The following is a 144179-nucleotide window of genomic DNA, read 5'->3' as shown; positions in this document are numbered from 1 at the left end:
GAGAAAAATAAGGACAATGGAGGGAGGCTTTTACAAATGGAGATTTATTCAACTTAAAGTCTGGCCTTTATTCTGCAACTGTTTCCTTCTTTGCATTGAAATTACATTTACTTTACTATTTTATGAAATGATGTTGGCAGAGTTTTTTTTTTAATGTTTTTACTTGCCAAAAGGTAACTACTCAATGTGCAGGGGAATTTACTAGTCTATGAAACTCCCAATCTTCCTGAGTAAAGGAACCAGAAAGCTCTGTAACCCAACAATAGTCCTGTCTTCCTTCACAAGCCTCGCTGCCTAGACTGCTGGTCACAGTCTGGATTCTTGGCTTCTCCTCTTGGCATCTTGGAATCAGACTTTAGGTTTGACCACTAGCTATGCCTAGCTAGTGTGTGTCTTGAACACATTGTACATGGTCTCTATACTATAACGTGTGTAGCAATAGCAAAGATTAAACATGAATCACAATGCAAGCCGTGATTATTATACTATTTTTCTCCAGCCCAGCTAACCAGCCCCCAGCTGCCTGTGCCAAGTCTTAAGCCACTATGTCCTCTGTTTTTCTTTCTCTGTCTTCAAGGCCTTTCCAGGTCTGCCCTTCGGAGCTAAGAAGATATTGACTTCTCCTGCAAAGTTCTTAGAAAAACATACAGAACTGGTCCTAACAAACAGAAAGAAGAGGGACTTTGTAATTTTCATTTTTCATTTAAAAAAAAACCTACCCATTGACTCTCAAATGAGGAATTGCTTTTAGGTTCTCGGTGATTACCGGCCACAGTTAAGCCAGGAAGCCAACTTCGGAAGGCAAGATTTGAGAGAAGCCCTATTTGGTGGGAGCCAAGGGTTGTCTTTTTAAGGAAAACTTTTCCTACTTTAGTATTCCTTCTTTGGGACCAGACTCCTAATCCCTTCCACTCCTGTCAAATCTGTGTGCTCCCAGCTGTTTGCTGAGAGGACAGTACTGCTCCGGTCTTGCTCGTGGTTACAGAGCACAGGGAGCTGGACCGTGCCCGTGTCCTGAAGGCTCTCCTTCCAGTGAGGACTCGCACTCACCCCTGGATTAGCACTGGAAGGCAAGACGCTCAGCCGTGGGCTTCTGGAGCAAGCTGATAATGCCAGCTAGTTTCCACCTCTGCTCTCCTGGGAGTCAGCTGCTGACACAATCTGTAGAGATAGGCAGAGGTAACATGCTTTTGCTCTTTTTCTTTTCAATTTTTAAAAATTGAAGTATAGTTGATTTAGGGCTTCCCTAGTGGCTCAGTGATAAAGAATCCCGCTGCCAATGCAGGATTTACAGTTTTGATCCCTGGGGTGGGACGATCCCCTGGAGTAGGAAATGACAAGCCACTCTAGTATTCTTACCTGGAAAATTCCACAGACAGAGGAGCCTGGCAGGGTATAGTCCATGGAGTCACGAAAGAGTTGGACATGACCTGGTGACTAAACAACAATAAATACATGATTTACAATATTGTGTTTGTTTCAGGTGTATAGCATAGGGATTCGGTATTTTTACAGATTATATTCCATTATAGGCTATTATGGGATAATGGGTATACTTCCCTGTGCTATACAGTAAAATCCTTAATGCTTATCTATCTGATGTGTAGTAGTTTTTGTCTGTTAATAGCATGCCTCTAATTTATCTCTCTCCCACCTCCCTCTTCCCTTTGCTAACCACAGTTTGTTCTCTGTGTTAGTCTAGCTCCCTTCATCTGCAGTTCCCTAGGCTCTACTCTCCTCTCTGTGCAGCCTGAACCCCAAGCCTGGTGGCCAGATGCCTCAGCCAGGTTGTCAGTGTGCCCAGGAAGAAGAGGAATCAGGTCTCACCCAGCGTTATAAGTAAGAGTCCTGAGAGTCACCCTAATTGGCCAGCTCTTCCCACCTGGAATGTTCTTCCTGCCAACACCACCCTTAAAGCCGAGTCCACCTGAATTCCCACCTCCTCTGCAGCACACACTCCTCCCCTCGGGGCTCCTGCAGGACACTGCTCTGGTGTGGAGGGAACCAGTGAGCGAACATCCGCATCTGCACAAATCCATCCTCTCTCGGTGTGTCCACACTTTCTCAGTCTGGATCTACCCTTGTGCTCCAGCTGGACTGTGGAATGGGCCAAGTGCCACGACCCACAATGGGAGGGGACAGGTGACTCTGGTCTCCCCAGAACAGGCCCTAAGTAACTGAGCCAACAGAGCCTGGAGCATGAAGGTATACAGGTTATACTGACTGCAAGTCTTTATTACTCTCCAGAGATTCAGATGAGTTAAGTGGAAAATTGCATTAATTATTAGACAGAAATGAGTTACTCTCTTATTCTCTCAGACCCTGACAGAGAAAGCAGCCTTCAAGAGAAACACACTGTGCAATGAGACATAAACTGAAGTAAATAAAAATCTGTTGAACGTGTTCTTTAATTCATCACATATTGTTTGAGTATCTACTATGCACCAGAAAATCTAGATAGTCAAGATTTTGTTGAATGTATTCTTTAATTCATCACATGTTGTTTGAACATCTGCTATGCACCAGGAAATGTTCTAGATGGTCAAGATATTTCAGTGAATTCCATGGTCTCTCTCTCCTCACCTTCTCATGGTGGTAATGGTTTACTTGCTAAGTCGTGTCCAACTCTCTGTGACCCCACAGACTGTAACCCGCCAGGTTTCTCTGTCCATGGAATTCTCCAGGCAAGAATACTGGAGTGGGTTGCCATTTCCTTCCCCAGCGGATCTTCCTGACCCAGGGGTCAAACCCGGGTCTCCTGCACTGCATGCAGATTCCTTACCAACTGAGCCACTCTTATTTTCTGTATAATGTTCTGCTTCTTCCTCAGGCACAGGGTTATTTGTAGGATGAGTACAGACCCTCACAGGCACTTGGATGGGGTGGGGTGGGCTGCCCCATGATGGCTCCAGTTCTGGGATTCTGCTCTAGCCACCACAGACATGCCATGCTGCAGGAAGAATCCAGGGTGAATGAGAGAGCCCCAGAGGATTGAATCTCTGTGCCAGGACATGCTCGGTACCTGGATCAGGAGTGGGTGAGAGGCTCACCTCTGCTGCTACCCGTCCAATGCACCGTGACACCACCAGCCCAGGGCAGGGACAGCTGCAGGACACATGCTCAACCACAATTCTCCCTGGGTCTGTACCCAGGTGGCGGCGGCAGTGCAGGCAGAGAGGGGGAAGCCAGGCAGGGCCCAGGGAGCCAGGGGGCAGGGAACAGACAGCCGAGGACCCATCACAGGGAGGCAAGGAGGCATCGAGAAGCAGACTGTGCATAGGTGAGGCTCCAAGCCCGAGTACATGCTTCACTGTCCCATCAAACTTCACCTATAAGACATAAATTCAAAGATAACATCATTAAGAATGGTGAAAGAAAAAAAAAAGAATGGTGAAAGTATTCCTAAAATTATCTTCTTGAATAATTCTTAAAGTGACTAAAGGTAAAACTGTAAAGATAGTGGCCACAGAACATTAACCCTAAGTGTGAGACCCTTTTGAGACTGGAGCCCTTCTGAGTGTGTGTGACCATAACCATAGTTGGTTACCCACCTAAGGCTACAATTCTCAACACACACATCTTTCGCCTTGGGTCCTCAGCAAAGTCTCCTGCCCCATTTGATCCTATCAGAGCTGAGATGGGTCCTGAGACTAGCGTTTGGAGAGGCGCAAAACTCCCCACGGTAACATTAAAGCATTGGCAAAGGTGATGAGTGTGGTTGAACATCTTAGAGTCCGATGATTGCCACCTCATCTTCTTTCTCCAGATGCCAAAAGGCACCTCAGGGTCTTAGGAGTCTCACTGCTTGTGTCAGAAGTAATAACTTGCATTTTGTTTTTAAACATTGGATATGCTTCCATTCGCCAGGCTCTGAAATCAGACCCACGTTTCATGATTCCCAGTGTGCTTTGAGAAAGGTCTATAAACCATAAACACTTTCCTTCTTCCCGCCCCCCACCACCTGAGGTGAAGTTTCATGGTAGTACTTAATACCACTGATTACTGGAGAGCCGTACTGGGAACATCTTTTCTGTTAGGCTCCATTTCTCAGCCTAAGGGATTTGATGAATATGCACCCACTTTTCATTATGCAAAGGCCTGAAGTCCTCTGAAGAAAAAGGAAAGCATGTTCCGAGTTAAACGTTAACAAAGTAATAGAAAATACTAGGAAAGTTTCACTTTGATTTCAGAATTGATTTGTGGGAAATTCTTCCTAAGAATGAAAAGAAGTCCCTAAGCAAGGCAGCTTAATACCCAAACATAACACCAGGCAACTATGAGCGTTTAAATTGAGTTATGTGGTCATACAAGCATAGCTGAATAAATCCCCAATCTCTGCTGGGCCCCTGCTTTCTAAGTCTGTGCCGAAACTGGCACCAGCCGGACTGGCAGGCACAGCAGAGGGCTGCCTGGGCCAGTCAGCAGGGCAGCAGGAGTGTCCCTTCAAAGGGCCTTCTTAGCCAAGAGCCTTGGCAGGCCAGGGGCCAGAGAGAAGGGCACAGTGGACTCTTCCTGGTGCCCACCACCCCAGACCGTGTGCCTCCACTGGCTGAGAGCACTGCCCGGGCTCTAAGGGAGGCCCTGGGAGGTGGCCAAGGCCCTGCGATCAGGTGGGTGGAGTTTGGGACCTAATTGGCCGAGCATTAGGCTGGAGAAGCTAGATATTCCTGTTTAAATTCAAACCCAAAAGACACTCTAAGGGGTGATTTCTGAGGGGCAGCGGTGGTGGGAAAACCAACCCACATTTGCTTTGTCTCCCATCTCTTGTGGAGAGTAAATGCTTCAGTCTTTCCCAGGTTGTGGGGAAAAGATTTGGGAATCATCTTTGGCTTTCTGGCAGGTTTTTTTTTTTTTTTTTTTTGGCCACCCAGGCAAAATGTGGAACTTCCCCCAAGCAAGGATGGAAAACCCCACAGAGTCTTAACCACTGGAGCACCACGAAGTCCGTCATCTTTGGTTTTGATGAGCTATCCCCACTGCAGCCAGCAGAGGGGAGTACTGCATTTCAAAGGCAGCAGTCTGAGACCTATTAAAAGCATTTGAGCCCCCTCCTCATTCCCACCCACCTCATACTCTTAGTTACTTGTCTAAAAGGAAGGTCTTGTTTTCTTCTAATTCTCAGAAACCTTAAATTCTGAAATGATTCGGTGGCTGTTGTGAGGGAAAAAAGATTTTCTTCATGGGGTTGGCCTTGTGTAGAATTAAACCATCCTAGACACCACTATCAAGGTGTACGTCAAGGTTGTATATTGTCACCTTGCTTATTTAACTTATATGCAGAGTACATCATGAGGAACGCTGGGCTGGAAGAAGCACAGGCTGGAATCAAGATTGCCGGGAGAAATATCAATAACCTCAGATATGCAGATAACACTACCCTTATGGCAGAAAGTGAAGAGGAACTCAAAAGCCTCTTGATGAAAGTGAAAGAGGAGAGTGAAAAGGTTGGCTTGAAGCTCAACATTCAGAAAACTAAGATCATGGCATCTGGTCCCATCACTTCTTGGGAAATAGATGGAAAAACAGTGGAAACAGTGTCAGACTTTGTTTTTTGGGGCTCCAAAATCACTGCAGATGCTGATTGCAGCCATGAAATTAAAAGACGCTTGCTCCTTGGAAGGAAAGTTATGACCAACCTTGATAGTATATTAAAAAGCAGAGACATTACTTTGCCAACCAAGGTCCGTCTAGTCAAGGCAATGGTTTTTCCCGTGGTCATGTATGGATGTGAGAGTTGGACTGTGAAGAAGGCTGACCGCCGAAGAATCGATGCTTTTGAACTGTGGTGTTGGAGAAGACTCTTGAGAGTCCCTTATACTGCAAGGAGATCCAACCAGTCCATTCTAGAGGAGATCAATCCTGGATGTTCATTGGAGGGACTGATGCTAAAGTTGAAACTGCAATACTTTGGCCACCTCATGCGACGAGTTGACTCACTGGAAAAGACTCTGATGCTGGGAAAGGTTGGGGGCGGGAGGAGAAGGGGACGACAGAGAATGAGATGGCTGGATGGCATCACCGACTCTGTGGACATGAGTTTGAGTGAACTCCGGGAGTTGGTGATGGACAGGGAGGCCTGGCGTGCTGTGATTCATGGGGTCGCGGAGAGTCGGACACGACTGAGCGACTGAACTGAACTGAGACACCACTATCACAAACCCCTGCCCCCAAGACAAGGCTAACGGGACTTTCTTTGTCTCCTTCAATGTTATGTACACCATCACTTCTCTCTTTCCCCTCTCATGGTCATTTAAAGCTTGCTCTTTAGTTCTGTAATGACAGGCTTTATGTTGTATAGTGGCTAAGTCATGTCCAACACTTTGTGCTCCCATGGACTATAGCCCGCCAGGTCTGTCCATGGGATCTTCCAGTCAAGAATACTGGAGTGGGTTGCCATTTCTTCCTCCACAGGATCTTCCTGACCCAGAGATAGAACCCGAGTCTCCTGCCTTGGCAGGTGGATTCTTTACTGCTGAGTTACCAGGATAGCCCAATGTGAGGTTTGTGAAGTGAAGTGAAAGTCACACAGTCGTGTCTGACTCTTTGTGACCCTATGGACTGTCCATGGAATTCTCTAGGCCAAAACACTGGAGTGGGTAGCCTTTCCCTTCTCCAGGGGATCTTCCCAACCCAGGGATCGAACCCAGGTCTCCTGCATTGCAGACAGATTCTTTACCAGCTAAGCCACAAGGGAAGCCCAATGTGAGGTTTAGCTCCCTATTAAAAGGAATGTCAGGCATCAGTGAGCAGTGGGGAAAACATTCTAGGGGGGTAGCGAACCTTCCCAACACACATGACATCAATCGTACCTTAAAGGCAGGTCAAGCCAAGTAGAATCTGAGTCTGAATCTCTGGTCCCTGAAGCACCTGGAGCCAGCTTTCCATCGTGGTGACAGCCATAGCTTCCAAACTCTTTCCTAATCATGCCTGTAACTAAACGTACTGTAAATTTGCCTCATGGGTACCAGAGAATTTCCTTCACTGGACATATTTTCCTTCACCCCATCCCCATCCACAATTAGCCACATCTTGCCCCAAGCTACAGGCTACTGTTTGGCTGTGAGACCTCCTCCTTGTCCTTTTCCTCTGCCTTCTGGGCTCCTTCTGGGCACTGACGCCCTTTCACAGGCTCAGAAAAGATAGGAAATTGTTCCCTCCCAGGCTGCCTTCCTCAGATTTTCCTCCTGCATCTCGTACCTGACAGGGTGTGGTTCTCCACTGGAAGCTCTACTGGAAGAAAAAAACCTCTCAGTTCACCGTGGGTGACAAGGCGTTCACATTTGAACAGGGGAAAATACACAAAGGAATTGAAGTCTAAAAGTGGGACTCCTAGCTTTGGGCGGAGACATATTTAAGTGGAGGTGTCCAGACCACCACACAGGGAACTGCCTCTTAACCCTTCACTGAAGCCAGCCTTGCACCTAACCAGATAATACAGGGCCAAACACACCCAGTCAGGTTTGGGAAGTAACTGCCGCCTCTTCCAAGCACTGTCTCTTTCACAGTACCCTGGTGATCTCATCACGGAGGCTGGATTCTCTGTTGTCTGTTCCGAACACACAATCACCTCTGATAACCTTGGCAGATGATCCTGAGCTCATTCTATCCTGCGCAGCTCCTATATATTCCACATTGGGCTAAACTCTGGAGAGGGTACAGGTAAAGAACCCGTGATCCCTCATGGAGCTTTACACTCCCCTCCTCCCAGGAGCTATCTTCCCTCCCCTTGTTTTTCTCATGGGTTTTTAATGGGTCACTTCAACAATGCCACTCCATTGAGCAACACTGCATGCTTGAAAGGGTGATGCCAGACTTTCAGACTTTATGACACACTCCCATTCAAACTTCGCCATGTAATGTTTATGTACACACTAGCTCTCACCAAGGAACTCAACCATTTATGCAGCCTGTCTCATTCGCCCCCACAGGAGCCCTTAAGGTAGAAGAGAAGATTCATTCTATCTGGGAACAAACAGACTGGAAGAAACTTCTGGGCCTTCTCTGATATAAGAAAAGAGTCAGTCATGGCCACGAATCTGTGCTTCGTAGACAATATTTTGAGTTAATAATTCTTGGGCCATTTTGTTAAATTTGCATATGTAGGATGATAATCCTCACTCAGCAGACAGGGTTTTCTTACTGAGTTAAGGAGGCCAATTAGAACAGTGAATTCTGTGTCTGGGGTCAGCATAAAGACCAAGGCTTCAGAGCTTGCCTGGAAAGCCATCCAGACCTAAGCCTTGCAAGCTGTAGGGGATTATCAGAGAGTCTCAGGTAAAAAACAGAAATTAGAACAAGCTTATCAGCAGCAGCAGGCGGCATTTTTATTGAAATGGCAACTCAGGGACTTCTCTGGTGGTCCAGTGGCAAAGACTCTGCGCTTCCACTACAGGGGGCTTGGGTTCCATCCCTTGTCAGGTAACCAAGAGCAGCGGGAGTGGGGGCGCGCAGGAGCAGAGGAGACAATTTGTTATCATACAGATACATGACAGAAGAAAGGTAAGAACTCAGATGTGTGATGGCATATTTAGGGAAATAAGAAGACAATGAGTGGCCAGGAGACCGAGGGCAAGTTCAGTGCGAGAAGTGGCTGAAGAACCAGGTGGAGGCCAAACCGCGCACATCCTGTGGCTTTCAGACTTTGATTTATCTAATGGTTCTCTAAAGAGTTTGAACTGGAAAGAGACCTGATTCGGTTTGTGTTTTGAAAGACTCACTCGGACTACGAGTTAGAAAGGCTAGAGTAGATGCGGGGAATCCAGGCAAGGGACAGTCCCCTGGACTTGAAGGGTAGAGGTGGAGCAAAGAAAACTGATGGATTTCAGATCCATTCGAGAGAGAATATCCCAAGGGAGATGTGGAGAGAAAGAATTTGGGATTAGAAATTGGATTTCCCAATATAAACTTTGGCATCTATTATAGTTCTATATCTTTTGAGCTGCCCGGTATCAGGAAGGATAATAAAGGGGGACTCTAACATTTGAATTCTCAGATTCCTACCATGAGCCCCAGGCACTGCCCCAAGCTCTTATAACCCACAATTTTATATGACTTTGAAATAAGAAGGGTTCCAGCTCTGCCTTTATCGCTTACTTGACCATGGACAATTTATTTAAACATTCTTATTTATATAATGCGATTAATAAGGTCTTCCATTCAGAGGTGTTGTGAAGTTCAAATATATGTGAGATATTTAACATAAAGTACTTAGGATGAGGCCTGGTACATCTAAACACTCAGTGTGCTCATGTGTGTGCTCGGTCACTTCAGTCGTGTCTGACTCTTTGCTACCCTGTGGACTGTAGTCCACCAGTCTCCTCTGTCCATGGGATTCTCCATGCAAGAATACTGGAGTGGGTTGCCATGTCTTCCTCCAGAGGATCTTCTCGACCCAGGGGTCTAACCCAGGTCTCCTGCATTGGCAGGTGGATTCTTTACCACTGAGCCACTGTGGAAGCCCCCAAACACCCTGCAAAAGGCGGCTAAAACTAGAAGCATGTATTATCTCATTTAATCCTCACATTATCTCTGAGATATACAAAGTATTGGCTCTGTTTTATGGAAGAAGAAATTGAGGTTCAGAGAGCAACCGAAATGACACGAACAAAGCGACTTGGCACACATGCATACACGCAGGACATACATGGACAGAATGAAACTCCATAAAAACGTGAACACACGCAACAGAAATGCAAGATATTTTTTATAAACCCAAATGGAACTAGAGGTGAAGCTAACAGGAGACTAGATGCCGAAAAAGAAAAAAAGATTACTGAACTTGAGACACAGCAAGAGAAACCAGCCAAAGTAGGGCAGAGGGAAAAAAAAAAAGACTTTAAAAACTGAACAGAACTTCAGTGATCTGTGGGACAATATCAAGTGATCTAACATAATGGAAGCCACTCCAAAATAAGGGAAGGCAGAAAAAATATTTACAGCAGTGATAAATCAACCATACTCTAACACAAAATAAAGTGTAAAAATAACAAACTATGAAATATAAAACAAATAATCAACAAAGACCTACTGTATAGCATGGAGAACTCCACTCAATATTCTGTGATACCTGTATGGGAAAAGAACCTGAAGAATGGAAATATGTATAACTGAACTACTTTGTCATATACCTGAAGCTAACATGACATTGTAAGTCAACTATATTCCAGTATAAAACAAAATTTTTTAAAAAGACTCACCAAAATTTTCCAAAGTTTGATATTATTTGAAGTAAAAAATAATAATGATGTTTTATGAGGTTTATAACATATATCAAAGTACAATAAAATGTGTGATAGCAATATCTTAAAGGCTTCCCTGGTAGCTCAGACTGTAAAGAATCCAACTGCAATATGGAAGAATTGGGTTCTATCACTGGGTTAGGAAGATCCCCTGGAGAAGGGAAAGGCTACCCACTCCAGTATTCTGGCCTGGAGAATTCCATGGACTGTACAGTCCATGGGATCTCAGAGTCGGACAGGACTGAGCAACTTTCACTTTTACTTTTCATATTCCCTAAATTAGGATTTGGGTTCAAGTCCTAATCCCCTGTACCTGTTAATGTGACCTTACTTGAAAGTTAAAATGAAGTCAGACTGGATTAGGTGGGCCATAAATCCAATGACTAGTGTCCTTATAAAAAGAGGGAGATTTGAATACATATAGAGAAGACACACTGGGAAAACACCATGTGATAATGGAGGCAGGGAATGGAGAGATCACATCTATAAGCCAAGGAACAGTAAGGTTTGCCACAACAACCAGAAGCTGGAAGATGTAAGGAAGGACCATCCACTGTGATCCTCAGAGGGAGCGTGGCCCTGCCCACACCTTGATTTTGGACTTCTAACCTCCAGAACCATGAGAGAATACATTTCTATTTTTTTTCTTTTTTAAATTGATGTATAGCTGACTTGCAATGTTTCAGTTGTAGAACAAAGTGATTCAGTTATAATACTATAAATGTGTTCTTTTTCAGATTATTTTTCATTACAGGTTATTATAAGATATGGAATATAGTTTCCTCTGCTATACAGTAGGTCCTTGTTGATTATTTTATATATAGTAGTGGAGTGGAGTGGAGTGGAAGTTGCTCAGTCATGTCTGACTCGTAGTGACCCCATGGACTGCAGCCTACCAGGCTCCTCCGTCCATGGGATTTTCCAGGCAAGAGTACTGGAGTGGGGTGCCATTGCCTTCTCCAGGGGATCTTCCCGACCCAGGGATAGAACCCGGGTCTCCCGCATTGTAGACAGACGCTCTACCATCTGAGCCACCAGGGAATTCCATATAGTAGTATGTATCTGCTAATCCCCAATTCCCAATTTTTCCCTCCCCCCCTGTTTTTCCTTGGGAACCACGAGTTTCTATGTCTGAGTTTTCTGAGAGGAGTTTTCTCTGCCTGAGTCTATTTCTGTTTTGTAAATAAGTTCATTTGTATCTTTTTTTTTTAGATTCCACATATCAGTGATATGATATATTTTTCTTTCTCTGCATTTCTCTTATTTTAAGCCTCCAAGTTTGTGGTACTTTGTATAGCAGTCCTAGGAAACTAATATAAGCCCTAAAATCTTCTTTTCCCTGATATCTTCAGTCTTTACAAGGTTAAAAAGCTCTGGGGGCCCAGTTGTGAAGTGAATGTTGAAAGAAGGGATCTAAGTTGGCAAAATAAACCAGCCTCAGGATCTAAGAGCCATGAAGGAGGAAACTGGTTGGACTGGTTTTCTCATAAAACTCAATGACTTTTATCCCAACAAGGTCGACTTTTAAAGTTAATTGATTCAGTGAGTGGGCGTGAGCAGCTGAGAGGTGTGTGTGAGGCCCTGCCCGAAGCCCACTGGGGAAAAGCTAGAAGAGTCAGCTGTCCTCTGTCTTTGAGGAGTGCTTTCCACTAGGACTCGCCCGAGTGCAAGGTGTAATGGAATACATGACTGCTTAGTCAGGGTGTGACTAACAGGCCGTAAGGGCTCAAAATCAAGAGAATGATTCATTCCACCTGGAGGAGGATCAGCCAAACTGCTTCTCAAAGGAAGGGGCTGGGGGTGGAGGATAGACCGGCAACCAAATAATGGCTGACTGTGGAGTCCACAGCCCAGAGGAGAAACCCGTCTTATGAGCTGATGAGAGACAAACAGAGGAAAGCAACTCTGCCAAGAATGCTGGTGTTTTTCTGGGGAGTGTGTCACCGACAATTAGGTAGTGCTCTCCGCCCAGGGGAGAGTATAAAGCTGTGCAGCCCCTGCAGGCAGGCCGTTCTCTGGGCTGTTGGAATCGTCTCTTCTTTTTCCTTCTGGTTTTCCACTTAAAGCCAGTGTTTCTCACCACCTTGCGCAGAGGGTGTGGAGAAAGTGCGGGGTGGGGTGGCAGGATGTGGAACGGCTCATGATTCTCTGTCAACTACAATCTGTTTTTGGGCTGGTGGTGCAAGAAGGAGGGGGCAGGCCCTCGCCTGACATTTGCAGTTTCCAGGTGAAGAATGCAGCCTGCTTGTCGAAGCTCCATCCACACAGTCAATAAGTGACATTCCTTAGCCCCACTTGGGCCTCTTCAGTGGCATGGCCCATGGGTCAGGAAAAGGGACCCAGAGAAGTGACTACATCAGCTTTGAAAGCAGACTTGACCCTTTGGAGAAAAGAATTTTGATGTGATACAATGTGGTCCAGAAGGGAAGCGATGGGTCCGGTGGGCACATTCTCTTGGCCCTTTTGATCCCTGGCGCCATGGGAAGGGACATGACTAGAGTAGAACCCTCTAAAACCTGGGACCCCCAAGCTGACTGACCCTTAGATTTATTCAAGTCTGGTTCCAAATAGGAAAAGGAGTACGTCAAGGTTGTATATTGTCACCCTGCTTATTTAACTTACATACAGAGTACATCATGAGGAACGCTGGGCTGGAAGAAGCACAAGCTGGAATCAAGATTGCCGGGAGAAATATCAATAACCTCAGATATGCAGATGACACCACCCTATGGCAGAGAGTGAAGAGGAACTAAAAAGCCTCTTGATGAAAGTGAAAGAGGAGAGTGAAAATGTTGGCTTGAAGCTCAACATTCAGAAAACAAAGATCATGGCATCTGGTCCCATCACTTCATGGGAAATAGATGGGGAAACAGTGGAAATAGTGAAAAGACTTTATATTTTTGGGCTCCAAAATCACTGCGGATGCTGATTGCAACCATGAAATTAAAAGACGCTTACTCCTTGGACGGAGAAGGCAATGGCAAGCCACTCCAGTACTCTTGCCTAGAAAATCCCATGGACAGAGGATCCTGGTAGGCTGCAGTCCATGGAGTCGCTACGAGTCAGACATGACTGAGCGACTTCACTTTCACTTTTCACTTTCACACATTGGAGAAGGAAATGGCAACCCACTCCAGTGTTCTTGCCTGGAGAATCACAGGGACGGGGGAGCCTGGTGGGCTTCCGCCTATGGGGTCACACAGAGTTGGACACGACTGAAGTGACTTAGCATAGCATAGCATAGCATACTCCTTGGAAAGAAAGTTATGACCAACCTAGATAGCATATTAAAAAGCAGAGATATTACTTTGCCCACTAAGGTCCGTCTAGTCAAGTCTATGGTTTTTCCAGTGGTCATGTATGGATGTGAGAGTTGGACTATGAAGAAAGCTGATCGCCTAAGAATTGATGCTTTTGAACTGTGGTGTTGGAGAAGACTCTTGAGAGTCCCTTGGATTGCAAGGAGATCCAACCAGTCCATTCTAAAGGAGATCAATCCTGGGTATTCATTGGAAGGACTGACGCTACAGCTGAAACTCCAATACTTTGGCTACCTCATGCGAAGAGTTGACTCACTGGAAAAGACTCTGATGCTGGGAAGGATTGGGGGCGGGAGGAGATGGGGACGACCGAGAATGAGATGGCTGGATGGCATCACCGACTCGATGGACACGAGTTTGAGTGAACTCCGGGAGTTGGTGATGGACAGGGAGGCCTGGTGTGCTGTGATTCATGGGGTCGCAAAGAGTCGGACACGACTGAGCAACTGAACTGAACTGAACTGAAGGGAGAAGTGGCAGTGAGTAAACTCCACATGAACTGATATTAAGTTTCTTAGTTTTGTTCTGGTAGCTGAATGAATTAATACCAGTCATCACAATAGCCTATATGAAGAATTTCACTGAAGGTAAGTTGTGTGAGGCAGTGGCTCTCAACTGGGGGTGATTTTGCCATTGGACATTTGGTGATGTCTGGAGACATTTGGATTGTCACAGTTGGGTGAGGCCAGGATTCTGCAAAGTATCCTAGTACCCTACAATCCGGGGCTTCCTGGTGGCTCAGACCCTAAAGGATCTGCCTACAACACGGGAGACCAGGGTTCCATCCCTAGGTTGGGAAGATCCTCTGGAGAAGGAAATGGCAACTCACTCCAGTATTCTTGCCTGGAGAATTCCATGGACAGGGGAGCCTGGCGGGTTGCAGTCCATGGGGTAGCAAAGAGTTGGACACAACTGAGTGACTAGTGACTGACTGACTCAAAGAACAGCCTTCTCAGAACAATGATCCAGCCCCAAACAGTAGTACTGCTGAGTGTTTGATACATGAATTTTAACATCTCGAACATGTGCCCTTGGACCTGCCTGCTACAGGATGCTGAACCAGGAAAGTATAAAGTCCCAGGCAGTCAGGGCTTCTAAACAAGGACCCATAGTGACTGCTTCCAGAAAAATATGCATCAGTATCAGCAGAAAAGCAAATTGATGGCGAACTTGGGACTGTACTATCAGCCTCAACAAGTGGACTTGAGGCCCAGCCATTAACCAAATTTTCTTGTGCAATTTTGCCACCACCCCCACATTATCCCTGTCTTTCATCTCCACAGGAACAGCTATCATTCAACTGCATCTCCAAGATTAAAGCTAACTGGCCAAGTTTTCTTTAAAGTTCAACACCATGCCTTATGGTGTCTACATTTCTTTTATCAGATTACATACTTCAGGACACAGACAGAATTTGAACTTAGGTCTGTGAGGTCAACAGAGCAACAGTACTATTTCCCCAGAGCAGCCAGGAGTCTAGGAGAGATGCTTTGGGCAACACTTTACCAAACGTTTCTGTCTTCCCTCTTGCTCAGAGCAGAAAGTGGTAGTCAGGACTGATTGGATTCTAAACACTCCTCTATCCCTTCCCCAGGTTGATGACAACATTTTAAACTGAGAATACTGCAGATACTTAATTAATTATTCTGGACATAAAATAATTAATCACCGTGTCCATTCTGAGCCTGTGAGCTGGATGGACCAAGTTCAACATCACATCCTTGTCTGCACTGTAAGGTCTGGGATCCCAGCAGTTCTGGGGTCTAAAGGTTTTTCAGGTTCCTAAAACTTCCTCTAATTCCAGTAACAATTTTCTCTGAAAATTCCCCCAGTAATTAATTAAGCAAAAAGGAAAGTTGTACCTTCATTTACACAGTTAATTCTTGATTATTCTAGGAGGAATCCTCCCATTTTAGGTATCACCAGCTTCCTCTTTTGTCCCACTGTTCTTTATTCATTCATAAATATTTATCTGACATCTACCAGGCCCCTTAGCACAGGAAAGTACAGTGGTAAAGGGCCATTTTCCTATATAATATTACCCAGGCTGACTCAAAAATTTGACACTTCAGTCATGAAAAGGAGAAAAAATGTTAATGAATTACGTGCCATGCAATTTCACCCTTATAAAAACAACATCCCAGGGAAACAATTCTTTATACTTCAGTTATTTGGGTGATATTTGATGCATGTGTAGTTGCTCAGTCGTGTCCGACTGTCTGTTACCCCATGGACTGCAGCCTGTCAGGCTCCTCTGTCTGTTGGATTCTACAGGGAAGAATAGTGGAATGGGTTGCCGTCCAGGGGATCTTCCCAGCCCAGGAATCAAACCTATGTCTCTTAAGTCTCCTGCATTGGCAGGTGGGTTCTTTACCATTAGCGCCACCTAAAAATAGTGCTATCATCCTAGAAAGGGAAGGATCCTGAGTGACTGGTTGTTTTGAAAAGCACCTGACCTGGTGCATTTTCTACAGGTAAATAGTGCGTCTATCTTTCGAGATCTGAAAACTCCCAGTGTCAGGTTTATGGAAAAATAAAACAGAGCTTCCTTTCTGCAGTAAAAATATATTAGCTTGATGTTGCTTTTTAAAAAAGTTTCCACTGACCTTAAAAACATTGAAATCTTAGAAGATGGATACTGGAGTTTGAGGACGAGGGAATCCCAAGGTTGTGGACACACAGCCACATTGACAACAGAAACAAAAACCGAAAAAACGCTGTCGCCTGAAAGACTGGGAATCCTGGTCTCCGCAGGGAGCCCAGGGGACTGCCAGGCACAGGGCCCCATTTGGGCCACGTGACCCTCCTCCCAGCCTCCCCGGTGCCTGGAGACAAAGGAGATGGGAGGAGACTTGAGGACAAAGAGCTGTAGAACCAGCCCTGGGGTGAGAGCTTCTGCCTTGTTTTTGATCTCACCCCAAGGAAGTTAAAAATTAACCCAACCCTGTAAGAGGACTTAAGTCTGTAAAGGCTGTGAGGACCTTTCAGGTCCCTGCTCCTCTAGTCTCCATAGTGCTGTGACCAGAGAACACAGGAGAAAGGCTTTCAGGATAAGCTCAAGCCCCCAGCCCCTCCTTTCAGGTCTCTGCTTCCCGCAGGGTCTCCCTCCCGCCTGCCCGGCATCTCTGGGCAAAGCTCTCTCTGCCTCCTGCTGAGTGTTCGTGCCTAAAGTAGCCTGTGCACAGGCTGACTGCATTACCAAAGAGGCACTGCGTAAATGTGTCACCAAATCAGCAAGTGGTGGAAAAGGAGATCTTTTTTTGTTATTTGATGCTGTTTAGAAAAACAAAAACATCATGATAATGAGGCGGACTAGAACCCCTGTGGAAAGTCGGACAGAGATTCAGGTTTCCGCATGGCTGTGGAATGTTTCCTCTGGATACAGTGAAAATATGTAGTCTAGTTTCAAATTTGTGATGATACTCAGTATTTGGAGGGTTTGTGTGTTTCTCCTTCTCACTCTCTTCTTCCCCAGCCCCTACCCCAAACACACTGAGAAATCAGATCTCTACTGATTCTACAGTCGACGAATTTATACTTTGGAGAAAAGGAATAAAAATCCCAATTCTCCAGCTTGATGTTGAATTTATCTGCCTAGTATTTTTATTAGTTGCTCTGTCTTGGGCTCCCACTTGCTCTCTTACCCTCTGATTTCTCTTCTGGCTGAAGGAGAGGAATCTTGGAATTTCAGGCTCTTCTGATTCTTTTCCAACATTAGAGTGAGGGTGTCCCTTGCTGAGACTGGTTTCTCGTAAGCAGCCCAGTAAGCAGATATAAGGAAACATGTCATATATTTTCTTTGGTGGCTTATTGCATGTGTGCTCAGTGGTGGCCAACTCTTTGTGACCTGAACTATATGTAGCCTGCCAGGTTCCTCTGTCCATGGAATTTTCAAGGCAAGAATACTGGAGTAGGTTACCATTTCCTACTCCAGGGTAACTTCCCAACCTAGGGATTGAACCTCCATCTCCTGAATCTCCTGCATTGGTGGCAGATTCTTTACCACTGCGTACCTTGGTGGCCTATTAGTCTGTGATTAGCTCTAAGGATACCATTTTCCTTTACTTTCCATTTTTTTTAAACTGAGATAAAATTTACAAACAATAAAATACACACATCTAAGCGGTAAAGTTCAAAGAGTTTTGACAAATACATGACTAGTATAAGTCATACCCCTATTAAAATAAAGAACATTTCCATTATCTCCCCCACCCCACCCCCCAAATTTCCTCTCCCAGTCACTCCCCTCCCAACTCCACCCCTGTCCAAGGTGACTTTCTTCTGATTTCTATCATTTTAGATTGATTGTGCCTGTTTTAGAATTCCACATAAAGGGAATCGTATAGTATATCCTTTTTATCTGACTTGTTGCTTAGCATAATATTCTTGAGGCATTCTTTACCATGTGGGTCACCAGGGAAGCCCAAAAATACTTGAGTGGGTAGCCTATCCCTTCTCCAGCATATCGTCCTGACCCAGGAATCGAACCGGGGTCTCCTGCATTGCAGGCAGATTCTTTACCAACTGAACTACCAGGGAAGCCCAGGCTGGTGATGCATAAAGACTAATGGAAAAACACTAGATGTACTGGCAACAGCCTTGCTGTCTTCCACCAATTTCCACAATTGTGTCCTTCTATATAATCCTTATGATACATCCTCTATTCTGTATCATTCATAAAACTTCGACTTCTCTGCTCAAATCCTAACTGATTCAGGAAGAACTAGAAGTCAATATACATGTAGGCAGTGCATCCAACATAAAACCTATCCCTCTGCATTGAGAGCAGGGCGTCTTAGTCTCTGGACCACCAGAGAAGTCCCTCTTCACAGTAACTTTTGAAGAATTCTGGTTCTTTCATCTGTCCCTCAAACTGGTGTTCCCAGAGATCCAGTCTCAGTTTTCTTTTCTTCTCTTCCTGGCTGGGAAATTCATCAGATCAGTTCAGTCTCTCAGTCGTGACCGACTCTTTGTGACCCCATGAAACGTAGCACGTCAGGCCTCCCTGTCCATCACCAACTCCCAGAGTTCACCCAAACTCATATCCATTGGTTGGTGATGCCATCCAACCATCTCATCCTCTGTCGTCCCCCTCTCCTCCTGCCCTCAATCTTTCCCAGCATCGGGGTCTTTTCAAATGAGTCAGCTCTTTGCATCAGATGGCCAAAGTATTGGAGTTTCAGCTTCAGCATCAGTCCTTCCAGTGAACACCCAGGACTGATCTCCTTTAGGATGGACTGGTTGGATCTCCTTGCAGTCCAAGCGACTCTCAAGAGTCTTCTCCAACACCACAGTTCAAAAGCAACAATTCTTCGGCACTCAGTTTTCTTTATAGTCCAACTCTAACAATTCATACACATGTACAATTTCAATTCTGACCTTAGATATTGATGACTCTAATATCTATCCACAGCTGCTGCTGCTAAGTCACTTCAGTCGTGTCTGACTCTGTGTGACCCCACAGACGGAAGCCCACCAGGCTCCCCCGACCCTGGGATTCTCCAGGCAATAACACTGGAGTGGCTTGCCATTGCCTTCTCTGAATATCCATCCACATATACATTCAAAAACTTTCTTCTTAGCTCCAGACATGTGTTGTCAACAGTGCTCTAAATAGATGTACCTCGGACTCAAATATGAACTCAACCTGTCCTGGAACCCACCTCCAAACCTACTCCCAACCCTTCACTCCTTGTCTCTGCAAATGACAACCTTGCAACCTTGTCAACAAATCTAGGAAACTAGTCTCATCCTAAATTGCTTTCTTTTTCTTATCTCCTACATCCTGTTGACTCTAGCTCCCACGCATCTCATAGGTCTGCGCCATCTTCTTCGGGACTTACTCCCCATCAGTGTCAGTTCAAGCCCTTGTTTGCGCTCTCCTTTTTTATGGTCTCCCTACCTTAGTCCTCTGTCCCTCCAATCAATCCTCTGTATCAACACCAAAGGAATTTACACGCATCTGACCTCATCACTCTCTGGATTAGTCATCACTTAGATGAAATCAAATTCCCTTAACACCTGGCCTTTACTTCATCCATCCCTTCATCTCCCTGTGTGCACCCTTTACTAAGTTCAGTCCAGTTCAGTCGCTCAGTCGTGTCTGACTCTTTGCGACCCCATGAACCGCAGCACACCAGGCCTCCCTGTCCATCACCAACTCCTGGAATTTACTCAAACTCATGTCCATTGAGTCGGTGGTGCCATCCAACCATCTCATCCTCTGTCGTCCTTTTCTCCTCCCACCTTCAATCTTTCCCAGCATCAGGGTCTTTTCTAATGAGTCAGTTCTTCGCATCAGGTGGCCAGATTATTCGAGTTTCAGCTTTAGCATCAGTCCTTCCAATAAATATTCAGGACTGATTTCCTTTAGGATGGACTGGTTGGATCTCTTTGCTGTCCAAGGGACTCTCAAGAGTCTTCTCCAACACCACAGTTGAAAAGCATCAATTCTCCGGCTCTCAGGTTTCTTTATAGTCCAACTCTCACATCCATACGTGACTACTGGAAAAACCATAGCCTTGACTAGATGGACCTTTGCTGTCAAAGTAATGTCTCTGCTTTTTAATATGCTACCTAGGTTGCTCATAACTTTCCTTCCAAGGAGTAAGTGTCTTTAATGTCATGGATGCAGTCACCATCTGCAGTGATTTTGGAGCCCTCAAAAATAAAGTCAGCCACTGTTTCCCCATCTATTTGCCATGAGGTGATAGGGCCAGATGGAACTGGTCCTTGATGAGGAACTAAAGGCCCTAGACTTTGTTTTACAGCCAAACTGTTATTATTTTATCTTGCTTGACTGTTTTCCTTCGTTTCTGCATTTTTCTCACTTCTCTGATTATATTTGCTCCTTGGAATTTGGGGAAAGACTAGGACGGTAAAGTTTTTCTACAAATGAGAAGTGGGGAACACAGAGGAGGGTGTCTTTCCCCAGGAAGACCCCTCAGGATCCTGCTGTTTCATAACTGTAAGTTTGTATCTTTTGATCGCCTTTGTCTAATTCCCCCTCTTCCCACCCAGGGCTGATAAAAATTTATTTTAAAAACCACTAAGATTTCAATAGAAAATATTCAAAGGACCCCTACACATAATATAAAGAAAAGAAAGTGCAATGGTTAATAAATTAAGATAATTAGTTATCAAAGAAATATAAATTAAAACAGTGGTTAGATACTATTTTTTTTGGTCTAGCACATTGACAAAGATTTAAAAGATGGTAACAGTAAGTGAAAATGAGGGTCCAATGAATCACACACTCATGCCCAATAGAAAGAAGCCTAAATAGAGTAATTTTCTGGAAAGCAATTTATAAATAAGTATAAAGGAGCTCAAAATGCTCTCATCCTCTTACTAATTCCATTTCAAAAACTCATCCGATGAGGAAAATAAATTTGTCTTTTCCATCTCGTGTAACACTGAAAAAATAGAGGCAACCTAAATGTTGGAAAGATTAAGGAAATTATTGCTATAGCATAGTCATATAATGGAATTTATGCAGTAAATTATAAATCATGTAAATTTAAATATGTTTTTCAGGGATAATTAATGTCATGGAAAATATGATATAATGTTAAATATTCAGTGTATAAAACTATATACCATGTGATTCAAATTTCTTTTTTGGCTGTACTTCACTGCATGTTGGATCTTACTTTCCCGACCAGGGATCAAACCCACATTCCCTGCAGTGGAAGATAGATTCTTAACCACTGGACCAGCAGGGAAGTCCCAGTGATCCAATATTTTAAAATCAAATGTTCTATAACACTCTAAATATGAATACAAACAAATATTCTAGAAAAATAAATGCTATATGTGGATTTATGGGTGATTGTGGTTTTCTTCTTTTTATATAATTTGTTTCTTTATACTTTTCTATATTTCTCCAAGCTTGTGTTAATTTAACAGTTATAAATCAGTTTTAGGTTTTTTAAAGACATCTGATTATCAATTTATTGAAAAGGTTGCTTTCAGCATCAGCAATGATGTCTTCAGTCTCGATTCCTGGCTGAATACAGTGGAAGTGATCTGCTTAACAATCTCAGAAGAACTGTGCACGTCAGTGAGTTGCTTGTGGATCCTCATCTGAAAAGACCCAAAGTCTTAGAATCTTCCCTACAAAGAGTCTGCAATGAATGTGTTCATATAATGATCATTCTATTTGCTGTTAAGGAGATCAGTATCGTATCTAGGCTGAACTTTGGAGTCCTGAAAGAAAAGCACTTAACTTCCCCTGAGAGATTCTTCTGGGAATTAGTTTACAAACTCCCAGAACTCAGTCTCATGATCCATTTAAAGTTTAATGTTGTATGCTAGTATTATTGTCTGGTGTTAATATGCAGATCTTCATTTTTTAATTTCGTTTGTGTCAAATCTCTCCCAACGGGGCTGGAGATTCTTGAGAATAGGCTTTATGTCCTTTAGTTCCTGGATGCCATTAATTACTCCCTGGATGCCAGTAATGCTTAAGACAATGTTGTATAGCTTAAATAATTTAAGTACTTAGTATATGTGTATTAAGTGAACAAGTTACAACAAATTAATCAGTGATTTAATAGGTACTGAAAAACCATTCTACCTCAAACACCTCCCTCAAAGACATGCTTTTGTGGCTAAGATTCCTACCATCACTTGTCTCTCCTGGATACAAATTGTCCCCAGAAGGCCTAAATTATAATGTAAATATTTAGGGATTTCCCTGGTTGCCCAGTGGTTAAGCCTCCATACTTCTACTGCAGGGGGCACAGGTGATTCCTGGTTAAGGAACTAGATCCCACTTGCCATGCAGCATGGCAAAAAAGTTGAAGAGTAATTAAAAAAAAAATTTTTTTTAAGGAATGTAAATTTCTAACCTGGGAGCTGTCACTTACTAGCACATTGTTGTTAATAGTTTTGTAGCAGGGAGCTGGGTCTAAGACTGTGTCCAGGGAAACAACTACAGAAACTAGCATCCTACTTTGGGGTGCAGATTACATGGAACACCCCAACTGCGGCTGTGACAAATGAGGGGTGGAGCATAGAGCAGGAGGCCACTGGGCTGGGCACCTATGGGGTGGGGCTAGGAATGCCTAATTGAGCGAGAGGGCTTATCTTGAAATAAGCTATGGCCTAGAGCCTTCGAAAACTAACCCAGCACTGCTGGGTATGAACCAAGTATTAGAGTGAATTCCCATCTGACCAGGGTGGCAAATGACTGGTCCAAGGTTACACTCAGATCATTGTCTGAGTGGTGACTAACGGTTAGGTCAGTGCTCTTTGCCGCCTGTTCTACTTTCAGAAATGAGTGCTAATTTCATTGTAATTGCAATGAAAACCAAAGCAGGGGAGGAAAGGAGAAACAATTTGGGAGGGAATCAGAGGACTTTACCTCAAGCCTCAAAAATCATGGAGAGATGGGCCGATGTGGTAAGGCCCTTGACCCACAACCAATATAGCTTTTGAATTCTGAGTCGTGTGTACATAACATACCTATGCTTAAGTGCCTCCGCATATATAATTCCAAAATTTTTTTCTATAAATTGTCTGCTAGGGTGATGCTGCTAGGGTTAGCTGCATCCCAGACTAAGTGGGAAGGTCATGGCTACCAGACAGGGTCCTCTCTCTTCTACCAACCCCCAGCAGGAAGAAGACAGGGAGGGTTCCTATGGTTGTAAGGGCTTGGCTGCTTTATTACTTTCATTCTCATGGGTGTTTTTAGAGGAAGTAAACAAAGTACAAAATATTATGTAGTCTCTGTGTTAGAAAGTATGACATCTCACTTTAAAGAACGAAGGTCCCCTGTGAAGATAAACACCTAACTACAAGCTCCTTTAGGAATCAGTCCAAAGTTATTAACTGCCAGAGCTCATCTAATTTCTCTAACTTTTGACAACTAAGACAATAAGCTTTAGGGTTAATAGTGCTGAAGCTACACTGGATGGAGCTCCATGGGGAAAGAGTATAGGTTTTGGTGTCACATATTCCTAGGGTCAAACCTTGGCACCACCATTCACTAATGGGATTGTGGGTGTTACTCAACTTTGCTTAAACAGTTCTCTTATTGTAAAATGGAAATAAATGATCCAGTCTCTGTGAAGATTACACAAGATAATGTGAAGAATGCACCTTGTGAGTGCTTACCAAATGTTCATTTTCTCTTCTCTTCCTTTCTAAAGGGTCAGCTGAATTAACAAACCACTGAGGAAGATTTCTGGTCAGTAGTCAAATAAGGCTCTGAAAACCTTTCAGGGTAAGAATAATAATAAAAAAAGCTGAAAAAGAGAAATAGACTGTTTCATTAACATTTACAATGATGTAAAATTGCATAGAGGCCAGCCCAACTCTGATCCTATTAATTCTACACACTAGAGTTTCTGCGTCAGTATCTATCTTGCTGCTGAAGCTGGAAGCTCATCAGCTGAGAACCTTAATAATTCTGACTTATTGAAACTGAGTCTCCACAGAACCAGAATGGAGCCCCACGGTTTGACTATTGATTAAAACAGAATCATTTCATCTCCTCTACCCTCCAATTGATTCTGAAATATCATAATTTTGGATCCTCTTAAAGCTTACTCATAGGCCAACTTTCACCTTCTTTGTCCCTATTTTAAGCCCCTGAAGGAATTTACCTCTGCTTTCAGATGGACTGTTTCTATTGGGGTGAACTAGCTGGGGTGACATACAAACTGAGCTACTTGTGAAATATAGCTACTTATCAATCCACTTGTGAAATTCCACTGGTTAGCAATCTCCATATCACGCACCTGCAACTTTCTCCTACAAAGCCTTTTGCTCCTAAGGATAGAAGCAAAGTGTGATGTCCTTCATGTCCAGATGGCTTACTAACCCTTCATGAGTCTGAGATATTCTTTGAACTTGCGGCATTTAGACCCACAAGCTGTTTTGTTCTGGGCTGTCTTTTTGACCAAAGAGGAGATAGAAATTGGTCCTTAACAATGTTCCAACTGTGTTAAGTGACTCAACTCACCACACATTAGCTCCTAGTTATATTCTGGCAGGTTCTGTCAGTTGCTAACCATGGGGGAAAATGCTAAGCGTGGATTTGCTCTTTACAGGACTTTGTATCAACATCATCATCATCACCACCACTCCTATTACAACCTGCTGCTAGATCACCTAATAAATCCTGTGTGGAAACGGAAATGTGGTCATTACTTTATCACAAAATTTCCCTACAAACTCCTGGAAGTTCCCCTTCTTTTTTTTTCCCTTTTACAAACAGGGAACCAACGAAGATGCATCACGCCCTCCCTCCCTCCTCCTCTATCCACATTTGGTATTTCCTTCTTTCACTTCCTTCCACCAATTCAAGGTGATCGTTCTCCCCGCTTCCTCACTCAGTCCTCAGGGACTACGGATCCTTAGCACTAGGCTACAAGACAGCCCAGACTTCCCGGAACGTTATCAAACCGAGTACATTCTGACTCAGTACTGAATGTATGGATGTGTATTGTGTACAGTTCATCTGGACTATGACACTTGATAATTCATTCATCCTGAGTAGAAGTACCAATGAAATTAAGTTTGTGACATTTAGTTCATTCTTATTTTGATTTCCTAGGGACATCTCAAGAGTCCCTATTGGGACATAAAGATAATTTCAGAAAGGACAGCAAATCTAAGTGTGAATTTTTCTTGTCCTTTGTTGTTTCCTTATCATGCCTTGCAAGCTGCCAGTGCATTCGTTCTCAACCAGCCACATGAGAACCCAAGGCCACAGTCCTGTTGGACCTTGTCCAGTAGTTACCAGGATAAAGAAGTTCCTCACAATTGTGGATGTATACTTGGTTGCTTCAGAGATGCCATTAAACATAAATACTGTTTGAAAAAAAAGCTCTCAGGTTGCATCAGGGCTGTTGCCAACACGATAAATGAGCCATCATAAAGACCTCACCCCTCTCTGATCCCGATAAGGCTAAGGTTAAGGTCCATCTGTGTTTGCTACACTCTTACTTCCTTCTGTCTAGGCCAGAATACAATTTCTGGAACCACCTAATTCCTCTCTCAGCTGTCGTTAAGAAGAACACTATTCTTTTTACAGTGTTGAATTAACTCATACACAAAGTAGATGCCCAATATTTATTAATGGTCATGACTCAATCATTCAGGTGGCTATCCGCTAAGATGCCCTTCCATAGCCCCTGCATTACCATATCTCTCAGAGAGACCAAGGCCACCACACCCCACAAGGCTGCCACCACACTACACTCTGCGGGTGTGGGCAGTCATCCTGAAGCTCCTGGACCTTCCACTAACTATTCAAAATCCACAAGCTCAGGCTGATTTCCTATCTCCCTCCAAGAGCTTGTCAGGCTAATCCTGTCATGCTTTATATCTCATTTGCCTCAGTCACCGCCAGAAAAACAAGCTCTCTAGGTGACCCAGCACTGGACACTTGGGACTTCCCTGGTAGTTCAGTGGCTAAGAGTCCTCATTCAATGCAAGGGGCCCCAGTTCGATCCCTAGTTGGGGGGCGAGACCCTGTATGCTATGCTTTGATTAGTTGCTCAGTCGTGTCCAACTCTCTGTGGACCCCATGGACTGTAACTCACTAGGCTCCTCTGTTTGTAGCAATTCTACAGGCAAGAACACTTGTGTGGGTTGCCATGCCCTTCTCCAGGGGATCCTCCCAACAAGGGATCGAACCCAGGTCTCCTGGCAGATTCTTTACCAGCTGAGCCACCAGGGAAACCCAGATCCCATATACTACAACTAAATATACCGAGTGCCACAACTAAGACCCGGGGAAACCAAATAAATAAATAAAAACACTTTTTTAAAAAGCTCCAAACACTGGACACTCATCCCAAAATTCCTGAGTTCATGACCTAATCTGATCCAACCACTCTCTGCTCTCCCTGAACTCTTCCACTGTGCCTTCTGCAACTCCAGGCCATCACCATCAAACATCCTGCTAGCCACCTCTCCTTTGAATGTTCCCTCAATTTTCTGACAGTAAGTGAACCTGGCAGTCCCTGATTATCCCATCTCCTAAGCAGCCCAAGCAGGTAGAAGGCACTCACATGCTGAGCACCTGAGGGCCCGGCAGGATAGTATATGTGCCGCTTGCCATTTCCAACCACGTTGCTTTTCTCCTTCTAAACAGTCAGCTCCTTTGAAGTCCCTCCTATCATCTTCTGTCCTTCCAGCTCCCTTACTCAAGAACCCACACTGTCACAGATCTTCAACCTTGTTCAGCAGCTGCTTCTCTCTCCTCTCGTCTTCACTTCCAAACCCTGCTTAGGTCTCATGGCCCAGCATTTTCATCCCACTTTTGCAAATCTCTTCCCTAACAATCTTGTCCTTCTCTCTTCTGTCATATTGGCCTAAAACAAACCATTCTGGTTGAACCCAACTTCCTACCCTCTCACAGCCTGCACCCAAACAGCTGGTTGTTGTTGGAGTAAATCACACAATGTAGTTGATGGATTTCACTTTGAATTGGTGATCCTGAACCGCAAATGAACACTGCATATTGCCCAGCAAATACTATCAAGTTTTCTGCCCATTCTAAAATAACTTCCTCCATTTTTCTTTTTTTCTTCCTCAAAATCTGCAAAGCTTTAAGGAGAAATAGAATGTTTACATAACCTCAAAGTATCTCCCCCAGCATATTTATTAAAACTCTGATGGTTTTATCAACAGTTTCATTTATTTATTTTTTAAATTTTACTTATTTCTTGGCTGTGCTCAGTATTTGTTGCTTTGCACTTTCCTCTAGTTGCCAAGAGCGGGGGCTACCCTCTAGTGGTTCGAGAGTTTCTCACTGCAGTGGCTTAACTTGTTGTAGAGCACAGGCTCTAGGGCCCTCGGGCTTCAGTAGCTGTGGCTCACCAGCTCTAGAGCATGGGCTCGGTAGTTGTTCACGGGCTTAGTTGCTTTGAGGCATGTGGGATCTTCCCCAGTCAGGGATCAAATCATGTCTCCTGCATTGGCAGGCAGATTGTAAACCACTGGACCACAAGGGAAATCCCACAGTTTCTTTTTATATTTCATTATTCAAGAGGTGATGCTTAACTTCCCTCCCCTTGAGTGTTGGCTGAATATAGTGACAGACTCAAATGAAGATTATGAAAATGGAAATATAACAACTTCACAGTGGGAAAACCTGGCAACATCACCATATACAAGTGATACAACGAATTCAAGTAATAAAGTATCCAAGTGGTGCTCGCTTCAGCAGCACATAAACTAAAATTGGAACGATACAGAGAAGATTGGCATGGCCCCTGCGCAAGGGTGACAGGCAAATTTGTGAAGCGTTCCATATTTTTAAGACAGCCTTCAGAATGAGAGAAAATAATAGCAAATGAAGCAACTGATAAAGGATTAATCTCCAAAATATACAAGCAGCTCCTGCAGCTCAATTCCAGAAAAATAAATGACCCAATCAAAAAATGGGCCAAAGAACTAAACAGACATTTCTCCAAAAAAGACATAAAGATGGCTAACAAACACATGAAAAAATGCTCAACATCCCTCATAATCAGAGAAATGCAAATCAAAACCACAATGAGATACCATTTCACACCAGTCAGAATGGCTGCTATCCAAAAGTCTACATGCAATAAATGCTGGAGAGGGTGTGGAGAGAAGGGAACCCTCTTACACTGTTGGTGGGAATGCAAACTAGTACAGCCACTATGGAGAAAAGTCTGGAGATTCCTTTAAAAACTGGAAATAGAACTGCCATACGACCCAGCAATCCCACTCCTGAGCATACACACCGAGGAAACCAGAATTGAAAGAGACACATGTTCATCGCAGCACTGTTTATAATAGCCAGGACATGGAAGCAACCTAGATGTCCATCTGCAGACGAATGGATAAGAAAGCTTTGGTACATATACACTATGGAGTATTACTCAGCCATTAAAAAGAATGCATTTGAACCAGTTCTAATGAGGTGGATGAAACTAGAGCCTATTATACAGAGTGAAGTAAGCCAGAAAGAAAAACACCAATACAATATACTAACGCATATATATGGAATTTAGAAAGATGCAAATGATAACCCTGTATACGAGACAGCAAAAGAGACACAGATGTATAAAACAGTCTTTGGGACTCTGTGGGAGAGGGTGAGGGTGGGATGGTTTGGGAGAATGGCATTGAAACATGTATATTATCATATGTGAAACGAATCGCCAGTTCAGGGTCGATGCATGTTACAGGATGCTCGGGGCTGGTATGCGGGGATGACCCAGAGGAGGGATAAGGGGAAGAGGGAAGTGGGAGGGGGGCTCGGGAGGGGGAACTCATGTACACCCGGGGCGGATTCATGTCAATGTATGGCAAAACCAACCAATATAATATTGTAAAATAATTAGCCTCCAATAAAAATTAGAAAAAAAAAATAAAGTATGCAAGTGATAAATCATATTGATATCATGTACCCTCTGACATGATTCAATGAGAAGGGTGTAACACCCCAAATGCATAACTCTGTCCACTCACAAGAAAACATCTGACAAACCCCAACTGAGGGACATTCCACCAAAACTAAACTGTACAAAATACTTTTCAAAAGTGTCAAGGTCGTGAGTGAAAAGGGAAGACTGAGAAATTATCACAGATTGGTGGACACTAAGGAGATATGATGCCTAAATGCAAGGTGGGATCTTGGATTGAATCCTGGAACAGTGAAAGATCACTAGTGGGAAAACTGGGAAATTCCCAGTAAAGTCAACAGCTTAGTCAATATGTTGTATCACCATTAAGTTTGTATGGTTATATTAGATGCTAACACTAGGGGATGCTGGGTAAAGGACATATGAGAACTTTATACCATATTTTCAACTCTTCTGTAAACTCTAAAGTTTCAAAATAAAACTTAAAATAATAACTCTTGGGGGACCTACCTGGTGGCCCAGTGGCTGAGACTCCACACTCCCAATGCAGAGGGCTCGAGTTGGATCCCTGGTCAGGGAACTAGATCCCACATGCGGATTCTGCATGCCACAAGGAAGACCAAAGATCTGCTGTGCTGCAAATAAGGCCTGACCCAGCTAAATAAATATTTTTTAAAAAATAATTCATATTTCCTCAGCCTCACACTCTTCTTGCAGCTGGTGATCTCACTTCATCTTTGATAACATTAAAGTGTCAGAACTGTTTCATTCTCCACCACCTCATTAGCATCGGCTGCTGTCCTGTTTCGGTAGGAAACCTGTCCCTGCTGGTCTCAAGGGCTCACCCTCCACTCTGGGTGCTGTCCTCTCTCCTCTCTCCCTTTCTCAACGTTGTCCCTCCTCCAGTTAATTTATCTTCTCCTCTGCTTCATCGATCTTCCTTTCTTCTGGATCATTTCCATCACCACATAAACATGTTGTATTATCCTTCACATTTGTAAGATCCTTCTTTGAGCCCTCATGTCTTCATTTTACTACACTATTTCTCACATTGTCTTGGCTATATAACTTCCAGGGCCCAGTACAAAATGAAAATATGGATGCCTTATTAAAATCTTAAGAATTTCAAGACTGTTATGGTAGAGCACTATACCAAGTGTAGGGCCCTTCTAAGTAAGCATGGGGTTCTATGTGACTGTGCAGGTTGCATGTCCATGAAACTGGCCTTGAGTGCTAGACTAGGCAAACTAATTTATGCTAGAAAAAGTCAGAGTTTGGATTTCCTTTGGAGGGAGCAGGGATTGTATTTTATTTTATTTCATTGTATTTTATATTTTTTGGCTGAGCCATGCAGCTTGTGGAATCTTAGTTCTCAGACCAGGGATTGAAACCGTGCCCTCTGCAATGGAAGCATGGAGTCATAAACACTGGACAGCCAGTGAATTCCTGGCCGAAGTCACATACCACTTAATAAGCATCTACATATTAATATACTCAATAGTGGGCAGGTATACTCAGTCACGTCCAACTCTTTGTGACCCCCTGGACTGTAGCGAGCCAGGCACCTCTGTCCACAGGATTTCCCAGACAAGAATACTGGAGTGGGTTGCTATTTCCTTCTCCAGGGTATCTTTCCAACCCAAGGATCAAACCCTCATCTCCTGCATTGGCAGGCAGATTCTTTACCACTGATCCACCTGGGTAGCCCACTAAATAGTGTACTAAGTACCTATTATATAGTGTTTTATATTTTATAAAATGATTTCAAGGGTAGAAAGATAGGGAAAAGGCTTTACGACTAGGGGTCAAGCATTCTGTTTGGAGACAAAGTCAACTTTTTAAATGACAAATATGATGACACTTGATCAAAATTATACACAAATAATTATGTATATGTATTAAGGTGGACTCTGAATTACACAATTTTTATAAACCTAAACCAAACTAAGTAATATCCTCTCTTCTGCAGAGTACATTCTATGAAACCAGGTTCTTTAGTATATGTGAGAAGTAATGTATGAAGAATACAGTTGTATGAATTGCTGTGTTCAGTTGTATGACTACCAGACTGTTAATGTATTATCTAGGAGAGAGAGGGATTTGCTGATGAGTGGTCAGAAAGAGCTTTCATTTTTCATTCTATGTCATGTATTTTTGCTTTCTACTAATGTATTGCTCATGAAAGAACTAAAACTTCAAGAATTAATAGCCCTTTATAGCAAATATCTACACATTACACTTTCCTCTAGCTCAGCAGTCCCCAACCTCTTTGGCACTAGACACTGATTTCATAGACAATTTTTCCACCGACAGGGGTGGGGGTGTAGTTTCGTGATGATTCAAGTGTGTTACATTTATTGTGCACTTTATTTCTATTATTACATAACCTCCACCTTAGATCACCAGGCATGAGATCCTGGAGGTTAGGGACCCCTGCACTAGCCATCTACAAGGAAAACATTCATCCCATTTTAGGTTTCACTAAATTTTACACACACACACTCTAAAATCTCTGTGAAGAAGCTGTACTATCGAATATTGATTTTCTTAAACAGCATCCTTGTTTTTAAAGAACAGGATACTAACTTTTCTTCAAAACTATATTTAAGGTTATCTTTTTGATTTCAAGGGAAAGTCACAACCCAAATCCCTATCATAGCAATATTTTGCACTACCCATTATATCTTTCTTAACCAGTTTCTTTTCCTATCCATTCTTTGTCTTTGACGTTGGTTTAATTGGATTCTTAACTGATGGGCTGTGAGTTTTGTCAGAAAAGTTCAGATACAAATCTTAATAGTCATATTTTTCTTAGTCAAATATTAGCTATCAAACTGACTACTGTGAAAAGCAACATCTGTAAAACTTAAGAACAATTTAAAGAGTATACTTGTGTATGAAACTATTAAGAAATGTTCTTAAATACAGCACTGAAGCTACAAAAGATTCACAAAGTATAAAATGAGAGCAATTTTGAGCAGTGACAAATTGAGAATGTGTTAAAGAGCCATTAAAAAAAACAATATCCTGGATGTATACTCAAATACTACATGTCAGATTACTGTGGCATTTTGTCATTTATTTAATAGTCATGTTTACTCAATTCACTTTAATGAAATGAACATTTAATAAAGAGCTGTCAAGTTACTGAAAAATTTGATTTTTCTGGATTAGGTATATAACAGATTCAGACTTGGCAATGGAATATTTTGCAAACAAAACCACAATAACCAATCATTCTTGGGAAAAGTGTGTGCAATTTGGGGGCTTGCAGTGTGTAACTTCCTGAAACATCCCAAATGCAGACGATAACAAAAATCTGGTTGATAGTTGTTCTTGATTTGATAGTAATAGTCTTTTCATTTGAAGAAATTTTTGAAAAGATCACAAAGTTCCAGAACTCAGGTCTACTTCAGATTTTCAGATTTAAAACAGTGATAGAATTTCCTTAAGATGTCAATAATCAAATAATTAAATAACTTAATGTCCCAGTAAAATTCACATTATATTGGTATTTACTTCAACAATGTAATTATTTACATTAGGAGAGTTAGGAGAGTTGTTGTTTAGTCCCTAAGCCTTGTCCAGCTCTTTTGTGACCCTAAGGAGTGTAGCCCACCAGGTTCACAACACATTTAAATTATTGCTCAATAAAAGCATAATCCATGATTTTATATATATTTGTAAAAATTAATCAAAATTAGTTGAATCTTTAAGTTGCCTTTTCTTTCACTTTTCCTCTTTTGAACTCTTCTATAATTCAAGCTGGAAAAAAGACTTAAAAATAGGTCATAATGATATTACAGCTAACAAAAATAACATTAAACACACTTAATACTTTAATAGTTATTAAAAGTTTCACGTCACGACAATTATTTTGAGTGTAACAACAGCTTGCGCCGAAATAATTGTCCTTTGTTTCTACTTCTCTATATTTTCGCAATACTTATCAGCATTGTTCTCTAATATTAATCAACCCAGATAATTTCAGTTTGCAGCATTCCCCTCTATGGGAACACCTTCTTTTAAACCTCAAAATGCTAAAAAAGGCATAAGAAATGGAAAAGATATTGAGAATAATTATAAGGAACACGCGTTTGTCATCCCGAGAGCTAGAGAGATTTTTCTTTTTTTCGTTTCGCAGGCCTACGATTAAACCTCCAGGTCAAGTCAGAGGTCTACTTTTACGGAGCTTGGGACGGTTCTCCCGCTTCTCTGTATTCCATTTCGCCGTCCACCTCCCCGCCCCCTCACTCTTTCCTCCAGACCCCATTTCTTCGAGGTTTCAGAGTGGTGCTCTCACTGGTGAAAAAGAAGTGTCCGTATTTTCCGACTTTCTCCAGGGCCCCACCCTTCCCACCTCACCGGCCGGCGCGGGAGGAGGCAGCTGGAGGCGGCGGGGGGCGCACACCTGGGCGGAGGGCGGCATCCCACGGCCGCGTCCCGGGCGGGGGAGGGGACGGGATCCTGTTCCGCGGCCCGGCCCCGGCGGTGAGGGCGCGGAGAACCGGCCGGCGGGGCTGAGCCGCCGCAGGCGGGGGCGGGGGCGGGGCCGGCGGAGGTGCGCCGCCGCGGGCGGGGCCGGGGCGGGGCCGCCAGGTCCGGCAGGTCCGCTCCGCGCCGCCGCGCGCCCAAAGCGCGCAGTCCGCCGGCCAGCTAGCACCGTCGTCCGGTCCCCGAACACCTCGCCGCAGCCCTCTCGACGCGGACCCGCGCGTCCCACGCCTCACGCCGCGTCCGGCCGGCCAGTGGGCTTGCGACGACCGACTCTGCCCGCTCGTGCTCGCGGCAGCCCTCGACCCGCCTGGCGCCTTCGCGCTCCAGCGCCCGAGTCCCCGGCTCGCGCAGCATGGCGCCCCCCCAGGCCCTCGCTTTCGGGCTCCTGGTCGCCGCGGCGACGGCGGCGGTGGCCGCAGCCCAGGAAGGTGAGGAGCGGAGTCGTGGCGCTAGGAGGAGCGGGGGCCGGGCGGGGGCGGTGGTGGTGGCGGCCCTCGGTGCCCTAGATGTGGACTGCGGGCAAGGGGCCGCGCTTTCCCGCCCGGGGATGGACGGCGCGGGGCCGCCCGGGCCCCCTGCGGGTGGGAGCTGGCCGGGAGGCGCCCGCTTGCGCGGCGGGAGGGAGCAGCCTCGCCTGGCGCTCTGCGCGCCTCCCTGGGAAAACGGCCCAGGGCAGGGGCGGAGGGGCAGGTGGGGAACTGAGCGGCCGCGTTCGCCGCCGCCTCGGCGCGCCCACCTCCGCCGGCCCCTGCGCACTTGAGGTTCCGTCGGGGCGGAAACCTGCCCGGGCCGGGAGGGGCTCTGCCACGGCGACCTTCGGCCCCGCCCCTCCCCGGGCACCTGCGGCGGGCCCCGGATGTGTCTCAGGCGGGGCCCGGAGACTGCGGCCAGGCCTCCGGGGCCGCTCGCACCTGTGCGGGGGGGCGGGGGACGGGCGCCCTCCTGGGCCCTGACTGCCCGGTGTATGGATATTTTCTCTTTAGGGATTATATGAGTAATGCCAAGTTTATTGTAGGAAATCCAGCTGTATCGATAATCGTAAAGAGTTTAAAAAAAAATAATGCCACCATTTTAAAGGAATCCTGTAATTAACAGTTAGATATATTTTTCTTTCAGACTTTGCTCTGAACGTTACCCTAAACTTAAACACATTGTTTTTGGTCTTGATCCCCGCCATCCTCACCCCCCACTTTGTATTCAGTTTTCCCTTTAGTCTTGAAAAACACGATTTAAATGATATAAAACAATCTGTAGCCTGGAAGATCGTATCATTATCCTAATCTTGGACGTGTAATTTGATTCCAGGTTTTCTTACTCTGGAATAAACATGTTGGCCACCATCTCTTGATTTATTTGTAGGGTGGTCGCTAGCAGTGAGGTGTCGTTTAACCAGATTTCTGGAAAGGCTTTTGTTTTTATAGTCTCACCAACAGGGTTCGGCCTAATTCATTACACTTTCAAAATAATGTAGTTTAATCAGCTCATGTTATTTCAAGTTCAGTCTGAGATTAAATACTTAATTTTAAATTGCTTTAAAGTGGGAATTCCCTGGCGGTCCAGCGGTTAAGACTCAACGCTTCCACTGCAGAAAGCACTGGGTAGGACCTCAGGTTGGGAAACTAAGATTCCACATGCCCTGCGGCAGGACAAATTGCTTTCAAGTGATAATAGCTGCTGTAGGAGTATGTTCAGAAAGTGTGTGCCTGATTGTCATTTTTAAATTTCACCATGTTTAGGCATAACTTTTTTCTCCGAGCAGGTATGTAGCATAGTGCAGCGTAAGATTTTTAACTCCTTGAGGACAGCCACTAGACTTTTTCTTTTTGTGACCCCAATACTGAGTTTAGTGATGGACAGATTATATAAGTGGTTCATATATAACTTAAACAGGGAAAAATTAAAGCCAACTTGAGATATGAAGTTTCAATATATCAGTTCTTCAGCCTGTTAAAGTTAGTGTTTGTTTGTAATGCTTGCCCTCTCTTATCTAGACTAATAAATTAAATGGACTTGTCAATTTGAAGTTAAAATGAACTTTTAAGATAGTCAAAGATATAACTATTAAATTGACATCAATATACAGGATGGGCTGCTTAATAGCACTTTCAAAATCAGGTACTAGGATTTAATTTAGTTAGGAAAGAGGTACCTCCCAATTCAATTGAAAATATAATTTTTCCAAGACACAAAATTGTCCAGGGATTGAGTCCGTTTCCATTACGTCTCAAAAGAAGTATTTCTTATTAATTAAAGGATGGGAAAAGGAAAGTAATGTGAGTTATTCGCAGATCCTAGAATTGGCATTTTTAACTTAATTTTTATTTTATATTGGGGTCTAGTTGATTTATAACATATTAGTTTCAGGTATATAGCAAAGTGGTTCAGTTATACAGGTACATATATCCATTTTTTCAGATTCTTTTCCCAAATAGTTTATTAAAAAATACTGAGTAGAGTTCCTATGCTATACAGGAGGTCCTTATTAATTATTTTATATATAGTAGTGTGTTGTTGATTTTGAGGAAGAGAGTCATGACTGGCAGGCGAGTGTTTAGCAGGCCAGGAGGGAAGAAGCTGAGGCTGGGAGTATCTTGAAGGCAAAGCCGAATCTGGTGTTTGGAGGGTTTATTCTTGGTTTAAAAAAGAAAAGTAGGAAAGCGTGCAGATTAGACTGCCTATTTAGCCTTGTGTCAGCCACTTCGCTTTAGCTGAAAAATTAAAAATTCAGGATCACTCTTTAAGGCTGTGTGTCTCATAACTTGGGGATTATTGTCAGAACATAATTTAGCTGATTCAACATCAGAGTTGATAGTTGCATGCTCATTTTTAAAGTGGATTTTTTCCCCACCAGGATGTGTGTGTGAAAATTACAAACTGACCACAAACTGCTCTGTGAATGCGTTCGGTCAGTGCCAGTGTACTTCAGTTGGTACACAACATTCCGTCATTTGCACAAAATGTGAGTAGAATATCCTCATTGCCTTTAAGTGTTATTTGATTTATACTTCTTTAATTGAAATGTCTTGAGCTGGAAGTGTTTAATTGGCTCAAATCTGAATCATGCTATTTTGTCAACATTATCTCATCTTTGAAGTTTCTTATGATTTAGAAAGTGAACATAAAAACTTGTAACATCTGTAATAATCTTTGGCCCTGGGAATTTGGAGTGAATTAAATTCTTTCTTTAAACCCAAAACTGCAGTTATTTTTCAGTTTGGGATGACACTTTCCTTTCAGTGGCTACTAAATGCTTGGTGATGAAGGCAGAAATGAGTCACTCGAAGTCCGGGAGAAGAGGGAAACCAGAGGGCGCCATCCAGAATAATGACGGGCTCTATGATCCCGAGTGTGATGACAAGGGGCTGTTTAAAGCCAAGCAGTGCAACGGCACCTCCACATGCTGGTGTGTAAACACTGCTGGGGTCAGAAGAACCGATAAGGACAGTGAAATCTCCTGCTCCGAGCCAGTGAGGACCTAGTGAGTTGGGCTGCCTCTGTATTACTTGTTTTCATGCTTTTTTAATTCGTTTAATTAAATGTACTTTTGAATATGTAACGTGATTTTGTGATTTAGAATTCAAAAGATAGAAGAGTGGACAGTGACAATCCCATCTCAATCCTATTCCGTCTCAACCCCCTAGTTGCTCAGTTTACTTCTGTAGAATTGATGTCACGTGACATAACCTTCCAGAGATCTTCTGTGAATTTACTAGCAATGTATTATATCTTATTTTTAAATGTTTTTCCTTTTGCTTATATATTTTTACTTAACACTGTTCAGTATTTTAAAGTTGGATTGGTGTTCAGTGTACATGAACAATTTGAGCTACTCATATATTTGCTAATTTATTGTATTTTAAAGTGAGATACAGTTGTTTCAGGGATTATGTAATGAAGAGGAATGGAAACACACTCCAGCTAGTTTACCAAAAGGATTTTACTGGAAGAGACCGAGACTGGAAAGTTATCACAGCCAAGGCAGGCACTCCCTCCACTTCTGTCTTCTGGAGGCCTGTGGCCACATTCCCGTTTGCTCAGTGCCTTTTTGTCTTTTCACTTGGACGTGGCCCAACATAACCAGCTAAGCCTTGGCTTTATGTGATCTTGACTGTGGTGGCTGGAAGGTCCATGTTAGAATGACTGAGTTCTTAATAAACAATATCTGAGGGCCAAGGAAGAAATGAAGGGCATATCTATAGTATAGATCCTTTTTCTGTTAATTTCCTTGTAATTCCATGTGGGAATTTTGGTATTAGCTTATTAAGAAAATAATATAAAAGGCAGAGTTGTTATGTTTAATCAATATTGTCTCTTTACTTTATAGCTGGATCATCATTGAACTAAAACACAAAACAAGGGAAAAACCTTATGATCTTCAAAGTTTGCAGTCGTAAGTGCTATTAAATGCATTATATTTGTACAGTTGATACTCAAATCTTCCATCTTACACTATTTGATAAATTAAAGTCTCATTACTTTTTCAAATTTCTGAAAAATAGGATAATATAAATAATGTTTTTTAACTTTAAAAGATAGAGGTACAAGAATTGTACAGATTCTTATACAGTAACCTTTGCTCAGGTTCACCAGTGAAGATTTTGCCATATTTTATATGAGTATGCATGTGTGTGTGTACTTTCTGTATCTATCTGACCATGTATAAATATTATTTCTGCAAAACCATTTGAGAGCAAATTCTAGATAACATGCATCCTGAGCCCTAAATACTATAGTGTATCTTTTCCTAGAAAAAAAAGGCATTCTCTTATATAATCACTGTAGAGTTATCAAATTCAGGAAATTTAACATTAGACCACATTGTTCCAGTTTTCCCAATATTTTTTTTGTGGCAAATTTTCCCCCTCTAACCCAGAGCCCAGTCTATGATCATGCATTTACTTGTTATGACTGTTCAGTCTCTTTAAATATGGAGCACTGCTTTGGCCTTTCTTTTGTCTTCCCAATAAAATCGAAAATTTTAATTAATATTTAAATTGTAAACCGTGACATTGATATTTTTGAAGAGTATGGGCAAGTTACTTTATTACTTGTCCTTCAATTTTGGATTGGTCTCATGTTTCCTCGTAATTAAATACAAGTAATGCATTTTTGACAATAAAACTACTTACAATGACCTTGTGTCCCTCTCAGTACTTCACACTGGGAGGCACACAAGGTCAGCTTGTGCCTTCGCTAGTGATGTTAACTGTGGTCGGGGTGGTGTCCACCAGGTTTCTCCACTGTGGAGTTCCATTTTTCTCTTTGTAATTAATATAATCTGTGGGCAGGTACTTGGATACTGTGTAAGTGTCCTGTTTCTATTAAAACTAGAGCTCAACAGTTTTTGCATCAATATGAATTATTTTTGGAATATGAATTATTTTGATGATAGTTACAAAATGGCATATTTTTGTTCTATTTACAGTGCACTCAAGGAGGTAATCACAAGTCGTTATCAACTGGATCCAAAATATATCACAAATATTCTGGTAAGATTTTTTTGTTTTTTTGAAGCAGATGGGCTTTGAGAGTTGGTTGGACAGTTTGGTTTGGGTATGATTTTTGATAGTGGTTGAACTGTATTTGAATAACACTGTAAGCCCTGGGCTCTTAAAGAATCCCCTGTTATTGCTTTCCCTCCAAACTCTTGGAAAACCTCAGTTTACCCTTAGAGAAAAGGTAGTGTCTCTTAGTTTCCCCAGCACATGCCAGTCTTTTTACCTTGGAAAGTTTTTCTCTGGTTGCTTTTGGCAACATGTACTTTTGCTGTTGTTGTTCAGTCGCTCAGTTGTGTCTGACTCTCTGCGTCCCCATGGACTGCAGGGCTTCCCTGTCCTTCATTATCGACTGGAGTTTGCTCACACTCATGTCTGCTGAGTTGGTGATGCCATCCAACCATCTCATCCTCTGTCAGCCCCTTCTCCTCCTGCCCTCAGTCTTTCCCAGTGTCAGGGTCTTCTCCAGTGAGTTGCTCTTCACATCAGGTGGCCAAAGTATTGGAGCTTCAGCTTCAGCATCAGTCCTTCCAATGAATATTCAGGGTTTATTTCCTTTAGGACTGACTGGTTGCTTTAGGATTGACTACTTACTTTAGGATGCTACTTAGTCCTCTTGTCTTTGGTTTCAGGAGCTAGTCTTTAACCAGTTAGCCCTTCCTTAACTCTTTCAACTCTGCTTGAAAAATGCACGAATAGTGTGATGGAATTCTTTCAAGGCAAAAAATTGACATCATTTTTTAAAAGACTTTTTGGTAGGGATATGCTTTTTTCCTTCCTAAAAGCAGAACATGGTAAATGCTTTTGGATTGCATTTCTTTAGCATTTTAGTAAATGAGGTACTTTAATATCTTGTTCAAAATCTTTTCAGGAAAAGAAAATTCTCTTTTGAAAAGAAAATTATAATTATCTTTGTTTGCATTGCTATTTTATTCTGTCCCTTGGATTCATTTAAAACCTTCCAAAGATTTTGTGTTGTTGTTAGTGACAAACCAAATTATCCACTAATGACAAGAAGCACCAGCACATGCAGGTTACAGACAATCAAACACTGAATATTCTGATTATTAAACAATGATATTTTCATATTTTCATACAGTTTTTGTTATAGTAATATTAATTTGTATTTTTTACTCTCCCCCCCCACCCAGTATGAGAATGATGTTATCACTATTGATCTGGTACAAAATTCTTCTCAGAAAACTCAGAATGATGTGGATATTGCTGATGTGGCTTATTATTTTGAAAAAGATGTGAGTATAATCTTTCTGATTTTATTCCTGTTTTAGAAATGTCTTTCGTCTGTTTCTCTACTGTTAGATCAACCGTTGTGAATAAATATTCTCCAGGTGGTTCTTACGTGGCAATTGACTTTGTCCCCCTTTCGTTCACATGCGCCTTTCTTACACACTTTTTCACTTGTTCATATATTTATGCCTTTTTATCAAATTGTTATCTTCTCTCTTACGATTCTTGTTTCCTCCTTGGCAGTTATTTAGCTTGTGAGTCTAGTCTTCCCTACTATAATTTCCATGAACAAGAGACTCTGTAAAAATTGCTGTTTAACTGGTGGGATTAAAATATGTGTTTAAATTTTAATATACTAAAGTGAGCTATTTTCTGATGAAATTTGGGATTCACTTCAAAATAACCAGGCTTGGGAATTACCTGGCTATCCCGTGGTTAGGACTCTGTGCTTTCACTGCCAAGGGCCCAAGTTCAGTCTCTGGTCATGGAACTAAGATCTCACAAACTGCAGTGCAGCCAACAAAACCAAAAAAGTACCCAGGCCAAGGGGAGGCTAGGGGGTTGGGAGAAGGAAGAATAGATTAGACTGGCCATGTGTTTATATTATTGAACCTGAGTAATAGGTATATGGACCTCATTATACTATAATTTTTACTTTTATATATGTTTGGAAATTTCCTGTTATAAAGTTTTTTTTTGTTTCAATGGATGAGACTGTTATCACCAAAACCATAAAGATTCTTGGCACCAGTTCTTTTGGTACATAATTGGCACATAATTCATGGCCGTGGTAGGTTTTTCTTAACTATTTTAAATTGCTTTTCTCCTCAATATAGGTTAAAGATGAATCCTTGTTCCATTCCAAAAGGATGGACCTGAAAGTAAATGGGGAACTACTGGATCTGGATCCTGGTCGAACTTCAATTTACTATGTTGATGAAAAGCCACCTGAATTTTCAATGCAGGGTCTACAAGCTGGTATTATTGCCGTCATTGTGGTTGTGGTAGTAGCAATTATTGCTGGAATCATTGTGCTGGTGAGTTTGGAACAAGTAAAATTTCATTTAAGGATCTTTCCTTTCAAGAAATGGTGATAATATGAAAGAGCCCCAACCATGTTTCAAGATAAGTTGTTGAAACAAAATCTTCGTTTGTTGTACTCCTTTATACTGAATGAATTTATTGCATTTTTGGCCCCTTTTTGTAAAATAATCAACCTTATGAAGCAAGAAAGGATGCTGATCTGAGAAAAGCTTGTAGCTGAGCACTTCACAGGTCGGTTATGTTGCCGTTGAAGAGCCAGTGTCCTTTAGTTGTCCTCACTGCACGCAAGAGTACGATTTAACACTCTTGCCAGGATAAGTGCAAAATAATCTGAATTTCCAAACCACTCAGTGAGATGAAACTGCATTTCATTGAACACAGTGTGAATACATGTTAACACTGAAACACAATGTTAGCATAAGAAAGAGTTAGATAAACATGAAGGCACAGTTTAAATAAAAGAGTAGTAAATTGAACTTAGCAGTGCTTCAGAAGAAGACCATATCACATGAGGAAGCAGGGTATGTTGTAGATACGTAAGGAAATCTTACCAACATGACAGAATAAAGACAGATTTGAGGGTATATGACAGCTTACATTATTTTGCTATCCATCTGGAAGAAAACAAAAGATGGATTCCTATTTCACCCCACCAGAGCTGGCCACATTGCTCAGCTGTGTGTGAACAGCACCTTCTGAAACACAGCAGCACGAAAGGAGTGGGCCAGTTCACCTGTGTTCAAACACAGATTATGGATGGGTTATAGTTCAAAATGTTAAAGAGTAAGTCTCAAAATTAATTTATGAAATGTTTGTACAACCTTGTGGTAAAAGAAACCAAGTAAGGTGGGAAATCTGGAGTCTATGAAGGAAGTCATTATTTGATTTCACTGAAATTAAGTATTTTGTATGGCAGACATGCTGTAAAGTGAAAAAATATATATATGAATATCAATGATAGGCTCGGGGAAAATATTCACTATGAATAAAACAAAGGTTATTATGCATAATATATAAAGAGTTCTTACAAACTGATGAGACTAAAGAAAGAAATGGTAATAGGTGTGAGTAGACAATTTACAGAAAAGGAATTCCAGATGGCAAATAGATACATGAAAGGTTGATCATAGGAATCTAATTGTCCTACAGAAATAAAAGCACAAGGAATAAGGAAGGATGGTCAAGGTCATGTATTGTGTTGCTAGTAAGGATCAATCTGGAAACAGCCTGAGTGTACATCCAGGGGAGAATGGATAAGTAAACTCTGGGGCATCCATACTGTGGAATAATATGGCTACTAAAGAGAAAGAGTTCTGTCCATAGCTTTCGATCTGGAAGAATTCCTGCGATGTGGATACAGGCTGTGTAAAGAGGGAAATTATATTGCATGATCCCATTTTTAGACCCCCGAAACTTACATGAATACATGCTATGTTCGTATCAGGATGGAACAAGATGTGGAAGAATGAACACTAGGCTGTTAAATTTCACTGAAGATTGTTCATTGTTTTCTTGATGCATTAAAATATCTATGGATTTTAAAATTAAATTTGTTCAGATCAGAATTGTGTTCATTAAAAGTATGTATGTCAATTTAGACTAACTTTTTGTTTGGGTAGCAGGCCTCAAATAGTAATCATTTTTCTTCCATTTAGGTTGTTTCCAGAAAGAAAAGAATGACAAAGTATGAGAAAGCTGAGGTAAGTGGGTTATTTAATTAAAAGGCCCTTGTTTAATTTCTTATTCCTCATAATTACTATACCTGTCAGACACTCATGGATCTCAGCTACACTTGAGTCTCTTTACAGTGTAGACCTTAGGCTCTCAGGGAGAGTCTCACAGTACAGACCAGATTATATTGAATTCTGACCACTTAATAGCTGGGTGAGTTGTTTAACTTCCTTTAAGTCTCCATGTTTCCTTTATCTGTAAGATGGGGATGATAGTACAGACCCTTTGTTAAGGATTAAATGGAGTAATCTGTGTAAGGGCTTCCCTGGTGGCTCAGAGGTTAAAGCATCTGCCTCCAATGTGGGAGACCCGGGTTCGATCCCTGGGTCGGGACGATCCCCTGGAGAAGGAGATGGTAACCCACTCCAGTATTCTTGCCTGGAGAATCCCATGGATGGAGAAGCCTGGTAGGGTACAGTCTGACTGAACGAACGGAATCTGTGTAAAGTGTTAGTCCCACGCTTGCCACACAGCAAGATGTTTGCCATCTGGAGTAGTTGTCATTACCTTGTCTTGGTTCTGTCTACAATTAATTTTGCAACCTGAGACAAAAATCATTTAACTTTAAACTTCAATTCCCTCACCCATAAAAAAGATTGATAATAGAAAATAGTTCTTCCTTAAATATTTAGCATATTTAGCTTACCTTCTACTTCTGTCACTAGCCATCTTATCACTAAAAAACAATTTGGATCATGTATTTAATGTATGTTTCCTTGTAGTACACTTTAAAAAAAAATTTAAATGTCATAAATGTGGAAGAGAATTTTCTTGCTTTTTGTTTTTTAAGCTATTTTCAGAATGAACAAAAAATTGAAAAATTATTAAAAATCTTTTTCTCTTTTCCCCTCTATTTCAGATAAAGGAGATGGGTGAGATGCATAGGGAACTCAATGCATAACACTAGTTTGAAGAATGACTACAAGAAGGGAAATTAGTAAACAGACTCAGATTATAAACATGCGCATGGGGCAACGAGAAGATCTTTGAAGATCACTGTTGTGTTGTTAATTAACATCATATGTTTGTACTAGTTAAACCTGCACTCAAAATATAAACAGTTTGAAATTGACTTTACCAATCTTAAAATTTGACTATAAGTGTCCTATAGATACAGATCTAAAATCCAGAATTTGGACTGATAGTTTGAATTATTTATGCCTAACATTGAAGGGCATGCATTAAATATACTTCCACAGTAGTCTGAATGACTACTGTCTTGTCCATTTATGATTAAATAGCTGCTCTGCTATTTACTTTGAGTCTTGTACATATAAACTTTTTTTATGAACTATGAAATAAACATTTAAAAAATGAGTTTCCTAACTTTTGAATCACATTGAATCAAATTTCATAGTATACACATAAGATGATAGGTTAAGAAATGCTCTGAATGCTAGCTACAAATTAGAATTGGCATGAGTCCTTATAATCACGTATGTGCGTGTATGCGTGCTAAGTGAGTTGCCATTTCCTCCTCCTGATAATTATGTATACTTAATATAAAATTAACGTAATGTATAACTTCTACACAGAAAAAACAATTTTATTCTGAATCCATCTAAGATTCTATTTCAGACAAAGTGGTATTTTGGCAGACTAATACCTTAAGGCTGAATTGATGGACAGTGTTGTGGAACGTGAATTCCATGGTTGGTTGTATTAGAAGCACCAGTTTTTCAACTGAATAATTATAGTACAAACACATTTTATATGAAGTTAAAGTATCCTGAAATATTTTGCTTTTGATAAGAAACTTTAAAAAATACTATGAAAAGAATGTTAAAGAAAAATTTAAAAGCTGTATTTAAGCATTTACCTACGATTTTTATCCCTTCCATAGTAGGCAGAATTCTAGGATGGCCCCTAAGATTTCTTACCCATGATATATATGCTGTATATAATTCCTTCCCTTAGAGTGTGGGCAGGATCTGTGAATATGATAAGGTGATAACTCCCGAGATTCAGTTACATGGCAAAGGCGAAGGGATTTTCCAGATGCAATTATGATCCCTCTTCACTTGACTCAAAAGGAAGATTACAAAAGAGTGCCTAAAAGTAGGAGACAAAAAGCGGAAATAGATATACTCTCCTGTTAACTGTAAAGCAGACTGCCATGTTTTGGAGAGAGTCACCTATCAGGAAATGGCTGGGCAACCGTGGTTGCTGAGGGCCTCAGTCACTCAACCATGGAAGTGAATTCTCAACAACTGAGTTCAGAAGAGGACTACAGCTGTTGATGAGATTGCACCCTGGTGACATTTTCACTTCTGTCTTGAGACCCTGATGAAAAGACCCTATGCTTGGACTCCTTTCTCAGAAAGTGATGTGATAAATGTTTATTACTTAAGATGCTAAATTTGTTGTAATTTGTTATGCAGCAACAAAAATCAGTCCTCGAAAGTAATGAGAACTTTAAAGACAAATAGCAGACAAATATGAAAATAGCAGACAAAAGGAGCAGCCATTACCCCAGGGCTGAGATGGCACCCAGAGAAGAAACCCTATATACCCTGGGCTGGAGTTCAGACCTGGGAGAGGGCTGATGGAGAGATCTGTGGCTCGATGAAGAGCAGAGGAGTTCCTGTGGTGCTGCACTGGCAGAACTTGTCGAAAATTTCTTTTGGAATTTACTGGAAAAATTTGCCCTCAAGAACAGGAGTCATCAAACTACAGCCTGCAACCTGGTCTACCACCTGTTTTCAAAACTGGGAGCTAGAAATAGTTTTTGCATTTTTAACCAGTTAAAAAAAAATGGAAAGGATATTTCACTGTTATGTAAAATAGTGTAAAATATTACATGGAATAAAAATTTTGGTGTCCATAAAGTTTTACTGGAGCACTGCTACACTCATTTGTTCATATGTTGAGTGTGGCTGTTTTTCACTACAAGGGTCACTAATTGTGACAGACTGACCTAAAGGAAAGTAAAGCCTCACTACTCTGATCCTTTACAGAAAAAGTTTGCTGACCCCTGTTCTAGGGCGCTAAGGGAAAGATCTGACACCTAAGGCACTGTACAAAGCTGCCTTTTACAGTTGGGGTATGGGGGCGGTGCTCAGGGAAGCTGCCATCAGCTGCCCAGGGCTGCAGAATCCCTGGATGCTGCCACAGCTGGGCACTGGGGGGAAGTGGCCAGTGCCACAAGGGAAACAATACCCTTTCCTCTTGCAGTGTTGCTCCAGCGCCCTCTTCTGACAAAGCTTCAGAGCAGGCACAAAGGGCAAATTGAGCTTGTTTAGTTGCTAAGTCCGGAGAAGGCAATGGCAAGCCACTCCAGTACTCTTGTCTGGAAAATCCCGTGGATGGAGGAGCCTGGTTGGCTGCAGTCCGTGGGGTCGCTAAGGGTCGGACACGACTGAGTGACTTCACTTTCACTTTTCACTTTCACACATTGGAGAAGGAAATGGCAACCCACTCCAGTGTTCTTGCCTAGAGAATCCCAGGGACAGGGGAGCCTGGTGGGCTTCCGTCTATGGGGTCACATAGAGTAGGATACGACTGAAGTGACTTAGCAGCAGCAGCAGTTGCTAAGTCGTGTCTGACTCTCTCACAACCCCATGGACTGTAGCCCACCAGGCTCCTCTGTCCATGGGATTTCCAAGGCAAGAATGCTGGGTCTCCATTTCCTTCTCCAGGGATGGATCCCAGGTCTCTTGTATCTCCTGCATTGGCAGGCAGATTCTTTGCCACTGGTGCCACTTGGGGCGCCCGATGACCTCATCACCTTCCTCCAAAAACGGCCCATCACTTACATTCTCGGAATCAGTGACATTGTCACCATGTAACAAGTCCTTAATTCTTTTTTCTCTCTTACTTTCTCCATCGTTTTGGTCATCAGTCCCTGAGATTCTCCCTCAGGAATAAGTCTACCTCCAATCTGCCTTCCCTTAACACATTTACACTGATCTCTTTGCCACCAGTTTATTCCCTCTCTAGCCCAGATCAGTGGCTCAGATGGTAAAGAGTCTGCCTGCAATGCGGGAGACCCGGGTTCGATCCCTGGGTCAGGAATATCCCCCTGGAGAATGGAATGGCAACCCACTCCAGTATTCATGTCTGGAAAATCCCATGGATGGAGGAGCCTGACAGGCCCCAATCCATGGGGTCACAAAGAGTCAGACACGACTGAGTGACTAACACACACATATTTTGCCACCAATCTATTCCCTCTCTAGCCCAAATGCTACATTGCTCCAGAACAATTTGCCTAAAGTTGACCACAGCATTTTTCTACCCCTTCCTCCTCCAGTCTGGCCCTGCACTGGACGCTCCTTCCCCTTTTGGCTGCCCAGCATCCCATCTCTCTTCCATTTGGGGAGAATTCTCCTGTGTATGGTATTGGTGGGAGCCAATTCTTAACCTCCCTCTGCAGAAGTTTAAGAGCAGTGATGTTCCCTCTGTTCTGAGCATCCAGGGCACAGGCATCCCTACCTAGGACTTGAAATCTTGTGACAAAAAGGGAGAATAGTTGAGAAAACTCTGGGCAGTGGTGGGGTGAGACCAATGGCATACACAGAAATGGTCCCTGGATGGCATCCAGCCTCTAACTACAGTCATTCTGCCTGGCCTCCCTTTGTTCCTCCGTTGTCTCCATTCCATAACTTTACCACTTGCCTAGATGTAATTTTACTTAACACCAAGCTCTCTTTACTGTCAATCTTTCCTGTGTATTATTCCCAGAACAACACAAACAGTCAAAATCTATTTTATTTCTCATTATACTCCAATATATCCAACTTTGCTATATGCAAAATTTTTCTTTCCATTCCTCAAATGTTCCTGTTCCCAGGTCCTCTTATACTTTGCTTGGGCTTGACCATATCTTTTTTTTTCTTATTTTTTTTAAATTGAGGTATAGCTGATGTACAATATCTAAGTTTCAGGTGTACCACAGTGATTCACAATTTTTAAAGGTTATATTCTTACGTTGTTTCTTACATCTGCAGTATCCTCTACTTAGTCAAGGCCCAGCTTAAGATCCCCTTTCATGACGGCTTTCTTAACACTTTAGCCTCAGTTCTTTCTACTTCTTTCAACACAAAGGGGGTTAGTATATGCTACCCCCAAATATGCCACTTTGGCATAAGGGTTCTTTTTGCCAAAGGCAAATGACAACAGATGCAGAAAGAATTCTTCCCCCACCTCTTATCTGCCTGAAATCAGGGCATAAATTTCCCTTTGTGAAGGCGCCTCCCCTTGAATCATCCTTTGAACCAGAGATGGAGAGCTGACACGGAGATGAGTTTGCATAACCAGACCCTGCTGCAGTAGCCCTATCCTCCATTAGTTCTCCCATATATTTCGTGGTTACTTCCTGAAAATGTATCACCTCTGGAGGGACAAATCCTCTCTCCTTTGTTGAAAGAATATATAAGACCTTGAGGATATATACATACAACCGATTCTTTGATATTTGCTTTTCTGTGAACTTCTGTGCATGTATATATTAATAAAAATTGTGCCTTTTCCCCCGTTAATCTATTGTTAGTCAACTCACATACTCCCAGTCACTGAACTTGAGAGTAAAGAGAAAGTTTTCCCTTAATAAACACAACACATTCTGTAAATACAACATAATTTCAGTTATTTCCAGTCATCCTAAAACATGCCCCCGCCTGCTAACAATTCCCACTGACCCTGAAGCTGCCATTCCTATCTCTTTTCCTTTCTTTATCAAGCTTTTTAAATAGAAATAGTACATTGTGTTTTCAAACCACAGAGTCTCTGTTGCCTACATCAACCAACCTAAGAGCTTTCTGAAAAATAGACTTCGTCAGATTCTTTGCCTACTTTTACACTGGGTTATTTATCTTTCTATTATTGAGATGTAAGATTTCTCTGTATATTCTGGATACAAATCTTTTGTCGTATATATAATTTCCAAATATTTTCTCAGAAGCAGATACAGAGCACATGAAAAGATGCTCAATATCATTAGTCATTAAGGAAATGAAAATCAAATCCACAATAAGATACCATTCATAGCCACTAAGATGGCTAGAATCAAAAAGACAGACAGGAACAAGTGTGGCTGAGAATGTGGTACAGTTAGAACCCTTATACATTGCTGAAGAGACTGTAAAATGCTTCAGGCATTTTGGAAAACAGTTTTGCAATTCCTCAAAATGTTAAACATACAGGTTAGAGTTTACCATGAGGACTACAAGTAAACATACAGTAAAAAGTGTGATCCAGTAATCCCACTTCTAGGTATATATCCAAGAGAAATAAAAACAGACATATGTCCACATAAGAACTTGTAAACGAACATTCATACCAGCATTATTCGTGATGGCCAAAATGTGGAAACAATCCAAATGTCCACTGACAAATAGAAAAAATGTGGTACAGTCATACAATGATATATTATTTGGTAATAAAAAGGAGTGACTATGATGTGAATGAACTTCAAACATGCTTAGTGAAAGGAGCCAGTCACTAAACATCCTGTCTTATATGATTCCATTTACATGCAATGCCCAGAAAAGGCAACATTATAGAGACAGAAAGGTGATCTGTGGTTGCCAGGAGCTAGGAAGGGCAATAGGGAGTGACTGCTAATTGGTATGGATTTCCTTTTTGGAGGGACAAAATATTCTAAAATTAGATTATAATTATGGTTATGCCTGCCTGTGTGCTAAGTTGCTTTGGTTGTGTCTAACTCTTTGTGACCCTATGGACTATAACCCATCAGACTCCTCTGTCTATGGAGTTCTCCAGACAAGAATCCTGGAGTAGGTTGGCATGCCCTCCTCCAGGGGATCTTCCCTACGTAGGGATTGAACCCGCATCTCCTGTGTCTCCTGCATTGGCAGGCGGGTTCTTTACCACCAGCACCATCTGGGAAGTCCAGTTATGGTTATACAACCCTGTTCAGTTCAGTTCAGTTCAGTCGCTCAGTCGTGTCCGACTCTTTGCGACCCCATGAATCACAGCATGCCAGGCCTCCCTGTCCCTCACCAACTCCCGTTGCTGCTGCTGCTGCTGCTAAGTCACTTTAGTCGTGTCCGACTCTGTGTGACCCCATAGACGGCAGTCCACCAGGCTCCCCCGTCCCTGGGATTCTCCAGGCAAGAACACTGGAGTGGGTTGCCATTTCCTTCTCCAGTATACCCCAAATCATTGAGCCACTAAGACAGGGCTTCCCTGGTGGCTCAGATGGTAAAGAATCTGCCTGCAATGCAAGAGACCCCAGTTCTATCCCTGAGTCAGGATGATCCCCGGAGAAGGGAATGACAACCCGCTCTAGTATTCTTGCCTCGAGAATTCCATGGACAGAGCCTCAAGGGCTACAGTATATGGAGTTGCAAAGAGTCTAACACAACTGAGTGGCTAATACTTTCATTGAGTTACATACTTTAAATGGATGAATTGTGCAATATGTAAATTATGTTTTCATAAAGCTGTTTAAAACAGAAAAAGATGTCTTAATACTCAGCTCCAAGGGCCCTTTTTAATCCTCCTTTCTCTGAAACTGCAGCGACATGGTTGACAGCACTTCACTTACTGTCTCCTTTTAATAATGGGATAATACAACCAAATTAAAGAAATTTTAGAAACTAGAGCAGTGGCAAAATTAGTGTTGAATTTCTCATGGGTATATTATCATAGAAAATTGAACTGACAATAATTTACTTTTAAGATTAAGTTAAACACGTCAAAAGTTACTAAACATGTCTCTATTTTTGGTTGTTTAAAAATCTTACTACTTCTTTGAAGAGCCTCTTTGTTAGGTGTATGTGCTTTTTTCCACAACACTTATTCTGATTATAAATAAGTAATAGTCATTATGAATTTGATAAATATGAGAAAAGTAAAAACCATTTGGGGGTAATGGTTTTATTGTGTATGTTAGTTGCTTAGTTGTGTCCGACAATTTGTGACCCCATGGACTGTAGCCTGCCGGCTCCTCTATCCACGGAATTTTCCAGGGAAAAATATTGGAGTGGGTTGCCATTTCTTTCTCCAGGGGAGCTTCTCGACCCAGGGATCAAATCCAGGTCTCCTGCATTACAGGCAGATTCTTCACCCTCTGAGCCACCAGAACTGCACTCTATCAAGCATATGATGTCTTCCAGTTATACTTTTGCGAAATCCTTCATCTGTTATTTTCAGAAACTCACAGTTTTCTAAGTGGGGCTAGAAAATATATAAAATTTCTGTAAGATACACTATTTCACATAACTTTCAAAATTATCAGCTTCCCTCATAGCTCAGTTGGTAAAGAATTGGCCTGCAATGCAGGAGACCCTGGTTCAATTCCTGGGTCAGGAAGATTCCCTGGAGAAGGGATAGGCTACCCACTCCAGTATTCTTGGGCTTTCCTGTGGCTCAGCTGGTAAATAATCTGCCTGCAATTTGGGAGACTTGGGTTCGATCCCTGGGTTGGGAAGATCTCCTGGAGAAGGGAAAGGCTACCCACTCTAGTATTCTGGCCTGGAGAATTCCGTGGACTGTACACTCCATGGGGTTGTAAAGAGTCGGACACATGAGCGACTTTCACTTTCACTTTTCAAAATTATCATAAATATTTAATCTGTGCACATGGCTTTAAAGAAAAGATACTGTTCAAATAACCTCTTAGAGAATTTATTGGTGGCCTAATGGTTAGAATTCTGGGCTTTCACTGTCATGGCCTGGGGTTTAGTCCCTGGTCAGGTAACTGAGATCCTGCAAGCCACATGGCATGCCATAAAAAACAAACCAAAAAACCCCAACAAACCAAAACAAAAAATCCCCCAACTTATTAGGCAAATTGATTACAAACACATTTCAAAGTTTTACTTCAAGCTTGTCTCTAGGCAGTATAATTTAAAGGTCCCTCTTCTTGCAGACATTTTGGAGGGAAAAAAGTCCTCTGGATCATTGTTATTAGTCTGGATACAAAGAGTCTCTTAAATCATTAGCTATCTTTAAAGTCTGGTGAAAGGTTATCAACCTCTGCCAAGGCTGATAGCCCTGTAGATGAATTTCCAGACTTTATGCCCATTAAAGTCAACCAGTAAGTATACTAGTAAGTAAGTGTCAGTCACTCAGTCGTGCCCAAGTCTTTGCGACCCCATGGACTGCAGCCCACCAGGCTCCTCTGTCCATGAGATTTTCCAGGCAAGGATACTGGAATAGGTTGCCATTTCCTTCTCCAGGAGATCTTCCCAACCCAGGGATCGAACCCTGGTGTCCCGCACTGCAGCCAGATTCTTTACTGACTGAGCTACAAGGGAAGTCCTCAACTGATAAACAAATACATAATTCAATGAATAAGTGAAAGACATAGTCTGGATGGGGGGAAATGTGATGATAAACATTATAAAGGCTTTTAAAAAATATATAAAATATTTTCAAAGCTATTATCTCATTTAACCCTGACATCACCCTTGGAGGTTATTATTATCGTGTTGCCTTCCTCTGCACTCACTATTTATAATGTGTATGGGGAAAGGGGAGAGATGGATAGCACTTAGGCTAAAGTTATCAAAAAGGAGTGGTTATTGTGATACACAGTTCACTGATTTACAGACATTTCCTGTGTTCCTTATATGTGCCAGGCTCTCTGGCACACAGATAGTTAAACTTACAGAATCTGGAGACTGCATTCTAGCTCAATCACTTACTGTTAGTTCTGGATTTTGGGGTAAGCTACTTCACGTTTCCTAGTTTCAGTTTCCTCATTGTAAAATAAGCATAACAATAGTTCTTAACGGAGGCAGCTGGAAGGAGAGGGGCATAGGTTAAAAAAAAAATACTGTGATAGGAAGGCTAGTTTTTCCTTGCTTTCAAGTTTCTTTTTGATTTCACTTGCTTCAGGCTTAGAGTTGTAAAAATTAAAACGTAAAAATAAAGAAAAGTTACTAAAATGCTGATAACATTGGCCATTATCATTAACTATAAATAAGTATAATACTCATCTGTGTTCTTTCCAGGTGTTTGGTAAGAGAGACAGGTAAACAGATATTTCTAAAACAATGCAGCAAATATGGGTATGAATATGAATAAGCGAAAGATTGAAGGCAGGAGGAGAAGGGGACGACAGATGAGATGGTTGAATGGCATCACCAACTGGACGGACATGAGTTTGAGCAAGCTCCGGGAGTTGGTGATGGACAGGGAAGCCTGGTGTGCTGCAGTTCATTGGGTCGCAAAGAGTCGGACAAGACTGAGGGACTGAACTGGTGAAAAAGATGGTGCTTCAAAAGATAACTCACCTAATTACACCTGGAGGGAATGGGCTTCTTTCAGGTCTGGGCACTGAAGAATGACCAGTATTTTGCTACACAAAGGGCAGGGAAGGACCATTCCAGAGCAGAGGGACAAGTTTGTGTTAGCTATCGAAAGGTAAGGGGAAGTTTATTACTGCAGCTGGAAGAGCTGGTGTGAAAGGAGGGAACACCACACCAAGCAGGAGATGTCGTCAGCAGGCTGATAGTTCAAACTTTCTCTACTTCTGAAACTATTTGAATTTTAACTTGTAGGTCAGTGGTTTGTAAACCGAGCTGATTGTCAGGAATTTCCAGGGAGCTTTCTTAAAAGATCCCAATAACCCACCTTCAGAAGTTCCAACGCATTAGGTGGGGGTGGGGCCCAGGAACACCTTCGAAAAGCCCCCGGGGGTAATTCTGCAGCTTTTATTAAACAGGGTTTGGGGCAGCTTTCATGGGGGAAGGGTGCTCAAACAGGAGAGTGCAATACCTTTTGTTAGGCAGGTGACTGCAGGATGTATCCTGACCTCTTTCCTTCAAGTCTTTGCTCAATATTAAAAAAAAAAAAAAAAATCCAACCCTCCCCACCCTGTTTACTTACTTCTAACAGTTTACTTACTATAAGTTTGCTGCTGTTTTAGTTGCTAAGTCGTGTGAAACTCTTTTACGACCCCATGGATCCTCTGTCACTGGATTTCCCTTCTCCAAGGGAGCTTCCCCACCCACGAATCGAACCAACTTCTCCTACATCACCAGGCAGATTATTTTACCACTGGGCCGCCAGGGAAGTCCTACTATAAGTTTACTTAGTATATTATCTGAATCCATTCATTAGAATGTAAGCTCAACAAAGACTGTGATTTTTCTCTTATCTTTACCAATCCTCAGATCCTATGCCTGGCGCATATCAAGTTTTCTGTTTTTGAATGAATCAAGCAATCAAGGAGTGAAGTCTTGGCTAGGATGGAGTTTGCTTAAAAAAATGGAGGCAGCTGGAAGGAGGCATAGGTTAAAAAAAAATACTGTGATAGGAAGGCTAGTTTTTCCTTGCTTTCAAGTTTCTTTTTGATTTCACTTCTTGCTTACGGGTACAAAATAAACTCAAAACCTCCCACCCGACCTCTTAATCTAGTTATTCCTCCACCAGGTGCCTACGCCTGTGCAGCCCAGAAAACCCGGAGAACAAACTCTTTCAAGGATGGGCGTCTGTCAGGGTCAGTCGGCGACCTAGGCTCACGCATGCGCACTAGACAGAGTCCCCAGCGTGCGCGGGAAGCTGGGCCGCGTCCGATTATGATTGGCTGTCGGGGCGCACTCCCACCCACCGAGTCGCAGTGCTGGACGCTGATTGGGTGTCTCCGCAGAGGCCGGAGGCGCTTGGGGGGCGAGGGAGGGGAGGCGGGAAACATCTTAGTGGGTGCGGGGTCGTGCAGTTCTCTCGGGCGGCTGGCGGAGCGGTTTCGAAATGGCGGTGCAGCCGAAGGACACGCTGCAGCTGGAGAGCGCGGCGGAGGTCGGCTTTGTGCGCTTCTTCCAAGGCATGCCGGAGAAGCCGACCACCACAGTGCGCCTTTTTGACCGGGGTGACTTCTACACCGCGCACCGGGAGGACGCGCTGCTGGCCGCCCGCGAAGTGTTCAAGACCCAGGGGGTGGTCAAGTATATGGGCCCGGCAGGTGAGGGCGGGGACGGCGCGGGCTCGGGGCGGGGGCACCCCGCAGAGCGGCTCCTCTCAGGAAGTGGTAGGGTGTCGGGCCGGGAGGCCCGGGGGCGGGGACGCTGGTGTCTCGTGGGGGCGCTGCGCGTGCTCCGGTCCCTGCCTGGCCGAGGCGGGCGCCACCCGCCCCCTGCCCTGCCTCCGCCCTAAGGCTGTCCCTCGGCAGTAGCCCCGGATCAGAACTAACAGCGATCGCTCTGTGCCTGGCTTCATGCGAGGCGTTTGAACACATTGTTCTATTTTTTTTTGCAGTCCGCGTGGGTGTCTGCTTCTCAGCCCCCGCCTTGGCGCTGTGGATCTCATCACAACCACTGCCAATCCTCGTTATCACAAATGCCAGTCCAGGATTGAAATTTAGAGTACAAGGGATTTAGGGAGACCGTTTTATGTCACCAACTTGTTTTTACCTGTTGGCCGAACGTGATTTATATCGCTCTTCAGCGCAGGGACTTAAGAGTGTCTACAGTTGCTAGGCAGTATCGGTGGTGGGACCTTGAACTCTGGAGCCAGATTGCCTGGATTCAAGTCTTAGCCCCTCCTCTTACCAGCTGTGTGTCCTTGAGTTAGTCATGGATGTCTGTGACTTCGCTTCGCATTCAGCGCCCTCGGTAACCCATCCCCATTTCTCTAGCATTCTCTCTCCCTGGAAAGCTACTACAAACTTCTCACCCTCTTGTGAGTTAGATGTTCTAAACATCTTCTTTTATTTTAATCTCTTATCCTTGGCTGTTTTGTGAATGAACATTCTAGGAGGAGTAAGGAGTTGCAGGTTTTAGACCTGCCTTTGCCATGTGCAGATGGGATGTTACTGACGAAAGATGTTTAATTCAGCAGCTAGACGTTTATTGAATGCTATCTTGTCAGGCAGGGTTCTGGACACTGGGAGTACATAGATCAAAAGGCAGTATCCCCACCTTCACAGAGCTCCCTCTAGTGGATGTTTGTGTGCTTAGTCTCTGGATGTGCTAGGCTTTGTCCCTCAGTCGTGTTAGGGACTCTTTGCGACCCCATGGACTGAGGCCCGCCAATCTCCTCTGTCCATGGAGATTGTACAGGCAAGAGTATTGGAGTGGGTTGCCATGCCCTCCCAGGGGATCTTCCCAATCCAGGGATCGAACCCAGGTCTTCCTCACTGCAGGCGGATTCCTCCGAGCTACCAGGGAAGCCCCTCCTAGTGGAGAGCAAGGCAGAAATCTCATTCCAGTTGAAGCCCTGTGGAGGATACTGCAAAGCAAGTTACAGAAGAGGCGGAGACAGGGTTGTCAAAGACTGTAGCGGCAGAATAAGCATCACAAGAGAGGCTAAATTTCACTTGAGTCTTGAAACCCTGTACCTGTTAGCCGGAACTTTCCCTTTCCCTCAGTCCTCCCAAACACAGGCAGCCACAAATCTGCTTTCTGTCTCTCTTGAAACATTGGTATTGAGTGACTTCTTTCACTTAACATTTTCAAGTTTCATCTGTTATCAGTGCTTCATTACTTTTTATTGCCAAATATGCCAGTTGTATGGGTGTATCATACTTCATTTAATCCATTTGTTAGTTGATCCATATTTGGATTAAATTTTGAACCAATATTTTTAATGTCATCTGTACCCATTCTCTCCTTCCCTCTTGTGCCAGTGAAGAGATGAGCCTTTTGCTGTGGTCTGGATCCCATCCCCTCTTGTCACAGATGGCTTTCTGTTGATCATTTCTTCTCTTTGTCTGGTTCATTCTATCGGCATTTAGTCTTCTTCATATCTTTTTGGCTGCTTTTCTCTGACTCTAAAACAACTAGTGATACTTTATTATAATAAAGCCCTGCTAGTTGGATTAGTACCTAGCTTCAATTTATTGATGAAAAATCTGAGCCCTTAGAAAACGAAGTTCCTTATCCTTTGTCTCTTTTGCTGTCAGAACTCAGCTTAGAAGGCATCTCCTCCTGGAAACCTTTCTTGACTCCCATCTTAAGGCTGCCTGGTTAGCTGCCCCTCTTAGGTGTTCCCTGCCTTAGGACCTTCTCCTTACCAGTCTCTGCCTCTGAATCCCAGCCCCTGGTACAGTACCCACATGTGAGTGAAAGTCACTAGGTCATATCCGACTCTTTGTGACCCCATGGATTATACAGTCCATGGAATTCTCCAAGCCAGAATACTGGATTGGGTAGCTTTTCCCTTCTCTGGGAGATCTTCCCAACCCAGGGATCGAACCCAGGTCTCCCGCATTGCAGGCGGTAGCAGACACATCATCAGCTGAATGAAGATGGGGGTTCCAAGTTATTCTTGAGGTGGAGAATCTTGTACCAACCTGAGGTTTTTCTTCTGTGTCAGATGGAGGCTGGGTAGCTTTCTCTTCCAGCTCCCCTTCAGTTTTTCTTCCTGGCTTTCAGACTTAAAGCATACAGCCAAACTCTTCACCAGAAACATAGAATAACTATACATCTGATGCTTATCTGTAAACAAGACTTAAAATGCATTGCCACATCAGTGTGTCACTTGTTTGAGAGAAATAGTATCTTTGGAGATGGTTTGACAACCTATCTGGAGATTAGTAATAGAGAAGTGTGAGAGGCCTTGGGGGGAGGGGAATCACCTCATTTGCCTCTTTACCCACCACTTTTAAGAAATCTGCACTGGGGACTTTCCTGGTGGTCCAGTGGTTAGAATTCTGTGCTTCCACTGCAGAGGACACAGGTTTGATCCCTGGTCAGGGAACTAAGATCCCTCATGCTGCTTGATACAGCCAAAATAAGGAAGTGCTGTTGTTGTGAAAGTGTTTTCCTGTTGAATGTGTCTATAGAAAGACAGGATTGCTCTGGATCCCTCCGCCCTTGGCCAGGCAGATAACTTTGATGTGCAAATAGATGTAATAATAGGGAGTGTTGGGGCTTGTGGATCTGAGAGTGCTTGTTCATGTGTGCTAAGCATTCAAATTTCAAATCAGTGCTGGCCAGACAAGTATGCTGGCACATCCTACTAGGCTGATTTAAGAATTATTTCTGAATTATGTGCCAGACCAGTGTTTTTTTCCTCTCTCCCCAGAATTGTTTTTGCTGAGTTGGACTTTATGTTTTGCCTTCTAAATTAAAGGATGATATAACTGTTTTGAAGCTCATTGCTCTATTTATTGGAAGTTGTTGACCGATAATTACAGTGGCATTTATAAACATCTCTGGGAGAAGTTCCTCTCTAATTTTGTATTGACTGTGGTTCAGTGTTTTCCACGAGGAAATTTTTTTATGATAATATTTCATCATATGAATAATATTCAGTGTAGTGTTAGTTGCTCAGTCATGTCCCGCTCTTTGCCACCCCATGGACTGTAACCCACCAGGCTCCTCTGTCCATGGAATTCTTCAGGTAGGAATACTGGAGTGAAGTGGAGCTTCCCCATTCCCTTCTCCAGGGGAATCTTCCTGACCCAGGCATCAAACCCAGGTCTCTTGCTTTGCAGGCAGATTCTTTACCGTCTGAGCCACGAGGGAAGTCCATAAATAATGTTTCTTATGTATTCAACTGGATGAGCTAATAGGTTGTCCAGTAGTTCAGGTTTGCATGGGGACTAAGAGGGCTTCTGGGGTGCTGGACTTTCAGTGCTAAAAGTTGGAGAGTCTTGGGCAAAGTGGGATTAGGTCGTCACCCTGTGTGCTAGGCAAAAACAGGAAATAGTTTAAATGGGGCCTACCATTCTACTGAGGTTCACGTCTTGAGTGAGTCTTAATTGGGAGAAGTGAGACTATTGCAGCCTGGATGGACCTTAGATCTCTCATATGCCTTTTGAGAATGTGAGTATAGGCTTTGCTGAAGGAGTAACATTCAGAGTAGACATAATTTTCATGCAGCTTGCTTTCTAAATGCAAGGTAAAAAAGGTAGTCTATTCAAGTCCGTAAAAATGTGGCTGTGTTTTACTTAGTTGAAAACTGCTGCTGCTAAGTCACTTCAGTCGTGTCCGACTCTGTGTGACCCCATAGACGGAAGCCCACCAGGCTCCCCCGTCCCTGGGATTCTCCAGGCAAGAACACTGGAGTGGGTTGCCATTTCCTTCTCCAATGTGTGAAAGTGAAAAGTGAAAGTGAAGTCGCTCAGTCGTGTCCGACCCTTAGCGACCCCACAGACTGCAGCCTACCAGGCTCCTCCATCCATGGGACTTTCCAGGCAAGAGTACTGGAGTGGCTTGCCATTGCCTTCTGGCAGCCTCAATAATGTTTTCTTAAAAGTTTGAATTAATTGCCTGTATTTTAAAGATTAGGTGGTTTCATGAAAACATTCAGATTTTGAGCTTCTTTTGAAAATTCTGCGTAGTTGGAAACTGGGCACATTAGCAGTGGCTTGCGTCCAGTGGCTGCTCCCTCTGACCTAGTGAGTCTGGCTTTTTCTTTTACCTTGTACTTTCCTCATTTTGTCACAGTTCCCATATTTGAAGTCATTTGTCATCTGTCAGTTGTGTTCTTCCTTTGGCTTTCTCTACTCATTTGATACCCGCCTGGTTCCTGTACCTGGTCCTGGATTAGATCATAAGAAATGTTCTGGGTAATAACTTTAGAGAGGCAAGATTTGAGCCCGTTCTCAGGGTGTCTGTGTCAGCGGGGGTGCTTGTCCACTGCTTATGTAACTAGTAAAATGCTATTGAAAGTATCAGCTGTGTCTTGCTGTACAAAGTAATTGCGTTATGTCATTTATTTAATTTGTATTTAATATTTGTGCTTGATACAATCTATTGTTAAATTTAGGTTAAGTCTCTCATAAGATCCAGACTTGTCAGAATAATCTGCACATATATTCTGTAGTTTTACTTTTGAAATTTATTTGACTGCGCTGGGTCTTAATGGTGATTTTTATTGTAGCATGTGGGATTTTTTTAGTTGCAGCATGTGGGATCTATTACCTGATCGGGGAGTGAACTCGAGCCCCCTGCATTGGGAAAGTGGAGTCTTAGCCACTGGATCACCAGGGAAGCCCCTACAAGTATATTCTGAATTACCTTTAAGTGAATAATTGGTATTATCTGTATTATTTGAAAATTGAGTGGTAATTCCATTTGGTGGTGTGGGTGATTTTATTTATTTTGTAAAGAAATTGTTATTTATGAATCAAAACTAAGATGAGACCCTGTAGTCCATCTGCGACTATACATCTAAGACTATTAGATGTGGCTCAACTGGTAAAGAATCCGCCTGCAATGTGGGAGACCTGGGTTCGATCCCTGGGTTGGCAAGATCCCCTGAAGAATGGAACAGCTACCCACTCCAGTATTCTGGCCTGGAGAATTCCGTGAACATACAGTCCATGGGGTCACAAAGAGTCAGACATTACTGAGCGACTTTCACTTCACTTTGGCACTGTTGATATTTTTGACCAAAGAGTTAACCTGTTGCTGTGAGGGGCTAGCCTGTGCACGATTAACAGCATCCCCTCATCTACCTACTAGATTCCATTATTACTCCCTTGCCCTGGTTGTGACAACTTAGATGCCCCCAGAAAGTGATAATGTCCACTAGGGGAGCAAGATCTTACCCAATTGAGAACCGGTGGTGTGAGATGAAGACCAGTAAGTTTTAAAACTCTGTTGACTGGATAGTGAAAATAAATGGCATTAATACTTTACAGATGGTGCTATTAATTGGTACAGCCAATGAAGGGGGATAGTCTGGCAATATTTATAAAAATCACATGTATCATCCTTTGAAAAAAAATCCAGTTTTAGGACTTTATCTGAGAATTACACTCTAATGTTTAGAGAATGAAGCATATGCAAGGTTATTCATGTAACCTGTTGTAATAACAAAAATTGGAAAAACCTGTATGTCCCTCACTAAGAGATTAATTATAGAACCTCCTGAGGGTCATTGAAACATTGCAGCTGTAACAGAGAATCCAATTATGTACTGGTGGAACAATCTTTTAGAATACTATATCAAAGTTTTTAAAAAAAGATATAGAACAGTATGTATAGTGTGGAGTTATAGAAAAGAAAAAAAGGCAATGCTTTATATTTGCCTGTGTGTGCATTCATAGAATGTGTTTGGAAATATATTCTATGAACTGGTAACACTTGGGTGGTAAGCTGAGTGTGTAGGGGACAGTGGTGAAAAGGAAAGTCTCCTTTTTGATGTACCTTTTGAACCTTCAATTTTTGAACTGTGTTACCTAGAACATTTTATCATAATTAGTAATTTATTTTATGGACCTTCTGAAAAAATTTTATAAATACTATTGTTTTATTATTATATATATAACTATTGTAATAGTTAACTGTATAAGACTTATCCAAACTTGTTAAAAACAGATGATGATAAAGGATAGGTAGCATCAGCTGTATATATATTTATTCATTTTTTTAATCTTAATTTCTTATTTTGATATGTAGGTGGCTGTATTTATCCACCATATTGTACCCTTCATCTACTAGAATCCCTGGGACATGAAATAGGTGCTTGATAGTTTATTGAGTGAATGAACTGGGAAAACAGCAGCTTGCGGGGGAGGCATTGTGTTAGGTCTTGAACACTTATGACTTTAAATCCTGAAATCTGTAACCTGTATATTTAATATTTTTCTTTAGGAGCAAAGACTCTGGAGAGTGTTGTGCTTAGTAAAATGAATTTTGAGTCTTTTGTAAAAGATCTTCTTCTAGTTCGTCAGTACAGAGTTGAAGTTTATAAGAACAAAGCTGGAAATAAGGCCTCCAAGGAGAATGATTGGTATTTGGCATTTAAGGTAATTATCTTCCTTTTAAATTTAGTTGTGTTTTTAAGAATAGAAAAAATAAAAATGCAAGCAAATTCTGTGTTGCTTTAATATTTTAGCCAGGTTGTGATAGTAAAATCCCTTGAGAGACTTTAATATTCTTTAGCATGTGGTTTTTAAAATCACAGTTTAATAGCAATTCAGAAATTCAGTAAATCCTTATGAGTATGAGTATTCTGAGCTTTGTCACTGTCACTGAAACCCAAGTAATGAATAGCTTTTACATAAAGTTGAATGCCAGCATTAAAGAAAATTTGATTTTTACTGTTTTTGAAGTAATATCACACAAATTAACATGTCTGGGAAACTCATTTATACACATTTGTAATGTATTTGGCTGTTTGTGTATTCCTTTCTCTTTCATTTGACTGTAATTTTTTAAAAGTCTGGAACTTTGTTTAATGCTGATCATATTCCTAGGTGTGTCTAGAAGGGCTTGTTGATATGCTTCTAATACCTTCATGGAGATGATTATGCTAGCTTGTTTTATTTAAGAATTGTATTTTTAGTCTGTAAAGTCATGTTTTTGTTCACACATACTACATTCTCTCGTAGCTCAGTCAGCAAAGAATCTGCCTGCAACGCAGGAGACCCTGAATCAATTCCTGGGTCAGGAAGATCCCCTGGAGAAGGAAATGGCAACCCACTCCAGTATTCTTGCCTGGAGAATTCTATGGACAGAGAAGGCTTGCAGGCTGTAGTCCATGTGGTTGTAAGAGTTGGACACAACTTAGTGACTAACCAATACATGCATATAAATACTGAATAAAGGTTAAAATGTTGGGGAATTGAGATTTATCCTTGCAAGGGAATAAACGTGGTAAGCGGGGGACAGTGCTCTGGGCTTGTAGTTGGCGCATCTCATTTCTTTTCTCCTCTGTCTCTCTGGGTGATCTTGGCAGATTTCCCAGCCTTCTCCTGTATCTGTTTCTTTATAAATGTAAAATGAGAAGGTTTTCAAGATGTTTTCTGACCTGAAAGGCCCATGAAAGTTTTTGTGTGTGCAATATTTAAACATGTGATGTTGGTGCTGCCCCAAGTATAATATTCTTCAATATCCCTTCCATGTTGCCTCCCACCACCGCCCATCCTCCCCTCTCCCCCCCCCCCCCCGCCTTTGAAAATGTAGACATTTCCTGAAGATTACATCTGAGAAAATTTAGCATCCTGTGTTACGGAGTTTCCTCAGAATTTTCAGTGATACTTTACTGAGAAAAGCGGGACTGAGAGTATTATCCCCAGTGGCTCAGCAGTAAAGAATCCGCCTGCCAATGTGGGAGAATTGGGTTTGCTCCCTGGGTCAGGAAGATCCCCTGGAGGAGGAAATTGCAACCTACTCCAGTATTCTTGCCTGGAAAATCCCACGGACGAGGAGCCTGGTTGGCTATAGTCCATATGTCACCAAGAGTTGAACATGACTGAACATGAGTGCGCGCACACACACACACGTTATGATGGAGTTTCCTTAGAATTTTCATTGCTACTTTACTGAGAAAAGTGGGACTTAAAGTATTATCCTACATCTTGAAGGATTTTAATAGAAAATTGAAGGTACCAAAACATGATATTTTTCTATCTCGCTCTTCACAGAGCTCAGTTAATAACAACACCAAAATGTGGAATCATGAATTTAGGTGATTAACTGTTTTATCAGCTCATCACACCTCACTCCTTTGTGTCATCAGAATCCTTTTAGATGAATTGTTTTTAACTCCTAGCTTTTAGATCAGGAGGGGAAAAACATTAAGTATGTTTCTTGATCAGTTTAAAACAGTATCTTCATTCTGACATTTTAAGATGTTCAGATTTACAAGCTGCTAAAGATATATCTTAATTTTTAGCTTATTGATTCTGTTCTAAAAGTGGTATTTAGGGCAGTTTACTTTTGTGACCTTTTTTTTTTTTTTTAACTTTTGGCCATACCAAGTGGCATGTGTGATCTTATTTCCCTGACTAGGGATCAGACCAGTGTCACCCGCAGTGGAAGCTTGGAGTCTTAACCACTGGACCATCAGGGAAGTCCCTGTGAATGACTTTTTTCTCCTGTGTTCTCAGTAGAGTGTTCAGAGCAGGAAGGGACCTTAGTACCATCTAGTTCAGGGATTACCAGTCTTACATTTTCATGGACCATCAAAAACTCAATTTTATTAGCTACTAGTTCACTTTTAAAGGTTTTTTAAAGATATGCTTCATACCTGTGTGTGTAAATCTGAAGCATGTATGTGAAAATATGATGTTTGTGTTTGTGAGTGAATCAGTGCTTTTTAAATTTGAGTATCAGATAACAGTTAGAACATTTTCTTTGGTACATATACACAATGGAGTATTTTTCAGCCATCAAGAAAAATGCATTTGAATCAGTTTTAATGAGGTGGATGAAATTGGAGCCAATTATACAGAGTGAAGTAAGCCAGAAAGAAAAACATCAATATAGTATACTGACGCATATATATGGAATTTAGAAAGATGGAAATCTGAAACCTGTGTACGAGACTGCAAAAGAGACATAGACATATAGAACAGTCTTTGGGACTCTGTGGGAGAGGGTGAAGGTGGGATGATTGGGGAGAATGGCATTGTAGCATGTATATTAGCATATGTGACCAGTCTAGGTTCGACGCATGATGCAGGATGCCTGGGGCTGGTGCACGGGAATGACATGGGGGGAGGATATGGGGAGGAGGGAGGTGGGAGGGGGGTTCGGGAGGGAGAGCACATGTACACCCGGGGCGGATTCATGTCAATGTATCGCAAAACCAACCAATATATTAATGAAAGGTAATTTGCCTCCAATAAAATAAAAAAAAAAAAAAAAAAAAGAACATTTTCTTTTTTTGGGCTGAGCTGTGAGGCATTCAGGATCCCTGGCTAGGAGTTGAACTCAAGCCCCCTGTGGTGGAAGCTCAGAGTCTTAACCACTGGACTGCTGGGGAAGTCCCTCCATTTTATTTTTGATCCAGATTTTAATCAGTTCATACAGAGAGTTACAGTATGTTCAGAACCATATTGTGAAAAGATGCTGTTATGATGCTAAAGACATCCAAGAACTATTGATGGCTACTGGTTGCCTAAGTTTGACTGTCACTGCTCGTTTGTACTATCAGTTTTCATACCGTGGTCCATCAGTTGCCCCAGAAATGCAAATGCCTCATGTTGACAGGCAGCTGTCAGCTTCTGATCATGTTGAACTGCTGTAACCCACTGACTTGACACAAGTAGAGCCAAAAGCAAAGAAACTTAACCCTTTGGTTACCTTGTATATTCTTAAAGAGATTTCTAATCTTTTTGAAATATTGAAAATAGGTCAAAGACCCTTTATTTGAAAATCATTGATCTAGAACAATCTGTGTTTTACAGATATATTGATATAGAGAGATGACTATCCAAGGTTAATATTTAAGCTAATAATGCGATATGTGATATAACTATGTGATATAACTACTCAGTGAAAATTCTGATACGTGTAACTAGTAGGTAGTTTGGCAGAGTGTAGAAATGTAAGCACAGCATTGAGAGGGTTATCCCTCTGGGTTCCTTGATGAATGAGTGAGTGTAAACCTAGCTGCCACATTTGAAACTGAAAATCACTTTTCTTTTTTTGAAAATCACTTTTGATACTGCTGTTTTTAGATGTACCCAAGTGTTCTTATGGAAAATTAGGGAGGATACTTTATAGAAAATATGGTAATATTAATTGGAATACATGGTTATAAGTAATTTTTTGTTTTGTAAGAAAATGTTTTGTTAATAAAATTCATCTAGGTTGGGTAATTTTTGTTTGCTAGTGAAATATTAAAGTACATTGAACAGTTTCTTAAAATTTCTCTTTATTTTTGCTTAGGCCTCTCCAGGTAACCTTTCTCAGTTTGAAGATATTCTCTTTGGTAACAACGATATGTCCGCTTCCATTGGTGTTGTGGGTGTTAAAATGTCTACAGTCGATGGTCAAAGACAGGTCGGAGTTGGGTATGTTGACTCTACACAGAGGAAGCTAGGACTGTGTGAATTCCCCGATAATGATCAGTTCTCCAATCTGGAGGCTCTCCTGATTCAGATTGGACCAAAGGAGTGTGTTATACCAGGAGGGGAGACTGCTGGAGACATGGGAAAACTGAGGCAGGTAAGGGAATGGAGTCTATGATAGAGAACCCAAGGCTAGGAATGCCTCTAAAGTAACATGATACCGTTTTAAGAAAAAAATTTAAAAGTCAGAACCATTTCCATCTATTTTGACAGAAATTTTGTATCTTTGTTAGGACTTTCCAGCTCTTCCTTGTTTAAGACTTGTCCTCCCTCAGATCATTTCCCTCTCTCCCCTTTCTCTTTTCTTCTGCACTGAATGTCATCTTAAAGGGACCACCATTAATAAAAGAAGTACTTTCACAGTTGAGGGATGCAGGGTGGGGAAAGGTGATGTAGGGCCTTTAAAAATAAAGAACTATGCCCGTATTAGCATGGATGTATCAAATAAGATCCAGTTTTTCAGGATTTTTTTTTTTTTAATAGTTGGAGTGGAACTTTAGCCTCTTTATTTTTCTGATTCTTTTAACAAAGTTCTGATTTTGTTGTTTGTATAGGTATCTGGTTTATTATTTTAGATTTTTAAGGATTCTTTTCTTCCTGTGAGCCTCAAATACAATAAGAACTACTTGAGAGTTAGCAAATCTGTGATGGGCATTTTTAGAGTGAATAGTATCTAGGCAACTTTCCCCACGTATTATTCTGTTAGTTTTTACTACTGAGACTATTTTTTGAAAGCTTCCTGTAAGCATAATTTTAAATTTCCACAAAAATTTTATTTATCGCTTTTTAAAATACATGTTACCAACGTTTTCTTGCATGTATTGTTGTGTAACAATATAATGTGGGTTAATAAGCCGTTTGTTAAAATGTTGTTACTTTATATTTGTCAGTGGCACAACTTTCTGTATTGCTTTTCTCCTAATAATTTAAAATATTTCCTGTAAAATAGGTTATTCAGAGAGGAGGAATTTTGATCACAGAAAGAAAAAGAGCTGACTTTTCCACAAAAGATATTTACCAGGATCTCAACCGGTTGTTGAAAAGCAAAAAGGGAGAACAGATGAACAGTGCTGTGTTGCCAGAAATGGAGGACCAGGTATGTGGATTGCTAATGTGAGTTTACCCCTAAATAGTGACGTTTTAGAAGGCTGCTTCTGTCATCTATCACTTAGAGCCTAAAATGGATCGCTGATTTTTAAGCGTATTTTAATCTGTGATGAAGTTTGTGAAAATGACTAGAAAAGGAATGACTAGAAAAATTCAAACATGATCTTAAATATAACTTTATTATATTTACACAACATATATCTTTGGGGTGAGGAAGAGATTATTGTTTTACTGGTTTCACCAGAAAGAGCCTGATTGCTGTCAGCTAAGTAGGTGAGGTAGCATAGTTGGTACTATTAAAGTTTTATAATATAGGAGCTGTGAGGTTTTTAATAAATTACTTCAGCTTCAATTACTTCAGCTTCATTATGTCTTAAAGGATTGTTGTGGAGATTAGAAAGTAATAAGGATGGAAATACACACAGTGCATAATAATTGCAAAATAAATGTTACATTTAAACAGTTTGGCTCAAAAATTGGCACTGATTGTGTTCAGTGTTAGATATGAATATGCAAACAATGGTTGAAGTTTATTTTCAATTTTTCAAATCTTTGAAGAAAGTATGGTTTGGGAGTTATATTTTTATGTAAAATATTAGAAACCTCTTTGAATGGTTGTGGATCACTGACAAGTAAAATAAAAATGTGTATATTTAAATAAGAGCAAGTTATAGCTACTTATAATTTTCAAAATTGACTTCAGACTAGAATAAACTGGGACTATTATTACTATCATGATTTAATAGTGGTTACTTATCACATAATAGTTTGATCTTTATAAACTATGTTTATCTGTTTTACTTTCTCTGTGTGACAGAATGAAAAGCCATTGTGTATGAGTAATAATCCCAGTACAGACATTCCCTGACTTATGGTTCAACTAACGATTTTTTTTTTTAACTTTACAATGGTGCAAAAGTGATATTTATTCAGTAGAAAGTATGCTTTGAATTCTGACCTTTTCCTGGACTAGCAATATTTGGTGCAGTTTTCTTGTGATGCTGGGCAGCGAGCAGCAGCTCTCAGTCAGCCGTGGGATCACAGGGTTTAATAGCTGATACACTTACAACCATGCTGTACCCATGGAACCATTCTGTTTTTTGTTTTCAGTACAGTGTTCAATAAGTTTTGAGTTATTAAACTATATTATAAAATAGGCTTTGTGTTAGATGATTTTGCCCAACTATAGGCTAATGTGTTCTGAGCACATTGAAGGCAGATGAGGCTAAGCTGTGATGTTCAGTAGGTTAACTGTATTAAGTGCATTTTCCATTTATGATAGGCTTATTGGCATGTAACCTCATAAGTCAAGGAAAAGCTGTATTAGAGAAAATTACTTAGTGTTGAAAATTGGAAGACGCTTCCAGGGCTACTGAGGGCTTCCCAGGTGGCTCAGTGGTAAAGAATCCATTTGCCAATACAGGAGACTCAGGTTTGCTCCCTGGGTTGGGAAGAGCCCCTGGAGGAGGAAAGGGCAACCCACTCCAGTATTCTTGCCAGGATAATCCCATGGCCAGAGGAGCCTGGTGGGCTACAGTCTGTGGGGTTGCAAAGAGTCAGACATGACTAAGCAACTGAGCATGCACACAAGCCTCTTAGGACTACTAAAAATTGTTACCATCTGTCCCTCACGGGAGATTCTTATATATTTGGTGGAGGCAGATAGATGACTGTGTTATCAATTAGGAAACATATGCACATTCACAATGAATTTGGTACCAAGTATAAGTAGAATTTTCATCGGGCTATCAGTTTAATGTCCTTAGCTTTTTTATGTTATGTTATAGTAGTAATATAGGCAGTTATTTTTATTTAAATATGCATACAAGGAAGTATATATCATAAGTGTATAACTAAATTTCTATGAATTGTAAGTACCCACATGAAACCAGCACGCATGAAACAGAAGAGTACGGGATCATAAGACCCTTTCTGTTTTCTTCCTTTGTTAACCTCCAGTAGTCCTTCTGACAGTATGAATTAGTTTGATCTATTTTTGTAGTTTATATCAGTGGACTCATAAAGATCCTGCTCTTGTGATTTCCTTTATTCAGTATTGTGTTTGTGAGATACTCTGTATTGTCACGTGCTGTGGTGGATTGTTTGTGCTTATTTCTAATTGTTGCATGTAGTATTCTGCAGTGGGAGCATGGCAGGCTTTACCCTTTTTACTCCTGGTGGACAATAGCATAATTTCTCCTTTTGGCTATTATAAATAGTGAATTGCTATTTGCTAATTGCTATTGCTATTACAGTAAATTTTCACTTCCTAAAAATCATTTTCTAGTCTTAAAAAGATTTATTTAAACTTTGTCTGATTTTCTTGGTTTGAATTGGGAAAAAATACCAGGAAAAAATGATAGTGTTTGAAATTTATTTTCATATTACCATTTTTTTTTAATCTCTAGAATTCTAGTGATAGCCATCTTTTGTTTTAAATTCTTAATCTTAGGTTGCAGTTTCTTCCTTGTCTGCAGTAATCAAATTTTTAGAGCTGTTATCAGATGACTCAAACTTTGGACAGTTTGAACTGACTACTTTTGACTTTAGCCAGTACATGAAATTGGATATTGCAGCAGTGAGAGCCCTTAACCTTTTCCAGGTAAAAAAAAGTACATCAGTTAAAAATATTTGCTTTTATATATAGAATATAAAACTTTTAATAAGGAGCTTAAATATTTTGAAATATTATTATGCTTAAATAGTTTTGAATTACTGTATTTTTCTAATTGCAAACTATATAAATATAATTTGTCCTGACTTTATGAATAAATTGTGTATTAACAGCAGTTTTTCAGAATTATATTTTAAGAAGTTTTATGTCTAAAACTGTAGTAATTATAAAGTGGTGTTGTTTTGGGGAAAAATATACGGCAGAAAATCAGATTAATACGTTAAAAGTCTGATTTTTGGATAAGGAGCTTCTGTGTACATTTCAGTTTAATATTTGAACAATGTTAAGTTTTGTGTTGTTGTCACAAGTTTGGGGAGTGAAGGGGTTGGTGTTTTGGTTTTTTTTCCATGAGACTTGTGGGATTTTAATTCCCCAAGCAAGAATCGAACCCAGGCCTTTTGCAGTGGGAGCTTAGACTCGTAATCACTGGACTAGCAGGGAGTACCCAGTGTTAAGTGTTCTTGTTCCAAAATTAAGTAATCCTTTTTCATGGCATAGTAAGGTCATTAATGAGCCTGCCACTTTCCTATTTTATTTATTTTTATTTGTTTACTAGGGTTCTGTTGAAGATACTTCTGGCTCTCAGTCTCTGGCTGCGTTGCTGAATAAATGCAAAACCCCTCAAGGACACAGACTGGTTAACCAGTGGATTAAGCAGCCTCTTATGGACAAGAACAGAATAGAAGAGAGGTGTGTTTTTTTTAAAAAAGTGTACACTTTTGTAAACTCTAAGTAACGTCCAGTGACTCCATACCCCTTATTACAACATGCAATTTTGCACCTATATTTTAGCATCTAACTGCACAGAAAGTTAATGAAGTAGTAGAGTAGTGGTGATTTAGATTGATTAACTTATTTTCTTAATTATGTTTTTTTATCCTTCACTAAAAAAGGTAAACTTGTATTAGAGAGGTGGTGTAGGTATAATGTCTCAGAGCATTTGAGCTTTGAAGCTAGTTTACCTTGGTTCATATTGAGCTCTTCCACTTAGGTGTTGTGTTAGATTGGGTATTATTGAGCCTCTGGGTGGCAGTTTCTTCCCTTTTAAAATGACAGTGATAACATACCTCCTTCTTAGGGTTGCTATGAGGATTAGATGATTTAATGTATTTAAAGTACTTTGAACAAGGTCTGGCACAAAGGAAGCACTTACTCTTTATTATTCTAGAAAAAATTAAGGCAGCCTAAACATATTTTAGAAAATCTTTAAAATTGAGGAGATAAAAATCAATATAATGCTGCTGCATATAATGTGAGTAGCATTGGAGTATGTTTTATTTTTATCTTTTGTTTTAGATACAAGTTTTAAAACTTAAATGAAGTGTAATACACGTAAAAGCGCAAATCCTAAAGGTGCAGTTTGATGGATTTTCACAAAGTGAACACCTTGGTAACAACACATAAGTCAGGAAACAGCTAGCATCCCCAAAACCCTTCTCAGTTATCCTTACAGCTACTGCCTCTCCTCTCCTCACTTCAACTGTCCTTCTAGCCTCATAGATTAATTAGTTGTACCTGTTTTTGAACTGCATATAAGTAAAATAATTTTCTATAGTTCTCTCTTAATGTTTGATAGTTTTTAAAAGCACAGTTGTAATCCTAGTATAGTTTTGTGTCCTAGTTTTTTCCCACTTGTGCTTTTATTCAGTTCAGTTCAGTTCAGTTCAGTCGCTCAGTCGTGTCCGACTCTCCGCGACCCCATGAATCACAGCACGCCAGGCCTCCCTGTCCATCACCAACTCCCGGAGTACACTCAAACTCATGTCCACAGAGTCGGTGATGCCATCCAGCCATCTCATTCTCCGTCGTCCCCTTCTCCTCCCGCCCCCAACCTTTCCCAGCATCAGAGTCTTTTCCAGTGAGTCAACTCGTCTCATGAGGTGGCCAAAGTATTGGAGTTTCAGCTTTAGCATCAGTCCCTCCAATGAACATCCAGTATTACTAAGCATTTTTTAGTGGTGCTGTTTTATGTTCATATTCAGCATTTTTTATGAATTCATAATATTTTATTGACTGGATATACTTTACCTTTTTCAATAATTAGGTTATTTCAATGACCTTATTGTGTACCTAACGTTTTCAGTTTGGTAAATTAAGATATACTGCCAAAAAAAAAAAAGATATATTGCCAGAATAGTTTTACCTATAGTTTTACGAGAGTCAATAATTTTATAGATTTGATGTTGTCAAATTGTTCAAGAATTTGTTGACTACCTACTTAATTCTGATGGTATACAAAAAGCATGATGATCCCTTGACTCTTTGGGACTATATATATGCCAGGCAAACATAAAATAGTTGATCAGTATCATAAGACACCCTGCAGAAAATTACCAAGCTAAGCATTGATCCTGTGGATTCTAAAGGGTCTTACAATAAAAATAACTCATGAAGTCAGCAAATTGTGGGTATGTTGATATATCATTGAAAATATGGAGGTTGAAATGCTAAGGTAACTTCCTGAAGCCAGGTTTGTTGGAGAAGAAGAGTGGGATTTAGTAACAAATAAGAAATAGGAAGGATTGGATATTTGCAAGTAATTAAGGCAGTTTACAGGTTTTTATTTTAATTATTTGTGACTAACTACGTTTATAGAAGTCAAATGTCAAACGGAACAGAAGAATATACAGTCCTGAGTTTCTTGCTCTTATCTCCCGATTTTCCAGGACTCCCTTCCTCAAGGCTTCTGCACAGCAGCAGAGACACACTTTTTATTGTGCTCTGTGTGAATTGCCAACACTTGCACTGGGAGCAACTGTTCTTAATCAGATTCTTGAGTATCCTTCCATGGAAAGTCTTTGCCTGCACAAGTAGAAGTTTATATCCATTCTCCCTCATCTTTTTGTTGTTTCTTAAAAGAAATGATAGGTAATTTAATTCCCATGCTGTAGGTCATTGGTTGTATTTTTAACTTTGGGCTTGTAGGAACAGAGCACGTGTCAGTGGTCCTTTTCTGGTTTAACAACTAGAGTGTGCATGTATTTGGACCCTTCAAAAACCTGAGACATCACTTACTGTTACCAGAATAACAAGGTATTTAGAAGGCAAGATACCAAAATTAATTTTTTGGCTATAATTAAAGGTTATTTTCATAGGACATAGCAATAATTTCTAAAATCTGATACCCTTACAAGACTGACTAGTTAGGAATACGATTTGTGAGAAAGGCTTTCTGAGTCAGATCATGATCTGCTTTTCTGCACCTGTAGGATGAGGAAATGTTTTCTCCTTTCTATCTTGGGAAGAATTTTTTTTTTTTAAACCAGCAATTAGGAAGGTCTGTGGTTTTCAAGGCCCAATGCTGAAATTCCACTGAGCAGGAAGACAAAGTTATGCTCCTTGAGGCAGACTTCTGTTGGGACAGTCTCTTTTTTTTAAATACCCTTTCTCAGTTCTGCCTGCTTTGATACCTCATGCTTCTAGTTTATGCCTTGCTGGGGTTCTCATTGTCTCCCTCTGTAAGCATTTAAGATTAAGATCGATTATTCTTCAGAGCTGCATATCAAATCAAGCTTTTGTTCTTACTGTTTTGTGGTGATTTTCTAGCAAAGAGGTGATGGAAATCTCTACTCCACTCTTTTAAAACTAAGTGAGGAGTTAAAGTTTGTGGCTGTGCAGGGAATTCTGTTAAGGAAAGCAAAGATTTCTCTGTTTTCTATTTTTACTAGAGCAGACAGAGGAACAGTTGTGACTAGATCTTTGAGTCTGATGGATACATCTATTCCAGAGCTATAGCCCAGTGATAGGTTCAGGAATAACAATGTAAATAGGATTGCTTTTAAGTCATTGTCAGGCTTTTAGGAGGAAGAGAAGACTGGCTGCCTGGCACTTTGCTAAGTATCTCATGTTCATTAGCTGAGAGGTGGTGAAGACTGGCTCCTGTCTGGCCTGACTCCAGACCCAAGCCTTTCATCGCTGTACTGTATTTCTTGCTTCTATCAATTGTGTTTAATTTGATCCAAGTTGAATTTTAACATCAGAAATGAAATGTACTAAAATGTCTTTTAAGTTATACCTGTGGAATCGCTTTATATGTGGTAATGCTCATTTTTCAATTCATTAAAACCTATTTGCACTGCCAATACTTCACAGCTAGCTAATGGCTTCAGTTCAGTTCAGTTCAGTTGCTCAGTCGTGTCCGACTCTCCGCGACCCCATGAATCACAGCACGCCAGGCCTCCCTGTCCATCATCAACTCCCGGAGTTCACCCAAACTCATGTCCACGGAGTCGGTGATGCCATCCGACAGCCATCTCATTCTCGGTCGTCCCCTTCTCCTCCCGCCCCCTAATATCCAGTTAGAATTGATATATTACTACCTTTAAAAAGTGAGTTTCTGGGTATTTCTCCCTTTTGTGCTTTACATAACAGTCAAATTAGGAGTTATAACAAGAATGGCATCCATATTACTATTAAGGGTCCTCAGATTTGCACATGGCACTAGGACTGTTACCATTAGTTTTCATTTTTTAGGACTTTTTGGCTTTTTGTGCCATAGATTTATGTGAAGCCTTCATGAATTAACCTTTTTTTTTTTTGTTAGACTTCTTTAAGCAACATTGAATATATATGTTGGCATATGACATAGTTCACTCATGAAGTTGCTAATGATACCATTTGCACATGTTGAATTTGGTATCTTATTGCCTTCTAGTTTAAAATTATTTTTATATGACATTTAATAGCAGTTTTATTTGAAATATGTCTCCAAGTAAAAGTAGTTGCTATAAATGTAAAAATGGTGGTGGTGCTTCTGTGATAGTGTATCATGCTTCTTGAGGCGGTGTACTTCCGGGGTTATATTCAGACTGAGACCTACATTTCTTCCCAGGTTATGTTAAGTATCCTTTTGTGCAAGGATGTCTTTAGTTAGTAGTGAGTATTCTGCTGAAACAGAGGTCTGGAGGTCATACAGTGAATGCAGTTACTTTAAAACAGCAAAACTTTGCTCTGGCCTCAGTGGACAAACAGGAGGACTGTCAGTCCACTACTTTCCCACCACTGTTTTCTCTGCTTCCAGATCAAGTTTAGTGAAACTCCTTATTCTGGTTTCTGGACTGATCTGCTAGTCCCTTTGAATTTTATTTGCCTTCTTATCCAGTCTGTACCACAAAGGCAATCCTTTTTCCAGTGCTTTTCATGGGGGACATAGAATTTCTTGCCTCATTGGCCCTTTGTCAAACTGGTCCCTCTTTCTCTATTAAAATTTGCTGGAGAGGTCACACAATGCAAATTGAATCCACTGTACTTTTTAAGCTGTCTAGCTTTCACTGCTACCTGGTGTTACTTTTGTTAACATGACTTATTACAGTGACCAGTGCAGCATTTTGTATTTTCCATTCAGCTTCTCCTACACTTAAATAGATGATCTCCTCCCTGATTCTTACAGTCTCAAAAGGTACCTATATTTTCAGTTTTCTGTTCTCTGGTTCTGTCTTACAAGAGGAAATAGTATTCTTTCCTTTCCAAAGGCAACATTTTCATTTTGCTTCTAGTTAGTTTTTTTTTTCTATTCTCTCCTTCAGTTTTCTTCTATTGCGTTCTGTATTCTTCTCCCATCAAGTCTCTGCTATTGCTGCTCCACCATTCCTTCCCAAATATTTTCCTCAAAATCCTATCTCTTTAAATCCTGACTGTTCAGAATATTGGAAAAGACCCTAATGCTGGGAAAGATTTAACGCAAAAGGAGAAGGGGGTGGTAGAGGATGAGATAAGACAGCTTCACTGCCTCAATGGACATGAATTTGAGCAAACTCTGGGAGATAGTGGAGGTCAAAATGTGGTTCACAAACTCCAGTGGGAGTTCTCTGCTTTCTTGTATCACATTTTGTTGCATTTTACATCTCATTTGTTATTCAGCACTAACTGTAAGGACAGACATGTCCTGATAGATTGAATGTTCTTTGAAAGCATGTTCCTCTGTTATACGTTTGGCCATTTTTTTTTTTTCTTTTTTAATTTTCTCAACCCTACCTCACAGATTATCTGTTTAATGTATCAGATGAGTGGTGCTGTCTGCATTAAACCTTGTGAAGAACAGAAAAAGAAGAGACTCAAAATCTTGTAGTTCTTTAGGTACCAAATTTATTCTCAGCCATATAAATATGCTGCTGTGAAATTCCAGCCAATTATTCTTACAGTGAGATCAGAAATGGTGGTTTTAAAGAATGGTGAATTTAAAATATCAAAAATTTCATGACTAATTTTATATTTCTTTTGAAATTTTAGAGAAGAACTGACCCCAAAAATGATCTTATATTCTAGTCAGTTTGAAAATTAATGTATCAAATTGTGACAGCTGAGTAATTTTGAGTAGGATTGACAGGTATACCTTGTTTTGCCAACAGTAACCTTGGTACTTCTGAAATTGTGATTTGAAAATGGCATTGTCATGGAAACAGTAGAGCAGTCTTTTTTAAAAAAAACCTCTGTTAGCCAGAACATAAACTAATACTATAATTATTTCTGAAATGGCTTATTGAAATGGCTTATTCACAATTGCTAGTTGTGAAACTAGCAATTTATTACACTTTTAATGATACCCAGACCAAAGACGGAGGGGACTGTGTATCTTGCCTTGTGCTATGTGTTTTAGAAGTTTCTTCATTCTCTTGCTGTTTTACTTCTTAATACTCTTACTGGAACTTTATGCTCCTTTTTTTTTTTTTAATTGCAATACAATTGGTTTATGATGTATTCATTTCTACTGTACAGCAAGGTGATTCAGTTTTATATTTCTTTATATTCTTTTCCATTATGGTTTATTATCAGATAGTGAATACAGTTCCCTTTGCTATACAATAGGACCTTGTTTTATGTGTAATAGCTTACATCTGCTAACACCTCTTTTTCTTGGCCACCACAAGTCAGTTCTCTATGTCCATGAGTCTGTTTATGTTTGGTAGATAGGTTCATTTGTGTCATATTTTAGACTCTACATATAAGTGATATCATATGGTATTTGTCTTTCTCTTTCTGACCGACTTAGTATGTTAATTTCTAGTTGCATCCATGTTGCTGCAAATGGCATTATTTTGTTCTTTTTAATGCCTGAGTAGTATTCCATTGTGTGTGTGTGTGTGTACACACATGTATGTACACACCACATCTTTATCCATTCATCTGTTGATGGACATTTAGGTTGCTTCCATGTCTTGGCTATTGAGAATAGTGCTGCTGTGAACATAAGGGTGTGTGGGTCTTTTTGAATTATTTAGTTCTGTCTGGGTATATGCCCAGGAATGGGATTGCTGAATCATATGGTAATTCTATTTTTTGTTTTCTGGGGAACCTCCATACTGTTTTCCAAGTGGCTGTACCAACTTGTGTCCCCACCAACAGTGTAGAAGGGTTCCCTTTTCTCTCCAGCATTTGTTCGTAGACATTGTTTTAGGGATGGACATTCTGACCAGTGTGTGAAGTAGTACCTCACTGTAGTTTTGATTTGCATCTCTAATAATTAGTGATGTTGAACATCTTTTCATGTCCCTGTTGGCCATCTGTCTATATTTCTTCTTTGGAGAAATGTCTACTTAGGTCTTCTGCTCATTTTTCAATTGGGTTGTTTGGTTTTTTGTTATTTAGTTGTCTATGAGCTGTTTGTAAATTTTGAAAATTAAGCACTTGTTGGTCACATTGTTTGCAAAGTTTTCACCCAGTCTGGTTGTCTTTTCATTTTGTTTATGGTTTCCTTTACCACGCAAAAGTTTGTAAGATTAATTAGATCCCATTTGTTAATTTTTATTTTTGCTGCCTTGGGAGACTGACCTAGGAAAACATTCTTAGGATTTATGTCAGAGACTGTTATTGCTTACAGTCTCCTGTTGGAGTTTAATGTTTCATGTCATATATTTGAGTCTTTAAGCTATTTTGAGTTTATTTTTGTGTATGGTGTGACAGTGTATTTTTAATTCTGTTGATTTACATGCAGCTGTCCAACTTGCCCAGCACCACTTGCTTAGGACACTTTCTTTTTCCCATTGTGTATTCTTGCTTCCTTTGTTGAAGATTAATTGACCGCAGGTATCTGGGTTTATTTCTGGGCTCTCTATTCTATAGGGTTTTATGCTCCTCAGCAGTGTTGGTTACTGAAGATTCTGTGATCAGGTTTAGAGGAAACAGTGATAAGATATTTCATGGAACAGGAAAGAATCATAGGGAGAGTCTTGATCAGAAATATCTTCTCTATATAGGACTTCCCTGGTAATCTAGGGGTTAAAACTCCATGCTTCCACTGCAGGGGGTGCAGATTGGGGATCCCTGGTTGGGGAAGTAAGATCCCACATGCTGTGTGGTGTGGCAAAAAAAAATTAAAAAAAAAAAGGAAATATCTTCTCCAAGAGTATTCTTATCATTTATGGAGAGTAGCCTAAGGATACACAAGTTTTAGAAAGAGAAGAGAAAAAGAAACATGAGGTAGGTCATCCAGTATCAGGTTACTTTCATTCTTTTCCTGACCCCCTTAAACTTTTCTTCCTGCTTTATCATGAGAACGCAGAAATTTCTTGTGACTTTTAGGACTCAGACTTTTTTTCAAACAGTTGCCTGCAGAAGAATCACCTGAGAAACTCATTCATTGCAATGTCAAGGTGGCTCCCACCTTGGGCCCACCTTCAAGTGGTTTTGATGTGTGTGATCTTGGACCAAACTTGGAGAAGCCCAGCTAGAGCCAGAGAACTAGCTAGGAAGGCCCACGTTTGCCTTATTGGATTGTGTGATCTGGTTGCATCCCTTACTCAGTTTTGTTTGTTTTATTTGTTAAAATCTAGAGTACAAACAAGCCAGTGTAAGTGCCCGAATTATTCTGCTTGTACATATAGGCTATGACTGGTTCACAATACAAGTTTGGTAGCAATCATGTTCCCACTAATTTGGCATTTGCTACAATGAATATATCTACTACCAACTCCCTTGCCACTATCTTGACATTATATAGTTTGTTGTTTTTCTCTTTATTTTCATCTTTTAAAGGCTGTTTTTTTTTTTCTTTAAGATCTTTTAATCCTGCGACTCTTAGCTAGGAGCTGTCCCCTTTCCCGGCCCTGCCTCCTCTGGGACATTTAGCAGTGTCTGGAGACGTTTTTGAATTGCTAGTCTGGGAAGAAGGTAGTGGGTAAAATTCAGGAATGCTGTTAAACTGCACAGAATAACAACACCTCACAACAGAGAGGTTATCCAGCTTAAATGTCAACATCACCAAGGTTTTGAAGTCTTGCTTTAATATCTGTAGTCATTATATGGCTATTCCAGGAGCAGTGTATTTTTTTCCTTTATATGACATGCTAGATGAACATGATGATGATGCAGGAATTGTAAATGTTGATGGAGAGATCAGAAAAAAGAAATTTAGAAAACTCATTTGGTTCCTTTTCCTGTTGGTGTGTAATTTGAGGATTAAAGGAAAATGGTTTTTCATCTGATAGTGTTCTAAACCTAGGATCATTGGCTATGCCCACGGCCTACCTTTTGAAGTTTACCTTTCAGCTGTTAATACTTCAATGCCAACTACAATATAGTTTTTCAAACTGCTTATGTGACCCACTGGTAGGTTGTGAAATTAGTGTAGCAGGTGATAACCAGCATTTTTGAAAAGTTAAATACAAAATAAAAGAGTGTACCACATCTAGTAAGAGTAGGTTTTGTCTTATGAAACTATTTTAAATTATATGTTGTCAGGGAGGAAAATTCCTTTTTCCTAATAATTCCTAAATAATTATTCTCTTTCCTAATTTCCTACTCTTATTCTTTGGCTGTGACCCTATGAATTAGACTAACAAAAGACAGATTAATAAGAAAACAAACAGAAGTTTATGCTTACACATGGGAGCACTCAGGGATGAGTAACTCTAGGATTAGCTAGAACTTGGTCTTATATAGCATCTTAGCAAAGAAACAATAAATTTTAAAAGAAGTGACAAGACAAAGGAAAAGGACTTTGAGTTTCTAGGGCTACACACTGGGAAGGTAAATGTATGGGAAGCTAATGGTCAATAAAAGATAGTTGGTAGGGTTACATGGAGAAGGCAATGGCAACCCACTCCAGTGTTCTTGCCTGGAGAATCCCAGGGACGGGGGAGCCTGGTGGGCTTCCGTCTATGGGGTCACACAGAGTCGGACACGACTGAAGTGACTTAGCAGCAGCAGCAGGGTTACATAGGTTCCTCTGGTGCCATCTCCAGGGTGATAAGGGTCTAGATTTGAGTTTAATTGTCCTTCCTGGTAAAGAAGTGTGGGGGAGGCGCACCTGTGTAAATTCATGTCCTGCTTTTGGGCATATAAGGACAGGCAAAGAGCTTTCTTTCTTTTTGCTTCTTGTCAGTTGTTCTTAACTTAAAATAGTCCTTAAGGACCAAAGTAGTCCTTACAGACACTAGCATGGCATGTTTTGAGGTAGCATATTTTGCCCACTACAGCATCTGTGCATGGGTGTTCTGGGTCATGATGTAAAAGTATATTTCTTGCTGTGGATTACAGGGAAAAAAGTGGAAAGCCACTAACTCCAATTAATTATAAAAGCAATATTAGCTGCATGTTTTATAGTTCTGGAAACTAAGATTTAATTTATCGATTTTGGGAAGCAGTAAACTTAGTTCAGTTTTTAATTAGAAAATTTTCGCTTTGTACTGTCATATGGTAATTTTAGAGTGCATTTTGAATGTATAAGATTTTCTGACAAAATACTGGGTTTGGCAGCATTCTTGAATTGTAATTTTGTTTCATTAAAGATCATTGTTTATGTGTGCAGTAATGTGTCAATATCAATGGAGTCCCAATAATGAGATTTGGATATTAACTGATTAGAAACTGCTTACATCACAATGTTATGGAACTTTTCCATTGTCTACAAAAAGCTAACATTTCAGAATAAATTCATACTTCTTACATAGAGTTTTTGAGTTGAGACACACACCTAGTTGAGAAATTTTAATTTCATATTAAAGATTAATTCTGAAGATTAAAATATTAAAGATTAATTAAAATGTAATTTGTTAGAATTAAATAAAATATTAAAGATTATGTAATATACAAATAAACCAAAATATTAAAAGATTAATTTTAATATTTATTTTAGATTAAATTTGGTAGAAGCTTTTGTAGAAGATGCGGAATTGAGGCAGAGTTTACAAGAAGATTTACTTCGTCGATTTCCAGATCTTAACCGACTTGCCAAGAAATTTCAAAGACAAGCAGCAAATTTACAAGATTGTTACCGACTCTATCAGGGTATAAATCAACTCCCTAATGTTATTCAGGCTTTGGAAAAATATGAAGGTAAAAAATTATTTTGTTTTTTCACTCCAGATATACTTAGCAAATGTGCTGTCCTTTTTAAAGTTGGTTCTGGTAACTCATCTTTAAGTTTTTCTAACAGGTTTGTCTTGCCCTCTGGCTACATTGCAGAAGCCAGAAGTTGTCAGTTTAGGAATTTTTGTTTTTTAGAAATGAATATTAGGATTACAAGGTTTATTGATAGGTCTCTTGCACTAACAGGGGTGGCTAAACAGGATTTGATTGATGAATAAAATTAACAAGACCCAAAATGACAGTGCTTATGAATGTTTGGTTTGTTACAGGGAGAGGATGCAGTTTGGCAGCCACACTAGAGTAAGAATAATGTGTCAGAGCCAAAAGCTGTCAGAGCAGTGGGGCCAGGGAGCTTAGGTTCTGGTACCTATGGAAAGGTCCTTGATGAGGTGCACCTTCTCAGATCAGGGACCACTAATGTAAGGAGAACACCCTGGAACCAGGGAGCTTTAAACAGTTTTGTTGGGCTTTTTAATGTTTTGCTGGTCTTGTGGATGGTTTCCTGTTATGTAACTGGCTTCCACAGCAGAGCCCTCTTGGGGCCTCACTGAGACCAGGTACAAATCGTCAATCACAGTGCTACTAAGCTGAATGAACCACCTTGAATCTCCTTGGACTAGTGATTACAAAATAACACAGTTAGTATGTTTCATGCCTTGACTAGGGGGCTGCCATGTAGGAACTTTAAGAAAACACTGCAGGCTGATTCCAGGCCTGCTGAAATTAACCTTTCCAGTATACCTATGAAAGAAAATTAAGACAGAAGGTCTTGGTGGTAACAGTTGAAGCCAGAGGGAAGCTACTAGAATAAAATAAGCAGAGTCATATAATAGTTAATCAATATAATATTAGTGGTTAAAATCAGATTGCTCTTATGAGCATAGTTTTTCATTTTAAGTGAACATAAGTTTCTACATTGAATAGTAAGTACAAAGGTATAAGTCTAATATATAAAGCATTTAAAGTTTTAGAGTTAAAAACCAATATCTCTTAGAACTATTAAAAACAAAACTTTCAATATTATGTGAAAACTTGTTGAACTTTTTTGGAGGTAGACTTATAACAGTGATGACTGGTATAAAATAAGTATAGATTTAACTTAAATTTTGTGATAACCTTTCCTTTTATTTATGTAGCAGAATGTTAAAGAATAGCTAACTGCTTGTCTTTTCAGAATACCATTGTATATAAAGTAATCCTGTTCTAGTCAGGGCTTCTCATTAGACCGATGAGGCTTAAATGCTCTTGTATTTAGTGCCACCAAAGTGAAATAAGAGGAGATGGGTCTTTTCTGTTTCACATTTCTTACTGCGGCTTAATTTCCCTTCTTGTGCCTCTATTTCCTCACCCTATAAATGAATATCTTCTACTGTTTTGATTTCCTGATTGTGTCTCCTCTGGCTTCATTTCTGCAAGATCAGCTGGAAGCGCCAGGGGATTGACCAGTGTTAGGGGTGTATTCAGGCTGTGATCATGGAGATAGGCTGTCTAAACAATTCACTCTTACCACTTAATATCAGCTGTTTTAAACATTCCTCTCCTTATCTCTTCCTTCATAAGGTAAAAAAGGCGTCCTTGTCCCTGCATCCTCTTCTTATACCTGTACTCAGTGAAGTTTCTGAAAGCCTACATTTTCTTCTTCCATTGATTCCACTGGCTTCAGCCCTACCCATAGTACTGAAATGGCATTGGCTGAAACTTCCTTATTGCTAAATTCAGTGAACATGGTCTAGTCTTACCTAACCAGGTTTCACCTGTGTGTGTGATGGTCTTTTTTCCTCCCAGTTTTAGATATAATTGACACATACCATTGTATAAGTTTAGGTCTACAACACAATGATTTGATATAGGCTATGGTTTTTCCCGTGGTCATGTATGGATATGAGAGTTGGACTGTAAAGAAAGCTGATCGCCAAAGAATTGATGCTTTTGAACTGTGGTTCTGGAGAAGACTCTTGAGAGTCCCTTGGACTGCAAGGAGATCCAACCAGTCCATTCTAAAGGAGATCAATCCTGGGTGTTCATTGGAAGGACTGATGCTAAAACTGAAACTCCAATACTTTGGCCACCTCATGCGATGAGTTGACTCACTGGAAAAGACCCTGATGCTGGGAGGGATTGGGGGCGGGAGGAGACGGGGACGACAGAGAATGAGATGGATGGATGGCATCACCAACTCGATGGACATGAGTTTGAGTGAACTCCGGGAGTTGGTGATGGACAGGGAGGCCTGGTGTGCTGTGATTCATGGGGTCACGGAGAGTTGGACACGACTGAGCAACTGAACTGAATACTGTGTAAATCACCACAGTAAGTTTAGTTAACATGTCACCTCACCTCACGTAGTTATTTTTTTTCTTGTGATGAGAACTTCTTAAGATGTAATCTCTTAGCAACTTTCACATATACAACACAGTTTTGCTTTGTTTTTTTAACTATAGTCACCATGCTGTACCTTACATTGCCAGGACTTTTAAATCTCATACCTTGAAATTTGTAACTTTTGACTACCTTCACCCATTTCCTCCCCCAGCTGCCTCTGGCAGCCATGAGCTCTGTTCTGTTTTTATGAGTTTGGTCTTATTAGATTTCACACATAAGTGAGATCATGGAGCATTTAGCTTTCCTGTCTCTTTCTACTTGACATGCTCTCACGTTCCATCCATGTTGTTGCAGATGGCAGGATACCTTTCTTTACGGTTGAGTGATACTCCATTGTATGTATGTATCACATTTTCTTTATCCATTCCTTCATTGGTGGACACTTAGGTTGTTTCCACGTCTTGGCTGTTGTATATAATACTGCAGTGAATGCGGGAGTGCAGATATTTCTTAAAGATAATGATTTTGTTTTCTTTAAATATATACCTAGAACTGGAATTGCTGAGTCCTTCTGTTTTTTTTTTGCCTTCCCCTTAAGTGTAGCCACCCCCCAGCCCAGTTCTATCTTTGACCCTCTTTTCACTCAGTACCTGAAACTTTAAAGCTGGGATTCTTGACTGCATTCTTAATATTCTTGATATTTCTTCCAAAATTTTGTGTAAATGTATTTTGAGGGAGAGGGAGGATCTGTAATTTTCATCAGATATTCAAAAGCATATGTAACCTCCCCCCCCAAAAATGTAAGAAATACTGATTTACACATTATTAGGGGGCTCTTTCTCATTCCTTGGTATATGCACAGAAGTTAGAAATTTGACTTGAAAGTGGCTCTCTTTAGCAACCTTCCTGCATATGTGTGGCTTAATGCGACTGAACAACAACAATAAAATGTACTTGAGGGTTTTCAGCAAGTCAGTTATGAGATCATAATATTATGAAGATTTAATGCTTCATATTGTGAGTTTGGTCGCGGAGAGTCGGACACGACTGAGCGACTGAACTGAACTGAACTGATTGTCAGTTTGTTAACTGATGTCCAGTTAAAATACTTAAAATGTTGGAGAATTGAGGTGTATCCTAGTCACTGAGAGACTAACTGATCTGTCTGGAGTTTATTTTAATTGAAGTATAGTTGATTTACAGTATTGTGTTAGTTTCAGATGTACAACATAGTGAGTCAATATTTTCATAGATTATACTCCATTTAAATTTAATTGTAAAATATTGGCTATGTTCCTATGCTGTACAAATTATCGTTATAGCTTACTTATTTTACCCATTGTAGTTTGTGCCTCTTAATTTCCAATCCCTCAGTTGCCTCCTCATTCTTTCTCCCTGCTGGTTGGGCGACTGAACAATAGCATATAGAGAACAGTGTTCTCTGTATCTGTGAGTCTGTTTCTGTTTTGTTATATTTGTTGTTTTTTAGATTCTACATATGAGTAATAACATGCAGTAGTTGGCTTCCTCTAACTTCTTTCTTTTTTGTTGTTAAATATTTGTTTATTTGGCTGCATCAGGTCTTGGTTGGAACACATGGGATCTTTGCTGTGTCAAGACGGATCTTTTGATGCTCTGTGGCATATGGGTTCTTAGTTCTCTGATCATACCGTTTTTCACAGTGGCTACACCAGTTTACGTTTCCACAATACAAGGGTTCCCTTTTCTCTGCAGCCTCGCCAACAATTTATTTGTGCTTTTTTTGATGATAGCCATTCTGACAGGTGTGAGGTGATGTCTCATTGTGGTTTTGGTTTGCATTTTTCTTATGATTAGCAGTGTTGAGCATCTCTTCATGTGTGTCTCTCTTGAGATTTTTAAAAAACACAGTAGAATGGCATTTTGCAGAGTTCATTGTAGCTTGTTGGCTTACTGATTTCATGGAGAAAGCCAAAACAGGCTAATTTATGAGGAAAAATCAAATGTGCTGTCTTTAAAAGTAAAATCATTAAAAGTTTTAAAAAGATATATTTGTGTATTACTAGAAATTGAGTATGTTCTGCCATCGTGTGATGTTTTAGTTTTGACTAACTCTAGGTTTAATGTTATTGTAATGTTATTCCTGGAAAAAATGAAAATAAACTCAGAGACAGCAGAGGGCAGCAACAGTTTAGAAAGTAGATTTGCACTGAGTGATGAAAGCTCTACTCTAAATTATCATTCTCCTCTTTAAAAAAGAAAAGGCTATTTTAAAAGTATACTTGGTCTCCGTTATTCCTTGTATCTTTTAAAATTAAAAAGTTGAGGCACACATTTACAACATGGATGGATCCAGAGATTATCATACTAAATAAAGTCAGAAGAGAAAGACAAATACCTTATGATATCATCTATATATGGAATCTAAAGTACGGTACAAATGATCCTAGCTGTGAAAAAGAAACAGACTCAGAGACAACAGACCTGTGGTTGCCAGGAGCGGGGAGAGGAACGGGGAGGGAAGGATGGGGCATTTGGGGTTAGCAGATGCAAAGTATCATATATTGAATAGATAAAAAACAAGATCCTACTGTACAGTACAGGGAAGTATATTCAGTATCTTGTGGTAAACCATAATGAAACGGAATGTGAAAAAATATGTATAACTGAGCCATTTGGTTGTACAACAGAAATTAGCACAATACTGTAAATCAACTATACTTGAATAAAATTTTTCTAAAAAGCTGAGGCACAACCTAAAACAGTGGTATTCTGCATTTGGAGCAAATTTCTGACAGTGCTTAAGACAACTGTAAGTATCAAGATTACTCTGTTGATGAATTTTATTGTAACAGCTATCATACTGAGGTATGTCGCCCTTCCCCCTGTCCATGTCCAAATTAGAAACCTTACGTGTGCTATTTCCCTTCCCCTGGTCTGTACATCCTCCTCAGTGAACCCGTAGTAATCTTTTTTAGCATGTCTGATCGTGTCGTTTCTTTCCTTTTGGTTCTGAACACATGACTTTGCTTCCTGTAGCCTTCCAGCAGCAGCCCCGTCCCTATGCCTGGCCTGGCTGCTGTTGCTCAGTCAGGCTCCCTCACTCTCCCTCACATCACCGCTCTGCTCACTAGATTATTTCTCCAGACTGCTCTGGTGGTGCGTGCTTTTCTGCACGTTTTTACTTTGTCTTTATTGTACTTTACTACCTTGTCTATGTGATGGACGCCACTAATATTTAAGATTGAGCTCAAACCTCACTCTTTCTATGAAGCCTCCTCTGCCCTCCTCATTTTTCTGGTTTCCATACACCTTCTGTTTATCTCCATTGCTTTTTAACCCTAAATGACATAGCTCAGCTCATTTGTGTCCGATTCTTGGTGACCCCATGAATCACAGCACGCCAGGCCTCCCTGTCCATCACCAACTCCCGGAGTTCACTCACACTCATGTCCATTGAGTCAGTGATGCCATCCAGCCATCTCATCCTCTGTCATCCCCTTCGCCCGCCTTCAGTCTTTCCCAGCATCAGTTCTTTGCATCAGGTGGCCTAAGTATTGGAGTTTCAGCTTCAGCATCAGTCCTTCCAATGAATATTCAGGACTGATCTCTTTGCTGTCCATGGGACTCAAATCTTCTCCAACACCACAGTTCAAAAGCATCAATTCTTCAGTGCTCAGCTTTCTTTACAGTCCAACTCTCACATCCATACATGACTACTGGACAAACCATAGCTTTGACTAGATGGACCTTTGTTGGCAAAGTAATGTCTCTGCTTTTTAATACACTGTCTAGGTTGGTCATAGCTTTTCTTCCAAGGAGCAAACGTCTTTAATTTCATGGCTGCAGTCATCATCTGCAGTGATTTTGGAGCCCAAGAAAATAAATTCTCACTGTTTCCATTTTTTACCCCTCTATTTGCAATGAAGTGATGGGACCAGATTCCATGATCTTAGTTTTCTGAATGTTGAGTTTTAAGCTAGTTTTTTCACTCTCCTCTTTCACCTTCATCAAGAGGCTTTTTAGTTCCTCTTCACTTTCTGGCACAAGGGTGGTGTCATCTGTGTATCTGAGGTTATTGATATTTCTCTCAGCAATCTTGATTCCAGCTTGTGCTTCATCCAGCCCAGCATTCCTCATGGTGTACTCTGCATATAAGTTAAATAAGCAGGGTGACGATACACAGCCTTGACATAATGCTTTCCCAATTTGGAACCAGTCAGTTGTCCATGTCCAGTTCTAACTGTTGTTTCTTAACCTGCATACAGATTTCTCAGGAGACATAGTAAGTTAGTTTAATAATAATCCCTCCTTTTAACCTGATTGCTTAGCTTCCTTCTAAATGGGAGATAAGAATATGAAAGCAATTTATTTGGCATTTCTGAAAAGGAATCTGGTTTACTAATGTAGCACTTTTTAAACCTTGTTTCTATATAAAGCTATAGTTGAAGGTCTGGTTGGTTTTTGTGTTTTGGAGATAATTTTCTTTAAATTTGGTTTTTATCAGTTTTTAAAAGCAAGGTAAACTCTACCATCCAGAGGTAATCATTATTAATATTTTGTTATATGTTGTTTCATTCTTTAAACAAAATTATAGAAGTTTAGTTCTGTTTAACACTTGCTTTGACAGTGAAGACTTGTTCTAATGTAGTTCATGTAATAGGAAATAATTGAGCATAATGTGAATTTTATGTTGCTTATATACATTTTTGTCTATGGGAAACACTAGGTGAATGCAAAAAATTGCACCCAGCTGAACTGAGCAGTGTAGGGATGCACAAAACGTACACTCACACACACTCCCACCCCTCAGACATCTGTGATCTCAGTTTACCCTGTGTGTTGTGAGCCACACTTATTTGTGTTACAACTTTGAGCTCCAGTTTAGATGACTCACCATTTTATAATAACTCACGAGCTGCAGCCTTTTGGAAGTCCATTTCAAGAAGCACACTTTGTCTTTTGTGTGGTAAAATGCATTATTTATTGTAGTATTTATATAGTTCCTATCCATTTAATTTAACATTGTGTAAAACTATACAATTGTTCCTATCATTAAGAAAAAAAATTTTTAATGAATTATTTCTTTATGGAAGTCTAGTTGATTTACCCAGTTAGTGTCACAGAAAATCCACCAACTCCACACAGTTGGTGACTAGAAATGAACTAGTGTGTGTACAGGAGACAGAGGAGGAAGACTCAGAGATGGGAAGGAAAATGGGGAAAACTGAGTTTTCCTTTACAGTCATAACCCCTTAAGAGTAGAGTATAATTTAAATGTCTTCTTTCTTGTCTTCCCATTGCTACTTAGATCACTACCTTGACTGTCTTCAGTCTTATCTTCAATGATAAAAGCTTTCACATTCTTGAGTCAATATTCATATTATTTGTGCATTTCTATTTCGATCACCAAAATACACTAACTGATCACCATAATAAAAAGCAAACAACGTTGGTGAGGATGCAGAGAAATTTTCTTGTAGGCCTTGTGACTAAAACTATAAATGAATAAAGCCTTCCTGGAAAAATAACTTGTCAAGGTATAATTATTTGCCATTCAAATGCAGACCAAAGGGTGAAAGTCTAGAGGGATAAACAAAATTAACAGGTTTTTCTTCTAGAGTTAGATTGGAAGTTGACATTTTTACAGTATTGCTTTTATTATTAAAAGAAAAAAAATGCAGAGCCTAGTGCAAAAATAGTTTCAGGAATTTACTAATAGAAGAACAAAACACCAGAGGTGGGGGGGCGGATACCAGAGAGGTGCTCAAACCTTTAAGTTTGTGCATAATAATTTCCTAGAACTTTAAAATAATAGTAGATGTTAGCTAAATATAGTTTATACATTATAAAGGTTTTAATATAATAAAAATTAACTTTTAATATTTAAAATATAATATCAAACAGTAGAGGTTAACTTATAGCAACTGACAATTGGTACTATTTTTACTATTGTAAAATTGGTACTATTTTTTAAATTAAGTGTACAATTAGTACATTTTTATCCCACCAATATAGTGTTACACTTTTTCATACAGCCAGTTTTGTTATAATGTGACATATGCATCCCTATGCAAAACTTTAATTAAAACCAGTTTACAAGATAAAGAGGTCAAGATGCAACACTCAGAAACTTCATTAGTGACACTCTGGTCACCAGATGTGTGGAGGCCCCCCCCCCCCACAACTAACTTCTGTGACACTGACTGACTACAGTTAATTATGATTTAACTCAGTCCTGACACTGTCCCCTAGAGATAGCATCAGATCCCACAGGTTAACGGCTTAATCCCACAAGACGGCCTGCAGCCTCTCCACCCAGTCTAAAACCCAGGTGTCACCTGTGCTTCTGACCAACTGGTCCCAATGACCACCCCACCCTTGGGGGTTAATTTGCTTGAGCAGCTCACAGAATTCAAGGAAACACTTGGTTATACTTATTGATAAAGGATGCAGATGAACAGCCAAATGAAGAGATATGACAAGTCTGGGAGGTTCCTAAACATAGGCGCTTGTCCTTTGAGGTGGGAGCATGTCCCACCTGGTGTAGATGTGTTTGCCCACCTGAAAGTTCTCTGACTCCTTCTCCACACTCTTGGGATTTGAGAGGCCTCCTCATGTGGCCATGATCATTTATTAACTCCATTTCCAGCCACTCTCCCCTCCTTGGATGACAGGAGTGGGGGTAGAGGTAAACATTCCAAACTCCTAATCATGGCTTGGTCTTTCTGGTGAGCAGCCCACCTCAGGTCACCTTATTTGAGATGCTCCCATTGCTCTTCTCACTAGGAAATTACAAGGGTTTCAGGAACTCTTCCAGGAACCAGGGGCAGAGGCCAGCATATATTTTCTATTACCTCACAGAGACTAGCACAATGTAAAATGATGCTCATAACTAATCAGTGAAATCAGAAGGGCGAGTCGGCTTAGGAGAGAAAATTACTATTTTGTCAAAAATGACAGTAGTAATAAAGGGAAACAAGGTATGTTGTCAGAGAAAGTATTACTTGCAGATAAAGGAATGGGGACAGGTGGCTGTGATTAGCAAAGGGGATGACATGGCCAGAGGATCAGAAAAGTAAGAGGGCAAGGGTGATGAAGGAGAATAAGAGGTCAAAAATGTGATAAACCATAATGGGAAAGAATATGAAGAAAAGTGTATACATGTGTGACTGAATCACTTTGCTGTCCAGCAGAAATTAACACAGCATTGTGAATCAACTATACTTCATAAAATAAATTAAAAAAAAAACTAATAGGGTGACAGAGGAATAACAGAGATGCCCTTGTGTTGAAGGCTGTTACTCACAGTGATTGAATTATTTTGTTTACTGTGAGTCACTGCACTTCAACTCTTGGTTCTTTACTAATTTGGTAATATTTTGACTCCAACCTCATATTTGTGTGAATACTGTAAACTTTAATTAGCAGCATCTTGCCAACCTTTTTTCCACTTAACAGGAATTTTTAAATCCATTTCATAAATGTATTTAAGGGGGAAATAAAGTTTAATTGTACTTAATAAAACTTCTAGACTGGAATTAAAAACACAAGAAAATTATGTTAAATTAGTCATGGGAAGGTGTGCATACACTTTTAAACCTTTGTTAGTTGAAACTCATGTCTTTTTAATACCATATACCAAAACATTTACTGGAACAAGAATGCTCATACTAACTTTATTGTTATTTTTCTTAATTTAATTTGTTTTTTTGGCTGATCTTTGTTTCTGTTACATGGACTTTCTCTAGTTGCCACGAGTGGGGGCTACTCCTCATTGCCGTGCAGTGGGCTTCTCATGTGGTGGCTTCTCGTGTTGCTGAGCACAGGCTCTAGGTGTGGAGGCTTCCGAAGTTGTAGCGTGTGGGCTCAGTAGTTAACGGCACACGGACCTAGCTGCTCCACAGCATGTGGGATCTTCCAGGAACAGGGGTTGAACCCATGTTCCCTGTGTTGGCAGGTGGATTGGTATCCACTGGACCACCAGGGAAGTCCCTAATACTAACTTTATAATTAATTTAGACTTCAGGTTGGTTTTTCTGGACTTTTGTAAAGTCTGACTGAGCAGATCTATGACCAGTGGCAGGCCTTGGACCTGAGTTAGTGTCAGGAGGACACATGTAAAGAAGCACCTCTTATGTTATCCAGAACTTCCCTATAGTCCATTATGATTTTAGTGTTATTTACTCATTTAACTTGATTAGAACATATTAGTGTCTTTTTCTTAATCGTTTTGCCAGCCATTTCCAGTTATTTCTTCCGTCCGTTCCGTCGCTCAGTCGTGTCCGACTCTTTGCGACCCCGTGGACTGTAGCCTACCAGGCTTCTCCGTCCATGGGATTCTCCAGGCAAGAATACTGGAGTGGGTTACCGTTTCCTTCTCCAGGGGATCTTCCCGACCCAGGGATCGAACCCGGTCTCTCGCATTGGAGGCAGACGCTTTAACCTCTGAGCCACCAGGGAAGAACAGTTATTTCTTGGTTACATTAAATAAGATGTAAATGATTTGAGAAAGATGTTTACCAATAATTTTGGGGCAACTGCAGCCAGTTTACCTAGCAGCCTCAACTTTGCCACACATTGATCTATGAAAGTCTTCTTGTGGTGGGAAGCTGGGGTCCTGTGATGTGGTTGGCATCTGCCTGTGGGTAAGACCAGGCAATGCAAGCATAGGTGCTTAAAGGGGCCTGGCAGGTTACCGATAAATAGTGCAGAATGGCTGATCAGCTCATGAGCTGGGAAAGTCATGGTCTGACTAAAGTGGACCCCTGCTCGTCAGACCACTGATTATCACTGAATGGGAATTCTGACCCATAAGGGCCCATGTTTCAGTGTCTGCTGTGAATTCTTCTCTCTAAACTCTTCTTTGGTGTTCTCTCTGTAAAATGGCCCCAGTCATCTGCCCAGGAGCCCAAGCCGTGGGAATCAGCCTTGCCTCTTGCCCCATTCTCGTTGCATTCACTCAGTTACCAAGCCCTGTTGGTGTCGCATCATATGTATTCACCTCAGACACTTTCCATCCCACTGCCAGCTCCCTAGTCCAGGCTGTAATCCTTTCTTACCTGAACTACTGTCAGCCTCCTGATGCTTTTGCTGTCTTTTGTCTTAGCACTCTCTAATCCATTATCTGCTTCAGCCAGCTGTCTTTCTTAATATGTAAATATATTTATATGTAAAAATATAAACGTCATAGCCCTTCAGGGGTTTTTCAGTGCCTTTAGGGTTAGAGTATGAGCTGGCGTGAACGTCCCTCACAGATTGTTGCCTCTGCCTGTCTCTGACTTTTCCTTTCTCTGCTAGTATGCATTGCCAGTGTTGCTTACACTTTTTGACTATGACTTAAAGTAAGATTGGAGAAGGAAATGGCAGCCCACTCCAGTATTCTTGCTTGGGAAATCCCATGGACAGAGGAGCCTGGTGGGCTACAGTCCATGGGGTTGCAAAGAGTTGGACACAACTGCGCAACTAACACTTCCACTTTTCACAGTAAGATATACATTTTCATTTGACTCAGTGCACTCCTGTGGGTGTGTCTATGCACTGTTAAGAAACAAAATCCAACTGAGTAAATTTTAAAGATGTTACTGGCGTTTCAACAATTCCGAAACTGGGCAGGAGATAGAAAAGACCTCTATCTGTGTAAAATGAAACACTTTCATAGGCAGAAGGGAGCAGAAACAAGTTAATTTTGGCAAAACAGCTAGCTGGTTATGGTAAGGATTCTTTCCTTTAGGGGGATTGTAGGGGCCTATCAAGCACATTATCTAACTGGTGCTGATCAGGTGATTCCCAATTGACTGGCTTAAGATTCCATTTCTGGGAGAGATGAAACTATAATTAAGGTAAGCCTTGATTTCATGACCTGGGACTTAGTATATAAGCAACTCCATTTGGGGCCCGTTGTCTTGTTTTTAACAACACATGGACACTGTATGCAGTGTCTTATGAAAACTGAAATTATTATGTAATAGTATTAACTGAAATAATGTATAAAACTTGAAACAAATATAATGTACTTTGACTTTTTTATTCCTTTGAAAAATGCTAAAATTTTAAAATTTGATTTTGGAGAAAGGTCTGCAGTTTGAAAACACAAATTGCATTTGTTTCTTGTCTATTCCCGTGAACTTGAACATCCTCTGGACCTTACATGTACTGCACAATCATCAGCCTTTGTATGTGCTGTTCCTTTAGATTCAGACATGTTCCCCTTCCCGTCTCACTTGGCTTTGTTCTCTTCGTTTTTGTTTTTTTTTTTTAATGTACTTTAAACCTTGTTTTAAAAAATACTTTTTTTGCTTTTGGCTATGGTAGGTCTTCGTTGCTGTGGTGGCTTCTTTTCTCTAGTTTTGGCAATGGGGGCTCCTCTTCATTTTGGTGCATGGCTTCTCTTGTGGAGAGTGGACTCTGGAACGAGAGGGCTTCAGTAGTTTCGGCTCCCTGGGCTCTAGAACACAGGTTCAGTAGTTGCGGCACACAGGCTTAGTTGTTCCCTGTCATGTAGGATCCTCCCAGATCAGGGATCGAAGCCGTATATCTCCTACATTGGCAGGTGGATTCTTTTATCACTGAACCGACAGGGAAGCCCTATTCTCTTCATCTTAGATTTTCACCTTTACAGTCCTTTCTTTGGGTAAGCCGACCTTGTACACTCCTGTCCTGGTTTTGTTTCCAAAACCTTCCGGTATTTCCCTGTTGTTATTATGCTTGTCATCCTTTGTAATGAGTTTATCAGAAAAGTACCAACATTTTATTTGGGGCAATGCACATGTCAAAGTAGTTTTCATTAGTGTTTTTGCCAGTAGAAAATTAACTTTTTTTTTTGTTTTGGCCATGCCATCTGACTTATGAGATCCTTGTTCCTGGACAGGGATCTGACTTATGAGATCCTTGTTCCTGGACAGGGATTGACCCAGGCCCTGGGTGCATTGAAAGCCCTGAGTCCTAACCACTGAAGCGCCAGGGAAGTAGTCCCCTGAAAATTAACTTCTCTAAATTCACTAAGGATTGTCTCCTCAGTATTTCTCTCAATCAGTGGTGTGAACACAGGCGAGATGGAGAAAAGTCCCAGAACTGTTGTTAATACACCTAGTTAAGGTTTAGATTTAGACGCTGGATTGGGTATGATTGCAGAGTACATCTTAATGAACCACTTTCTCTTGATAGACTTAGGAGCTTTCAGTCTATCCTGAAATTTGTTGTAATTTTTATCATAGTCAATGGTGATGAAATGTTTGATAGAGATTAAATTATGCTTTGTTTGGGTTGTTACAGAAATGTAAGTACTTAGGTTTATTGACCTAAACATTGCAGCAGTTTCTGAGGCACACAACCACACTCTCCTAAAAGTTTTCCTTGTGATGAGAACTCTTAGGATTTACCTCCTCCTCAACAGTTTTCATATACATCATATAGCAGGGTGAACTGTAGACATCATGCTGTGCATTGTAGCCGTGCTGTTTAATTATCTTCTGTCTAGAAGTCTGTGCCTTCGGGCCTCCTTCGTCCAGCTCTCCTCTCCTCCCAGCCACAGATCTGATCCCTTTATCTGTGCATTATTTTTGTTGTTGTTCTTGTTGTTGTAAGATTTCACAGATAAGTGAGATCACAGAGTATTTGTCTTTTTCTGACTCATTTCACTTAGCATAATGCCCTCAAGGTCCATTCTTGTCACAAATGGCAGTATTTCCTTGTTTTGTTTTTTTTTAGTGGTAGAATAATAGTTCTGTGTGTGTATATATAATCACATTTTCTTTAACCCTTTATCCATTGGCAGGTACTTCGTTGTTTCCATATTTTGGCTATTGTGAATAATGCGGCTACAAACATGGAGGTGCACATATCTTTTCGAATCAGTGTTTTTTTTTTGCTTTGGTTATATTCCCAGGAGTGAAATTGCTAGATCATATGGTAGTTCTATTTTCTTTTTTATTTGGCTGCACTGTGTCTTATTTGAGACATGTGGGATCTCGTTCCCTGACCAAGGATCGAACCCGGGCCCCACTGCATTAGGAGCTCAGAGTCTTAGCCACTGAACCATGAGGAAAGTCCCATGGTAGTTAGTTCTGTTTTTAGTTTTTGAGGCTCCTCCATACTGTTTTACATAGTGGCTGCACCAATTTACAATCTCACCAAGAGTGCTCAAAGTGTTCCCTTTTCTCTCATCCTTCAGTTCAGTTCAGTGTAGTCGCTCAGTCGTGTCCGACTCTTTGCGACCCCGTGAATCACAGCACGCCAGGCCTCCCTGTCCATCACCCAACTCCCGGAGTTCACTCAACCTCATGTCCATTGAGTTGGTGATGCCATCGAGCCATCTCATTCTCTGTCGCCCCCTTCTCCTCCCGCCCCCAATCCTTCCCAGCATCAGTCTTTTCCAGTGAGTCAACTCTTCGCATGAGGTGGCCAAAGTATTGGAGTTTCAGCTTTAGCATCAGTCCTTCCAATGAACATCCAGGATTGATCTCCTTTAGAATGGACTGGTTGGATCTCCTTGCGGTCCAAGGGACTCTCAAGAGTCTTCTCCAGCACCACAGTTCAAAAGCATCAATTCTTCAGCGATCAGCTTTCTTTACAGTCCAACTCTCACATCCATACATGACCACGGGAAAAACCATAACCTTGACTAGACGGACCTTGGTTGGCAAAGTAATGTCTCTGCTTTTTAATATGCTATCTAAGTTGGTCATAACTTTCCTTCCAAGGAGTAAGCATCTTTTAATTTCATGTCTGCAATCAGCATCTGCAGTGATTTTGGAGCCCAAAATAATAAAGTCTGACACTGTTTCCACTGTTTCCCCATCTATTTCCCATGAAGTGATGGGACCAGATGCCATGATCTTTGTTTTCTGAATGTTGAGCTTCAAGCCAACCTTTTCACTCTCCTATTTCACTTTCATCAAGAGGCTTTTGAGTTCCTCTTCACTTTCTGCCATAAGGGTGGTGTCATCTGCATATCTGAGGTTATTGATAAGGTTCTCTCATCCTTACCTTTGTTATTTGTTATCTTTTATCTTTGATGATGGCCATTCTAATGAGCCTGAAGTGTTATCTCATTGTGGTTTTAATTTTCATTTCCCGGATTTTGAGCTTCTCTTCATGTCTGTTGGCCATTCATATATCTACTTTAGTGAAATGTCTTTTCATGACTTTTGCCCATTTTTAAATTGGATTAATTGGGTTTTCTTTTTGCTATTGAGTTGTGTTAGTTCTCTATCTATTTTGGATATTAACGCCTTATCAGATAAAAGGCTTGCAGATATTTTTTCTCCTTCCATAGGTTACCTTTTCATTTGTTGATTGTTTCTTTTTATTATGCACCGGCTTCCCTGGTGGCTCAGCCTGTAAAGCCTCTGTCTACAATGCGGGAGACCCGGGTTAGATCCCTGGGTCAGGAAGATCCCTTGGAGAAGGAAATGGCAACCCACTCCTGTATTCTTGCCTGGAAAATCCCATGGACAGAGGAGCCTGGTAGGCTACAGTCCATGCGGTCACAAAGTGTCGGACATGACTGAGCGACTTCACTTTCTTTATTATGCAGAAGCTTTTTGGTTTGATGTAGTCCCTCTTGTTTATTTTTAATTTTATTACTTGTGCTTTGGGTGTTCTATCCAAAAAAATCATTGCCAAGACCCATGTCAAGGAGGTTCCTCCCATGTTTTCTTTTAGAAGTTTCGTGTTTTCAGGTCTTATCCTATTTAAGTATTTAATCCATTTTGAGTTAACTTTTGTGAGTGGTGTTCTTAAGGGTCTAGTTTCATTCTTTTACGTGCAAATATCCAGTCTCCCCCGGACTGTTTATTGAAGGCTGTCTTTTCTCCATTGAATATGTAGCTGCATTCTTGAAAATGAAATCTTCAAGGAGTCCTAAATGAATCTTTAGGGGCTGACAATGAATCCGGAGTTGTTAGAGACATTATTGAATTTGATTACTTAAGACATTCCACATTTTGATACGTTTAAGAACCTAACAATTATTTCCCTGTGTGATCTTTGTTATCCTTGCTAGATGAGTATTGCGTGTATCAGAACTAATGACCAGTGAGTGATTGCTTCTTCAGTCCTTTGCTCCCTTCATAAAGTCATTCATTGAGCAGATGGTTGTCAGTTGCCTGCTTTGTGCTGGGCATTGTTCTGGGAAGTACAGTGGCAGATATGACAGATAAAGTCTCTCTTTATGGAGGTTCTGTAATTGTGGAAGAGTAGACAGACAAATAAATAAACAAGAACTTCAAATAGTAATAAATACAACAAAGAAAGCGTAATATTTTCATGTGATAGAGTAACTTGGCCTGGCGAGGGAGACACTAGATAAGGTGGTTGAAGATGGTCTGTCCATGGAATTGCTGTCTCAGGTAAATCTCAAATGATGACAGAGAGCCGACTGTTAAGATATAGGGGAGGCCAGTGGGGGTAGCTAGTATAAGTGCCTACAGCTTGACTTGTTGAAGGGTTGAAGAGAAGCTGGGGTTGTCAGCCATAGAGATGGAGAATAAGGGCGCTTTTCGGAGGTGAGGCCTTTCTGAGACTCTTAACATTTTTTATGCTTGGACCCTTTTGACTTCCAATAAAGCCTGTGAGCCACTTCTCAGAATAATGTTTTTAAATGTATAAAATAAACACATCGAGTTAAATAGGAAGCCACTTATTTTGAAACACATTTATCAAAATATAAAATATTCTTGAGAAATATGTGCTTTTTATTAATGTATTAAAAAACGTGGTTTGGGTGAAGTTCTACTTTAACTTTGAACTAATGAGTTTAAATGTTACTTAAAATTATCTAGTTATCTCCAAAAACTGTGATATGAAAATGTTTGGAATTTTAGTTGATTACAAAGACAATAATACTATGTGATTTGTTACTTGTATTAACATTAGAAGGTACTGATAATACTACTGTGATTTATTACTTACATTAACATTGGAAGAAAATGCTTGATTTCAGTTAGAGGTTATAGAAAATGAAGATGAGATTAATTTCTCTTTGTTTATGTACTGCCTTGAATTCAAGGATCTGTGGACCTTTGTTTAAGACCCTAGGATAGATCATGTAGAGTTTTTCAGATTGTGGTAGCTAGTTGAAAATGGAGTATATCGAAAAACTCAATGGTGCCCATCAGTTGATGAATGAATAAATAAAATGTGTCATAGCCATACAATGGAATATTGTTCCTCAGTCAAAAGGAATGACGTACTGATGCATGATACAACAAGGATGAACCTTGAAAGTATTATGCTAAGTGAAAAAAGGCAGTCACAGTGTAATATCCATTTATATGAAAAGACCAGAAGAAGCAAATCCATAGCGTGGGGTAGTGGTTGCCTAGGCTTGAAGGGCTGGCAGGGGGTTGGAGGAAAATTGTAAGTTATTGCTAATGGGTACGGGTTCCCTGTTTCTTTTGAGAGCAGTGACAGTTTGAAAATTGATTGTGGTTGTGATTGCATAGATCTGTGAATATACTGAAAACCATTGAATTGTATACTTTAAAATGAAGAATTGTTTGGTATATGAATCATATCTCAATAGAGCTGTTATTTTTTTAATTAAAACCATGACCAGTTGTGGCGGGGGGAGACCAGCTGAAATTGGCAACTAGGGCTCAGTACAAATTACAAATAGGGAAGGGAATTCAAGATGCTAGGGAATTCCTTGGCAGTCCAGTGGTTAGGACTCTGAGCTTTTTACTGCCGAGGGCTCAGGTTTGATCCCTGGTCAGGGAACTGATATCTCCCCAGCCATGTGGTGCAGCCAATAAATAGAAAAACCAACAGAGAAGAAGATGTGGTACATAGACATGTGGAGTATTACTCAGCCATGAAAAGGAATAAAATAATTTTTTGCTGTGATATAGATGGACCTAGAGATTGTCATATAGAGTGAAGCAAGTCAGAAAAAGAAGGAAAAATATTACATAATATCACTTATATTTGAAAGCTAGAAAAGTGGTACTGATGAACTTACTTGCAGAGCAGAAGTAGTTTCCAATGTAGAAAACAAACTTTTAGATTGGGATTGACATATATCCACAACTGTATTTAAAGTAGATAACTAATGAGAATCTATTATACAGCACAGGGAACTCTACTCAGTGCTCTGGGATGAGCTAAATAGGGAGGAAATCCAAAAAAGAGGGGATATATACGTGTGTGTAGCTGATTCGTTTTGCTGTACAGCAGAAACCAACTTAACATTGTAGAGCAATTATACTCTGATATCAATAAATTTATTTAGAAAGATGCTGGTTAAGGCTTGCAGGATAGGGAGCAAGCGAGCATAGAAAGGACATTAACTCTGAGAAGAGCTGCAGCAAGTGGGCCTGTGTGTGAGGGACTAGAGGACATATTCTGAAGTTTTTACAGGTGTTGCTACAGTGACACTACTTGTGTTTTCTCGGGAAACCTTAACCCTCTTCAAAGTCATGTGGTAGAAAAGAACTTAAAAAATAGTGATAAGGTGGACCTCAGAATATATGAAAAATTTTAAATGATTGCTAACAAAAGCGTTAACAAACTTTAATAAAAACAGAAGCCTATTGTAAAACAACTATAAAATTAATTAAAACAAAAATAGTAGCCTACATAAATCTCCATTGCATTTGTACCCAATATCAGCATCAAGTGACTTGAAGCTTTTAAGTCTGGGACTCTTTTTTTTCCCCTCCTTTGAGATGCCCTTCAGGGGCATTTACTTCAAATAAAGGTCAATTTCAACAAAGTTAAAAATCTGTACCAGGGAATATACAATTCAGTTAGAAAAAAAATTTTTTTTAAACACCGGCAGATGTTTTTGTACTCTTCATCTGTATTCAGCCTTTCTACATATCTTAACATTGTGGAAAGTATAATGGTTAAGCCAGCTCCTCTGAGGTTGTTATGAGTTGCCAAGCTTACTCTTTAATTGTGGGAAAGCTTGCCCTTGATCTCTTCAAAACGTCTGGAGGAGAAATCATTTGTGAATCTGTGCTACCACCATGTTTTGCTGCCATCATTCCCCTCTTAACCGATCGCATGTGAGCAATTTCAGACTAAAGAACCAGACACTTTGGCACAACAGACATTATGTGGGCAAAGTGTTGCTTATAGACTGTCTAAATAATGTTTCACACATATGTACTGCTTTCTAAATATGTCTGGGACTGTTGTGATTAATAATAATAAATGAATTCTCATAATCGTTTGACTGCCATCGTAGCTTTTTCATCATCTTCCCAAGAGCTTCCTCTGCTTCTGTAAAGGCTGGTAACTACTGCTTTGGAGTAAAATGCAGATGCTAGAGATCACTTGCAGAGTTCTTCTAAGGGAATTTATTGGATATTAGGAAAAAAAATTCTGTGTTACAACCAATAATAATATATGATAACCATTGCTGAGCTTCTGTTAAGTCTCAAGTACTGTATATGCTAAGTGTTGTGTATGGTTGTCTTACTCTTTCATCTTCTGGGTAGCTGTTGTTACTACTTCCATTGCAGTAGACAAGGAAACGGCGGCTTCAGATCACAGAGCCAGTAAGTATGAGAGCAGGGATTGGCTCCCAGGTCTCTACGCAGGCCTTTCAAGCTGTAGATTCTATTGCTTCACTTACTCCTCCTCACATGATTCCCCAGCATGTGCTCTTAAACAACATCAAGCAGAGTTCCAGTGTAAATACGTGACTTGATTTAGCCTCTGTTAATTGGAACACTGTATTACTAATGGAAATTAGGGATTTGTAAGGTAAGTTAGAGATATTTTAGTAACTTTGACTTGGGATTGTTAAAACTGCAAGGAAACACAGTCATTTGGTTGTAATTAATGTCACGTTTCTGTATATAGTACCACTTATGAAGGAGATTACAGACGTGTGGGGGCTTCCCTTGTGGCTCAGTTGGTAAAGAATCCACCTCCAATGCAGGAGACCTGGGTTCGATCCCTGGGTTGGCACGATCCCCTGGAGAAGGAAAAGGCTACCCATTCCAGTATTCTGGCCTAGGGAATCCCATGGACTGTGTGTTCCATGGGGTCGCAAAGAGTCGGACACGACTGAGTGCCTTTGACTCACTCACTCACAGACTTGTTGGGGAGGCACTGTTTTATCAGTAGAGAGTTTTGCATGCCAGACCATCTCCCTTTCCATATAAGCCCTAAACACGTTTGAATTAAGGTATCCTACTCAGTAGTAACTTCAGAGACCTGCTGCACAGTTTGTGCTTTTGGGGATCAAATGCTGCTCATTATAATCAGATTTTTATGATTTGTAGTTTTGTATTTTTTAAAGATAGGACCTACTTATTTACTTTTCTTTTTCTTTCTTTTAGGAAAACATCAGGCATTGTTGCTGGCAGTTTTTGTGACTCCTCTTATTGATCTTCGTTCTGACTTCTCCAAGTTTCAGGAAATGATAGAAACAACTTTAGATATGGATCAGGTATGCAGTATACTCTTTAAAACAGGCACCAAAATAATTTTGAAAAGCAAAGGCACATCAGAAATCTTGTCCAGATTTCTCCTATTAGTGTTGAATTGTAGCACTTGCAGGGCACTTTTGAGACAGTGGATGTAAGAATGAGTGATGAGAAAAGGTTTTTAAAATTTTTTTTTTAATAAAAATCATTTCAATGGATAAAAATTAAGAAAGGTTAACAGAGGAAGTGAATATTGGGCGTAAGTGCCCTGTTTAAAGGAAATTTCATAAATAAAATATTTCACATTTGCAAGCTGAGTTTTAATTCCAAGAAAGAAAGAAAGTTACAGTCATTGAAAAGGGACGGGGTATAGAGGTAAATATGGAAAATAAGCGATGTCAGCTTCTCTTGTTTATTTCCACGTAGGAAAGGTCTTTGGGGGAGGAGGTTAGAGTTGAGTGTATCTCTAGTAGTCATTTATATACTGAAAAGTTAACCATGACTCTGCATACTAATACTATGAAATTTTTCTACACTGCATTTTTTGTTAAACATGATCATGCAAGGAATACATGCTTCAGTTCAGTTCAGTTCATTCGCTCAGTCGTGTCTGACTCCTTGCGACCCCATGGACAGCAGCACGCCAGGCTTCCCTGTCCATCACCAACTCCCAGACCTTACTCAAGCTCATGTCCATCAAGTTGGTTATGCCATCCAACCATCTCATTCTCTCTCGTCCCCTTCTCCTGCCTTCAATCTTTCCCAGCATCAGGGTCTTTATAAATGAGTCAGTTCTTCACATCAGGTGGCTAAAGTATTGCAGCTTCAGCATCAGTTCTTCCAGTGAATACTCAGGACTGATTTCCTTTAGGATTGACTGGTTCGATTTCCTTGCAGTTCAAGAACTGCAAGGAGATTGAGCAGCTCAGTTGGTAAAGAGTATGTGCTTACATTATTCTTAGTAAATGATAGATTCTTTGCATTCTTCTTAATAATTAGATTAACTGGAGTTAACACGTGACATATGTGATGCTTATTGAATTTTTTATTGGACAGTTAACTGAGATTTAAAATACTAAACCACATTTACTCTATGCTTTTTAGATTTTAGAAGTGAAAGAGAAGGAGTGTGTGTGTGTATAGGTATAAATGCTTCTTCTCTGATACTATTTTGTCAGTGATAAGGCAGTCTTTTCCATTTACTTGTAGGTTAAGCAATTAGAAAACTTGCATCATTTTCATCCATTGTTTAGGAAGACTTGGGTTTTAGTTCTTGTTTCCTCTGTAATATCACTTTTAATGGAATGATTCTAGGTACACCATTTTTAGATCATTGGGCGCCTACCAGTCTGCTTTATGTTTTAACAAGCCCACCAGGTGATTCTGGTACATGCTTAAGTTTGAGACCCACATATTTTTAATGCATGGAGGTAGTGGCTTAGAAGTTTCTAATAAAGGTGGCCACAAAGGGCAGAATCAGTTGTAGTATTTCAGCAGAGCTTTGCCTGACCTCAGGGTGTTTTCAAGTGTGGAAACATCTATAATGACACAGAAAACTCAATTCTTGCTTTCCCATCTCTCTGCTTTAGTCAGTGTTTTTGATCATCAAGGTCTACACATTTATTTTCTTTCATTTAAAGGAATGTTTACAAATATCCAACTCTCCCCAGTCACGGGTGAGACCACATCGTTTGCTGTGGGGGAGAAGGGGGCATCAGTATCCACATGTCTAAAATCCTTGGATTTTAGGAGCATGTGAGTATGTGAGACTGTGTGTTTGTATATGTGTCTGTGTAGGCATAAATGCTTCTTTCCTGGAATGATTTCTTAGTGACAGGGCAGTCTTTTCCATTTATTTGGGAGTTAGTGTTCTTGAGGATAGTTTTCCAGAAAGATATTTAAAGTACCAGGATACAAATTTGTAAAGTGCTTTTCTTTATTTGATGTTTTTCTCCTTATAATTGAACACATAATATTAGAACAAGTGAAACAAAATGATACAGGGAAATACAAAGGCAAAAATTACCATTTTTGATCTTTCTCCTTCCATCTTTTCAGATGAACAGTGTTAATAGCTGGTGTTTTCTTCTGCTCCATTATATTTTCCTTATTGTGGATTAAGGATTTTTACTTTGATATGAAATATTTGACACATACCTGTTAAACTTGAATTTGCTGTGACTGTAAAATAGTAGTCAGTGTCAGTTCTTGAATGATGCTGCCGGAAGAGCATTTAAAGATTTTATAAATGTCTGGAAGGAGTGAGTCAGAAAGGAAAACCGTGCAATAATTGGATATAGACTGGAAAAAGAGAGGTCATTTGTCCTAATTTCATTGCTGTCACTTTAGATATGACAAGTCCCAGTTTTTAAATCTGAAGATAGAATATTAAGTAGTTACTTTTGTAGGGGAAGAAAAACTTGTCTTCTTTTAGGTTCACTGTTCTTTGTTGTCATTCAGTCTCTCTGTTGTGTCCGACTCTTTGCAACAACATGGACTATGGTACTCCAGACTTCTCTGTCCTTCACCATTTCCCAGAGCTTGCTCAAACTCATGTCCATTGAGTCGGTGATGCCATTCAACCATCTCATCCTCTGTCGTCCCCTTCTCCTCCCACCTTCAATCTTTCCTAGCAATAGGGTCTTTTCCAGTGAGTTGGCTCTTCACGTCAGGTGGCCACAAGTATTGGAACGTCAGCCTCAGCATCAGTCCTTCCAATGAATATTCAGGATTGATTTCCTTTAGGATTGACTGGTTTGATCTCCTTGTAGTCCAGGGGACTATGAGTCTTCTCCAGCACCCACAGTTCAGAAATTCAAAAGCATCAATTCTTTGGCTTTCAGCCTTCTTTATGGTCCAACTCTCACATCCATACATGACTACTGATAAAACCATAGCATGATTATATGGACCTTGGCAAAGTATTGTCTTTGCCTTTTAATACATTGTCTAGGTTTATCATAGCTTTTCTTCCAAGGAGCAGGCGTCTTTTAATTTCATGGCTGCAGTCACCATCTGCAGTGATTTGGGGGCTCAAGAAAATAAAGTCTGTCATTGTTTCCATTGTCTCCCCATCTATTTGCCATGAAGTGATAGGACCGGATGCCATGATCTTAGTTTTTTGAATGTTGAGTATTAAACCAGCTTTTTCACTCTCCTTTTCCATTTTCATCAGGAGGCTCTTTAGTTCTTCGCTTTCTGCCATAAAGGTGGTGTCACCTGCACATCTGAAGTTATTGATTTTTCTCCTGGCAGTCTTGATTCCAGCTTGTGCTTCATCCAGCCTGGCACTTTGCATGATATACTCTACGTGTAAGTTAAATAAGCAAGGTGACAATATACAGCCTTGACATATTCCTTTCCCAGTTTTGAACCGGTTCATTGTTCCATTTCTGGTTCTATCTGTTGCTTCTTGACCTGCACACAGGTTTCACAGGAGGCAGATAAGGTGCTCTGGTATTCCCATCTCTTGAAGAATTTTCCACTGTTTGTTGTGATCCACACCGTCAAAAGCTTTAGCGTAGTCAGCGAAGCAGAAGTAGATATTTTTCTGAAATTCTTTCTTCTATGATCCAACGGATATAGGCAATTTCATCTCTGGTTCCTCTGCCTTTTCTAAATCCAGCTTAAACATCTGGAAGTTCTTGGTTCAGTTCAGTTCAGTCGCTCAGTCGTGTTCTACTCTTTGCGACCCCATGGACTGCAGCATGCCAGGCCTCCCTGTCCATCACCAACTCCTGGAATTTACTCAAACTCATGTCCATTGAGTCAGTGATGCCATCCAACCATCTCATCCTCTGTCATCCCCTTCTCCCGCCTTCAATCTTTCCCAGCATCAGTCTTCTAAATGAGTCAGTTCTTCGCATCAGGTGACCAAAGTATTGGAGCTTCAGCATCCGTCCTTCCAGTGAATATTTAAGACTGATTTCCTTTAGGATGGACTGGTTGGATCTCCTTGGAGTCCAAGGGATTCTCAAGAGTCTTCTCCAACACCACAGTTCAGAAGCATCAATTCTTCATGCTCAGCTGTCTTTATAGTCCAACTCTCACATCCATACACGACTACCGGAAAAACCATAGCTTTGACTAGATGGACCTTTGTTGGCAAAGTAATGTCTCTGCTTTTTAATATGCTGTCTAGGTTAATCATAACTTTTCTTCCAAGGTGCCAGAGTCTTTTAATTTCATGGTTGCAGTCACCATCTGCAGTGATTTTGGAGCCCCCCAAAATAAAGTTTGTCCTTTTCCAGTGCTGTGGCCACTGCTGAGTTTTCCAAATTTTTTCATATTGAATGAAGCTCTTTAACAGCATCATCTTTTATAATTCGAAATAGCTGGGATTTCATCACCTCCACTAGCTTTGTTTGTAGTGATGCTTCTTTCTAAGCCCCACCTGACTTCGCATTCCAGGATGTCTGGCTTAAGTGAGTGAGCACACCGTCATGGTTATCTGGGTCATTCAGATCTTTTTTTGTATAGTTCTGTGTATCTTGCCACCTCTTCTTAATATCTTCTGCTTCTAAGTCCATACTGTTTCTTTCCTTAATTGTGCCCATCTTTGCATGAAATCTTCCCTTGGTATCTCTAATTTTCTTGAAGCAATCTCTAGTCTTTCCCATTCTGTTGTTTTCCTGTATTTATTTGCACTGTTCACTTAGACTTTCTTATCTCTATTTGCTATTCTTTAGAACTCTGCATTCAGATGGATATCTTTCATTTTCTCCTTTGCCTTTTGCTTCTCTTCTTTTCTCAGCTATTTGTAAGGCCTCCTCAGGCAACCATTTTGCCTTTTTGCATTTCTTTTTCTTTGGGATGGTTTTGATCACCATCTCCTGTACAGTGTTATGAACCTCTGTCTATAATTCTTTAGGCACTCTATCAGATCTAGTCCCTTGAATCTATTTGTCACTTCCACTGTATAATCATTTGTAAAGGATTAGATTTAGGTCATACCTGAATGGTCTGGTGGTTTTCCCTACTTTCTTCAATTTAAGTCTGAATTTTGCAATTAGGAGTTCATGATCTGAGCCACAGTCAGCTCCCAGTCTTGTTTTTCCTGACTGTATAGAGCTTCTCCATCTTTGGCTGCAAAGAATCAATCTGATTTTGGTATTGACCATTTGGTGATGTCCATGTGTAGAGTCGACTCTTGTGTTGTTGAAAGAGGGTGTTTGCTATCAACAGTGCGTTCTCTTGGCAAAACTCTGTTAGCCTATGCCCTACTTCATTTTGTACTCCAAGGCCAAACTTGCCTGTTACTCCAGGTAACTCTTGACTTCCTACTTTTGCATTCCAGTTCCCTGTGATGAAAAGGACATCATTTTTTGGTATTACTTCTAGAAGATCTTGTAGGTCTTCATAGAACTGTTCAACTTCAGCTTCTTCAGCATTAGTGGTTGGGGCATAGACTTGGATTACTGTGATATTGAATGGTGTGCTTTGGAAGTGAACCAAGATCATTCTGTTGGTTTTGAGATTGCACCCAAGTACTGCAAAACCAGGTGGGTAAGAGCACTGATTTTGAGTTCACAGAAAAATATTAATCAAGGAAGCTGTTAGAATTTGGGACTTATATCCTATCTTAATAGAGAAGGGGGAGAGGGAGAAAGGGCACTTACTGGAAAGCAAATGGCTTTTAGGGAAGATGACTGAGCACTTTGGAGAACAGATGGAAGATATGAGTTTTAACTTCCCTGGTTGTGAAACTTTCTAAGAGAGGACTTAATAATAATTGAGTTCTTTGGGGGTGCTCTGCTGTTATAGAAATAATGGGGCTCAGAAACAAAGTCTACTCTCATACTTTTGTCTCAGTATAATTTTTATGCCACAGTGATATATTTTGGAGCCCTTCAACATTAAGTTCTTTGCCAGTAAGGTGTGAGTTGTGGATTTCCTTTTTTTTTTTTTCCTGAGTAGATTATTTGAGGTTAAACTTAGTATCAGTTAGGACTCGTATTTTTTTGCAGGTAATCTAAACTCAGTACATCTTGGCTTATAGGGTTGCTTTTATTCAGAAGCTCTGTGAGCCCATCAAAGAACCTCATTCTTGATCTTTTCTATTTTTTTATGATGTAAATTTTAACCTAAGCCTGGTTTCTCTTTTGGCTCTAAGATGGCTACTTAGCAGTAGAGGTTCATGCCATATTCCAAGAAAGAGTCCTGCAGTTTGCCTTGATGGGACTATTTAAGAAGTGAGTGTGGCCAGAGAAATAGAATGTGATGATGGGCCTAAGCTAACCAAGGGTGCATTATTTCTCTAGCTGGAGGGACACAGAGTACAAGCACTGCTGGGAGGGGGAGGGAGGGGAGTAACTGTTGTGAGACCACCAGGAGCGTCTCCTAAGATTCTGCCCTGTAACTGCAGACGTTCATGTTTTATACTATGATACTGTCTTTTAAATAAATCAGATTCCTAGTTAAAACCTGTCTAGAGTCTCTAGGGAGGTGACTTACTATAATATCTTCTTTATTCTCAGTTACAAACTTTTAAACTTAGCTTGGGTTATAAGGTGACTTAAACCCTTCACTGTCATTGTGGATATTTGTGATGAGTTTAGGCATTTCAATTACGTGACTCAGAACCACTTTGAGAAAACCTCAAGAGAATATCAGTCGTTTTATGTATGATTTCATATTTTCTAGCTGTGCACTTAGGAATTCATGGGATGAGGGGAGCAGTCATTTATGTGAATGGTTGGGTTACTTTTTATCTTTTCCTATAAATGCATCAGTTGTTTTTGTGGCTGCTTTCCATAAACTCTATGGAATGGTTTTCTGTTTTTGAAGTAAATGTAGAACAAAACTACCATAAAGCAGGGTTCAAAAATAACAATGATTACTTTTACTTTTTTCACAAAAAGTAAACAGTGTTAGTTTATTGGGTGATTCAGTGGGATGTATGAAATTTTACAACCTTTCTGTATGTATTTGGACCATTTTATCTTTGAATCTTAGTTTTCACATATACTCCTTACTGATATTTCATCTACTGTTGGAAAAGTAGTGACTTTAGATAAATTTTTATTGAAAATGCTGGGACAAAAAATTGAAATCATTTTTAATAAGCCACAGTTGAATAGTTCTGATCCAACTATATCATTGTAGAGTATATAGAAGTTTTAAAGATACTGCATTTATGTGCAGTATACTTTAAAGTTTCTATACTTGGAAATAAAGAAATACAAAAATGGAAAGTATTGCTATTCTCCCACCTAGAATTAACTGTCAGAACATATTGGCATTTTTTCTTATAGTTCTGCTTTGTAAAACGCAGGACGTGGGGACGTCCCTCTTGGTCCAGTGGTTAAGACTCCCTGTGTCCAATGCTGCGGGTGCAGGTGTGATTCCTAGTCAGGGAACTGACATCCCTCATGCCTCATGGCCAAAAAATTAAAACACTGTTTTTGTAAAACTGATACCTATATAAGGCATTCACACAACACAGAAAGGAAGAGAGATGGAAGTTAAAATATCCCCCACATCTATCACCCAGAAATGACTGTTATTAAAATTAGTCTGTTCTCAAGTATGAGCAGGATTGAAGGTTTACAGAACAGACGTTGAAATTTTCCTTTTTAGTCCCTTACAATAAAGTACTGTCCTATTCAATATCCTAGTAGTGCCTCATCCGTTGAGACATAGCTAATGGTCTTTTTATGGTTATGTGCAGAAAGATGCATAGATAAATTAGAGCAGGAAACTCATACTGTAAATGTAACTTTTAATTTTAAAAGGGTCTAACCTAATGGTTTTTAGTGTAACAACAACAGAAATTACTGGAGGGACTCGTTTAACTTCATTTGAATGATTTTTCACCATAAGAGAGGGAAAATAACCTAAAACAGGTTCAGTTCAGTTCAGTCGCTCAGTCATAGCCGACTCTCCGCGACCCCATGAATCACAGCACGCCAGGCCTCCCTGTCCATCACCAACTCCACTCAAACTCATGTCCACAGAGTCGGTGATGCCATCCAGCCATCTCATTCTCTGTCGTCCCTTTCTCCTCCTGCCCCCGACCTTTCCTAGCATCAGAGTCTTTTCCAGTGAGTCAACTTGTCGCATGAGGTGGCCAAAGTATTGGAGTTTCAGTTTTAGCATCAGTCCTTCCAATGAACACCCAGGATTGATCTTTAGAATGGATTGGTTGGATCTCCTTGCAGTATAAGGGACTCTCAAGAGTCTTCTCCAACACCACAGTTCAAAAGCATCAATTCTTCATTAGAAAAATATGAAAAGATTGAAGTTTCTTTGACAAACGTGTTTCAGTTTTGGAGTATTAATTACCTGCTCTGAAAGTTGAGCAGTTAACCACTCATATGTGCTTCTACAGAACCCCCTTTATACCTCTTGGTTTTTAATAGTTCTGTTTTTGCACCAGCCAGGTCTAAAATATGCATATGTCTATAGCCTTAATTCCAATTTCCAGGCTCTTTAACGTTCATTTTTATTTGTAAATGAATTCAGTGCTCATCATGTTCTTTTACCATGGCTTCTTCATTCCTGGGCTTAAAATGCTTAATTTGACTTTTATTTGGCCAGATTTATTTTTCGAGTTTTTTTTAAGGTTGATGAATCTTATTATAGGCCTTGAATTACTTCATGCTTGATAAACATATCTGTCTTTTAGCTTTATTCTCAAACAAATCTTTATTATAATTAGTGCTTTCTTCAAACTTCCAGGGTACATCGCTATCTTCTGACATTCAGTACTAATGAAATGTCTGTTACCACTTTGATTTACAACTGCCCCTCCTCCCCACCCACCTCTCCATCCCCACATTTCAGGTGATCTGCTCTTCCTGCCTAGATGTCTGAAAAATTCCTCACTCCTATTCTCTTTTCTTCACCCCTTAACTTTCCCTGCTTTCACCTTCCCCCTTTCCTTTCCTGGCCTCCCGTGCCTCGACCCGTTTCCTTCCTTTTCTCTTCCAGCCCCTGTCCTTCCTTCCTCCTCTTTCCATCCACATCTTTTCTCCTGTTAATTTTTCCATCCACTTTCCTCCTTTTTGAGGTGTTTAAAAATCTTAACATTTAATTAGGAAATACTAGTCATACTAACAGTATGCTCACTACAAAGTCCTCTTTCATGCATCCCTCCGCAGAATTACCTGCTATCCTAGAACTGGTGTTTATTGTTATAATTTTCATGCATTTCATTACTATAATAGGTACTGTTGGTTATTTCTAAACCTTATAAATAATATTGTCTTATCAAAATTTTGATTGAAATTGCATTTAATGATTAACTTAGGGGAGAATCAGCGTCATTGTAACATTGAGTCTTTCTATCCATGAATATTATATTTTTCCCTTTTTTTCTTTCCAATGGTTACATTTTTGGAGAGTAATTTACATAAAAATTTTGAAAGCATATTATTCATAAATTATTATTCATGTACTAAATAAATGTATTTAGTACATTTTCATTGTTGTGCAGCCACTAACACTTAGTTCTAAAATATTTTCCATTACTACCAAAAGAAAACCCATACCCATTAGCAGCTACTCTCTTTCCCAGCTCCCTCAGTTGCTGGCAACCACTAACCTACTTTTCATCTCTACTATCTTGCCAATTCTAGACATTTGTAAATGGAATCATACAATATGTAGCCTTTTGTGACTGGCTTCTTTTATGATCAGTAATATACCATTGTATGGGTATACCATGTTTTGTTTATCTAGTCACTTGTAGATGGACATGTTGGTTGTTTCTACTTTTTGGCTAGTATGAATAGTACGCCTTTGAATAGTCATGTGCAACTATTTGTTCTGTTCTTTTATATAGCTAGGAGTGAAATTGCTGAGTCATATGGTAATTTTATGTTTAACTTTTTGAGGAATCACTGCACTGTTCTCCCTGGTCCCTTTACCACTTAAAATTCCTACCGCCAATATATGAGGATTCCAGTTTTTGCACATTCTTGCTAATACTTGTGGGTTTTTTGTTTTTTCTTCATTGCTGTAATAGCCATCCTAGTTAGTATGAAGTTATATTTCATCGTGGTTTTGATTTGCATTTCCCTAGTGTCTGAAGGTAAACTTCTTTTCATATATTTGTTGACCATTTTGTATCTTTGGAGAAATGTCTATTCAGATTTTTTGCTCATTTTTAAATTGGGTTATTTGTCTTTCTGTTGTTGAATTATGAATGGGACATGTTCACTCAGTTGTGTCCAACTCTTCGTGACCCCATGGACTATATAGCCTGCCAGGTTCCTCCGTCCATGGGATTTTCCAGGCAAGAATATTGGAGTGGGTTGCCATTTCCTTCTCCAGGGGATCTTTCCAACCCAGGGATTGAACCCCGGTCTCCTGCACTGCAGGCAGACACTTTACCATCTGAGCCACCAGGGAGGCTCATTGAGTTAGGAATTCTATTTGTCTTCTGAATACTAAACCCTTTTTCTAGGAGATACATGTTTCTGAGTTTTCCAATTGCCAAAAGTTCTTCATAGTGATTGCTTATTATTTTTAAAAGCACTACTGTATTTGTAGGCAGAGTTCCTGTTTATTTTTAATATAATTTGTGCCTCTGATATTCCATCCTTTGCATAGCATGTTTACTTTAGAGGATCAACTTCTGACTTTTAAATCTTCCTTGTACTTTTGGGTTGTTTTGTTTTTCATTAATTTCCAGTCTTACATATCTATTTCATCTATTTTTGATGTCTTTCAGCCTCTATTTTTCCAGCCTTTTTTAGTAAGCAGTTAAGGTTATACTTTTCTGTGTTGTTTTAGCTGAATGCATCCCATATGTTTTGAGAGGTATTATTTCTTACTCAGTTTTGAGTCTTTTATTCCCATCATCACTTATTCTTTAGTTTGTCGTTTGTTTAGAAAGTTTTTAACTTTATAAGCTTGGTATGTGTCAGTTTCATAAAATTCTCCATGTATTCGTGGATTATAAGTGCTCCCTAATTTTGGTTGCAGAGTTCTCTACATGTCCATTAAATAAAACTTTAATTGTTTTGTTCATATTATCTGGATACTTGCTAACTTTTAATCTGCTCAGTGCAAGAACAAGTGTGAAATACAGGGTTAGGTTGTTCTTGCCGTATGTTTTAACTGAGTGTACAGTTTCACGCTGACAGCTGCTTTTCTTCAGTCCCTATGAAATTGTGTTGCACTGTCCTTTGGCAACAACTATTTTGTTGTTTACCCATCTTGTTTCTAGATGTTGGCACCTTTTACTACTCTGTGTCCAAAAGTGGGTTTCTTTTTCTTTTTTCCTATTTGGATTTGCTGCATTTTCTTAATCAGAAATTCTTGTCCTTTATCAGTTCTGAAAAGTTGTTAGTCATTTTCTCCTCCAATACCGTATTTCTTCATTGTTTTTTCTGATGCTGTGATTAGACAGGTGTTGGCCTCTTACATTCTTTTTCTTTTTTTCTTGCTGTCTTTCGTTTGACTATCATTTATTTTTTTCTTTTCATAAAATGTTTATATTGAAAGAGCTTCCATTTTCACTGTATAGTAATGTTTCTCCAAGCACACGTTGTGCTTTCTGTCACTGTGCATTTAAAATTAATGTTGCTTCTTTTGGATATGATTCGCTTCCAGTTCCACAAATTGAAATACTTTCCTCCAAGTCTGCCCCAAGTGCTACCACCTCAGATCTCTGGAAGGACTCCATAAATGTTCCAGTGCTTGTCCACATTTTACCTTATTTCCTTGTTAGTTGTTTACCCAGTTAACTGTAAACTCCTTTTTGTTGTTGATGGTCTCCCTGCATTGCCTGCAAGATCTTATTTCCCTTGTGTATGTTCAGTCAGTCGCATTTGACTCTTCGCGACCCTGTGGACTGTAGCCTGCCAGGCTCCTGCCTCTATGGGTTTTTCAGGCAAAAATACTGGAGTGGGTTGCCATTTCCTCCTCCAGGGGATCTCCCTGACCCAAGGATCAAACCTGTATCTCCTGTGTCTCCTGCATTGCAGGTGAATTCTTTACTGCTGAGCACCTGGGGAAGCCCTACCAGGAATTGGACCTGGGGCCACAGCAGGGAAAGTGCTCGGCCTCTTAAACATTCTTTTTCCGCATGTGTCTGTGCTGCTTGCTTTGTGATTGCTTCAGTAATATCTTGTTCTTTGCTCACATGTTCTATTCTCATTCTTTAAATGTTTTAAATATATTTAATATTCCATCTTTAAAATTTCTTGGATTTAAATCTGCTCCTTGTCTTCTTTCTGCTGTCTTTTGTTGTTATTGTTTTGAGTCTCTTACTCATGGTGTCTTGTTTCCTTGTCTGTTATGTATGTTTAGATAATACTCATTTACCTGGGTTCCTCCTGGACCAGTTATACAGGCAAATCATATATCCCCTCAGATAAAATTTGCTTTTTCTTTATACCCTACAAATGTAATTAACCCAGGAACACTTTTAAGTTAATTTCTCAGTCTGGAGCTTTCTGCATTTGTTTGGGCAAAGATTAGGCTGCTGGCAAAGGCTTAGCTGCTGAAAAAGAAACCGCAAATAAATAACAATGGCTTAACTAGGATAGGGGTTTAATTTTCTATCATGACTGTGTGGGCATAGCAACACAGGGTTGGCAGGGTAGGCTCACTATCTCTGTAGCCTGCCTTCTCCTTTACTTCTCCTTCCAGATCCAGGATAGCTTACTTCCTTATCTTTATTCCAACCAATGGCAGAGGACAAAGAGGGAAGAGGAGGTCACATTCTGGAAATGGTACGCATCATTTCTGCTCACAGTCTTTTGGTAAGAATTTAGTTATATGCTCACACAAGCTGCAAGGGAAGCTGGGAAATGTGGTGTTTGGTCTTATGAAAAATTGTCAGTCCTATCACTGTAGAAGGAGGAGATAATAGAAGTGGCCACAACCAACTTTTGCATTGCTAAGATAAGTAGCAGACATTTGAAATCCCAATCCAAGTGAAGGCATTTGTTTATTTTAAATTAGTTGTATTGGAGTATAGTTGATTTACAGTGTTGTGTTCGTTTCTGCTGTGCAGCAAAGTGAATTAGTTCTACACACACATGTATCTGGGCTTCCCTGATAGCTCGGTTGGTAAAGAATCTGCCTGCAATGCAGGAGACCCTGGTTCAATTCCTGGGTCGGAAGGATCCCCCGGAGAAAGGGATAGGCTACCCACTCCAGTATTCTTGGGCTTCCCTTATGGCTTAGCTGGTAAAGGATCCGCCTGCAGTGCGGGAGACCCAGTTCGATCCCTGGTTTGGGAAGATCCCCTGGAGAAGGGAAAGGCTACCCACTCCAGTATTTTGGCCTGGAGAATTCCATGAGCTGTATAGTCCATGGCGTCGCAGAGTCAGACACCATCGATCAACTTTCACTTCACTTCATACATGTATCCACTCTTCGTTAGATTCTTTTCCCCTGTAGGTCATTACAGAGCATTGAGTATAGAGTTCCCTGTGCTGTATACAGTAGGCTCTTACTATTAATAGTTATCTATTGCCTGGAAAATCCCATGGATGGAAGACCTGGTAGGCTACAGTCCATGGGGTCGCAAAGAGTCGGACATGACTGAGCTACTTCACTTCACTTATATTATATACAGTAAAGGCAGGCTTTTGGTCACACATTGTCAGTGAGGAGATTCTGCCCCCACTTTCCCTTTCCCGGGGTCCAAGCTGCTAGAGGCAGATTTCTCTAATTGTTACATTTCTCATGAGGTAAGTTTTTAAAATGGCCCTGTGGCCTGCTTTATGCTGGGGACTTAATTCCACTTTGTAGGAGCTCAGGTATCTAGTTTTCTCTTAACTATAAACGTATTTGAAAAAAATGCTTGTAATATTTTATCTAGTATTTCTAGGATAGTGGAGTTTTTGCTTTTGTTTTTGAAGATTTCTAGTATCTTCCTTGTATTTTTTTTCTCCTCTCTAATTACTTTAATCTCTGTCTTGTGAATTGTCTCTGATTATATCAAGTCTTTTCTTCTCTGTCAGTACAGGTAATTCTGTTCAACAGTATCTCTTTGCTGTTGTATTTATTTGTTGTTAAGTCCCTAAGTCATGTCCAACTCTTTATAACTCCATGGACTGCAGCACACCAGGCTACCCTGTCCATCACTATCTTCCAGAATTTGTTCAGACTCAGGTCCATTGAGTCAGTGGTACCATCCAACTATCTGATTCTCTGTTGCCCCCTTCTCCTGTTGCTCTCAATCTTTTGCAGTATCAGGGTCTTTCTACTGAGCTCCTTGCATCAGGTGGCCAAAGTATTGGAACTTCAACTTCAGCGTCAGTCTTTCCAGTGAATATTCAGGGTTCATTTCCTTTAGGATTGACTGGTTTGACCTCCTTTCTATCCAAGGGATTCTCAAGAATCTTCTCCAACACCACACTTCAAAATCATCAATTCTTTGGCGCTCAGCCTTCTTTATGGTCCAACTCTCACATCCATACATGACTACTGGAGAAACCGTAGCTTTGACTCTATGGACCTTTGTCAGCAATGTTTTGTTTCTGCTTTTTAATATGCTGTCTGGGTTTGTCATAGCTTTTCTTTCAAGGAGCAAACATCTTTTAATTTCATGGCTGCAGTCACCATCTATAATGATTTTGGAGGCCAGGAAAATGAAATCTGCCTTTGTTTCCACTTTTTTCCCCTTTCTGCTTGCCATGAAGTGATGGGACCAGATGCCATGATCTTCATTTTTTGAATATTGAGTTTTAAGCCAGTTTTTCAATTTTATTTGTATATTTATTTGTGTATTATTTGTATTTACTTTTACTTTAGTGATACTGCTAGGATCTGATTTTCCTTTCTTTTTTTTTTTAATCTTTTTTCTTGATTTTATTATATCAATTTGGATTTCTAAGCCTGGGTTTATTTTGTTTATTAATATTTCCCGTTGTGAAGTCTAGGGTAATAGCTGTGTGTGTTTCTGGTGCTAAGTGACTGATGATATGAAAACAACTCATAGAAGTCATTGTGTCATGTTTGTTGGAATACTTCAGTTCTAAGTTAGAACGCTTAGTTGGGTGGTATATTTTCTTATCCATTGTTTGGGAGGAGTACAGCATTACCAAAGGGCACTCCATTTGGGGTATGGCCTAAGACTGTTTAGTAAGTTAGAGCTCAGTCATTACTTTCCCTTGCTTCATTTGGGTCTTCTTTCCAGATTGGGATTATTAATTGAGCTTTCTCAGGGTTTGTTGACTCACCCGTGGTAGCCTGGCTCAGCATCTCTTCTCTTAAGTTTTGTTGGAAGAAGGCAGTTCTGTAACACTCTCAATCCACCGTTGCAGCATTAAGTTTTCCCTTGGAGTTATCATAAGTCTTGGTCCTTGTTTTTAAGTCATCTCCATTGTCTATTTAAATAGCTGTATAATATTCTATTGATGTACTATTGTGCAGTGTTTTGATGCTCTATTATTTCCAGGCCTTATAACAGATAAATCTGTAGAGGTCTTATTCGTCCATGTGTTGTTTGCTTCTGCTGCGTTATTTCCTTAGATTGAATTTCTAGGAGTAGAATTGCTATGTCAGAGTATAACAGATATCTCTGAGTCTTGTCGCATATTGCTTTTTTTGTTTTTTTAAGGTTATAGCAATTTAGATTCTCACCAGAAATGAATGAGTATACTAATTTCACTGTAGCCTCATTAGTATTTGGGAGTAGGTTTCTTTAAAAAAAAAAAAAAAGCTGTAGAATAATATCTTAAGGGTGCTTAAATATTCATGCCTTTTATTATTATGGAGCTTTAGCATTTTTCTATGACTTTAGTTTACTACTTGTTTTCTCATCTGTGAGTTATGTATTTTTATACTTGCCCAGTTAATGACTTGATGTTTTTCTCATACATGCAAACGAGTGCCTTTTTATAAAAGAAAATGTCAGCTTTTACATTTTTATATTTTACAAAGCTATTTTTACAAATCTTTTGCCTTTAAAAAAGTTAGTTTTGTTTGAAATTTAAAATTTTAGTATATAATAAAATCTTTTGGTTTAAATTGAGAAAGTTATTTGATAAATGTTTTATTCTCTTTTTTGCCAGTTTTCTGTAATATTTTGTTTCCTCATTGTGTTCAATTTTGGTATGTGAAGAAGGTATGCTCTGTTTAAATGGATAGTAATTAGGAATTTATATCAATCTCACTGATTTTTTTTTAATTTCCTCATTTTAGAAAACTGACTCATTTTTATATGAAATTAGGTCGTTTTAATAGTTCTTATTATATGTGTGGATAGACTTCATTCTTTTTTTAAAAAATAGTCTTTCATAATTTTATCTCTTCAAGTTTTAGTCATTTTGTTTTGTTTCAAGAAAAGATTTCAAGAGCTAATTTTCTGAAATTCCTAATATAGATCCTTGGTTTGGGCAAAAACCATTCTGTTACAGTCTTTAAACATTGTTTAGGGAAAAGTATAAATAAAAATAACCTATACTGTTAGTGGTAAAAGCATCATTAGCACTAAGCTGTTTCATATCAGTAATTTTTGTGTATCTAGAAGTCTCAGCTCCTAATAAATAGAGCTCTTTACATCTGTTAATCAGTAAAAACTCCTTTGGTTGTGACTGAATAACTTATAGATAGTGAATCATTTAACTCAAAACATTAGTGAATTTTAAATAAGCAAAGAATTTCATGACTTCCATCTTTATCCGTCACTGATCAAATTTGGCTACTCTTTGTTCTGTTTATAGGTGGAAAACCATGAATTCCTTGTAAAACCTTCATTTGATCCTAACTTGAGTGAATTAAGAGAAATAATGGATGACTTAGAAAAGAAGATGCAGTCAACATTAGTAAGTGCAGCTAGAGATCTAGGTAAGAATGGTTCCTTGAAGGTTTGAATAATTCTTTTGTCTGCATAGTATCCACACTGGAGCTAGAAGACACAGTTGATCATGCCATTTCCTTGTTTAAAGTGCTAGCCCTGTTTTCTACTGAAAACTTTACAGTCACATAAAGTTTACATACAGGACTCTTTACATCTGGGGCCTGGCCTCCCCTTCAGATTCATCTCTTAACCAATTTCTGTAATCCCAGGATGACCCCACATTCCTGCCAAACAAATCACCCCATATTGCCCTTGCAACATCTTTTAAGTAAGACCTGTTTTAAATGACACTCCTTCTGTAAGCCTGATTCTATTAGGAATAGTTCATTGATTTGGCTTTGGGGTTCCCAAGCACTTCATTAATATCAACTTTAAAAATTACTTGTTTTAAATTCCCTAGCTCATTCCCTAATTAGTCTCATAATGTTCTGTTCTGTCTTGCTCTGAATTTATAAACCTCTTTGTAATGTGCATCTTTGACTTTTATGTGAACTGAGTAAATCTTAGCATATTAGAAGGTCCCTCAGAGCAGCATCACTCTAGTATATGCCCATGTGTGCTCAGTCATGTCTGACTCTTTGCGACCCCATGGACTAAATAAAGTCCACCAGGCTCCTCAGTCCATGGAAATTTCCAGGCAGAAATAACGGAGGGGGTTGCCATTTCCTTCTCCAGAGGATCTTCCTGACCCAGGGATCAAACCTGCATCTCTTGAGTCTCCTGCATTGGCAGGCAGATTCTTTACCACTCTGTCACCTGGGAAGCCCCCTGTATATGCCCATACCAACATATATAAAATTTTTAAAATATAGTTTCCATAAAGAGTTCATATATGAACTTGATGTTAGATTTAATCTTTGACCTGAAGGATATTGACATTTACCCTCTTCATTTTATAGATCTCTCCATTTTCTTTCTCTGTCTCTCCTTTCTGGTCAAGTGAGATCTGTCTTTAATTGTTTGCTGTTTCTAGTGTACTCCATAGTCATGCTTTAGCAAATAAATGTATTTATCTTAAGTTTTAAGATACTATCTCTCTCTTCTGGTTTGGGGCCTAAAGATCACATTGATGAATGAATGAGGAGAGGACAAGCGTAAAAATTAAAAAGTCTTAGGTGCGTAGTCTAGCTGATTGATCATTGCCTTTTTTGTGATTCTCCTTGCACTTAACAGAGTACATGGCCTAGTGTTTTCTAGAGCTTTGTTGTCAATCTCAGAGTCTAACATTTTTCTTTGGAAAGTGTATTTGTTTTCTTTAATTATACTCTACATTAGTTCCAGGGAAAGGCTTTGGTTAACTAAAGAACCTTCAGCAGAACTCCTCAAGGGTAACAACCATACCTTACCTACCCTCTTGCCCATAGCATCTGAAACACTGAGCTTCCCCACTGCTGGTGCCCTGCAACCTTGGATGGGTTTACCCAGAACGGGCTCCACATCACAGGCTAACATTAAAAGGGGGATTTAAATATTTTATAGATATCCTTAATTCATGTAGTTTTTTGAGTGAAGTAGGATATGCATCTTTCCCAGTCAGATAGTATAAATAATTTCCAGTATGCTGTCATATAAATAATAAAAGTATTTTTCACTATTTAGATTTAAGTATTCTAAACATTTACATTTATGCTGTACATATCTATGACATACTCTTTCTTTTTTGCCTGATCATGAAGGCTTAGATCCTGGCAAACAGATTAAACTGGATTCCAGCACACAGTTTGGCTATTATTTCCGAGTAACGTGCAAGGAAGAAAAAGTCCTCCGTAATAATAAAAATTTCAGTACGGTAGATATCCAGAAGAATGGTGTTAAATTTACAAACAGGTTTGTAAGTCTATGTTAAATTAAGCCTTTACTAGTTCTATAAACTATTCTCTGATGAACTGTGAATGTTGCATGATAAGGAAGTTTATGTTTATTGATGCAAGGCATAAAATAAGAATGAAGCTTTTTTTGTTTTTTTCCTTATGAGAGGTTGGTCAGGTATCCTAATGATACTTGTTGAATAATTCAGCTTTTCCTGATTCACTGAAGTGGCACTTTGGGTTTGTTTTTAAGATTATTCTTTCACATATCTCTCTTATCTTTTTATCAATATGAAATAGATTATATTACATTTTTTTTGTGTTTCCATATCTGTTAGAGTTAGTTCCCTTTGTATCTCTATTAGTTATTTTCACGTTTATTTTTTCTAAGAAAATTTTGTTATTCCTCTGGTATATCAATTGATGTGTCATTTAGTTTAGGGAAATGCTACCAACTTTAATGAGGCCATTCATTTAGACTGTAAGTTTTGTTTTTTTTTTTAATCATGTTAATGTTGGAAAAAATCTTAGTAGTTTTTTATGCGTCTTCTCTTGCTTGTGTTAGGAAGCTTCTGAGGCAAATTACTTACAAGTGAAAAAGAATTATTTAAAAATAAAGTAGCTGGGAGAGTAAGGGCATTATCCTTTCTCTTCTGTATTATTTTAGAATTTATGGCCAGCCTTCCTCCTGCCCTTCTTGGGTATTCTTAGTATTTCCAGTTAGCTTTTGCATATACGCCTCTCTTATATCCATTTATTTAGTGTTTTTGAGTGTCTGTTATATGCAGACATTATTCTAGGTGTTCAGACAACCTGGTAATGAAAAACAGTGTGTCTGTTTAGTTTCTCATAACAATTCTCTGAAATAAATAGGACAGGTTATAGTTCTCACCTTTAGATGGAGAAACTGAAACTCCAGTTCCCCAGGACTGGACAACTAGTAACAGTAGATACTCAGACCTAGATCTTCTGTTGCTAGATTAGTTGCTATTTATTAGTTGCTTCTGTTGCTATTATTAGTTGCTATTTCTTGATCACACAATATCCCTGATTCAAGAAATTTATACGTTATAACTGACCAGTAAGTGATTTGAAGATGATATAATACCCCAAAGTTCTGTCTTACCTAAGCCAAAATAGAACTACAGGAAGTTGAATCGAATGACAGCAGTGGTTCCAAACATTGTGAAAAGTTCATTTGTTTATTTGTTCATTGATTTGTGTCAGCGCATTGAATGCTTGCCATGGGTCTGACTTTGTGATCCTATAATTGTCCTTCTTAAAAACCTCTGATGTCTGTCATCAGGAAAAATCTAAAATCTGTACCATAACCTATACAATCTGATCCCTGGCCACACCTTTTCTCTCTGGCAGCTCTTCCCTTCACACAGCAATCTCACTTTTATCGTATCTTTGCTTCTCTCTTTTTTCCTTTAATTCTTTCCACTTACCTGTTTCACAGTAGTCTTTTAGTGCTCCTCTACTGTTCTTGAGCTATATATGTGTGTTATGCCATTGGGTGATTGCGTCATGTTCACAGTTACTGCCTGATTGACTAATATTTTCCTCCTTCTTGTAAGTACTTCGCCTCTTTCTTGAATCTGCTGTGAGCCCCTCACCTTGTTTTTTTGTTTTTAACTTAATTCCCTTCCTTTGATGTCAGTGAATATTTTTTCTCTATTCTCATTTTTCTTCTTCATTTTTTGTTTTAACCTGTAATTTTTATTTTCTCTTTAAACCACTCAGTAGGATTGTTTTCAAAACATTTTCCTTAATTTGACAACTTTGAGTATGAAAAGGCAGTTTGCTACAGTAATGAAAGAAAGTGTGTGGAATGCATGTGTGTGTTGTTTTTAATTGGGGTATAGTTGATTATTTGTCTTTATCTGACTTATTTCTCTAAGCATAATATTCTTTAGATCCATTCACATTTCTGCAAGTGGTTCCTTATTTTTAATGGCTGAGTGATATACACACACACCACACCTTTATCCATTCACGTGTTGATGGGCAGTTGATTTGCTTCCGTATCTTGGGTGTTGTAAGTAGTGCTGCTTGTGTGTGTATTTTAAAAGGGAAGATGGCCTCTATCCTAATAGGGATGAAGACTTACTCCATTTAAATATTTTAGAAAAGATTACAGATCAGAATTTTACTCAAGGGAATATTTTTATAGCAAGAATTGTGCCCGTGGGCCATTCCACACAGCATAAATGTTAATACGCTGAGTTCCAGTCACATCCACCCCTAATGAGCTGCCCATTTTCTACTGATGTTTCCATTTTAATTATTGTTTTGATGCTTTATAGGATAATACTCCAGATATATTTCAGAGGTAGTGCACATTACCTCCAGTGGATGTTTTAATATTTCTAATAATACCATTATCTTGATTTGCAGTAAACTGACTTCTCTCAATGAAGAGTATACCAAAAATAAAACTGAATATGAGGAAGCCCAGAATGCCATTGTTAAAGAAATTGTCAATATTTCTTCAGGTAAATTTAATAGAACCAATACATGAGATGTTCGGAAAATGACCTGGATTTTGGTAACAGAAATAATACTGGGCCGTTTGAAGAGTGGGTTTTTTTTTTTTTTTTAAAGCTGCTGCGCACTGTGACTATTGTGTTAAGCTTCCTCTGAAGAAATGTTTGCTGTTGCATTATGAAAATTAACTGGAAGTTGCTCTTGTACCTAGAAAGATGAGCTAGTGCAGGCTAAGGAATGGGAATATTCTGTAATATTCTGTGAAACAAAGACAGACAGGAAAGCACAAAACTTGTAGTTGTAACAAGAAAAAGAAACACTAGGGATTATAAGGCACTAATACCTTAGATCTAGGAGCTCATACTGTAGGTTATAGAAATAAATATCACTGAAAAGCGGATAGAAATTATATAGGCAGCATGCTTTTTGAGTTCTGTGTGCCTTTTCATAGATTTTCAGAGTCTGTTCTTGAGGACATCTGTTAAAAATGATTGTCTTTTTTTTTCCCCCCGGCCAAGTTGTGTGGCTTGTGGCATCTTAATTCCCTGAACAGGGATTGAACCAAGGCCACAGCAGTTAGAAGTGCTGAATCCCATCCACTGGACTGCCAGAGAGCTCCCAAGATGATTGTCGTATAATTGAAAGGACAGCCTGACTTGGCTCTATGATATTGCCCTTAGCATGGAATGAATGTGTATAGCACAGGGTAGCTGGCGATGTGTTAAGCTGGAAGTCTTTGCCTATCATCATGTGTGTGTATTGAGCATAACCTTTATTGTGCCTTAAAAAAGCACACCAAAGAATTACCTTAGCCAAGTGATCGAGGTTGACATCGCCAATGACAAAATGACATTATATGTATGTGCTTCCTGATGTGATGTTGAGGAAAGAATATGATATCACCTGTGTACAGGCATACCTCGTTGTAGTCACAGGTATTGTCTTATTTTGTCTTGTCTTACAAATTGAAGGTTTGTGGCAACTCTGCCTTGTCAGATAATGGTTAGCATTCTTTAGCAATGTATAGTGTAAATATAACTTCTATATGCACTGTGAAACCAAAACATTTATGTGACTCGCTTTATTGTGATATTCCTTTTATTGTGGTGGTCTGGAACTGAACCTGCAATATCTCCAAGATAGGCCTGTAGTGTTCCTGACCCCCCAAAAAAAGTTTAATCTGAATAGTAACAAGGAGAAAACTGTTGGATAAATTTAGGTCGTGGGACAAACTTTTTAAGGCCTGTACTCTTTAAAAATGTCAGTGTCGGGACTTCCGCAGTGGTTAAGGCTCCATGCTTCCAGTGCAGGAGGCAAGGGTTCTATCCCTGGTCAGGGAACTAAGATCTCATGTGCCATGCAGCTTGGCCAAAACATAACAAACAAAAAGCATGTCAGTTTCATGGAAGCAAAGAAGGAATTGGCAGATTGTGTTCCAGATTAAAGTAGACTTAAAGTGACAGGACAGTCAAAGACATGAAGATGGTCCTTGATTGAATCTGGGACTAAGGGTTGGACCTGGGGACTAGCTATAAAGGACACCATTAGGACAGATTGGCAAAGTTTAATATAAGATAATAAGGTATCAGTGTCATACTTCTTGGGTATGTATTGTGATTAAGTAGGAGGATGTCCTCCTACTTGTTCTCAGGATATGGGTACTGAATTATTTAGGAGTAATAAGTCATTTTAAAAGTATCAGCATGTATAATTTTGTAAATTGTTTTACTATTATGAATTTTTATAGTAAATCAGAAAGAAACATAACACTTTTGAAGGGTTTTATTATAACTTATATTTGTGTTGAGATGAATGAGATCTGTAAAGATTACATTTTTGTTTGGTGTTAATCAGATCACTGTAGCGTGGTGATCTTCTAGTTGAATTATGTTCCTTCCTAGGTGACACTTGTAAGGACCCTAAAAATACGCTGCGTAAATTCAAACTGGAAGTCTTCCCCCAAAATAATATTAACTAATATTCATTAAGCACCTAGTAGGTTAAAGCTGTTAGATTTTAACATTTGAAAAGAAGGTTTTGTATTTGGAGTCACCTTGAATTGAAATGAAATCTCTTCTTGGTCTAATGTACACATTGTAAAACTGTCTTATTAAAAATATAATAGATCATTTTTCTAATTTTCTATCTTACTCTTAAACCAGAAAAGGTGATATTGTTAAGAACCAGTTGATGTGAGATACCAATTACAGACTCTTGATTGAGAGGCTTGTTTTCTTTTATTATAAACCTATTCATGTTAGTATGTTAGAAATTTTGTGAGAATTATATAAATACTCCATTCCACTAATATTTAAGTAATTCTCAAAGGTTCCTATTGCTGTATGGTAGGGTAATGAGAACTCTCCCCTTCCCCACTGTTTTATATGTTAAGTAAAACAGGAATAAGTTTTAAAGTGAAACATTAGGAATTATTTGTATTTGGCCATTTATACATGAATTTTTATTTTCTCACTTTTATGGGGGAAAAGGGAATCAAAGATGAACCAATTTCTTGCCGTTTGATTAAGCTCATAATGTTGTATTTTTCTAAAATGAGACAGTGTTCTCTTGAAAGTCTCTTAAGGCTTTGGACACGTTGATATCCATGTGACAGTTCCACATGACCCAGGTGCCCGTTATACTGACCCCTCCAACCTATTAAAATTTTAGAATCTGTTCTAAAATTTGGACCATTTTTATTGACTAATCATGCTTTTCCTTGCATGTGTGAGGGAGTGTTTAATGTATGTAATAACTTTTAGTTTTACTGCTGTAGCAGAGTGGAATCTTGTTGAAAGTGTTTTAAGTGACAATTATGGATCTAAGTTTATGCTAAAATTTAATTGCAAGGCAGGAAAAAACCTCAAGTAACAATCTTGACAGTCACATTATATCTTATTACCTGGTGCTTGCAGGTTTCTTAGGATAATTGTGAAATGCCATCCTGGTTTCAGACTCTTAAAATTTAGAACCGTGCCTCTCCCTGCTTTTCTTACTTGCAATATATCATGAAAGTGCTTCCATGAAAACTTTTTCTTATTTTTTTTTTAAACCTCTGCCTCATTTCTTTATATAAGCAGCCATGTGCTTTTTATATTTTAATGGATTTTGGTAAGGGATTTTTGAAATCCATTGATAGTAAGGAGAAAAATGTGACGAGACATTTTAACCTCTTACTGAATTTTACGAGTTCCTTTCATGTATAGTTGTAGCAAAAACCTGTTAATTTTTTAAAGTATATAAATTAGGAAATGGGTTTTGAAATCACAGATGGAATCAGGTTGAATTTATTCTTAAAGCTGCGTATCTGTGTTTTCTCTTATTCCATCTTCCTGTGTACTTTCTCTTGTTTTTACATAGGCTATGTGGAACCCATGCAGACACTCAACGATGTGTTAGCTCAGCTGGATGCTGTTGTCAGCTTTGCTCATGTGTCCAATGCAGCACCTGTTCCATATGTACGGCCAGTCATTTTGGAAAAAGGACAAGGGAGAATTACACTGAAAGCATCCAGACATGCTTGTGTGGAAGTTCAAGATGAAGTCGCATTTATTCCTAATGATGTTCACTTTGAAAAAGATAAACAGATGTTCCACATCATTACTGGTAAAAACCTTGTTTGTGGGCTTTTGGGAAATAGTGTTCCCCTTGTTTATGTTGGAGCAGATGGTTATTTTAGGTTGATGTAGAAAATCCTGGTCTTTGATGGTAGAAAAACAGTGTTTTTTTGTACTAGTTAGTAATATATTAATAATATGTGAGTGAATAAATATATAAATGAACAAGAATGAAACTGCTGTTCCAGGGGTTCAATGCATTTAAAAACAAACATTTCTTCATCCTCAAAGTGCACCTTTGGGCCAGACCTTTCCGTAGTGAGGTCATTGAAGGTCCAGCAGAATTAGCTGTTGGAATGACTTCATCTTAGGATAGCAGTTCTTTTAAAGACACAGTACTATATTCATGTGAAACTAAAAAAAGTAGATTTATGTGTAGACCAATGTAGCATGTCTCAGACTAAAGCATTTTGAGATATCTTAACCAGATTCTAGAAGACAAAAGTGTTAGGGTGCGGAGGTGGTAGGAGTCTTTGGGTAAATGTGTTTGGGAAACAGTCAATGATTATATTTTATTCCCCTAATTGAATTTTTGAGTTGTTCATATAACTTAACCCATCATCTCCAGCCTTTTTGGCTCCAGGGACCAGTTTCATGGAAGACGATTTTTCCACGGACCAGGGTGGGGGAAGGGACGGTTTGGGGGCGATTCAAGCCCAGTACATTTATGATGCACTTTATTTCTGTTGTTACATCAGCGCCACCTCAGATCATCAGGCATTAGTTTCTGGAGGTTGAGGACCCGTGGTCTAACCCATTAATTGCTAAATTCCACATTTTCCAAAAGTGGGTCATGTCCTTGGGTTTTAGTGTGGAGTGTACTTGATTTGAAGGATTTGATCACACTGATTCATTCTCTAATAGATCCATTATTAATGAATTAATGGTGTTTAGTTAATTAATCAATTAGCCTGGCACTGCTTTCCTGAATGTCATGAAGTAATCCTGCAGGCAGCTTTGTGAGCTGTGGGGCAGTATCTATATGGTTTTCCTAGACCATAGTCAGATTATAGATAAGATATATTTTTCATGGGTCCTTTTTTGAAGAAGGGCACAGCATAGATTTGTCTGAACAGAAAATGGCATTGTTTCAGGGACTAGTGTAAGGCAGGAACTTTGTTCATGCATTTGGGCAGCCTATGGTCTGCTTTTGGTATGTTATATCACAAGAGAGTCATCAATGTGCAACTTAGGACTAATAGTCAGTTATCATTAGCAAAAATAATAATCTTGCTTGTTGATATAATTTGTTTTATAGGTCCCAACATGGGAGGGAAATCAACATATATTCGCCAGACTGGGGTGGTAGTTCTCATGGCCCAGATTGGGTGTTTTGTGCCATGTGAGTGGGCAGAAGTGTCCATTGTGGACTGCATCTTGGCCCGGGTGGGGGCTGGTGACAGTCAGTTGAAAGGAGTTTCCACGTTTATGGCTGAAATGTTAGAAACTGCTTCTATTCTCAGGTGAGTACAGTTCCCATTCTCCTGAAAGTAGAGATGGACGTCTCTGTCCTTTGTACTTTATATTGTCTTTTTTTTTTTTTTAAACTATTTTTCTGTGATGGGTCTTACTTGCCCTGCGGCATGAGGAATCTTCCTATATGAGGGATCGAACCTGCGTCCCCTGCATTGCAAGGTGGATTCCTTACCTCTGGGCAACCAGGGGAGTCCCACTTTATATTATCTTGAAAGGGTGAGAGTTGTGGAAAGCTTCTTTTATTATTTTTTATTTTTTGGCTCTACCATGTGGCATGCGGGATCTTTGTTCCCCAGCCCAGGATTGAACCCGTGCCCCCTGCAGTTCAGTTCATTTCAGTCACTCCGTCGTGTCCGACTCTTTGCGACCCCATGAATCACAGCACGCCAGGCCTCCCTGTCCATCACCAACTCCTGGAGTCCACCCAAACCCATGTCCATTGAGTCGGTGATGCCATCCAACCGTCTCATCCTCTGTCATCCCCCTCTCCTCCTGCCCTCAATCTTTCCCAGCACCAGGGTCTTTTCAAATGAGTCAGCTCTAAGCATTAGGTAGCCAAAGTATTGGAGTTTCAGCTTCAACGTCAGTCCTTCCAGTGAACACCCAGGACTGATGTCCTTTAGGATGGACTGGTTGGATCTCCTTGCAGTCCAAGGGACTCTCGAGTCTTCTCCAGCACCACAGTTCAAAAGCATAAGTTCTTCTGCGCTCAGCTTTCTTTATAGTCCAACTCTCACATCCATACATGACTACTGGAAAAACCATAGCCTTGACTTGACGGACCTTTGTTGGCAAAGTAATGTTTCCACAGTCTTAACCACTGGAACGCCTGGGAAGGCCCATCTTTGATTTTTAAAGTTGTCTTCTTAACGTTTCTAGTCGTTTTTCACCTTATAAGTCTCTCCACTGCCATGCTTTTCTTACACTGTTCACACTGCCTGGACACGTCCTTCCTTGCTATTTACCAAGTCCTTTTCTAATCTTTACATGCCCCTAACAGAAATTCTACTTCTTTGATGACTTTCTTCGTCTCCTGTGCCTAAGGTCACAAGTGTTTCTTCAGACTCTTTGACATGCCTGTAATTTATTAGTTTTTTATTTTAGAGGTTATGAAATCTCTTGTCTTTATTTTATTTTTAGGAGCTTCCTTGTAGACAAGGAGGCTATGCCTTCTGTTTCTTGGAGTCTTCCGGAGTACTCTGCATATAGTAGATCCTTAATAAACTATGTATTGGTTATTCTTTGTGGGGAATTATAAAAGCAGTACAGACGTTCAGTATAGTAATTGGTAAAGTTCCCCTTCTTACATTTGGTTAAAGAGAAAAGAAAATGCTAATATGTGGTGTTGGCAGGGCTGTAGCAGGCACACAGATTTATGTGACCATCAGCCGTGTATGTGAGGGTATCACCACACCCTTGTCCCATATTCTTTGAGCGTTATTTTTTTAAATCTTTACTGATTTGATTGTCAAGAAACGCTTTATCTACAAATTCTTAGATTAGAGCTAGTGGATTGGTAATTTAAAAAACACTTATTCACCATTTGTTTCCTTTTATAATATGTTAACGTTTACGGTACACTTTTCTCATTATATTTCCTTAATTTTTTTTTTTTTACCCCCTTATATTACCACATACTGCGTCATGGGAAATTTTCATGTCATTATGTGTTTCAGGTCTGCAACCAAAGATTCCTTAATAATCATAGATGAATTGGGAAGAGGAACCTCTACCTATGATGGATTTGGATTAGCGTGGGCTATATCAGAGTACATTGCAACAAAGATCGGTGCTTTTTGCATGTTTGCAACCCATTTTCATGAACTTACAGCCTTGGCCAATCAGATACCAACTGTTAATAATCTACATGTCACAGCACTAACTACTGAAGAGACTTTAACTATGCTTTATCAGGTGAAGAAAGGTGAGCACATTCCACTGGTGTACTGTAAATTCAGTGTTCCTACCCTTGGGATCATTAGTAATTGCCTATTCTACAGTAGGATGAATTATTGATGTTTTTACAGAACACATTTACCTCTTTACAGTGTAGGGACAGGGACGTGTGTATGTTCTTTACATTTCTGTGTCTCATAATAGAACGATTCATTTTAAAGCAGTCACCAAAAGCATGATTTATACTCTTGAACATCATAGGGATTTTGTACTACCTCTCAGGTCACCATGTTTTCTTGTCAGATTAGCTGTGGTGGTGGTTTAATCACCAAGTTGTGTACAACTTTTGCAACCCCATGACCTGTAGCCCGCCAGGCTCCTCTCTCCATGGGATTTCCCAGGCAAGAATGCTGGAGTGGTTTGCCATTTCCTACTCCTTTTTAAATAAACCGTTTAAAGTTGGGGTTTCCAGAGATCTTGAAATTGTTGGTAGTTACAACTTATTTGTTGGTATTTCAGCCTTTCAGAAAAGTTTGTTGTTAGTGGATCTGGCAGCTAATCAGATGACTGCATTGATGAGATTAACATACTGTAAAGTTTTTATTGCTTTAACATTTCATTAGACATCAGAATAGCTCTTCAGATGGCTGTTTGATTTTCCATGAAGGTGTTCTTTCTGTTATCTGTTGGTTGCACATAAATGAGCTACTATATTTAATTCTTTGTTGCTTATGTTTGTAGGAATCCTTTTGAGTTATTACTATTTGCATCATTATTGTTGATAGAGAATATACCCTTGGTTAGACTTGGCATGTAGCATGAAGTTGAGGTTTGGGTTTTAAAAAGTGTTTTATGTGATAAAGTGATGGGTTCAAAATATTGAAAAAGACCAGATGAAGATAGGAACAGGTTTGTCTTTCACTGTGGAAGTTTATCAAACACTTGCTTCTATTTTATTTTTGTTTCTCTAAGTTGTATAAAATATCCAGCTCCAGAATGCTTGGGATGTCTACTAGGCCAAAAGAAAATTTACACTTGAGGCAAAAATGGGACCTCCATGATAACACTGTGAGCATCGTTGGTATTAAACATTTGGAAGAAATATCTTAAGTCAGTTTATTTTCTACCCATAGGGGTGAAGATAACATGCCTAGTCTGTAAACTTATTAGTCTACATTTGGGTCAAAAATTTATTGTCATATGAAGTATATTTTGAATTAAACATTGCTCCTAATTAGAGACACTTTATATTTATCTCCTTTTTTTTCATAGTACTTTAGTTCCTCCCTTTTGAAATAAGAAAACCTCAGAGATATTGTATTGATTAATTTTTCTTCAGAGTCAGTTATTTGTCTAGACTTTTGAGGATTATCTATCAAGCCTTTTCTCTGTTTTTATAATTTTTCCTACTACATTTGTCAGGGATAAAATATAGTGCTATATGCCAAGTCATAATCACTTTTCATTGGAGGCTTAATTAAAATTCCTTTCAGTTCAGTTCAGTTCAGTTCAGTCACTCAGTCGTGTCCGACTCTCCGCGACCCCATGAATCACAGCACACCAGGCCTCCCTGTCCATCACCAACTCCCGGAGTACACTCAAACTCATGTCCACAGAGTTGGTGATGCCATCCAGCCATCTCATTCTCTGTCGTCCCCTTCTCCTCCCACCCCCAACCTTTCCCAGCATCAGAGTCTTTTCCAGTGAGTCAACTCGTCGCATGAGGTGGCTAAAGTATTGCAGTTTCAGCTTTAGCATCAGTCCCTCCAATGAACATCCAGGATTGATCTCCTTTAGAATGGACTGGTTGGATCTCCTTGCAGTATAAGGGACTCTCAAGAGTCTTCTCCAACACCACAGTTCAAAAGCATCGATTCTTCGGCGATCAGCCTTCTTCACAGTCCAACTCTCACATCCATACATGACCACGGGAAAAACCATTGCCTTGACTAGACGGACCTTTGTTGGCAAAGTAATGTCTCTGCTTTTTAATATACTATCAAGGTTGGTCATAACTTTCCTTCCAAGGAGCAAGCGTCTTTTAATTTCATGGCTGCAATCAGCATCTGCAGTGATTTTGGAGCCCAAAAAAACAAAGTCTGACACTGTTTCCACTGTTTTTCCATCTATTTCCCATGAAGTGATGGGACCAGATGCCATGATCTTTGTTTTCTGAATGTTGAGCTTCAAGCCAACCTTTTCACTCTCCTCTTTCACTTTCATCAAGAGGCTTTTGAGTTCCTCTTCACTTTCTGCCATAAGGGTAGTGTCATCTGCATATCTGAGGTTATTGATATTTCTCCCGGCAATCTTGATTCCAGCTTGTGCTTCTTCCAGCCCAGCGTTCCTCATGATGTACTCCGCATATAAGTTAAATAAGCAAGGTGACAATATACAACCTTGATGTACACCTTTTCCTATTTGGAACCAGTCTGATGTTCCATGTCCAGTTCTAACTGTTGCTTTTCCTTTAAGTTACTCTAAAACATTTGGCTAATGCATTTGAAATAATGCAAGATTAAGTTTCCTGATGACAGAGTGAGAAAAATAAATTCCATTTACATAAATTGCCCTCTCTTTCTACTCCCCAAATTTCTTGTAGGTGTCTGTGATCAAAGTTTTGGGATTCATGTTGCTGAGCTTGCTAATTTCCCCAGGCATGTAATAGAGTGTGCTAAACAGAAAGCCCTGGAGTTGGAGGAGTTTCAGAATATTGGGAAACCGCAGGAATGTGACGAAATGGAACCAGCAGCAAAGAGGTGCTATCTGGAAAGAGAGGTTTGTCAGATTGTTCTTGTAGTTGTTTTTCCCCTGTATGATTCTATTGAATTATTGATCATTCATTAGTGGTTTCTGCTTACGTTTCTTTACATGGCAGAGAATCCATCTGTATCATTTTGGTTTCACCACTGCACACATCTGTGTAATCAAAAGATATCATTTCAAGTACCAGATTTCAAAAGTAGGAGGATAGGAATATTAGTGTAGGTTTAAAATATGTCATTCAGAGGAGTTATAAAAGCCCACACACATCTTTGATTACCCATAAACAAATAGATCAGGTCCAGTTAAATTACATATTTACTCAGATGCTTATTAGTTAAGATGATAAATAAACACAGTTCCTGCCCTCCAGTTGTTTAGAAACTAGGTGGGGATGTAGTAACAGTGAACATGTCGTTAGAGAATGTGGCAGGTGTTTACTCAGGAAAGCTCTCTGTGGGCAGGCTTTCAGTTCTTATGGGAGAAGTGGATCTTAAGTTGAACCTTCTGAGTGGTGGGTGAAATTGAGGTGTTCACACAGAAAGGTATAAGCATTTATTTGCCCAGTGTACTTTTTAAAAATTAAAGGATTATTATTAATAGTTTTCCATTATAACAAAATAAAAGAATTTTAATTTACTTCTGGCAGCATTTACTGTGATAATGCATTGTGACAACTTCTTGTCACATTGTTAGATTTTACCCAGTGAAATTTTTGTTCTTATTTAGATAGATGTTACAATAACAGATGATGTGTATAGTTTTTGAACTTAAAAGATAAGGTTTTATCTGTTGTGTCTGTATAAGCAGGAGAAATGTATTATAACTTGTTAATAGTTTTACCTAGGGAAGATTGCCATTCTGTATGTGAAATGGTCTTAGTATCAGCCCCACAGCTATCCACGATCCAGGATTAGGTAGACTCCTTTATGTAATTGGTTCCAATTAGAACAGAAGTCATATACTTTTGATAACGTTACTTACAATGAATTTTTAAAAAATTCTTAAGCTAAGGGAGACATGTAATACAGACTTATCAATGTTACTCAGTCTAGATTTTACTTTACTGGGGGAAAGGCGCTTGTTATTTAACAGAGATGTATTTCTTCTTCATCTTTTCATTTGGATTATCTACCTTTCACCTTTAAGGTATATTTGGCCAACTGGCTCCCTGGTAAGAACCAGACTTTAGTTCCATTTCACACGTAGTGATAAACATTATACCTTTTGCCAGGCACTGTTCTTAGCACTGTGCACATACTAATTCTCACAGCAGCCCTGTGTTGTTTATAATATTATTGTCCCTATTTTATGGATGAGGAATATGTGTTAAGGAATTTGTCCATGGTTCACACAGCAAGTAATAACCATGTTCTTTAGAATGGCAATAACTCGGCAGTAAAATAAAGAAGAAACATCCCGTGTGTGTGTGTATGATTACTAAATTTTCAGTGACTGTTTACTCCTCAGTATTTGTAAACTGTGAGTTCTTTTTTCCCCAGAAGGCTAAGTTATGTATCAATTACAAAACCTGAGGGATTTGGAAACTACTAAAATATTCAGTCCCTTTGTCATTAGCAGCTGAAAATATAGTTATAAATATCCTCTTAATGACTTGCTATGAAGAAATACAGTCAACTGAGGGCTTTGCTATAAATTCTCAATGGTGTGCACTTTAAAGAATGTTGTTTAAATATCGGGTGGTATGTTTAGATTGAAATTGTAATGAAACAAGTCATTACTATTTAATGTGACTTTTAGAAAAGTCATTTTTAAAAGACTAATGAAATGTTCACATGTTTTTTCAGCAAGGTGAAAAAATTATTCAAGAGTTTCTATCCAAGGTAAAGCAAGTGCCCTTTACTGAAATGTCAGAAGAAAGCATCACAAGAAAGTTAAAACAGCTAAAAGCTGAGGTGATCGCAAAGAATAATAGTTTTGTAAATGAAATCATTTCCCGAATAAAGGTAACTGTGTGAGTAGATTCCACTAATGGAATGAAGATAATGTTGATAAGCTGTTGTTTGTAATGCTTTTGTACTGTTTTATATTAACCCCTTTTCCATACTGTTGGCAGCTGATGCCCATGGGTATCAAATTAGTAAAATACTTAGTATACTTTGCGCTCCCTGAGTATATTTTCAAAAATCTTTATTTTGAAAAATGAAACCTGTAACTGAGGAATACGTAAATGGACATGGGCAATAGTAGGCAATATGTTGAATATTATAAATAAAATCATGTATTAGTTTTTAGAATTTGATATGTGTTGTATTTCTTTGTAATAAGACTTTTACACATTTTTCCATATTCCTGAACGGTAAGAAACAAGTAGCCTAGAGACTTGTGAGAAAGTCAGGGATCTTAAAGCTGGAAGGAACTCTTGGAACTCATTTCCAGTGGTTCCGCAGAGTGTCCATCTGTTGGGAGGAGCCAGGTTGGCTGCTTGCACATTAGCTAAGGAACTTAGAAATCCAGAGTCCTGGTGTGAGCCTCCATGCCATCTGGCATTCTCCCACCCTCGGTCTGTGATGAGACTTAGAAACCTGGATTTTAACAAAATCTTTCAGATTGAGCCCTGATTTAATGGAGAGGTTAATAAGAGTTTAATGGCTGGTCCAGCTGAACGCAGGAAGGACAGCCTTTTAATAAATGGTGATAGGATGATAGGGTATTGATATAGGAACAAAATGAAATTGGATCTGTATTCCATATCATATATAAAAATCAACTCCAGTGAATTTTCTACCTAAATGTATATAGCAACACTAACAAGTTTTTTATGTTGTAGTTCTATAGAAAATGATATAGGGAAATGTTTTTATGACTACTTGGGAAATATGAAAATGGCTTTGGAAAGGATTTCTTAAGTCAAATACCATCTTAAGTTTGACACACTTAGCTATATTGAAATTGGGAAATTATTTTCATTAAAAGATATCACAAAGTGAAAAGACCACAGGTGACTATTGAGCAACGTGGGGGTTAGGGACAGTGACCTCCCCGCCCCGCCCCGTGCAGTTAAAAATCCACATAAGACTTTACAGTCCCTTGATATCCACAGTTGTGCCTCCACAGATTCAGCCAACTGTGTATCATATGGTATTGCAGTACGTATTGAAAAAATCCAAGTATAACAGACCCACACAGTTCAAATCAGTGTTGTTCAGGGGTCAGCTGTAGATCCATAATGGAGAACACACTGGTACCACATAAAATATCAAAGAATTTGTATCCAGAAAATATGCTGCTGCTGCTAAGTCACTTCAGTCGTGTCCGACTCTGTGTGACCCCATAGACGGAAGCCCCCGTCCCTGGGATTCTCCAGGCAAGAACACTGGAGTGGGTTGCCATTTCCTTCTCCAATGCATGAAAGTGAAAAGTGAAAGTGAAATCGCTCAGTCGTGTCCGACCCTTAGCGACCCCACGGACTGCAGCCTACCAGGCTCCTCCATCCATGGGATTTTCTAGGCAATAGTACTGGAGTGGCTTGCCATTGCCTTCTCCGATCCAGAAAATATAAAGAACTATAAAAATCACTAAACAGACATGACTCAATACCGCTCATTAACAAAAAGACTGCCCAGTTAAAAGGCAAAGGTCTGAATAGATAATCTTCCAAGGAAGACATGCAAATAGCCAATAAGCACATGAAAAGATGCAACATGTTATCAGGGAAGCACACACTAAAGCCACAGTGAGCAACCACTGGGATAGCTAAAATCAAGCCAGATAAGCAGTGTTGAGGATGCGGGGAAACTGGAACTCTCCTGCACTGCTGTGAAAGTGTAAAATGGTGTAGTCACTTTTGGAAAACAGTTTTTCCTCTAACAGTTAACTAACAGGAGTTACCAGATGACCCAGTATTTCCATTTCTAGGTATATATCTAAGAAAAACATGTCTGCACAAAAACTTGTACACAAATGCTTATAGCATAGTTACTTATAATAGCTAAAAAGTAGAAAGTACGCAGATGTCCATCAATGGTTTAATGAATGGATATGAAAAATGTAGGATATCCATACAGTAGACTATTAATTGACTATAAAAGGAATGAAGGACTGATACATACTAAAGCTCGGATGAGCCTTGGAAACATTAGTGAAGAAGCCAGACTCAAGAGCCTGCATAATAAGTGATTCAGTTCATGTGAAAGTCCGGAATAGGGAAAGCAATAGAAACAAAAGTATTAATATAGATTAGCATAGAGCTGGGGGGCTGGGAATGGATGCTAGGGAGGTGACAGCTTAAAGATACAGGGCTTCTTTTTGAGATGAAGATGTTCTAAATGGTGATGGTTGCATATATCTGTGAATATGTCTGAAAACCATTGAATCATACTTTAAATGGGTGTATTGTATGATGTCAATTATATCTCAATAAAACCTTTTTTTAAGTTTAAAATTTTGCATTGAAGTATAGTTGATTTACAGTGTTGTGTTTGTTCCTAGTGTACAGCATAGTGATTCATTATACATATATATGGGTTCTGTTTCATTTTCTTTTCCATTGTGACAGGGTATTTAATTTATTTCCCTGTTATATACAGTAGGATCTTATTTGTCAGTTTTACATACCAGTTCAGTTCAGTCGCTCAGTCGTTTCCAACTCTTTGCGAACCCATGAATCACAGCACACCAGGCCTTGCTGTCCATCACCAACTCCCGGAGTTCACCCAAACTCACATCCATTGATTCGGTGATGCCATCCAGCCATCTCATTCTCCGTCGTCCCCTTCTCCTCCCACCCCCAATCCCTCCCAACATCAGTCTTTTCCAGTGAGTCAACTCGTTGCGTGAGGTGGCCAAAGTATTGGAGTTTCAGCTTTAGCATCAGTCCTTCCAATGAACACCCAGGATTGATCTCCTTTAGAATGGACTGCTTGGATCTCCTTGCAGTCCAAGGGACTCTCAAGAGTCTTCACCAGCACCACAGTTCAAAAGCATCAATTCTTCGGCGATCAGCTTTCTTCCCAGTCCAACTCTCACATCCATACATGGCCACGGGAAAAACCATAGCCTTGACTAGACAGACCTTGGTTGCAAAGTAATGTCTCTGCTTTTGAATATACTATCTAGGTTGGTCATAACTTTCCTTCCAAAGAGTAAGTGTCTTTTAATTTCATGCCAGCAGTCACCATCTGTAGTGATTTTGGAGCCCCAATAAATAAAGTCTGACACTATTACCACTGTTTCCCCATCTATTTCCCATGAAGTGATGGGACCAGATGCCATGATCTTTGTTTTCTGAATGTTGAGCTTTAAGCCAACTTTTTCACTCTCCTCTTGTACTTTCATCAAGAGGCTCTTTAGTTCTTCTTCACTTTCTGCCGTAAGAGTGGTGTCATCTGCATATCTGAGGTTATTGATATTTCTCCCGGCAACCTTGATTCCAGCTTGTGCTTCTTCCAGCCCAGCGTTCCTCATGATGTACTCTGCATAGAAGTTAAATAAGCAGGGTGACAATATACAGCCTTGCCATACTCCTTTTCCTATTTGGAACCAGTCTGTTGTTCCGTGTCCAGTTCTGACTGTTGCTTCCTGACCTGCATACAGGTTTCTCAAGAGGCAGGTCATATGGTTTGGTATTCCCATCTCTTTCAGAGTTTTCCACAGTTTATTGTATAGTGGCTTGTAATTTTCACCCCCTCATTCCCCTTTCTCCTTTGATAACCGTGTTTGTTTCCTATGTCTATAAGTCTGTTTGTTTTATAAATAAGTTTATTTGTATTCTATTTTAGATTTTACATATAAATGATACCGTGGTATTTATCTTTGACTTCACTTAGTATGATAATCTCTAGGTCCATCCATGTTGATGCAAAAGGCATTATTTCATTCTTTTTATGGCTGAGTAATATTCCATTGGGGCTTCCCTGGTGGCTCAGAGGTTAAAGCGTCTGCCTCCAATGCGGGAGACCTGGGTTCGATCCCTGGGTCGGGAAGATCCCCTGGAGAAGGAAACGGTAACCCACTCCAGTATTCTTGCCTGGAGAATCCCATGGACGGAGAAGCCTGGTAGGCTACAGTCCATGGGGTCGCAAAGAGTCGGACACGACTGAGCGACGGAACGGAACGGAATATTCCATTGTGTATATATGTACCACATTTTCTTTATTCATTCATCTGTTGGTGGATGCAGGTTGCTTCCATGTCTTGGTTATTGTAAACAGTGCTTCAGTGAACATTTGTGTGCATGTCCAAGTTTTTGAATTATAGTTTTCTCTGGATATATGCCCAGGAGTGGGACTGCTGGATCATATAGCAAATCTATTTTTAGTTTTTTAAGGAACATCCATACTGTTTTCCATAATGGCTGCACCAGTTTACATTCCCACCAACCCTTTTCTCCAGTAATACTCATTTTAATAAGAAGTTCTGACACTTTACACAGGAGGAAATCTAAATGATCCATATACATGAAAAACATCTTCAATCACTAGTCAGAAAAATTAAGATGAAAACTATTCCAGATTATACCCTCCCAGCTCCATTCTCCTCACCAGACTGATTTTAAAATGTGACAATACCAATTATTGATAAGGATATGGGACAACACTGGTAGTGAGAATAATTATCTAGTTAAGTAGAAAATTTGCACGTGACCCAGCAGTTCTGTTCCTCGGTGCATACTCTGTCCAAGAGATGCTTGTACATATTGTGCAGTGATAGGTATACAAGAATGTTTGTGATAGACCCAAACTGGAACCAACCCAGCTGTGAAAGCAAACTACAGCTACACGAAGTAAAATAAACTGAATCTTTAAATCAGCAAGCAAAAGAAATGACAGATAACAAGTAATACAGTTTTTCTCCCAATCATAGGAAGTTGAAAACTGTTAATAGAATGCCATTTAATGGCGCACTTAAGGGGTGAGACTGAAGAAGAGCAGCAATGTGACTGTGTAAGTCAGGAGAATGGTTGGGGATGCTGATGGGAAGGGGCTTCTAGCAGACTTCTGAGGTGCTACAGTGTTCTGTTTTTTGACCTGAGTGGTGGTTATGCAGGTGCTTTATGATTATTGCCAAACTATGCAATTATGTTTTAAACACTTTACGTTTGATATGAGAACACATGAAAATTTAATACCAATAAGCCCTTTAAAATGTTCATCTTAATTTACCATGCTGTTACTCATCATCATGGATAATTTGGACTGAGTTGCATCAGTTTTTCTTTTATGGCTATCAAATGCTTGGAGAGAAGGCAAACTTACAAACACTTTAGATTTGCACATTTTTATTGGTCTACAAAATATTGTGGCTACTTATAAGTGGAGGACTTTTTGATACAATTCAAAAGGCAGTTTTTAAGTTCCAGTGAAACATTTCATCCCTTGGTTAGCTATGATCAGGTGTTTTTAGATTGCAGCACAAAAAAAACATGTATAAAATGGAAATCAGCCTATGGTTTTTAGTTGTTAGGGCTACAGGAAATGGGGCGAGGGGTGAGGTGTTGATTCTAAGAAAACATGTAGTCTCTCAAGCTCTGATAAATCAGGATGCTTTCATTTTTCTAAAAGAGACTTAATGTTTTAGTTCTAAGATGTTTTGAAAAATGAAAAAGCTCATAATAGACCTGTAGTTTAAGATGTTTCAGACTTAAGCTGTGCTTATTACATGAATATGCTAATGAAGCAACCAGTCTCCTTCCGTTTGGAATGGTAGATGTAAAGCAAAAGATAAACTAATTTCTGACCTGAGAAAAGACAGTTGCATTTTAAAATTCTAATTGCAGTGTGGTTTGGTTATCTTTCTCCACTCAAACGCGAACTTGGATAATGCCAGAATAAAGCTGAATCTATAAATATTATCCAAGATTTAGAACTCAGCCATACTGTTACCATGAAATCTGTTGGCCACATAACCACATTTCTGAGAAAATACATAGCTTTTTTACATTTTAAAAAAGTTAGCACTAAGAATCCATCCAAGATGCAATTGTTTTTGTAATTAGATTTTTTCCCTTAAAATACTCTTTTGAGGTCAAAAACTGTAACAGAACAGAAGAAAGATATTTTAGGATATATTTAAAGACTAACTTTTTCCCTGTAAAATCTCAGTGTTCCACATACTAAGCACATCCTGTTAGACTTCATGAGTATTAAATATATATTCTATCCTTGGTCTTTCTGCATTTAGCTTTTTTGGGAAGTATGTTTTTACCCACAACATATGGTATGAGCTGCTGATTCAGTACTGAGTGGCTCTTTAAGCTTGGTATATTCTGTTGATTAAGATGGTGTGCAGAATAGTCAGAAGGAAAACCAGTGCCTGGTCTGAAATAAATTAGTGTTAATCAGCTTTTGGGGAAGAACAAATGAGTAAAGAGAATTTTCATATACAAAGAAAATTTCTATTATTAACCTTCCTTGGGGCAGAGTGTTTGGGGTGAGGGAATAGGGTGTGGCCAGGGAAGGTGGGTGAAAGCACCCAGAATACTGCTCATATTTCTTTGGCTGCACCTGCTCTTAGTTGCAGCACATGGGATCTTTAATTGCAACATGCAAGATCTCGTTCCCTAACTAGGGATGGAATCCCAGTCTTCTGCATTGTGTGCAGAGTCTTAGCCACTGGACCACCAGGGATGTCCCTAAAACAGTAGTTTTCTGCCTGATGTGTTCATTCCCTATTCCCCTTCCCTTGATAGAGCTGTTGGTTCTCTTATATTCTGCTCTGCTGCTACTGCTGCTGCTGCTGCTAAGTCGCTTCAGTTGTGTCCGACTCTGTGCGACCCCATAGATGGCAGCCCACCAGGCTCCCCCATCCCTGGGATTCTCCAGGCAAGAACACTGGAGTGGGTTGCCATTTCCTTCTTCTGCTCTAGAATTTACCTGTTTGGCCAGTGTTCAGGTATCTGTTAACATTGTGGTAGAGAGCCAGGGTATCCACAGGAAATAGTCCCTAGCAGAGCACCTCATTGTAGGTAACAATGCCTCCTGTTCTTTGAGGAGGAAATGATGAGCCCTTGTCTTGCCTTTGACACAGCAGTTTCCCCGCTGTCCTGGAAGCAACGCTGTGTCATGTAACAGACAACATTCAGAACATGATCCAAATTCAATGTATGTTAGCATATTTTTGCTTCAGCGTGTGGTTTGCCCAAATAGAAGTGCCCACGCACATCTTTGATCCAGCTTTGTGGGCAGCTCAGCAGTGGCATGAACACTACAAGGTGTTAGGCGGCTTTCACTGGACCATCACAATCCTATTTCTAGACTTGGTAAATAGGGGGCCAGACTGCTGCTGCCTTGCTTTACTTCAAAGAGGTAAAGAGAAATGATAAACTCCCTAAAAGTGTTAAATTTAGAAAGAAGGATAATTCTGTCTGGACAATTTTTTATTCTAACAAAAGAACAATGGCAGTGAATTTGTCAGTGTTTATAATCAACCAGTAAATGAAACCTACTATAAGGATTAACATCTATGTTATCACACTATTACTATTTTATTTATTTCCTAGAATTTTGTTGACACTTATCTGTTATAATTAGCAGTTTAATTTTATGAATAATCTTGAATGGAGATAGTTTAAAACCAAACAAAGTTTAGTTAAATCTAAGACAGTGAACTACTTTCAGTTCAGCCACTGATCTGAAATTTTATGGTGCACTGCCCATCTAGCAAGACGTAGTTTATCTTTTTTTCTTCACATAATGATCAGGACTTTATTATCAATTCTAATGTGATGTTTTATTGCTAAACATGGTCTGGCTTGGCTAAATCCACCGTGAAAATGAGTTTCACATTGAATCCTTAATATTACAAAATAGGTGAATGATTGATGTTGTTTAATCACTAAGTTGTGTCCAACTCTGCGACCCCATGAACTGTGACCTGCCAGGCTCTTCTGTCCTTCTGATTTCCCAGGCAAGAATACTGGAGTGGGTTGCCATTTCCTGCTACAGGGATCTTCCCAACCCAGGGATCGAACCTTAGTTTTCTGCATTGCAGGCAGATCCTGTACCACTGAGCCACCAGGGCTTTCCATCGATGAATAGTTGGGCAATATTAAATACTTTGTGGATATCTGAAGAAGGCGAAGTGCGGTGCTGGGTACCTCAGAAGACTCATCCTTTTCAGCAGTACTGAAAAATGGGCACTTCTATTACCTGCTTTCACAGGTGAGAACGCTGAGGCTCACAGGTTCAGTGACTTGCCCCAGCCACACAGTCAGTGGCAGGACTGGGATCTGAACCCTAAGCGCGTGTCTCCACAATCTGTACTGTTTTTCTTTCCCTTTAAAGGCTTAAAATGGTGTTAGGAATCTGAGATGTGCACATGTGGTCAGTTTAACAACGGACTGCTTCCAAATAGGAAAAGGAATATATCAAGGCTGTATATTGTCACCTTGCTTATTTAACTTATATGCAGAGTACATCTTGTGAAATGTCAGGCTGGATGAAGCACAAGCTGGAATCAAGATTTCTGGGAGGAATATCAATAACCTCAGATATGCAGATGACACCACCTTTATGGCAGAAAGTGAAGAGGAACTAAAGAGCCTCTTGATGAAAGTGAAAGAAGAGAGTGAAAAAGCTGTCTTGAAGCTCAACATTCAAAATTCAAAACATGAAGATCATGGTATCTGATCCCATCACTTCATGGGGAAAAAATGGAAATAGTGACAGACTTTATTTTCTTGGGCTCCAGAATCACTGCAGATGATGACTGCAGCCATGAAATTAAAAGATGCTTACTCCTTGGAAAGCTATGACCAACCTAGACAGCATATTGAAAAGCAGAGACATCACAGACAAAGGTCTGTCTAGTCAAAGCTACGGTTTTTCCACTAGTCATGTATGGATGTGAGAGTTGGATCATAAAGAAAATTGAGCACCAAAGAAGTGATGCTTTTGAACTGTAGTGTTGGAGAAGACTCTTGAGAGTCCCTTGGGCTGCAAGAAGATCAAACCAGTCAATTGTAAAGGAAATCAACCCTGAATATTCATTGGAAGGACTGATGCTGAAGCTCCAATACTTTGGCCACCTGATGTGAAGAACTGACTCATTGGAAAAGATCCTGATGCTGGGAAAGATTGAAGGCAGGAGGAGAAGGGGACAACAGAGGATGAGATGCTTGGATGGCATCACCGACTCGATGGACATGAGTTTGAGAAAGTTGGTGCTCTGCGAGTTGGTGATGGACAGGGAACCCTGGTGTGCTGGGGGTGGGGGGGACACAACTGAGCAATTGAAATGAACTGAACTGAAAATATTATTTAGTGTCAGAATGAGTGATGTAGGCAGTATAGCAGGAGTTAAGGAAAATAGGAGATGTAGTATAGATGTTAGGAAGTACTATTTCTAGTTCTCTTATGAAAGCTGGTTCTCCTACAGAAGGCTTCTCTCTGTTGGTGCTGTGGACACAGCAAGAGGCATCCACCAGCGCACTGCTGTCTGTCTTGCTCATGGCAACTTACTGGGCTGCTCTCTGGGGCTTGATCACCTGAAGGAAACAGCAGTTCAGCAACTTCATTCTTTCACAAGTTCACCAGTCACCAAATGCTGACATCCAGCCAAGGGATTGTGTTGAACCCTGTTTGGACACAGGATTAGGTTTAAATGAGAAGAGAGACAGCCAGAAGCTTGCAAAATGAGGAGATGGAGTTAAATGTCAGCAGGTTTGGAGCAGGACACCAATCTGGTCACTTGATTTGGAGGTTGTATATGTTGTGTTGAGCCAGGAGTGTTTTATCCAGCTTGTGGGGAATAACCCTGAAAGTTTGCTCCATTGCTGTGCTCTGAATTCATGCTTAGTGGGTGAAGAGTTGGTAAGTGGGGCTGACCTTCACACGTCAGGATCTGGGTGAGTTAAACTGAGCAGCAGGGGATGCATCAGAAAACTTGCTTGTGCTGGATTAGCCCCTGATATGCCACCGAGCTGTGTGACTAGAAACTACCCTTCTATGGATTTCCCCTCTTCGGTAGTTTAATGGGGTTGGGTTGTTACAGGTCTCAAAGGCCATACCTTCAGGGCCAGGCCGGTGCAGAATACAGAGACTAGGA

The 144179-nt window shown here is 40.0% G+C and overlaps 2 protein-coding genes, 1 long non-coding RNA gene and 1 other non-coding gene across 5 annotated transcripts in view; 3 read left to right on the top strand and 1 right to left on the bottom strand.

Annotated features, from left to right (window-relative positions):
• LOC148776215 (uncharacterized) overlaps positions 1-2066 on the bottom strand; it is a 13765-nt gene extending 11699 nt beyond the window's left edge. For both annotated transcript variants that reach the window (XR_016038595.1, XR_016038596.1), the window contains exons 1-3: positions 1940-2066; positions 1360-1437; positions 1051-1161 (exon numbers count right to left, since the gene is read on the bottom strand). This is a non-coding gene — a long non-coding RNA (uncharacterized LOC148776215). The remainder of the gene's footprint in view (positions 1-1050; positions 1162-1359; positions 1438-1939) is intronic.
• A 25661-nt stretch (positions 2067-27727) lies between these two features.
• On the top strand, positions 27728-27834 carry LOC129540168 (U6 spliceosomal RNA). The gene has a single exon (XR_008682619.2). It is a non-coding gene; the product is annotated as a U6 spliceosomal RNA (small nuclear RNA).
• A 5676-nt stretch (positions 27835-33510) lies between these two features.
• On the top strand, positions 33511-45754 carry EPCAM (epithelial cell adhesion molecule). The gene is made up of 9 exons (XM_055399944.2): positions 33511-33836; positions 36260-36367; positions 36646-36886; positions 37733-37798; positions 38834-38897; positions 40055-40156; positions 40988-41188; positions 42851-42895; positions 43786-45754. Exons 1-9 carry the CDS (start codon positions 33761-33763, stop codon positions 43825-43827), a joined length of 945 nt encoding a protein of 314 aa, XP_055255919.1. The 5' UTR covers positions 33511-33760; the 3' UTR covers positions 43828-45754.
• Positions 45755-54516: 8762 nt separating this feature from the next.
• On the top strand, positions 54517-135419 carry MSH2 (mutS homolog 2). Its single transcript, XM_055400234.2, has 16 exons — positions 54517-54801; positions 61385-61539; positions 65411-65689; positions 66542-66688; positions 69152-69301; positions 69930-70063; positions 80445-80644; positions 101272-101381; positions 117987-118110; positions 119800-119950; positions 122332-122429; positions 125782-126027; positions 127297-127501; positions 129191-129438; positions 132013-132188; positions 133982-135419. The coding sequence occupies exons 1-16, from the start codon at positions 54591-54593 to the stop codon at positions 134150-134152; spliced, it is 2805 nt and encodes a 934-aa protein (XP_055256209.1). The 5' UTR covers positions 54517-54590; the 3' UTR covers positions 134153-135419.
• The last annotated feature ends 8760 nt before the right edge of the window (positions 135420-144179 follow it).

This window comes from Moschus berezovskii, chromosome 11 (genome assembly GCF_049115385.1).
Source record: "Moschus berezovskii isolate FMDL1 chromosome 11, NW_MosBer_1.0, whole genome shotgun sequence".
In the NCBI taxonomy this organism is placed as follows: domain Eukaryota; kingdom Metazoa; phylum Chordata; class Mammalia; order Artiodactyla; family Moschidae; genus Moschus; species Moschus berezovskii.
This window is presented reverse-complemented; position numbering and strand designations above follow the sequence as displayed.

What these genes read in the sequence shown, in the direction of transcription:
- MSH2 (XM_055400234.2), top strand. Translation starts at nt 54,591, where the DNA reads ATGGCGGTGCAGCCGAAGGACACGCTGCAGCTGGAGAGCGCGGCGGAG. An exon ending in ACATGGGAAAACTGAGGCAG is followed by an intron (nt 65,690 to 66,541) that starts GTAAGGGAATGG and finishes CCTGTAAAATAG; the next exon opens with GTTATTCAGAGAGGAGGAAT. An exon ending in TGCCAGAAATGGAGGACCAG is followed by an intron (nt 66,689 to 69,151) that starts GTATGTGGATTG and finishes TCTTAATCTTAG; the next exon opens with GTTGCAGTTTCTTCCTTGTC.
- EPCAM (XM_055399944.2), top strand. Translation starts at nt 33,761, where the DNA reads ATGGCGCCCCCCCAGGCCCTCGCTTTCGGGCTCCTGGTCGCCGCGGCG. An exon ending in TCCGAGCCAGTGAGGACCTA is followed by an intron (nt 36,887 to 37,732) that starts GTGAGTTGGGCT and finishes TTTACTTTATAG; the next exon opens with CTGGATCATCATTGAACTAA. An exon ending in GATCTTCAAAGTTTGCAGTC is followed by an intron (nt 37,799 to 38,833) that starts GTAAGTGCTATT and finishes TTCTATTTACAG; the next exon opens with TGCACTCAAGGAGGTAATCA.